Source organism: Camelus dromedarius, chromosome X (genome assembly GCF_036321535.1).
Source record: "Camelus dromedarius isolate mCamDro1 chromosome X, mCamDro1.pat, whole genome shotgun sequence".
NCBI lineage: Eukaryota > Metazoa > Chordata > Mammalia > Artiodactyla > Camelidae > Camelus > Camelus dromedarius.
In genome coordinates, this window is record NC_087472.1 from 14420688 (window position 1) to 14563080 (window position 142393).

At 45.7% G+C, this 142393-nt stretch overlaps 4 protein-coding genes and 4 long non-coding RNA genes across 14 annotated transcripts in view; 3 read left to right on the forward strand and 5 right to left on the reverse strand.

Moving 5' to 3' along the window:
- Window positions 1–15340: 15340 nt before the first annotated feature.
- LOC116150856 (small integral membrane protein 10-like protein 2A) lies at window positions 15341–18998 on the reverse strand. The gene is made up of 2 exons (XM_031446068.2): window positions 18314–18998; window positions 15341–16712 (listed from the first exon to the last, which is right to left on the reverse strand). The coding sequence occupies exon 1, from the start codon at window positions 18902–18904 to the stop codon at window positions 18668–18670; it is 237 nt and encodes a 78-aa protein (XP_031301928.2). The 5' UTR covers window positions 18905–18998; the 3' UTR covers window positions 15341–16712; window positions 18314–18667.
- Window positions 18999–34263: 15265 nt separating this feature from the next.
- Window positions 34264–53809, reverse strand: ZNF449 (zinc finger protein 449). 2 transcript variants are annotated; one of them, XM_010997960.3, is made up of 5 exons: window positions 53719–53809; window positions 51077–51526; window positions 49253–49457; window positions 37812–37925; window positions 34264–37622 (listed from the first exon to the last, which is right to left on the reverse strand). In XM_010997960.3, the coding sequence occupies exons 2-5, from the start codon at window positions 51428–51430 to the stop codon at window positions 36736–36738; spliced, it is 1560 nt and encodes a 519-aa protein (XP_010996262.1). In that variant the 5' UTR covers window positions 51431–51526; window positions 53719–53809; the 3' UTR covers window positions 34264–36735. The 2 variants fall into 2 exon arrangements, with proteins under 2 accessions (XP_010996262.1, XP_064338677.1); XM_064482607.1 differs by lacking the exons at window positions 34264–37622; window positions 37812–37925 and adding an exon at window positions 46302–46696 and having other exon boundaries at window positions 53719–53800.
- Window positions 53810–53835: 26 nt separating this feature from the next.
- On the forward strand, window positions 53836–67078 carry LOC116150857 (uncharacterized). The gene is made up of 3 exons (XR_010379265.1): window positions 53836–54059; window positions 55373–55524; window positions 65716–67078. It is a non-coding gene; the product is annotated as an uncharacterized LOC116150857 (long non-coding RNA).
- Window positions 67079–67559: 481 nt separating this feature from the next.
- On the reverse strand, window positions 67560–76341 carry LOC116150858 (uncharacterized). Its single transcript, XR_004134692.2, has 3 exons — window positions 74921–76341; window positions 67808–67895; window positions 67560–67585 (listed from the first exon to the last, which is right to left on the reverse strand). It is a non-coding gene; the product is annotated as an uncharacterized LOC116150858 (long non-coding RNA).
- Window positions 76342–77839: 1498 nt separating this feature from the next.
- Window positions 77840–107524, reverse strand: ZNF75D (zinc finger protein 75D). Of its 5 annotated transcripts, none has more exons than XM_031446115.2 (8): window positions 107419–107524; window positions 106533–106645; window positions 105713–105958; window positions 87112–87248; window positions 85350–85542; window positions 84511–84602; window positions 84046–84172; window positions 77840–78780 (listed from the first exon to the last, which is right to left on the reverse strand). In XM_031446115.2, exons 4-8 carry the CDS (start codon window positions 87166–87168, stop codon window positions 78071–78073), a joined length of 1179 nt encoding a protein of 392 aa, XP_031301975.1. In that variant the 5' UTR covers window positions 87169–87248; window positions 105713–105958; window positions 106533–106645; window positions 107419–107524; the 3' UTR covers window positions 77840–78070. The 5 variants fall into 5 exon arrangements, with proteins under 5 accessions (XP_031301975.1, XP_064338678.1, XP_064338680.1 ...); XM_064482608.1 differs by having other exon boundaries at window positions 86722–87248; XM_064482610.1 differs by lacking the exons at window positions 84511–84602; window positions 85350–85542 and having other exon boundaries at window positions 86722–87248.
- A 138-nt stretch (window positions 107525–107662) lies between these two features.
- Window positions 107663–118820, forward strand: LOC116150971 (uncharacterized). Of its 2 annotated transcripts, none has more exons than XR_010379455.1 (3): window positions 107663–107870; window positions 115589–115742; window positions 118668–118820. It is a non-coding gene; the product is annotated as an uncharacterized LOC116150971 (long non-coding RNA). The 2 variants fall into 2 exon arrangements; XR_004134801.2 differs by lacking the exon at window positions 118668–118820 and adding an exon at window positions 115969–116065.
- Window positions 118821–122963: 4143 nt separating this feature from the next.
- LOC116150970 (uncharacterized) lies at window positions 122964–131559 on the forward strand. Its single transcript, XR_004134800.2, has 3 exons — window positions 122964–123102; window positions 125643–125799; window positions 131484–131559. It is a non-coding gene; the product is annotated as an uncharacterized LOC116150970 (long non-coding RNA).
- Window positions 131560–140105: 8546 nt separating this feature from the next.
- The window catches only part of LOC116150967 (small integral membrane protein 10-like protein 2A), a 3734-nt gene continuing 1446 nt past the window's right edge, over window positions 140106–142393 (reverse strand). Inside the window, exon 2 of the mRNA XM_031446537.2 lies at window positions 140106–141473. The gene's annotated coding sequence lies outside the window, so the exon portion shown is untranslated. The remainder of the gene's footprint in view (window positions 141474–142393) is intronic.

The window sequence follows — 142393 nt, forward strand, 5'->3', positions numbered from 1 at the left end:
AACACATAACATTAACCATCACATTTTTTCATGTTCCACTTTCAACTCTCAGTTGTAGTGAAAGGACTTTGCTTCCTACTCCTCAGGGAAAATGGACATTTTTAAGCAGGAAGCCCCTCAGCTTTTTACCTTCAAGCCACTGAAAACCCACTCACTTCAGCAGTCATCCTTGCCTCCTCTCTTCTTGTCACAGAGGAAGAAGGGTGACTCCTTCTGAGCCCAGTCTCTCCATCTGTGCATTGGATTTTGATTACCACTGCATTTTCAGGACCTATATAGTGTGAGGGAAATGGTAGCACCTCACAATGAATCCTCTCCTGGCCCCTCCATTCCTTCCCTTTACCCTCTATTTTCAACCCCTTCTCCACTCTTTAATGTTTCTCGTCAGCATTTAAGCAAGTTCAAGCCTTTCCCTTTAAAATAACACCAACATAATCAGCACCCTTTACTTTGTCCATTTTTTAGCTAATGCCCTTTCATCTTCCTTCAAGGTCATGCTTCTCAAAAGAATGGTCTATGCTAGCTGCCTTCACATCTTACTCTCCTATTTCCTCATCAACTACTGTGATCTGGCTTCTACCCCCATCAGTCGATTGATATAGTCCTCACATCCAGAAACATCCAGCTTCCCTCTCCTCTAGGCTCTACAGCCTGGTTAAGACTGGGGCTACTCTCAAAGCTGGGACAGATCTTTTTCCCTGAGGACCCTTTCGGGGCGGGAGCTTGAAAACACCCTTCTGTCTTGTTATGTTTTCCTGCCTCCAGGTCGCCCCTCAGTTTTCCTGCCTCCAGGTCGCCCCTCAGTGCTTCCATCCTCTGCCTGTATATAGTGTCAAAGAAACTACAGGTACAGAGATTACCCTAGACTCAGAGCTGTCTTTGAAGAATCGGGGTTGGGAGGAGTGGGGGTGAAGGAATGTCTTTCATCAGTCTGTTACTTCCAGGTCTCAATCCAGGAAACCCTTAGATCAGTGGATCTTATATTTCTTTTGGCCACAGGCCACCTTAAGAAACTGATGAAAGCAACAGACACTCTCTCAAGTTCACATCAGCACAAAATTATACCTACAATTTCAGGGCCACCAAAGACCACTTGAATCCCATCAACAGTCAACAGATAATTGTAGGAGATTCGATCACAGTGGTTACGTCCTGGTCTTAAGCAGAGATACTTTCTAATAATCATGGGGAGAATTTGAACCCTGGAGGCTAATTCCTTGTCTCAAACAAAACATGGATAATTGTTGTGTCTGGAGTGGAAGGTGGGGATTTTTTTCATGGCAGGTTTTTTTCCTAGGCTCATGCACACGGATAGCCTCTTAAAGAACTGTGGGGATGTTATCACAGTGGGCGGCTACCTAAAGCCTTCCTGCTAATGTGCCCTTTGGGCACAGGATGCCTTACTCTACACTGTCAAAACTAGTTTCAGACTCCAGGTCGGGCCTTCATTTTGGGAAGAAAAGGCTGCTTATGATTGCTTTTGGTTAGTTTTAAAGATTATAGCTGAGTTAACTCACCGTTATTTTTGCAAACAGTAGTCAAATAAGCTTTCCAGATAAAGCCCTATATCACAGTCTATCCCCGCTTGCTATGGTTACATCCCTGAAAACCATCATGGTAAGAGAATTTATAGTTGATGAACTTAGAACCTTACAGGTAAAGTAGAATCAGGAACCAAAGGTCAAATAAAAGCTCTTAGAAACATTTTTTTTTTTGGCTTTCACTAAAATGAATTGCTAAAGATGGCACATCAAATTAAAAGAATGCTGGTGTTTTATATAGGTTTTTCATTAGAAATAGTCATGAGTATTTCTGTACAATTCCCATCGACCATCCCTTAAATATTAAAACATTTTTAAGAACTCTCTCTTCCTCTGTTTTGTCTTTCTTACTGTTTTTAGTTTTAAAGTAACACTTTTGCATCAATTTAATTGTATAGAAGTGTTACAAAGTAAAAAGTAAAAGTCTCTCAAATCTCACTCCCCACTCATAGATAGTCACTATTAACAGAAGAACATTTGGGCTGTTTCCATTTGGGCTTTTTTTTTTTTTTTTTTTTTTAGTTTAGTTTTCAGGTTGATGGATTTCATAGATACTGTGATTGCTAGGCTGCTGGATTTTAAGGCTCCCATGAAATTAGGGAGAAGGGGATGGGAATAGTCCAAATTAAAATGCCATAAATCCAGCTGTTCCTACTGTTCTTAGGAGATTCAGCAGTTTTCCTTGAATTAAAGCATCTCCAGTTTTTGCAAGCCTTTGTTTAATTTCCAGAGTTCCGAACAAGTGGACTTTGACAATTTCTGCCAGCGTTTTGTTGCTTTCATGGAGAAGCAGATTTATGGAGGTCCTCACCCTGCCATTCTGGACTTCCCATCACCAACCAAGCCTTTTTTATTTCTCTCTTTTTAAGAAATTGGGAGGCTACTTGGCAAGGAACGGTGGGCAGCCTCTAGGAGCTGAGAGTGACCCCCACCTGCTGATAGCCAGTGAGAAAGTTGTAAAACCACAAGGAAAAGAATTCTGTTAACAACCAGAGATTTTGGAAGAGGACCCTGAGCCTCAGATGAAAACTGCAGCTTAGGTTAGACCCAGAGCAGAAGACCCAGCCAACCTGTGCCCAGAGTCCTGACCCTCGTCTTACTTATCCCTGGCCTGCCCCCTTCCCTGCCAGGGCCCCGGTTCCGAACTGACCCCCTTAATCCAGAACAATTAAGGGGCTTTTCACTAACGGAGTTAGTTTTCACCAATTATCTTCTAGGATTCATGGAAATCAGAAGTCATTTATTCTTGGTAGTTGTTGGAAAGTGGCTAGGTGGTGAGGAAAGAATTTACTTTGCAGAGTACTGCTTATTGCCCGGTCCCCAGGTTACTAGTGGCCCCACATAAATTATAGAAGTGTGGATAACTTATTTGAGTTAAGGGAACACTGTTCCTCAGCTTCACTGAGGGGCTCAGAGATTTTGGTAGGCACTTCCATGTTATTCTACTAATCTGACACAGACATCAATGGACACAAAGAACTCTGAGCACTGCATGTCCCCAGTCACACTCTGCATTGTGTGCCGAAATCCGGCAGGAATATCTGAGATACCTAGGATTTATCTCAAATTCTTAAAGCCTTGCTGGACAGATGAAGGCTTCTTCTGCAGCCATAGGTGGCAGTAACAACCCACCCCAGCTAATCTCACAAGCACAAAGACCACTGTCTTCTTTCTCAGCAGAGTAACACATCTTGCATTCGTGGATACTATACGTGAGACAGCCTCATTCTGGCCAGGAACGGTATACCAAAAAAACAAAACAAAAATAAAAACACAAAAAATCCCATAGACATTCAAATTTTGTCAGCCTTCCTTCTTACTTCCACAATTGGACATGTTTCATGGACTTGAGCTTTGGAACTGTTCACAGCAGTTCTTTAACATAAATCAGTCATCTTCAGCAAGTCATGTCCAGAAAAGCTTTAAGTCATTTCAGAATGTTAGGGGCTCTTCCCCTGATCCAAACCCATATCCTATTCATGCTGAGAAAAATATACCCTAGTACTAGGCAGAAGGCTCCTCTCTGGCCTCTCCTACTTGGCAGGCAAAGGCATCATGACGCAGATGTTTAGACTTCATTGAATAAAGCCCAGGAGGAAGGAGGAAGGCCTGGGACTTGTTTTCTTCCCTCCTCACCTCCATCGGCTGGTAGACTGTTGCATTTCAAATGTGTCCGAAGAGTCCCATTAAATATATAGTGCTAGCCTACTCCTGGCCACAGGGTGCCAGGGCTTTGCGGAGGAAATCCATCACTGCAGTCCTGGGTCTGGACACATCACAGTCACATGAAACCCTACTCTTTGTTTTACCCAGACCAGTGTGGCCCAGGACGAGGGCTACATCAAGCTTTCCCAGCCTCAGTGGGAGTGGTTCTGGGATCAACAATCAAGAAACTAAGGCTTTCTATTTAAGTATTCTGGTGTATCCAGATGCAGAGAACAAATGAGTGGTTACCACTGGGGAGAAGGGAGGGGAGAGGGACAAGATAGGGGTATGGGATTAAGAGGTACAGACTTCTAGGTACAAAATAAATAAGCAACAAGGATATATTGTACAACACAAGGGACAGAACCAATATTTTATAGTAACTCCAAACAGAGTATAACCTATAAAATATTGAATCATTATGTTGTATATCTGAACCTAATATTGTAAATCAACAATACTTTAATTAAAAATTTAAAATAAATTTATTTTATTAGGTGTAATAAAAAGAGTATTTTGGTGTATCCATTATATTTCAAGACCTTTAGAAGGAACAGGGCTGCAGTGTTTACTGTATGTGGCAGCTGCCCTGCCTGACGGCAGAAGCAGAAGCAGTTGGTGATCACGTGTCTAAAGAAGTGGACAGCTGTCCCCACACTGTGCATCCCAGTCCTTGCCAGAAACTAGAATCCTAGCCTTGAACTCCCACCCGCTTAGGGACATCACAATGCCAAATGCCTGCCCTCCTAGACCTTTTCCCATTAGGCTGCCAGACTCAGCATTTTCCAGCAAGAAGTGGGGTGAGGACTGTGTCAGGAGAGGGGAATAGTGGGGACTAGGTTGACCCCCGTTCTAGAGCACCTTGGTGTTAGGTAAAGAAGCAAGTCATAGATTTAGATGCAAGGACATGAGACAGGGGCTTGGCTCTGGAAACAAAGCATGAGCCTGGCCTCTGGGACCAGACGGGGATCTGCCGCAGGCTGCAACTGATAGGGATAGTGCAGAAATGCCTGAGTTGAAAGTCAGGCAACCTGGATATTAACCTTGGCTCTCCCACCCTTGTGTGGCTTTCTGCACAGCATCGCGAGACTTCCTCAGTTCATTTGTAAAATACAGTTCACTTACATCAACTTCTAGAGCCTCAAACTACCACGGGCTAGTGCTTCTCAAACTCTAACGTGTACTCAAGTCACCAGGCATATTCTTAAAATGCAAGTCCTGATTCAGTGGGTCTGGAGTGGAGACCTCAGAGTCACAAGCTTCCAGGTGACACTGGGGCTGCAGCTCCCTGGGTCACACTTTGAGCAGCAAGCGCGCACAGACTCCCGACGTGGCTCAAGGGCTCTCACTGCTGGTGTGTATTAAAACAGAGACTGTGAATAAAAATCAACAAATGTGAAGGCCCAGGAAAATATATCCATATTTCTGGTTTGGCTGGATTTTTGCATTTTTGTATAATAAAAACGATATTTTGAAGTAAAGATTATTCTGATTCAAATGGAATATAATGGCAAGTTAAACAAATGAATGATAATTCAGGATAGTTCTTTTTTTCAGGTTTGAAATCTGCTATAATTCAGATTTCTTGGTAAAATTGATTTTTCTCATATATGGGACAGTGTCCTTCAAAACTTTTAAGTACACTTTAACATTACTGTGTAATAAAAATGAGTTATGTCTTTGGTATTTTTTAATGCTTCTAATAAGTCAGATGTTTAAACTATTGAATGATATATATAGAATGTATCAGAGAGGACATTAAATATTTTATTGATTTAAGATTCTAAGAAGATGAGGCAAAATTCTGCAGAATAGCTATTTTCAAGCATTTACTGTGTCTGAGGCATTGGACATACACAGTTTTCACTGAATCCTCCCAACAACCTTGTGAGATAGATTCTTATTGCCCTCTATTTCAAGTCCTGGAGCTGAGCTCTGAGTAGTTAAGTACTTGATCAGAGTCACTATTAGTATATGAGAGTTGAAATCCCAAACTAGGAGACCTAACCCCAGAGTTTATAGTGCTGGAACCCCTATGCTGTCTCTATGAAAACCCCCCAAAGCCTAAGAGTCAAGACATTTCCATTACATTATAACATAATTCTGCAGTCACTACTGAAATTTAAAATAATTTAGGTAACTGATTATTTGAGTAGAACCTCAGAAAATTCTATCCCAGGTTAAAAAAAAAAGAAGACAAAAGATGATAAGCAATACCATTGTATGTCTGAAGTCAGTTCAGGTAGTATAGACTTTAAGGAAGGATGGGAAAATGTAAAGACAAGGTTGCTAGGAGCTCATTTTAAATTCTCAAGGACAAGAAATTTTAGAAATAGGAGAGAACAATTTTATTTTTTCATTTTTTTTTATTTTTTGGTGGAAGGAGGTAACTAGGTTTATTTATTAATTTTTTTAGAGGAGGTCCTGGGGATTGAACCTTGGTCCTTGTGCATGCTAAACATGTGCTCTACTGCTTGAGCTATACCCTCCCCCCTCCAAGGAGAGAACAATTTTAAAAAGAAAAAAATTCATTTAAAAAAGTTTCTCACCGTTGTTCAACACCTATTCTCTCTCCTAAAAGTGTTGGATTGGAATTTTTTTATCTGTTTAAATTCACTGCAGTTACATATCGTGTAATATTTGTGCTTTAGAGCTTGCAGTAGGCAGATCTCTGTGCACTTGCTATCACTTAAAAAATCTTTTTCTTCTTGGCTTCCTTTTCTCACAGACATAGAAAATAAACTTATGGTTACCAAAGGGGAGAGGGAGTCGGGGAGGGACAAATCAAGGGTATGAGGTTAACAGATACAAACTACTATACATAAAATAGATAAGCAACAAAAATTTACTGTACAGCACAGGGAACTATACTCAATATCTCGTAATAATCTATGATGGAGTATAATCTGCACACACACACACACACACACAAAAACCCGAGGCAGAAGCATTGGGGGAGCACCAGAGACCCACACGAGGATGGTATTTGCTGCGTAGTTTAAGTGTCGAGTCACAGGCAGGGAAGAAACACCATTTACGTTTTTAAAAACTCAACCTTGCTGCTGTGTATGGAATGGGGTGGGGGTGGGGCAACAGTAAAAGCAAGAAGGCTTCCAGGTGGGAGGCAGTTGCCATCATTCAGGCAAGACATGGGGACAATTTGGACTTCAGAAATGGGTGAGGAGATGGCTATAAAATGCCTCTCCCCGTCACACCTATTTCCTCCCCTGCAGCTATGGCATGTTACTAGCTTTCTGGCACAATTTTAACTCTGTTTATTCTATTGCTCTGCTTGAAGCCAGATTTTAAAGATTGGGGTAAGAAAAGCTTTCAAGATTAAAAACAACAACAAAAAAACCTGGGTGTATCGTGAGTGCCTTATGTTGATCTGACACGAGCTGCTGTTTCATCTGTACTGATGTAGAATTCAGTCCTGTAAAGCACCTAGGGCAGAACCTTGCTGCTTTTCAGTGTCCAATAAATATTATTAGTGATGCTGATGAAACCAAACTGTTTTGTTTGTTTGTTGCTTTTGTTTAAAGCAACAGCAGAGAAACGTAAAGATTATCTTTGGTATCTCAAATGCTGGGATTCGAAATTCTTCCCACGATAAGCTCCAAGCCTCACCGGCTGGACTTGAAGGGACAAGAGGGGAATAAGTGGGCCAGGTATGGGGCGTTCTCAGGAAGCAGAGACAGGACACCGAGCAAAGCGTTACAAGGCCTGGGTCTCCCCTGCAGGGGAAAAGTCCACGTCACAGAAAGGACGAAGTGGGAGTAGGAGTGTGGCCGGGCTCTTGTCCTTCAGTTGTCCTCCTGGACGCCCTGGAAAGGAGAGACAGCACCAAGAGGCTGCGGGAAGCCAAAGTTTCAGGCGTCCTAGGACTCTGGACGTTTCCAGGAAAGCTGGGAGCCAGCGGAGAAGGCTGTGAGCTTCAGGGAGGCTCACTGCGGATTTCAGCTGTAGTACTGCCATCAAAGTCATAGAGTGGCTTTGTCTTTTCCAAATCCAGGGAACTGCTGATGGACAGAATCCCCTCCGTCACATGTTTTCTTTTTTCTCCCTTTGGAGCTAGGCCACTCACTGGGCAGCTAAGGGCGAGCGGACAAGAACTGGGTGAATGAGGTGCAGACAAGGCAGAAGGAGTGCCTTGGTTCGGGGCGGGTGCGCCCTGGTAATGTCCCTGAGGCCGGGTTCCCACGGCAACCACCACCCATGCAGCCTGGCCCTTCCCCACGCTCGCTCCACTTGGGGCTGCATCTGACCCCGCGACAGGCCTCCAGGTGGGTGTTGCACACGGTAATTTGACCAGTCATGAAGCTGCAGCTCCAACAGGCCAAGTGGCATCCCGCAGCCCCTGTTAAGTGGCAGAGCTGCTGTATGGAATGACAGAGTTTGTGCCCTCGACCCTGATGCAGTGCTGCCTTCTGACGTCCCTGAGACTGAGCGGCTTGTCTGACCAGCTCTGAATAAGGCCGATCACTAACAAAGACACGAGCTTCCACGTGTCAGGCCTCGTGCTCAGTGGTCACTGACTGATACGCGTTATTTCACCAATTCCTCGCAGAACCTTGGGATTACTAATCATTTCGCAGACGAAGAAAGCGAAGCGCAGAGAACGTGAGGGACCTGGTCAAAGCCACGTGGCTCGTAACCTTAAGAGCCCGGGGTCGAACCCAGCTGGTTTCCCCCTCCCCAGCCCGCTCCAACCGCCTTGCGCCTGGTTTCAAGATGGGACTGACCATCTCCAGCACGGATGGTGCTCGGAAATGTCCCCGTGACTTACGGGGGTGCCCTGCTCCTCAGCTGTATCTGCAGCTCTTGCTGTAGCGTGCATAGAAATCGGAAGCACGTCATCAGTTCATGAGTTCTTATTTGCGCGAGATCTTGCACCTCGTATAACTCGAAAACCTGTGTATCTCATCCTCGTGGTTTGTTCATTTGCAGAAAGCGAATTCGGCCAAAGCTGGTTGAATGCTCCACGCGCCAACGCGAGGCTGGCCGGTGCTGGTGGAGCACCGCCATCTCGTGGCGGCTTCCTTGAACTACATCAGAAAGCCCTGGTTGGGGTGTTGTGTCGCTAAGGCCTTCAGCGACAGGGACAGTCACCTGTGCACAGCCAGTTTTGATAAGGGGAAGAGAAGAGAGGTTTTGAGGCACGAGAAGGAAGTGAGAAGAGTAGGGGTCAATGTGAGGCTGTGGAGCTTCTGCTTTAGCCTTTTCTCTATGATTCCCAGGGTGATGGGGTCTGACTTTTTATTAAATTTGACCTTGGGGAAAGAACACCTAGCAGGGCATCGGTGAACTGCAGTAATTTCAGGTGGCATGTTTTATGGTTTTGTCTCTTATATGTATGTCATGATTTTGAGTTAATTTTTATATATAATGTGAGTTAAGTTTTGTTTTTAAAGATGTGCCTTTCTAATGTCTCCAGTACTATTTGTTGAAAATATTATATTTTGTCTCTTGTGTTGCTGTGATGCCTCCATCTAACTCACTTGCTTGTCCAAATAGTTGTGAGTATATTTTGAGCTCTCTGTTCTGTTCCATCGATCTCTAAATCTATCTTTATGCCTGTACCGCACGGCCTGGATTATTGTTGTGTTGTACTAACTCTTGAAATGAGGTGATATAAGTCCTGCAACTTTGTTCTTTTTCAAAATTTTTGGGCTGTCCTTAGCCTTTTGCATTTCTATAGAAATGTTGGAATGACTTTGTCAATTTCTTTAAAAAGTCCTGCTGTGACTTTGTTGGGAATGCACTGAATATATAGATCAGTTTGGTAGAGTTTCAATTTCTACAGGAAAGTCAGCTGAGATTTTGATATTGTGTTCAGTCTACAGACAAATTTGGGGAAGATTGCCATCTTGACAATATTGTCTTCCAATGCATGAAATGTCTCTATTTTTTAGAGCTTCTTTAAGTAGTCTCAGAAATGTTTTATAATTTTTATATGCAGGTCTCATACATATTTTACCAGATCTATCTGTAAGTGTTTTATTCTTTTTAAGGATATTTTGAATCAAATTGTTTTCTTAATTTTATTTTTAGAATATTTGTTCCTAGTATATAGAAATCCAATTGATATTTTAAAATTGATCTTACACCAGAAATGGACACAACATTGTAAACTGACTACACTTCAATTAAAAAAAAAATTTGATCTTGTGTTCTGTGGCTTTGCTAAATTTGTTTATGCATCTAGTAGCCTTTGTGTGTGTGTATGTGTATTTTTTGAGATTTTCTCCATATACGCTCATCTGTGAATAAAGAGAGTTTAATGTCTTCCCTTCCAATCAGGATGGTTTTATTTTGGTAGGGTGGGAGGCTTATTCCACTGGCTGGAACCTCCAGTCAAATGTTGAATAGAAATGACAAAAGAAGACATCCTGCATTATTCCTAATGTTAAGGGAAAGTTCATTCCTTCACCATTAAGTATTATGCACACTGAGTTTTTGTAGACACTGTTTCTGTTTGAATAAGTTCCTATCTATTCCAAATTTGTTAAAAGTTTCTTTGATCATGAATGGGTGTTGGACTTTGTCAAATCCATTTTTTTTAATCTATTGCAATGATCAAATTTTATTTCTTTGTTCTACTAACATAAATTATAAGATTAAGTAGTTTTCAGCTGTTAAACCAAGTTTGCACTCCTCGGATAAATGCCACTTGGTCACAGTATATATCTCTAGGGTGTCCAGACCAGGGCTGGTCTCCCTACTTTCCATTCAGAGGATGTGGTCCATGAGGCAGAAAAAGAGAATTGTAGTGATGGGGGTGTGGAGCCTCCAGCTTCTTCTAGGGCTGCAGCCCTGATCAAAAAGCCACACCTTCCATGCCAGGCTGCCATCCTCTGGGGGTTCCCACAGAGGAGCCCCTCAATCCCCTGAAGCATACATAGTGCAGAGACCCGAGCCCATTTCCCTGTGGCCACCATATTGGCGCCCTCACCAATGATGGGAGGAGCCAGGACACCCTGGCCCACCTACTTTCAGTGGCCACAGGAGCCCACCTACTGCACACCCATTGGCTGGACAGCAGTGGGGCAGGCCTTGCACTTGGGGTCCACAGGGACTTGAACATGGGGCCCATGTCACCTCCTAAGGTGGCAGCAGGGTCGCATGGAGCCACAGAGGCTGAGGAATGACAGCAGGAAACCCAGACCCTGAGAGGTCGCCGTGACCAGAAGGCATCATGAGCAGCAGGTGCCCAGGCTGTGGTGACCACCCTCAGGCCTCTGACCAGGGCGGTGGCCGTCTTCAGGAGGAAGGTGAACCCACGGAGGGAGAAGTATCTCAGGCAACCAGAGCTCCCTCCAGGTACCTTCTTGGTCACCTTGTCCACCACACAGGACCCTCCCCAGGGGCACTCCCCCACCCCTGCTCCGGGCAGCAGAGGCAGCAACGTCTTGTATGCATGGGGGGAGGTCCCCGAGTCACTGAGAGTGGGGCCTGCACTCACCCAAGCCCCAAACTCTCCATTTGTCCCAAGTGGGGAAAGTGGTAGCAAAGAATTTTCATAGCAGTGGGGGCACCAGATTCCTTTCCATATTTCCATATTTCCTGCCCTAATTTGAGGGTGAATCTGATTTTGTTTCACAAACCTGCATGTATTTGAAGCCAAGTGAATGAATCCTATATCTGTCCCCAGTAGGAGGGCACGGGCCACGTTTAACTTGCTCACCTTTGTATCCTGGAAGCCTGCTCCAGAGTCTGGCACTGAGTAGATGACTCAGGGGACACTGAGAAGGCGTCATCTTGTTGGTGGGAATCCCCTAAACTGAGGTTTGCTCAGGAGAATGGCATCCTTGCTCTGACTGCATTCATTCTATCGTGTGCTGAGTACTAGTCTGTGCCCGTGGTGGGGAGTGGGGAGTGAGCACTGACTTCACCCCAGGCCACAGGCAGGCTGGCCTCAGCACTGGGAGGACTCCCATGCCTCTGGGTCTAGATTCTAAAAGTAGAACCACCGTAAAATCCAGCAATCCCACAACTGAGTGTATATTTAAATGAAATGAAATGAAATCAGGATATCGAAAAGATATCTGCACTCCCATGTTTATTGCAGCATTATTCACAAGAGCCAAGACATGGAAGCAACCTTATACCACTGGTACCCATCACTGGATGAATGGACAAAGACACACACACGCACGTGCACATGCACACAGACACACACAGAGGAATATTATTCAGCCATGAAAGAGAAGGAAACCCTTCCACTTGTGACAACATGGATGGACCTTGAGGGTGTTACGCTAAGTGAGATAAGAAAAACAGAGAAAGGCAAATACAGTGTGATCTCACATTATGTGGAACCTAAAAAAGCCAAACTCATAAAAACAGACAGTAGAATGACAGTTAGCAGGGGCTGGGAGGTGGAGGAACTGGGGAGAGGTTATTGAAGGATATCAACTTGCAACCGGTAGACAAATAGGTTCCGGAGAGGCGTAATGCAGAGCACAGTGATGATAATCAACAATACTGCATTATAAACTTCCAAGCTGCTATGAGACTAGATCTTAATTGTTCTCACCACAAAAAGGAAATGATAATTATGCAATATGACAGAGGTGTTAGCTAACACTATGGTGGTAATCAAAGTGCAATACATAAATATATAAAACCAAGATATGTACACCTTAAACGTATACAATTTATATGTTAATTATACCTCAATATAAAATTATCCCCTGCAGTTGAAAAGAGAAGTACAAATAGCCAATGGACACATGGAACATTTTAATCTTGACGTGCATGCAAAATAAAATATCAAAATAAACTATTTGGCTTATCCAACTGAGAGATTTAAAACCTGTCATGAGATTCACTCTGGTAAAGGGGAGCAGCAAAAGAAAAGGAGCCAGGCCTGTCTTTCCCCAGGACACCTGGAGACTGGATTTAACTCTAGCCGTGAACTGGGGATGACGGGGAAGGAAGGGTTTTAGGGAGATGTTGGTTTAAATGAAAGATTATACTAATCTTGAGGGGAGAGACATGCACCCACCCTGAGGCAACGAAAAGCAGGAACAAATTTTAAAACATGTGTTGTGACCCAAAGTTGACACCCTTTTCTGAAAACACTCTCATCCTTGAGTGGAGTGAGTAGAGGATTTGGCACCAGCGTTCTGGAGGGCGTCAGACCCCTAAGGCCTGCACACACTTGGGTCCACCTGCAGGAGTACAGGGTAAGAAACTGATCGTGACTGCACCACAGCGTTTATCCATAATGACATCGGTCCCGCATCTTTGATAAAAACAAACAAACAAACAAACAAATTAAGGCAACAAAAGCAAACAGAACCCAACAACAGCCCGAAACTCACCCCTTGAAGAAACAACAACAAAGGAAAACAACCAAAAGACACTGCGAAGTACATGATGAAACCTTCCTAAGAGCGATACCGTGCGGCTTTGGAAGCAGAAACTGACTTAACCACACAGTAAGCTAAGCAGGAAGAATTCAGGCCAGAGAGTGAAAAAAGTCATCTGCTCCTCTTTTCCCACATATAAAAGACACACAAAAGTGAAAGCTCACCCAAGCTCAGCGGTGCCCCTTGGGGTGGGTGGGCGGGGCTCATCGCGGCTTCTGTTTCTCGGGCTCTGACGCTATTGGCCCCAGCGCTCCTGGAACCGCCCTCCCGGCCGCTCTTCCGCCCTCCCCGCCAGGACTCCGCTGCCTGGAGCGCAGTCAGCCTGCAGCGGTGGGAGGTGATGGGTGGGGCCACCACGTTGAGGGCCCCCAGCTCTGCCTCCAAGCCCTCGGGTTCCTACCTGTCCCTGGCCCCTGCTCAGAAAGCCCAGGGTCATCTTCAGCCTCCGCCCTTCCATCACCCCTCCAGCCCCATTCCCCGCGTGGCAGGGGGCACAGGGGCCTCAGGAAAAGAGCTTCTGCTGGGGGTTCTAGTTCACACTGGGCTCCAAGCCTCAGTGTCTCCGAAAAATGGGGATAATGGTAGTGTTAGTTTGCAAACTGGCCCTTACACGGAGGGCAAGGGGAGACAACTCCAGACTGGGAGGCGGACCAGGTTAATAAGCAGGGAACTTACAGACAAGGCTTGTCTTGGGCGCACGAGACAAGTAGATCTCCTCACCCACCTGCCAGAGTCTCAAAAGTCTGCACAGAGACCTTCCCGGGATTCAGCCACATATTCAGGCCAGATCCTCTCTCATTCTCTCAAGGCTGCGTCTTTGAAACAGCTCCAGCTGTGGGAACAGTGGGTGGACCGTGTATCCCAAGAACAGGAGAGGGTGAGGACCCTCTGACTGCCCGGGGCCAGCTCGCGGGACAGCCTGTGGTGACATCCTCTCGGTGACCTCCTCCAACAGGTGGCCGTAGGTGGGGATTATGAAGTTAGGAAAGCAAAGCACCCAGCAGGTGCCACAGCTCCTAAGGCTTCATCACCTGTCACTTCCCTTCACATGGTTTCCTTTCCTCATGGTGACAGTGCTGCTCCAGCTGCGACCTGAGACACGTGTGGAATAAACATCATCACTGAAGGCCCACACCACCCTGAAGGCTCCTTCCCGAGAATGCACCAGTGCCCGTGGCTGGCCTGGCGCCCCACCATGGTCAGCGGAGGAGCTGGGTTCAGGGCGCAGGTCTTTGGTCTCCCAGGCGCTGTTCTGGACCAGAGCGTGATGAGCCAGCCTGCCTTCCTCCCTAGTGAGGACGGGGTCCTCTCTCATCAGTGTCTCACCCTTAGGCGCTGTTTCATCCTTTCCCATCTGCTTGTTCCAGGCTACTGGTCTCTGAAGTGTGTATGGGACCAGCAGGGACTGTACAGAACCATCTGGACAATGGAGGTGGGAACTCAGGGCACTGGCTGGGACTGGGGTCCACCCCTCCTTCCTGTGGTGGCAGATGTGGAAGAGGCCCTCTTGTCAACGTGTTTTGACCCCTGGGGAGCTCTTGGTGACAGGTGAGGAGTGCCCCAGGGCCCTTTACCCTAGGCTGTACCCCAGGGTGACACCATACCCCATGTCCTCAGGATGCCTCCTCTGTGTCCTCCCTGCCATCCTTCTTCTGCTGCGGGGGCTGCATTCCCGTGCCGGCCCAGCTCCCCCCTGCACCCTCTCGGAGCCCTGGCCGGGCATCTGACTGGATAGCCTGGGCCTAAGGTCAGGGAAGTGAAGGCTCATCTTCTCCAAAACTCAGCACCACCCGGTTGGCAGGGAGGGATGGGGACCTTGTCACCTGCTCCTGCAGACAGGCTTCTGGGTGACACAAAATGATCTGCAGACAGTCCATTCCACGTCACCTCCCCCAGCCCACCTCGGGGTTCAATTGAATTAAGCGCTCTCTAACATCAGGCTCTAAAATGAAGGAAAGACTTAGGTGTTAGTTGATTCAAATAAAGGCTGTGACTGGAACAAACTGGGACAACCTGCCACCTCTTGGGCCAGGCCTGTGCTGCCGACTTCTCCTGATGGGGGCAGAGGTCCAGGTCAAGCCCAGTCTCAGAGCCTCCTCTGACCAGGCCCCAGTCCCCTCTCACAGCCCTCAGGGTGCTCCCCTCCCCCAGCTCCTGGCCACCAGGGTGGGCCGCTCTCCCCACTGGCCCCTCTCTCCTCCAAGGCTGCGCCAAACTGGAAACAGGAGGCCTCCAGTGTTTATTTTATTGTATTGAACTCAAAGGACTCTTTTCTTAACTTAGACAGACAACAAGATTTGACAACACCTGAAACAAGAACATTTCTCTGCCCTGACTGTGCTGACCGGTGCCCAGTTAATCACAGAAAAGTGAAAGTCATCTTATTCAAGTCGGTGTCTCTGATTTTGTAGAAGCTTCACTGCCTGAAAAACAGACTACAAATAAATAAAGTGCATGGAGGGCCCATCAAGCAGCAAGGGCCCAGTGGGGGCACAAGGAAGAGGCGGGAAAGCAGAAGCAGCTAATGACTCAAGGCCAAACGGTAAGCAAAGCAGGGACAGGAACTCTCACCTTCCTGGGACAGTCCCTTGGAGCCCAGACAGCCTCAGCCAGGGCCCCCGCGGACCTCCCCTGCCCCTCCCACGGGGTGCAGCCGCTCTGCAGGGGTGGGGGCTCCGAGGCCAGGGGCCCCTGAGGCTCCAGCATGCTTTCTCTCTGTTGAGAAGTGGCCTCCTGGGCCCCAGGCAGCTCCGCAGGGAGGACAGGGCACTCAGCGCAGCTCACCCTGCTCAATGGCTCCATTCCCGCGGCAGTGCCCAGCCACTAGTGTGTGCGCGGGCACACTCACACTCACACCCACTCTCTCACACACGGTCAGTGAAAAGCCTTTCTCATGCCATTCTCAGCCTCCTCCTCCCTGCCTGGCTGGCCCAGGAAGAGGCTGGAGCTGGGGATCGAGTCTCCCAGAGGGTGAGACCTGGGCTTAAAAGGGGCACATCTGTGTATCATTCCCAAGGTTTCTCATCCCCTGCCCCTCTCCTCCCACGTAGCCCCATGTCACAGTCTCTCAGAGGCTGTCCGTGGATATCCATGGATGGAGTCAGCTGGCTAGTGAGCTCCCAGAAGTGGTCCTGGGGGGACAGGGTTGGGGTGGAGGAGGGGCCAACAGGACCAGGGGCTCCCAGGCGACTTGGTACAAGGAAGGAAGCCATCAGGCCCCATCTGTGGAATCCGCAGGGGGCACATGGTGGTCTCCAACCAGCCGCAGGCCCCAGGGAGGGGCAGGCAGAGATCTTCACCCAGGACCTGTGCTCCAGCTGGGCAGCTGAGGAGGGCAGATGGTGGGAGGATCGGCCACTCTGTCCCCAGGGCCCACCAGGCTGCCGTGATTCTCAGTCCCAGGAACACTAGGTACGTGGACCAGGAGCAAGCAGTTGCCAGAGCAGTTGTGGGACTGATTTTAGGCATGAGTGAGCGTCTCTCCTGGCTCCCCTCTGCCCTGCTCCTAGTCCGCAGTCAGTCGCGCAGCCACGACCAATCCAAGCCCATCCAGAGGAGACTCTCTTGTGTGATCCTCAGCATGGGGGCTGCCCTGGGGATAGAAAGATGGGGTCACGCTTGGGTCTCAGCCCATCCCACCCAGGTTACCCTTCCTCTCCTGGTGACACCATGATCCCAGAAGCCACCCAACAGCCCCTCCCTCCCCACCCCACCACCCAAACTGAGAGGCCTGTGCCCCTCCTCACTGAGGAGCCCTTGGTCAAGCTTGGGGTGGGGTGTGGTGGGGAGGCCAGGCTCTGTGGGCGAGGACCCCAGCACCCGAAGGGGTCCTGGGACTCATCTCTCCCATGCCCACCTCAGCTCAGACTGTCCCCTGGCCTTCCCGGTGGCCTCCCATACACCCTAATGAAAGCTAGTTCGCCACATTCTCTTCTGTGGGCCCCGCTCTCTCTGGGTCCCCTGGGATCCTTGCTCCCCTCCCCCACCCCACTTCCAGAAGACTGGTGTGTGTGGGGGGGTGCAGGCCTAGAGGCAGATGCAGCTCCCCCACTTCTTTCATGTGTCACAAGGGCAGAGCTCTTCCCTCCCAGAGCCCAGCTTCCCCAGTCAGTACGTGGGGAGAACAGAGCTCCCCAGAGTGTGTGTCACTAAGTCCCTCCTTCCTTCCCCATGCCAGGACTGGACCACTGGGCCACCCCACTTGGGGTCTCTGCCTGGAAGGCCTTTCCTCTTCTCCTGGGTCAGTCCCTTCTCTAGGCTGCTACCCAGGCAGCTCTAGGACCAGGGGTGCCCAGGGCAGGGATCTGACTCTCTTGACAAGACCAGAGAAGGGGTGGGTCACCTCCTACAAACACCAGTTCCTGAAAGAAAGAGATGGGGATTTGAGAGTTGCCTCCTCACCCAAAGAGGTCCCTGTCTCTCCAAGCGTCACCTCCTCTGCAAGCCCCTTCTCCACCTGCTCTCCCTCCGCAGACTGAGAGCTGCCCTCCACTCAGGGAGATCCCCATTTTCCCAAATCCTTGGGACAAGGGAGCTGCTGGAGGCTGTCAGGGCTGGAGGACCGCTTCTGTGGCACCCGGAGGGCACCGGCAGGAGCTGGAGGGAGCGTGGCTGAGATGGCAGTAGAGCAAGACCGTGGGAGGAACAGGGAGGAGCGTGTCTTTCCCACTCTTCCTTGTCCCTAGATGCAGAGCTTTGGAGGAAGCCCTCGGAGAGCGGGGAGGGGAGCAACAGGAACAGCAGAAGCAGAGACCCAGCAGGAGGCGGTTTTGAGAAGGGCTGAGGAGACAGACCTGAGGTTTGGCCCAGAACACAACCATCCTTCCAGGCTGCCTCCCAGGGGTGGAGGGGAAGGGTGGCAGCATCTTTTCTACTCTAGGGCCTTCCCCGGACCTAGTGTTCAAGTGACACCACTGGGGCCATGGGCAGGTGGGGACGCCAGGGCCTCCGCAGGTGAACTGCTGACCCTCCGAGATGCGGAGGCCACCGCCCCTCACCCCATCTTGGAAACCGGACAAGTGAGTCCAGAGACCTGCAGCTGCTCTGCCTCTCCAGCTCTCGGCTTGGAAGCTTTCTGGGTTGGCTTCCTCAGGTCCCTTCCACATCTCCCCCAAACCACCAAGGGGCCTGGACGTCTAGATGTCATGGCAACCACCTCCCTCCAGCCTGCAAGTCCAACCTTTGGCCTCCTACCTTTTCGGTCAGGGCCAGTCATTCACGTTCCTGCAGCAGAATTTCTTCCTTCTGCTCCCCGCCTTCGGCCAAGGTGAGGCAACAGGTCGGCTGCAATCAAATAATTTTCTGGAGCTCGACGAAACGGTCCCGTTCTTGCCAGTTTCTGTGCAGTCTGTCACCGGCCGCGACGTGGGTGACCGGAGCCGGGGCTCGGGGGCTCGAGTGCTCAGTGGCCCTGTCCTCCGCGGAGATCTTGGGCTCTGGGGCCCGGGGCGCTCCTCCTCCTTCCCGGCCGCGTCCCGCCGGCCCCGGGCCCCGCCGTTCTTCATGCCTGCAACCCTGTCGTCGCGGCCTGGAGGTGGCCGCGGGTGCTCACTCGATCCGCACCTGCAGGCGGACGTTGAGCATCACGGAGGCCACGACGTAGAAGTAGGGGAAGTTCATGCGCAGCCGCCAGGCCAAGTCGAAGAAGGTGAGCAGCGTGCGCGTGAGCCCCTTGCAGAAGGCGCCGTACGAGCCGCGGGCTGCAGCTGAGCGCGACAGCCGCACCGCCAGCCCGGACAGGGCCGCCGCCGCTGCAGCCGCAGACAGGGCCGCCGACGCCGCCATGGGCCCGGACCCGCGCAAGCCCCGCCGGCCGACCGCAGCGCAAGGGGCCGGTTAGGTGGATGCGAGGCCTCGAGCCGCCCACCCCGCCCTCGGTCTCTCCTCCGTGGCTGAGAGCTCCGCCCCCTCTCCCGCTCCCAGAGCAGCAGCCACCAGCGTAACCCCGCCCCTAGCCTGGCCACGCCCCCTTTCCGAGTGCCTCCGAGCTGCTGCCACTGGGCCAGCTCCATCCATTGGACCCAACCCGCTCGCAGGACCCACCTTCTCCCGCACTCCCTAGAAGAGAGCAAGAGGGCCACAGCGCACTGGAAGGAGGTGCGGGATCCTCTTGCAGAATGCCCTAGAGCAGGGGCGTGGAGGCCCGGAGGCTCTGGACCGCTATTTGGCCTCTGTACCGAAGGCCCACTCAGAATGCTCTGCCCCTTCGCCCACCGTCTCCACAGAAAACCGGGAGAGTCAACAATTGTACCTGTAATTTGAATTTCTCTGATAACTCTGCACTATGGAGTCTGATGAAACCCACAAGCTCATTTTTTTCCTTTCTGGTATTTTTGCTGGCCATGTGTATTTCTTTATTCGTGAATTCCTCTGTTGCCCCACTGTGTTTACTTTTCACCCCACAGTGATTTCTAAGCACTCCTCTTAGTCTATGTTTGCCGTAGATACTGCAAGTTCCTCTCAGGTATTCATTTGCCCTCATTGATGGTCTTTTTCTTGCTTTTGGGCTTAAAAGCCCTTTCGTGGTTTCATCTAATCTTTCTCTAAACCCAACCCAACCCAAATCCCATCATGTTTTCAAGACTATTGAAATGCACATGCTTCATTATGGTCATTGTTGCAGAAAAATGTGTTACAGCTCAGTTTTGACAGCAACCTGGATCCCCGCACTCGGAGAGTTGGAGAACTCAGGTTTATTACGCTAGTGGGCCCAGAGGAGTTAACACTCTAAGCTCTGGACCCCATCTGTAGGTTTACACAGGCTTTTCTAGGCTGCCAGTTTACACTTTGCAACATCATATGCAAATAAGGTATAACAAAGGCTGACTGATTAGGAACAAGCTTTGTAGAAATGGACCAATCAGGAGTGAGAGAAATAACCAATCAGGAGTGAGGGAAAAGGACCAATCAGGAATGAGAGAAATAACCAATCAGGAGTGAGCTTCATGCAAATGAAGTACTACAAATGGGCCAATGAGGAGTTAGATCAGGGAACCAATAGAATTTTAGCGGTAAGCCTAGAAGTAAGCTGTTTTAAAGGCAAAGAGTGAGATAGAGCCGCTGGGTCAGGGAACCTAATGGTGCTGGCAGGATAGTAGTGGCCCTGTCTGGGGGTCCTGCCGGTCTTTTTTATGGGGCTTCCCACCTCATCATGACTGTTTGAAAGCTGTCTGCAGGAAGTGAGTTCAGAAAACAAGTGGGTTCAGAAGAAAAGTGAGTTTCGGAGACACTAGATTATTGTGTTCATCATGATTTTATCAACGATATAACTACACATGGATATGAATGCATAAAAAACTCCATGGCACATATATATCGAACTACTGAACATTATTTACCTCTGGTTAAGGCAGTAGGAAGGTAGATATACTTTTTATTCTCTGTGTATATGTATGTATATCCATATGTATATCTTTAGTATTATTTGTTCAACACAATGAAAAAATTATTTGAAAAAGAAGAGGCCACAGAAATATAGACCTAAGCTACATATAAACCCTTTGTTCCAGACTGGATCCAGCCTCATTCATTTACTGTTCCCTCCAATCATTTCTGAAATCTCTCCTTGGCTTCATCTCATTTATTTTTACCATTTTGAAATAATTATAGACTCACGGGAAGTTGCAAAAATAGCACAAAAAATACCTTAAGCCTTTCACCCAGCCTCTGCAATGGAGACAATTTCTATAGATGCAGTATATCAAAACCAGGAAATTGACATTGGTATATTTCTCTTAACTAGACTATAGGCGCAATTCAGCTGTCACCATTTTTCTAACCTGCATTAATTTGTGTGTGTGCACATGTACAGCTCTAGCAATTTTATCTCATGTCAGGATTCATGTAACCACCACTAAAATCAAGATACAACATATTGCATCACCACAAAAGAACTCCTTTGGGCTACCTCCTTGTACTTACTCAGCAACCTTGTACATATTTTGTTAGAGTTACATCTATTTCATTTCCTTTGGAGTGGCTGTAAGTGGTACTGTGTGTTTAATTTTGGTTTCCAGATGTTCCTTATTAGTATATAGAACTGCAATTGAGTTTTAATTAAACTTTTATTTTGAGATAATTGTAGATTTACATACAGTTGCAAGACAAAATACAGAGTGATCCCATGTACATTTTACCCAATTTTCCACAGTGGTAGCATCTTTCAAAACTGCAGTACTATACAATATGAAAATCAGGATATTGACACAATCTATCCATTTTGTTCAGATTTTCATGTAGAGTGTCCACTCAACTCTTTCACTCCCTTTAAAAGATTAAGTTATTATTTATTATTGAGTTGTAAGAGATCTTTATATATTTTAGATACCAAGCCTTTTGTGGATATATATATTTTTGAAGTATAGTCGATTTACAATGTTGTGTTAATTTCTGGTGTACAGTGCACCGATTCAGATAGACAGATAGATAGATAGATAGATATATTCCTTTTCATATTTGGGGATATATGTTTTACAAGTATTCTCTCCCAGTCTGAGGCTTGCCTTTTAATTTTCACAAAGTATTTCAGAGATCAGAATTTTTAAACTTTGATGAAGTTTAATTTATCAATGTTTTCTTTATTGTTCACGGTTTTTGATCCTGTGTAAGAAATGTCACAAAGAAATGCCTGTCACAAAGTTGCCAAGACCTCCTAAGCTTTATTTCAGAGATTTTATAATTTTGGTTTTGCATTTTGATCTGTTACCCATTTCAAAGTAATTTTTGATTTTCCTCTGCCCAGCCAGAGTTGTGACTGAGCACTTCTGGCTCACAGTGCAAAAGACTGTCAAGAGAGTAGGAGGGTGGACCTGCTGGAATTGTCAGGGCACAGGAGAGAATTTGCCTGCTCAGGCCAAAAAAAAAAAAATGTGTGTGTGTGCATGTGGCATGAGATAAGAGTCACTGTTCATTTTATTTTTTAGATACCTTTTATTGAAGTATATTTGACATACAATATATGGAGCATATTTAAAGGGTATAATTTAATATGTTTTGGCATAGGTATACACACTTGAAACCATCAGTGCAATCAGGTGAATACATCCACCCCCACCTTAAGGCCTCCTCATGCCCCTTTGTAATTTCTTCTTCCCATTCTTTCCTGCCTCCCCCACCTAAGCTACCACTGATCTACTTTCTATCATTATAGATTCATAGAGGAAGGGCCACTCACCAGGAGCTACAATTATGGAGGGACACAGCCACTGCCAGAGACACAATGCCAAGTCCAGGTTGTGGTAGGGGAGTAAGCACCTTGGCCTCTCTCCCCCTATCCTGGATCTCACGAAGTTGCTTACCATTGGTCAAACCCATCAGAGGGCAAGGGAGCTCAGGTAATACAGTCTATGAGATTCAGCCTTCTAGGACACATAGCATATAGAGATAGTCATATGTACATAGCATGTACAATAGTCACTTTTTCAGGACCTGTTGATGGAGAAAGTTCAATACTGGTCAGCCTATGGACTTGGGAAGAAAGTGGAACCAGAACTAATTGTCATGACCAACCAGATAAGTAGGGCATCTCTATGTAGTAGGCGGTGAGGGGTACTGGGCAGAGGGCAGCCCCTTTCTCCTGTCCCTTGTGCCATCATTAAAGATGGTGTTGAAACCCCTTCCCTGGGTCTCCAGAGACAGGAACTACCAGCAGTGTCAGGGTCACTCCTAGGTACTGCTGATTGCTCCATGGTTCAGAGCCAGTGTCTATAATCAATGTCTATAACTAGTCAGAGACATCTTTTTCCAGTCCTTATTTGTGTTCCTCTACCCACTGCGGGTGCCGCTGTAACAGACACATTGACTTTATTAGATGGTTCCCATTTGAAATAAACCTAATTTCAACCCTTTAAGCACCAAAAGTTTTGATTTTTATTTTTATCCTTTTTTTTTTAGAAAGCCTTGCCATAGCATGAAGAGGGACTGGGTGGAATTATAGGAGTGCTGCTCAGGTGCCTTTGTTTCAGGGGTGAGAATATGGATCTGAATGTTGTTTAAAGCCAGCTCTGTCCAGGAAGAAGGGGGAAGATGGGACCCGTGCACCTAGTGGGAAGTAGGCACTGGTGGTCTGAGAGTCTCTCCCTGCAGTGGTGCAGTAGGCATATGGTAGGGGTCCTGAAATCATAGCCCAACAATCAAAATAATATATACATCAGTATTACTCTACATCTTTACCTGTGAAACACTGTTGTCCATTCTTGCTTTACAGACATTGCTGAGACCATGGACTATGTCCATTCATGAGTCTCCATTATCTGAGTCAGAAAGACCTTTGGCTCATTCTCACTAAATCTCTTCAAGCCTGAGTTTCCTCGGCCATAAAATGGGAATCATACTTTGCTATCAGTGATGTTGTGAGGATCAAGTGTGATTATCTTTGTAAAGTGCCCAGCACAAAGGAGATACTGAAGGACCTAGTATCCCATATCCTTACACCATATTTTCGAGCAGAATATTTTGGTGCCTGGTTTAGCACTTCTTCCTTCCTGACTATCTTCCCATCTTTCATCCCCTCCCCTCCTCCATCCAAGCTTTTTAGACTTTGTCGTCATTTCCTTTCATTGTTTGTTTCCTTTCTAAGGGCAGCAAGTTTCCTCTGAGATTACATGGACTTCTCTTTGGAAACCATACTTATGTCATCTTACAGTGAAACAAAAGGCCACCCGGGACCCCAGGTTTTTCCTGCTCTGGTCAACTTGGACTCCTTACGTGGAGGCAGATGTGCCTCAGCACCTGCACCTGTGAGGACTTTCTGGCACATGAACCCTGTGCAGGCCAGAGGGTGCCTGTTAACTGGCAGCGCCAGAGAGCGTTCTGCTCTTTCACTTCCTGTATCAAGTCACTTCATTTCTGGGCAGTGATTAATGCCTTGAAGATCAGGTGAAGACTTTTGACAATTTGGAGCAAAGCCATTGACTTAAACTCTATGGTTCATCTATGTAGGAGGCCATTTTGCTAGTACTTGATGAAAAACCACAGCATACAAAAAAGGCTGGATGTGCTCAATTTTTATTCTTTTTGAAATGACTTTTTAAACTATAGATATAACATGTGCTTTTGTAGAAGGTCTATAGAGACTTCAGAAGTGTATAATGACATTTAAACTCACCCAAAATTCATCCACCTAGAATTACCCACACTGTTAGCATTTTAGTGTATTTCTTGTTATGTTTCCCTATCTCCCTGACTAGACTGGACAGAAGGTCTAGGTGTCTCTGCTGTACTGTTGCCTAAAGTGGCACATAATAGCCTAGTAACTGCTAGATTTCAAAGAGAAGAAATGTGAGCTTCTGCTAGAGCTCTTCTCCCAGAGTCAGACCTGCTTTGGATTCTTCTCTATCTGATGACTTGTTGACTGAGGTCTGGCCAAGGACTTCACTAGAGGAGGCAGGTAAGAGATGCCAGCTGGAAGCGTGATGGGCAAGGAGTGGAGAGAGAAGCAGGACCATTCCCAGTGCACAAAGGAACCTGCGCAGCCTCCCACTCAGAGGGTAGCTTCGTTCCTTCTCTAAATGTACTATGTATGCAGCAGACCCAGTTCATTCTTTTCGCTGCTTCCACCTTGGCTGCTCAGTGCCTGTCAGAATCCTTGTAAAATGAGGATATGTGCAAGTAATAGAAGAGAAGCCTTATTTTGAAATTTTTATACAATTTTTAAAGGTTACACTCCATTTACAGTTATTACAAAATATGGGGTGTATTCCCCATGTGGTACAATTCATCCTTGTAGTTTATTTTATATGTAAGAGCTTGTATCTCTTAATCCCTTACCCCTGTATTCCCCCCCCTTCCCACTGGTAACTACTACTAGTTTGTTCTCTATATCTGTGAATCTGCTTCTTTTTAAATTATATTCACTAGTTGTATTTTTTAGAGTCCAGATATAAGTGATACCATACAGTATTTGTCTTTCTCTGACTTACTTCACTTAGCATAGTGCCCTCCAAGTCCATCCCTATTGCTGCAAATGGCAACATTTCGTTCTTTTTTATGGCCAAGTAGTATTCCTCTGTGTGTGTGTGTGTGTGTGTGTGTGTGTGTGTGTGTGTGTGTGTCACATGAGAAGCCCTAATTAAAAAAATTATGATAGGGAAAAGGTATCCTCCCTTCACCCCCTGTTGTTGAAAGCTTCAGGCCTGTCCTCCTCACCTTAAATGCCACCTTCAATCCTCCTAGTAGCTCTGTTGTTTTTCTAGAGCCTAGGTTCCAACTACAGATGGGAGACATCAGCCACTGAAGACAGTGTAGCTGTGTGTATTCTTTCCTGAGAGAAGAAGGGTTCCTCTCACACTCAGCCAGCAGAGGAACCCAGGCAGCAACAGTCATTTTGCAAGAAGCACTAACTTGCTGGAACTGACTATTATGATGGTGATGATGGCACTATTGGTGGTGATGGTCAGGGTGATGATCATAAGAAAACAGCCATAGCTACCCATGATTTAAAGCTCACTAGGACCAAGGACTGTCCTCAGCTCTTTTCATCTGTCGCTTAAACTTCTCAAAAATCCTGCAAGCACTACTTTTTATTTCCGTTTTACAGATGAAGTGATTATTCCAGCATTCATGATCATACTTGATGTTGCACCTTACTACCATCGTCATCTTCAGTTGTCATGCACTGACCCTTACCCTTCTCCAGTAGTCATCTTCTTGCTCATAGTCTCACACTGAGTCTGGAAATCGTCCCAGTAGCCATGTTCATATTTATTGAGTTCCACTGAGCCTTCACCTTATCCCAGCCTTCCTCACCAGGTTGGTTATTTGGCACTGAATCTTATCTCAGTAGTCATCAGCATGCTGGTTGTCTCACACTAATCATTATCCTTATTTAAGTGGTCAACATCATGCTTGCTGCCTCACATTGACCTGTGACCATATGCCAGGAGCCATGGTTCTTCTAGTAGTCTTCTTGTTAAGGACACTGAACTTACATGTTCTCCAGCTGTCCTCACCACACTGGTTGTCTCACACTGAAAACTTGACCTTATTGCCATGGGAATCTTCACTCTGGTCTCACGTTGCAGTGTACTCCTTTGAAGTTGTCATATTCGTGCAGTTGCCTCACACTAAATAATTGCCTTCTGCACGCATTAATCACCAAGCCTGGGTTCATACACACACGGAAACTGAAACCTGTTCCAGTCATCATCCTCATGCTCATTATCTGACACTGAACATTAATCTTCCAGCCATCAGCATCATGCTGATTGAAACCTTATGCATCACCTGAATGTTGCTCTTATTCCAATAGGCATCTTCTTGGTAGTTGTGTCACAGTGAATCTTACCCTGTTCCATCAGTAATATTCTAGATTGCTGACACACTTCAAACCTTATGCATCTCACCTGAATGTTGCTCTTATTCCAATAGGCATCTTCTTGGTAGTTGTGTCACAGTGAATCTTACCCTGTTCCATCAGTAATATTCTAGATTGCTGACACACTTCAAATCTTAACCTGATTCCAGGGGCTATGCTAATGGTTATTGGGGCACACCGAACTTTACCCTTTTCCACCACTCACCTTGTTTGTGTTGGCTTGGTGAACCTTAACTTTCTTCCAGCAGTCAACTGAATGCTTGATAGCCCATGTAATCAAGATAGGAGTCCACTGGTCATCTTCATGCATTTTGTCTCATACTGAATCTTAACTTCATTCCAGCCATCATATCATGCTTGTGATCTCATGCTCAACCTTAACCTTATTCAAGCAATCATGTTTCTGACCATGCTTGACCCTTAACCTCATTATGCTTAACTTTAAGCTTATTCCAGTGGTCATCTTCAGGTTTGTTGACTCACACTGAACAAGAGACTAAAAACAGCGGTCAGCTCCATGCCTGACGTTTCTCAATAAACCTTATCCATATTCCAGTGGTCTTCTTCATAATTAGTCCCACCCTGAACTGACCCTTGTTCCAGAGGTCATCTTCATTCTGTCTTCTGACACCGAACCCCACCTTCTTCCAGCACTCATCAACGTGCTTGTCAGGTCCCACTGAACCATACCTTTATTCCAGCAGTCAGCAACATGCTTGTTTTCTGCCGTTGATGATAAGTTTGTTCCAGCACTCAACTTGTAGCTTTTTGTCCCACCCTGAAGAATCACCTTCATCCAGTGGTTAGCTTTATGACTGCGTTTCACACTGGGCATTAACCTTCTCCCAGCAGTCATCTTCATGCTCTTGTCTCACTCTGATCCTTAACCATAGTTCATCCATCATTTTCTTGGTGGTTGTGTCACACTGAACATTATCCTATTGCTGCAGTGACCTTCTAGCTTGTTGTCCTGCTCTAAGCCTTTACTTGATTCCAGCAGTCATGTTCAGGGATGCTGTGGCACACAGAGTTTTAAACTTACTCCCCTAGTGATCTTCTTTCTTGTCACATGCCAGACCTACCTCATTTAGCAGTCGGCTGGATGCTTTCTGTCTCACACTGAAGAATAAATTCATGCTGGCATTCATTGTTATGCTTGTTGTGCTAAACTGAAACATGGTCTTATTTGAACAGCCATCTAATTGCTTGTGTTACCCAGTGAAACTTGACCCCAATCCAGCAGCCATCTTCAGAATTGTTTCCCACACTGAACCTTTTCCCAGTGACAATTTCCTGCTTTTGTCTCACAATGAACAAGTGGTCATCTTGGTGCTTGTGGTTTCAGCCTGAATCTTAACTTTATTCCAGTGGTCATCTTCATGTGCATTGTTTCAGGCTGAAGTATCAAAGATCTACATTCCTGTTCTCAAACACTAAGCCCTAACTTTATTCCAAGAGTCACTTATGCTTGTCTCACTCTGAACCTTAATATAATTCATGTAAGTCATTTAAAAAAGTAAACCTGACTGTAACTGTTTCGTGCTTAACATTTAATATAAAATGATCTGTCCAATTGCTATAGTTTAAAAAATAAATCAGGTTTCCATTCCCTCTTAGGAAAAAAAACTGCAGCACAAATTAACTCAGTAGAAAGTAGTGAAAACAGAATTACATTTAAAACATAATTTTGAAAAGAAGTGTACTTATTTTAGGTTAGGAAATATGATACATAATTGTTGGTACTAAAAGCCAACAAGAATGAAATACAGACATTTGTATCTTAGCATGTTTGCATGTATCATAAAGACAACATAAAGCATGTTTTGAACTTCTACAAGAGAGAGATATAAACATTAAAAAAACTGTCCCTAGGTTTTTTTTGAAGTCTAGTCAGTTTATAATGCTACATCAGTTTCTGGTATACAGCATCATATTTCAGTCATACATATACATACATAGATTTGTTTTCATATTCTTTTTCATTATAGGTTACTGTAAGATATTGAATATAGTTCTCTATGCTATGCAGTATAAACTTATTGTTTATCTATTTTATATTTAGTAGTCAGTATCTGCAAATTTTGAACTCCTAATTGTCCCTAGTTTATTTTTACCCCAGACTTTGTTCTATATTCAACGATAAACTATTTTTACTTTTCAAAATATATGACAGCTATCAGTACAAAGTTTTCACCTTAACATTCACTTTTACTTTTATAATACACTGGTTAGGTATTAATGAGGCCTAAGCTAACACTGTATCATACACACTGTATTGTCCTGGTCTAGTCTGATGCATGCTAGTCTGTACTGCCTTGGTAGTGAGGTTAGGGGGCATGCCTTGGTCCTCTGAATTTTATTCTTCAATTCTGGGAACACCAGACACATCAGAGAAAAGTTCACTCAGTATTTTTTTTATAAAGGGTCTTCATGAAATGATTTTGTTACTGAGTCCAAACCTGTTCTGCTTGCCGCACGACAGGCCAATACATTGGGAGACGAGGTGTTGGAGCAAGGAATAGTGACTTTATTCAGAAAGCCGGCAGACTGAGAGGATGGCAGACTAATGTCTTGGAGAACCATCCTGCTCCAGTCAGAATACAGGCTTCTTTTATACACAAAAAAACAAACAAACAAACAAAACAGGGAGGGGTGTGGTTGGTTGTTGCAAACTTCTTGGTGTAGGAATCCTTTGTTCCTGCAGCTGTCCATATAGGCCTGGTCATGATGCTCCTGCAAAACCTCCAACAAATGTTATTCTCTATTCTGAAACTTAACTTTATGTGAGTGCAGAGCTAGCAAGACTAAGCCTAGAAAACAGGGCACAGTGATTAAAGCTAAAGGAACAGATCTAATATAGAGTCAGATTTGTTCTTTTCTATTATAATTTCTCTACTTTATGAAATTTGATTACACCTTCTAATTCTGTTGCAGAAAAATGTGTTACAGCTCAGTGTTACAGCTCTGTTGTGACAACAACCTGGATCTGGGCGAGAGATCAAGCAGCACTCAGAAAGCTGGAGAACTCAGGTTTATTATGCCAGCAGGTCCAGAAGAGTTAACACTCCAAGGTCTGGACCCCGACTGTAGGTTTACACAGGCTTTTATAGGCTGCCAGTTTACACTTTGCAACATCATATGCAAATAAGGTATAACAAAAGTTGACTAATTAGGAACAAACTTTATAGAAATGGACCAATCAGGAGTGAGAGAAATAACCAATCAGGAGTGAGCTCCATGCAAATGAAGCACTACAAATGGACCAATCAGGAATGAGGGAAATGGACCAATCAGGAGTGAGCTCCATGCAAATGAAGTACTACAAATGGACCAATCAGGAATGAGGGAAATGGACCAATCAGGAGTGAGAGAAATAACCAATCAGGAGTGAGAGGAATAACCAATCAGGAGTGAGGGAAATGAACCAATCAGGAGTGAGAGAAATAACCAATTAGGAGTGAGCTCCATGCAAATAAAGTACTACAAATGGACCAATCAGGAGTTAGCTCAGGGAACCAGTAGAATTTTAGGGGTGAGTTTCACTTTCCTAGAAGTAAGCCCTTTTAAAGGCAAAGAGTGAGATAAAGCCGCTGGGCCAGGGAACTGGATGGTGCTGGCAGGAGAGTAGTGGCCTTGCCTGGGGGTCCTGCCGGTCTCTCTTTTTTTTTAAATGGGGCTTCCCACCTCAATTCTTCAGATTCATCTGTCTCTGAAATCACTGATTTGGGATTGTCTGAACAGCTGGGATTTGTAGCGACTGCATACTGATGGCTGTGGATGGTCTCAATTATTACTGCTTGGGCATATACAGTTTGGCAGGAAGGTAACTGCACTAGAGTGACAGCCAGGGAGCCTCTTCTGGTGCCTGATCCAGGTACAGAAACCTGAGCTCAAGCAGGGATTGAATTTTGACCAGTCTGAGACTGCATATGATCAGATTCACTCTCTGCTATAGTATCTGTTACACCTGTTACAGAATCTGTTACACAGAATCTGTTCCATCCTTGTGGGATTCAACTTTTTCCATGGTCATTTGACTTTTTTTTTTTTCTGCCACATTTGCTTATTACTAAGTTATTAGCAATCAATGTTTTGCTCCTTCCCCGGTTCCTTTTTCATTCATCCTGCAGGGAAGTGATTTCTGCAGCGGACCTGGTCAGTGATTACAGACTGGAATGGGTGGATATGATGAGCCTGCTGCCCCTTGGGAGCTATGCCGCTGCCCAGCAACTGGGCACAGGTGGCCCCTTGTCGCCTGTCCTCAGTTCTGCTGTGCAGCTGTGCCTTCTCACCAAGCCAGGACCTGCAGCAGTCATTTTTATGCTGTTGCCATGCACTAGACATCAACATTAACACCTTTGTCTTAATGTTTTTTGTCTCCTGACCAGTAATAGTTCCAGGTATCATCATCATTCTTGTCTCACAATAGACCTTAAACTTACTCCACTGAACACCCTTATACTTATTTCATTTTTAACTTAAACTTAATCTCAAAGTCAGCTTCATGCTGTCTTAAAGTGAACCTTACCCTTTTCCAGGCTGGTGAACTTTGAATCCTAATGCTGATCTACAGATGCTGGGCTTTCTCCCAGGTCAAGTCTCCAGACCAGCTGCTTAACCCTTACTGTTCCTCAATGCCTAAGAACACATAATACCTGCCGGCTACCTCAAAGGCAGGAAAAGGTTAGCTTACAGAGATGGCACAGGCTTGCTATCAGGACAAGTACTAAATCCCTGAATCACATGATGCTCCTATCAAATATAATTGTCCCAGGAACCATTAGGCTGTGACCCAGAAGCAGACGACCCCTGTACAAGTTGATTTGATGTGGTTTCAAATCAAAAGTAAGACATTCAAATCCTACAAGTCCACTTTAAAGTGTGTATTGTCTACTCCTTGGGGGAGCAAGGTCATCACACCATAAGGTGGGGAGAAGAAGGGGAAACCTTGAATTAATTTTGTTAAGGGGAAGGCAGAGGACTGTCTGAGGCTTCCCAGATAAAGCTCTGGTAAGCCAAGCCCGTTGGAGGCAATGCAGGTACCCCTTCAAGGAGGCCAATATGACAAGTGGGTTCAGATGACCAACAGCCAAAGGCTTTTAGCAGGAACAAAAGGAGAGTGAGCCATTTTCTTGAGGGCAAATCAACTTCTCCATAGTATTGTTATTAGGCAGCTAAACCCAGCAGTGACATACACTTTTACTTTGAACAAATGACTTGTGCTAAAAGGCTTCCTGGCATCACACAGAAGAATTCAACTTTCAGTCCCACCTTTACCGATATGGGTGGCCCCTCCCCTTGTATATGGGTCTTGGGACAGCGATATTAATCCAAGAGCTGGTTGATGCTCTTCATTTCAGGGGCCTTTAGAGAGGTGAGCTGGAATGCAGTGGTGTGGCAAAGTTAAGATAATGCCCTCCAAGAGGAAAAATAGACTCCAGAGCTTGGAGATTCTATTGTTCAGAGCTCAGTGCGTGGAGAAGGAGGTCTGAATGGAACCCGAAGCTGGCCAAGGAAGAAGGACAGAGCAGCCTCAACACTCAGGGAAGGTGCTGCAGACAGAACACTGGGAGATGTATTTAACTCCTACAGGTCTTCAGCAGCAGAAGCCGTTGAAGGCTAAGCCTGGAGTTGCATGTAGAGGGGCGGTCTGGTATCTCTATTTCATGCCCTTAACTTCTCTAGATGCATGCAATCTGGGTCTGTTTATGTAGAGCTCAGAGCAGAGGCTTTGTTAAGACTGAGCAAAACGGTATTTTATTTTGAAAGGGAATATGAAGAAGCAGTAGTTGAAGGGATATAGAGTGTGGTGTGAAGTACAGAGTATTATTTGTCCTGGACGGTCTTACTTCTAGCACGAAAGCACTTCAAAATACAGGCTATGCTGAAAGGTGATGATGGCAGTAGGATATCCAGGAGACGGAAGACCGCGGATGGATGGACTCCACCACGGCCAAGTTGAAATTCTGAGCACGGCAGTAAGTGGTTGCATGCAATCAACGTGGATTACTGATATTGTTTATTTCTAATAAAAATATAGAGCGATTCTTCAGTGACTCAGTAGTTATGTATCTTTTGAATGTAAACTGGTTCTCTAATATATGAATCTGGTTTCCAGGTAATCCTTGCAGAGAAAATTGTGTTTTTGAAAATCAGTGTATCATCTGGAGAATGTGATGGCTTTCACTCACTCAGAGGAAAGATATATAATGCTTTAACACCTTCAGCTCCTTAAAAATTGTGAACTTAGGCCATGCCAGACCTCTGAGAAGTCCTGTCTGACAATGCAAGCTGGAAAAGGCTAGATAGAGACTAACTTATACATCGCTCTGGTGAGAAAAATCCCCAATCACAGTCGTTACAATTGCAGAATTGGGGGTGGGGGAGCGCTTGGGAAGCTGATTGTTAATGCTAAGGAAAGATTAAGAGATGAGCTGTCTTCCTGTCTGTTCCGTATCTGTCACAAAGGACTAGAAAAGAACAGGGGCTGCCCGAGGCTTAGTGTGAGTTTTGGTTCTTTGTAAGAATGTCCAGCCCATACACTGGGTGAGAAATGAGAGAGGGCTGCAGAAAGAAAGATCATACAGTTTCCTGGAGGTGTCCAAGACTGTTTCTCTTCAGAATGTCATGGTGACCACAGGTGCAAGAGGGCAAAGTGTCACATCTCTGCTCCCTGACCTGACAGTGAGCCACCTGGGCACTGATTCACCTGTGTGGTCCCCAGACAACCTAGTCAGCACACTAGGAAACCATCCCTGCTGATTCAGGAGGGCCACTGTTGCAAAAACCTCGAAGTGCCCATCGCATTCTCTTGCTGCTTTCAGGACGGACCACTGTGGAATCCCAAGGGAGTGCTTTCTCAGCCTGGCTTGGAGAGGCTGGGTTTCTCGAGGTCCTTTAGTCTCCTGTTTTTACTGCCAGTCTTGATAGCTGAGCAGCTATTCACAATTGCTATATAGCATCCATAAAATGGGTCCAATAAAACTCTTACCAAGGGTATGGGGAGTACAAAATTACAGGGAGGCAGAATGGGGAACAAGGCAGTGTCTCCTCAGTTACTGCCCCTTCACAAACACCAAGGGCACTGCTAAAGATGGAAGTAACTGGGACTCGGACTGAATTATACCACCAGCTTTCCTGGTTCTCCAGTTTGCAGATGGCAGATTATGGGACATGTCAATCTTCGTAACTGTATGAGTGAATTCCTGTAATAAATCTAAATCTAATTAAATATATATATAATGTATATTTATATATATAATATATTATACATACATATAAAATATATATAATATATATATTAAATATATATTATATATTTTATATATATACACACACGCACACATCCTGTTTCTCTGGAGAATCCTGGCTAATAGAAGCATTACATATAAAAAGTATAGGGGGATGGGTATAGTCAGTGGTTGAGTGCGTGCTTACCATGCACGAGGTCCTGGGTTCAATCCCCAGTACTTCCATTAAGAAAAAATTTTTAAAAATAGTTAATTTTTTTAAAAGTATGGAATGTGACTAGAGTAATATTTAGAGGAAAATCCATAGCCTTAAATGCTTTTATCATTAAACAATACTTAAAATACAATATGCTGGGTATTTACTGAAAGCTTACACTGTGTAGGACCTGAACAAAATATACTTCATTTCATCTTCATAGTACTTAAGAGGTGGGTACTCTTTTTCCCCCTTCATAATACTCAGGAGGTAGGTATTGTATTTTGCCCTTATCTTTTTGAAATGCTCAGAAGTATAATTAGGCACATCCATACAATGTTGTAACTATGCTATGTTTCCAAGAACTATTTCACATAATTCCTGATTCAACGTCACACATATTTATTAGTGCTTATTATATACAGGACACTATGACAAAGGAATGAATAATAGATATTCTCTACCCTGTAAAATCCAGTCACATGTGTTTATGATGTAGATGAGGGGGAGGATACAGCTCATACTATGATTGCAACTGACCCTACTAGCTCAAACTGACTGCATGAAGTGCTAAAACGGATGCATAAACCGAGCACCATGGTTGCAGGGAGTCAAGCGATTCCAACTTAGATTGGGGGCAGGAGTCCACTGTGGTGCTTGTTGCCACTGCTCAGGTAAGCATCTCTAAGTTGTTCCAACAATTAGTTCATGTGACTGAAGCAGGAAGAGCATAGACGTTTCCACTTTATTAAAGTATTGCATAGATACAGAGCAGTTGGGCACATCCATTCTAAGGCACTGTTCTGGTTTGAATGCAATTCCACAAGAGAGAAAAGAGAAGCCGTTACATTCGGTAGTTTTCATCTCTACATTCAGACTCTTCCCAAGTTCCATGTTTATTGCTACTGGGATCTCAGTTGTATCCCCCAACTTAAAGCAGCAGCAGACTGGGACCTGGATGACAAAAATTAAAGACACACCCTGGCTCTAGCACTTGATATGATTTGGCACTTAATTACAAACTCTCTTGCGTTGTTCTCCATTTGCTTCCCAACTCTTGTTTAACTAAGCATATGATAAACCTTTTATGAATTAATTTCTTTACTAGTTTCCATTAAGCCTTGAACAGGACTAGTTAGGCACATAGTAGATACCTCCAAAATACTCATCTTAAATATCATTTCCAAGAACTTCAATGGAATAGAAGAAAATATACTTTCCCTAACACTAGTTTAAGGAAAGGATGACTGGTATCTTCATAAAGAGAAAATACTTGAATGTCCTGTTTCTTGTATTTTATAACAGGAACTAGGCTGAATGAATATTTTCATGTATTAACAGCTTTAACTGACAAAGAGAGTTCTTCCCTTGCTATAGGAACTTGAGTCATTACTGCTATTATATGAGAACATTTATATAAGTAGCAACGTGTGTGTGTGAGAGAGAGAGAGATTATAAGTAAAATTCAAAGAGGTTGAGAATCACTGAGCAACTTATAAATATCTGAATTAGTGACCCTCACCTCCTGAAATGATGTGTGTGTTAAAGAGTTTCTCATAACATCCTTGAAGCAACTGGAGATAACTAGGCTTGGGAACAACAAGACTATACGGATAGTTAGAGAAATATTTGTTAAAGGCAGTGTGGTCCAAAGAATATTTGCAGAATACTAGCTCTGTGGATTATTACTGGGTATACATGAAAAAGGGTTCTGGGGTCAAACAGGATTGTAAAACACTGAGCCAAAAGAGGTGCTTTTTCCGCCTTTACCGGAGGACCTCTTGGAATTCTCATATGCTGATGAGCACTGTGAGTCTAGAAAGCGGAGACAGCCAGGAGGGACTCCCAAACTTATTGGCAGAACATCTTCTAGAACTAGATGTTCTATGACACACACTTAGGGAGACACTGAATTAAAGAATGAGTAAAATTTAAAAGCACTGAGAGACACACGGTTGAAATAGCAGTGGAGAGTAAAAGGCAATGGACGCTGGTTCCTCAGTCCATCTAAATTAAATGAGACTCTACTTGTATGACTTCAACTGTCAAATGGATTCTTCCACCAGAAGCTGACTCATTCTGGGGACAATATAAATCATCAAATACTCAGCTCTAAGTGGCATCATCCCAGACTGCCAACTAAGGAGACTAGCAAACTTTGCAAAGTTCAAGAGTAAAGATTAAAATTTACATTTCTTGAAAAATAACATTTTCAAGGGAAAGAACCCAGTTCATACCAGGCAAATGACATCCTCTTCATCCACGTGTTCCTAACACATTTTTATTATTTGACAAAATACATTGTCTCCTTTCTTGCCACTTGGGGCACACATAAAGCTTTGGACTAATTTAATTACCTTTACTAATGACAGCAGAATTATGGCGCTGCTATAATAGATATGTCAGATAGATATGATTATCCATTATATTAATGCTACACTCCAAAGGATTGCCATCAGTTTTATGCTTCCATTTATGATATGGTTGGCTTGGTTCACAGAAATGTTCAATGTAATAAAAAAAAAAGAGTTGTAGAGACAGGATAAATCAAATCTAGGAAAGTTGCAAGAGTAGATGGATAGTCTAGAACTCGTATGTCTTGGAAGATGGGTTTTTAAAGTAGGAAAAAAAAGCTGTTCTTATAAGCTCAAACAAAAAGATTCTCTGGGGATGGGTATAGCTCAGGGGTAGAGCACGTGGTTAGCATGTGCAAGGTCCTGGGTTCAATCCCCAGCACCTCCCTTAAAAAAAAAAAGGAAGAAAGATTCTTCCAAGACAAACAGGCTGCTGCAGGTTTAAGATTTTTTTTTTTTGAGTTACTGTCAATTTCTGTAGGACTTGTTTACTTTAACAATTCTTAAAGAAGTCCTCTGAAGTGAGTGACTTGATGCATTATAAGACCTGCTCTCTGCCTGAAGCTTTTAGAACAATGACTACACTTGTACGGCTTCTCCCCTGTATGAATTCTTAAATGAATAACAAGACTTGGTCTCTGTCTAAAGCTTTTCCCACAATAATTACATTTAAAAGGTCTCTCTTCGGTGTGAGTTCTCTGGTGCAAAGTCAGAGCTGTCAGCCTACTGAAACTCTTCCCACAGTTAGGACACCTATGAGGTTTTTCACCCGAATGAGTTTTCAGATGTCTTTTAAGACTTGATCCATGACAAAAGCTTTTCCCACACTCAAGGCATTTATATGTTTCTTCTTCAGAATGGGTTCTCTGGTGCCCTATGAGGTGTGACCGCCGAGTGAATCGCTTTTTACACACAGTGCATTCATAGGGTCTCTCCCCTGTATGGAGTCGCTGGTGTCTGTAAAGGTCTGAACTACGAAGGAATCTTTTCCCACATTCCGGGCACTTATGAGGTTCCTCTCCTGAATGAATTCTCTGGTGCCCTGTCAGCTGGGACTTCCGAGCAAAACATTTCCCACACTGGGAACATCGGTGAGGTTTGTCTCCTGGACTCTTTTTCTTCTGAGGCCTGGGGTTGAGAGGTTCTTCCAAGCTGGAGCTCTCAGGTTTCTCTCCTGCAGACGGGTTCTGCTGATCTACCAGCTTTGTTAAATCTGTCTGTAAATCCTCTGGGGGTGGTTCCCATTGATTTTCTAACTGTACATAGTCTTTTTGCAAAATAGGACCATGAAGAGCATTCCCCTCTAAAGTAACAATAAATGGATACATATCCTCCAGTTTTTTCTGTTTTTCTGAAGTATCTTCTTCATTTTCTATCCCGATCTCAAACCCTGAGAGGAGAAACAGAATACAGATGTCACTGTGTCCCGCAGAGAAAAGAACATGAGGGAAAATGAAAAGTTCTATTAAGCCACCGGCAGGAATATAGAAATTCCTAAGTTGAATTCAAAACTCTTTACCCTGATTAAGGTTGGTTTTTTGTTTTCTTTCTTCTCTGGGATCAATGAACAATTACTTACCTAACTTGGAATCGAGTAATTGTTTAATTTCTTTGGACTCTTGTAGTTCCTTCACCCAGGCCTCTTCTCTATGCTCCAATGGAAAGCTCACATCAAGTTTTGGTATCGGATATCCTGGCCATAAGAAAGATAAGAAGCATAATAGTCTGGGTCATAAAAGATGTTTCCAGAGTTCAGGCTGCTATCTTGGACATATGACCACTCAATATCTACTTCCTCCTCAATTACTATTATTTCACCTGGAATCTCTTACAAGAGTCCTTTTTTTTTTTTTTTTGAAAGATAAGAACAAAACAAAAATGAGAGAACATCCTTTTGTGCTCAATTCAAGGCTATTCTCCTCTAATGAATGGAAGAGGAATGAATCAATTTTGTGCTGAAATCAATACACTAAATTGCTACTGTATCTATTTTGATAATAGATTTATCTAGGTTAGAGCCAAAATATGAAGTAAATCTTCGTAAAGTTTTGGCATATTAAAACTGAGAAATGCTGCTATTGAGTACTATGTGAAGAGAGAAAGGTAAAGCTAGAAGTCATGAAAGTGCTTACTGGGATAATTTCCGTTGAGATTTTCAAATTATAATGGAAACTGACTAGGTTGGCAACCCACAAAAGCAGTCTTTGTTTGTTTCAGCCAAAGTCTAGAAGTGGATTCTCTTGAAATTAACCCAAATCACCATCAAAGAGTGTTTCTCACTGTCAAGCGAAGACCAAGCAGGAGAAGTGTCTACACTCGGTGTCCATCCCCCCGACCCCCGCACTCTCCTCACTGAGAGCTGCTCTGGCTCACACTCTCTTTCCACACCTCTTCCTTGTCTTCCTCCTCAGCTCTGGTCAAGTTAACCTGTTTGCAATAAAGTGTGGGTTGGAAGTGGCTCATTTGAGATTGAAATGCAGCATTAAGTTTAAATATTAGCATTATTAAAATGATGTTAGCAAGTTAATTTGATGAAAATTTAAAATTTAAAACATTCTAGGGGGGAGGGTACAGCTCAGTGGTAGAGTGCTTAGCATACACGAGGTCAACAGTTCAATCTCTAGTACCTCCATTAAATAAAAATAATAATAATAAATAAACCTAATTACTCCCCTCCCCAAAACAAACAACCACCCCCCCAAAAAAACAAATAAAACATTCTATCAAAACAGGGGAAGTGGACTAAAATACCTTACTTTATATTTTCACGGAAAAAAAAAAAGACCTTTTAAGATTAAGAAACAAAAAAGCATTTCGAGAAGCTGAAAAATATATATTTATATGTATGTATATGTATAACTGAATCGCTTTGCTGTATACCTTAAATTAACATTGTAAATCGACTACACTTCAATAAAAAGCAGGAATTTTAAAAAGATGTATTTCAAATCACGTTCTGTTTAAATTCACTATTTTGCTTTTGTTTGGGTTTCAAAACTAAGAACAGGATGAGAGTGTAATGAGACCAAGGTCAAATAAAACTGGAGGTCATGGATCCAAGGAAAGCTGCCATTGAGTAAAAGTGGGAGCAAGCTGAAACTTGAAATAAGCAGAGAGCAGCAAAGGCCTAGGTGTGAAATACTGATTTATAATCTAAATGCAGGGAGGCAGACTTCTAGCACGATACCACGGGGACCTCTGCAGATCTATTTCCCAGTGAAACTGGTGAAAATTATTAAAAATAATAAAAGAAACATTTAAAGCCTCTCAAAATGGCCTTTAGGGCATACAGAAAATTAGGAAACGTCTTTTTTTTTTTTTTTGGTATCTTTTTCTTTTTGGAGGGGGAGGGAATTATTTATTTATTTTAAAAGAGGTGCTGGGGATTGAACCCAGGGCCTCATGCATGCTAGGCATGTGCTCTACCACTGAGCTACACCCTCCCCCAAGAAATATCTATTTTTTAAAATCTGTTAAAATTCACAGAGAACAGCGAGAGTCTTAAGTGTTTAAACCCAAACTGTTCTCTTTAGTCCCCCTCCCAGCTCCACTCGTGACTGCCAGAGTAAAGAGCCTCGGGCACTCCTTCCCGGGCCCCAGTTCAGAGGCCTATCTTCCTGGGAGGGGCAGGACCTCAGGATTTTTCCTCCTACCTTTAGCTATCTATTGTTGAGACAGAAAAGGAGGTGGGCGCTCCTTTTATTTCCCCACTCTCCACTGGTGGGATGGAGCTCTGCATTGGCTGTGGTATTGCTGAGAATACTGGGGCCCCGATTGTCCCTTTAAAGCAACTGTAGTTTTATAAGGTGACTGTGATTGTAAAGCAGTGGTTTCCAATCCTGCAGGGGCAAGCCAAGGAGGCCTGAGGCTCAGGTCTAGTGCTCAGCTCCTAAAGTGGCAATGCCACTCAGAGATAAGCACACCATCGTCCCCATCTCCATTTTCAGAGCAATGTATCAGTGATTTGGCCTGGGAGGAGAAGCAGGCCTTAAAAGAGGTAGCTCCAAGTTTTCTCAAAGAAACTGAGTTCATTTCCAATAGAGAGAGTTCAAGCCTAAGGGTACTCTCAGAAAGAGTGGGGGCTGTAATGAAAGGCAATTGGAAAGAGTGATGGATTTACTGAATATACACACTAAACTGTAGGCTGGCTAGTTTGCAGAAGAGAACTAGGAAAGAGACAGCTGGGAGGAGCCCTCCTGGGATCAGAACAAATCTGAAAAACTGACCTCAGGAACTAGCCTATCTAAGGGGACTGAATTAGACTGAATTAGTCTGCAGAGCAAATTCTGCTCCAGGGCATTGTTGAAAACAATAGAGCGATTAGCTGCAATTAATAGCCGGCTCTGATCAGGGAAAGTGGTAACCAAAGAAAGCCCTGAAAAAACTACTGTCATTCCGGGACGACTGTGTGCACAGCCAAGGCTGTGCTCCATAAGGGCAACGTCAAATGCTTAACACTGCAGGGTGGGCTAGAGTTCATTAAAATAATCCAGCCACTCACCAAACAAATCAGCAAATAACAATAACAAGCTCTGGGGAGGGGGGAGGAGGACACAGAGTTGCTACAATATATTATCTAAAATGTCCAGTTTCCAACAAAAAATGAGACATACATGTGGACAGGAAAGTATGACCCCTACACTGGAAAAAAAAAAAGGAGCAGGCAACAGAATCTGCCTATGAGAGTGACTAGATATCAAATTTAACAAAGACTTCAAAGTAACCATTATGAGTATGTACCAAGGACTAAAGGAAATCATGATTCAAGAAGTAAATTATGATGACATCATATAACATCAAATAGAGAATATCAGTAAATAGAAATTATAAAAAAGAATTGAAACTGAGTCCCCTTAAAACTGAGTTTCTCTGCTGAATTTATGATTAACTTTTCTATTTAAAACTTTTTTCCCTTTCTTGTCCCACACCTGTTCCCTTCAGGATTGAGGAATACTAATGAAAAGGGGTGGTTGAAACTGAGCAGGACCCTCTCTGCCCTCTGTTTCTTGGTTGTAGAAAAAGGCTTTGGCCTCCTAGTCCTTCCTGGAGTTCCAAAGAGCAGATTCAAGCAGCTACTAGTTAGGGAAGTGAGGAAATGCAGAAACAAAGGAACAGCAGTCAAGAAATAATACTTCAGTGATAAGACAGTGCTCTCCTTCCTCCTCAGGGGATATACATAACAATCTGACATGCATCTGTGAGCTGTTCTGCAGGAACTAAGGCCCCCACCCAGGTGGAGGATGGTAACTACATGCTGAGACCCCCGACTGGTCAGAAGCAGAAAGTTGATGACTGAGATTCCTGAAACACCACCCTGTTACGTTACCACCAACCAATCAGAAGAAAGTCATACACTTTGCATCCCTCACTCCAAATGTTGCATTTAAAAACTCTTCCCTAAAAGCCATCAGAGAATTTGGGTCTTTTGAGCACGAGCTGCCCATTCTCCTTTCTTGTCCCTGCAATAAACCTTTGTCCACTTCGAACTCTGATGTTTCGGTTTGTTTCACCTTACTGTGCACGGGCCATACAAACTTAGGTTCATGAACAGAATCAAGTGGGAATTCTGGAATTGAAAAGCACAATGAGTGGGATGAAAAATTCACTAGAATGGCTCAAGAGTAGATCTGAACTGTTAGAAGAATTAGTGAACTTGAGGACAGATCAAGAGAGATTATGCTATCAAAAGAACAGTGAGGAAAAAAAGAATGAAGAAACAGAGAGTCTCAGAGAAAAGATATATCATGAGAAAACCAGGAGAGGAGTGAGAGAAAGGAGCAGAAAAAATATTTGAAAAAATAATGGTCCCAAAGTCCCCAAACATATTAAAAAATGTCAATATACACATCTAGGAAGCTCAGTGAACTCTGTGTACAATAAGTACAAAGAGATCTATAAATAGACATTATCAGAGTAAAAATCTTTAAAGCCAAATAAAAATAAGAAACCTTGAAAAACAGCAAGTGAAAAATGACTTGCCATCTACAAGAGAACCTTAACAAGATGAAAAGCTGGAAACAACAGAAGCCAGAAGACAGTGGGATAACATAGGCAAAGTGTTCAAAGAAAAATAAAAACTGTCAAGAATCTTATATCCAGAAATGCTATCTTTCAAAAATGACTATGAAATAACATTTCTGATAAACAGAAACTGAGAAAATTCACTGGTAGCAGACTTGCCTAACAAGAAATGCTAAAGGAAGTTCCTCAGTCTGAAAGCACATGATCTCAAACAGTACTTTGAATCCACATGGAAAAACAAAGGACACAAGTAAGGGTAATTATTTCATTATAAAAGACAGTATAAATACAAATTTCTTTTTCTTTTCTTAAAAGATTTTAAAAGCAATTATATAAAACAATATGTACATAGTACAGTGTTGGGTATATAACATATAGAAATATAATATATTTGCCAGTAACAGCACAAATGAAGTGGGCAGGAGCACAGCTGTATTGGGCTAAAGAAATGACTGCAGTCAGTAATTTGAATCCTCAGGAAAAATGAAGAAAATAAGAAATAAGAAATAATATTAACATAACAAAAGCTATAACATATACTTGTTTTCCTTCTCTCAGCTCCTTTAAAAGTCTTAAAATTATATAAAGCAATAGCCATAACAATGTATTGTTGAGCTTGTAACATTTTTGATATAATATGTATGATAGTAATACCCAAAAAGGGCAAAAAGGGAATAGAGTTATATAGGAGAAGTACTTCTATATCTCATTGACATTAAGTCAGTATAAATCTGACGCTGATTATGATAAGATGTACATGCTAAACCTTTGAGTAACCACTAAGGAAATGACTTTAAAAATAGTGAAAATTCATTAAAGTAAGTAAAATGTTACATTCAAAATATTTACTTAGTGTAAGAGAAAGCAGTAAATGAGGGATAGAGGAACAAAAAAAGATATGAGACATATAAAAAACAAAAAGTAAAAGGGCAGATATAAATCCAACCATATCAAAAATAAGATTAAATGGTATGAATTAAACAACTCAATCAAAAGGCAGAGATTGTCAAACTGGATTTTAAAAAACCCAACTATATGCTGTCCATAGGAGACAGACTTCAGATTGAAAGACACAAATAGATTGAATATAAGGGAATGGAAAAATATGTATCATGCCAGTAGCAACCAGAAAACAGTCTGAGTAACTATATGAATATCAAACAAAGTAGACATTAAAACAAAAAAATTACTAGAGATAAAGAGAATCATTTCATAATGATAAAAGGATTGATCCATGAAGAAGATAACAACAATTATAACCATATATGCACTTAATAATAGGGTACCAAAATACATGAAGGAAAAATTGACAGAAATAGTAAAAGAAATAGACAATTGAACAATAATAGTTGGAAACTTCAATACCTCCTGGCACTATTGGATAGGAAATTTAGGCAAAAGTTCAACAAGAGAAGACTTTAAAAATACCATAAACCAACTAAACATCACAGACATTTATAGAACACTCCACCCAAGAACAGCAGAGTATACATGCTTCTCAAATGCACAGAGAAAATTCTGCACGACAGTCGAGATGCTATACCATAAAACGAATGTTCAAAAATGTTAAAGGCTCACAATTACAAAGCATAGCCCCCTACCAAAATGGAATGAAATTAGAAATAAATAACAAAGAAAACTGGGAACTTCAGAAATATATAAAAATTGAACAACACACTCCTAAGCAATCAGTCAAAGAAGAAATCAAAAGGGAAATTAGAAATATTTTGAGATAAATGAAAATGAAAACTTAGGGATGTAAAACCTGTGCTTAGAGGGAAATTTATAGCTATGAATGCCTATATTAAAGAGGAAGAAAAATCTCAGTAACCTAACTTTGCCCCTTACACCACCCCTGGATACAGAGAACATGTGCTCAAACTTGAGCTTCTTCCTGGATGTTAACCTCATGCCCTTCTTAATTATCTACCAACCCCGCCTCCTACTCGCCTGGTCGTCCAGTGTAACATTCAGATCCTGGTGCCTCCAGTGCACTCAGCATCTACTTCCCAGACTCCCAGAGCCCTGCTCTGGACTCTCTCACCAGTTTGCATTCCCCAACCTATGCTCACAGTCCCATGTCAGCTGAGGCCACTAACCATTCCCCTTGACCCACCTCCCACCCTTTGGACCTCAGTCCCATCCTCTACTCTTATACATTCCATAGAATACCATGATGGATGCTGAATGAACTGGACACTGACTGAGAGGTTTTCACAGGTATCAGCCCTCTTTCTATTTGCTAATGTGGGGAAAACAGCCATGGCGCTCATCACAAGGCAAAGCTTAGACCATCTGAAGGCACCTGGGCTGAGTGAAGAGGAGCAGAAACCAGCACTCTCACACACTCTGGGGGGAGGGTACATTGGAACAATAATTTTAGAGGTCATTTGACCGTATCTATTAAAGTTTTAAATGCATATGCCCACTAACCAATAATTCCTATTCTGGACATTTGTTCCACCAACACATGCCCATAGAAGGATGCTCAGTGTGTGTTTTGTAGCTTGGCTCCAGGGCTTTGGGTCGTTGTTGAATGGCGATCAGAACTGCAGGCCTTAATGCCTACTTCTCCCAGGGGGCTCTTCTCTTGACCCTCAATGCAGACTAGTCTGTGTAGCTACTATTACCACTGGATGAGTGATTTTACAGCAACAGGGGAAACATCAATTGCTAGTCAGTTGGTGTAAAAGGGAGGGTTCTACAAATAGAAACCGAAGCTTATTACCTTAAATTCAATCATGTCTTCTGCCTTTTAGGTTATAGTCTAAAACATTAGTTTCCAAGTGATGATAATGTGTTGTCCAGGATGGTAAATTCATCTTGTGGCTATAGCCAAGAGACTCATCATGGATATATTCTATTTGACCTAATTAACTGAAGAAATTTACTCAAGAAAAATTGACTAAAAAAGACAGAAAAAAAAAGATACAAGGATGTAATATTCAGCACAAGGAATATAGCCAATGTTTTATAATAACTTTAAATGGGTTGAATCACTATGTTGTACACCTGAAACTAATATAATATTGCAAATCAACTATACTTCAGTTTAAAAGATCAGTTTCTGACCTAAAAGACTGAAGTAAAAAGTAAAAGGCTAGTAGGGACAAGGAAGCATGGGTGCCAGTTGTTTTAAAATAGGGCCTCAAATTCTTTGATATTCTTCCCTTTAAGGGGTTTAATTTTCCTCCTCTTAAATGGGAGTTGGACTTAGTGACTCTCTTCCAATTAATAGGAAATGGTAGCAGCAAAAACATTGTAGCATCCCCCTTGCTTCGGCTTTATTCGTTTTCTCTGGGGGAAATCTGCTGCCCTGTTTTGAGGCTACTCAGGCAGCCTATGGAGAAGAGCCATTAGCAAGGAATTGAGGTCTCCTGCCAGCCCCTGCTGACATCTTGTCAGCAACTATATGAGAAGCTCTGAGCCAGAAACACTATGTCAACCACTCCCAAATTCCTGACTCTCAGAAACTGTGAAGTGGTAAATGCTTTTTCCTCTAAGCTGCTAAGCTACAGGGAGTAATTTGTTATTCAGCAATAGCTATCCAATACAAAGAGGGAAAAAGCAATTTGAGGTTAACAAAGAAGGTGCTTAATTGATGAATGTTCCCCCCACCACCCCAGGCTCAGGGAATGACTTCATTAAACCCCATTATCAAAGACTGTGTCATAAAGTCTCCACTGCACTAAGAAATATCATTACTCTGGTTAGGGCTAGATATTAGCTAATGATATTTTAGTATAATAGAATAATCTAAAGAAATTTAAGTTACAAGATTCTTTTGTTGCTTGACAGACAGCATTTTTTGCCCTACATTTTACTTTAAATTTTCATCTCTCATATCCTGCATCACCAAAATATGCGATCTTTGACATCCTGAATACAATTTCCTAGTGTAAGCTTATTAATTTAAACTAAAAACCTAAACTTTGGCAAATGAAAATTGTTCCAAATTTGGTGTACTAAGTTTGAACTCCACATTTTCAAAGATAAGCATAATATCCTTTATGTTTTTAGGATCATCACATCTGTTCTTTCTGATTGCAGACATTCTAATATATTTGCCTACCATTAGCATCTGGTGTGTCTGGCTTGAATTCAAATAAGGAATTTTTTTAAAGCTTATGTGTTTCTTAGATCACTTTACATTTTCCATTTAAATTCTTTTTTTATTTCTCTCTTATTCTCTCTTCCCAGCCCACTCTGTATCCACTTACATCAAATGAGTATCATTAGATGGATATATATGTATGTGTATATACGTGCATATTTTTCCATTTCATTCCCAACAAATTAATGTTTTGCTGACAGGGGATATATTTCAAACTTTAATGTAAAATCAATTGACCTCTTCCATTATTTTTAAATTTCTTCTTCTACTCTGTCAGCATTCTGTGCTTTCCATTCAGCCTTCAATAGGATGTACTTCATGCAATATACCTAAGGTGTTTTCATTTTAAAAAAAAAAACAGTAAAAGTTAAGTAACCTTTATTACGGAACAATAAGTCTTGTATCATTTTGCAAAGCATAATGTATCACCTTAAGAGTGATAAGAAAGGGGTAGTTTCCTCTCCTTCAAGTTGGTATATTTTACTCGTTTAATTCATTCTCTCTCTTCCTTGTTGAATACACTGGACATTCCTATGCTTCAGAGAATACAGTACGACAATGAAGAGCAATATTGCTGCTCAGTGTCATCTGTAATCTTTGTACCTGTGACTGTTGCTAACAGGAGCAAATTAACATGAGGCATGGGAGTGCACTTGCAGAGACGTATCACTAGCTAAGTTTTACTATCTGTTGCTGGCATACATACAAAAGTACAGATTTTTAAAACCTTTTTAACAGACTGAAAACTATAGGTAATGTAAAGATTGGAACAAAAATGACAACATTATATGGTTCTCCTTTGACCATAACATGCATCCATATGTACTTGTAGGTTTCTCTTTTTTGTCACCTTTATTTCAAAATGTTCTAGAGACCCATAAACACCTCAAACTCCACATGATCAAATCTAAACTCACGTTGACCCACCAAATCTGATCCTCTTCTTGTGTTCTCTATGTCAGTGAATAATATTACCGTCTTCCCAGTTCACTGGCCAGAAACCTGAATACCATCCTTAACCCCTTCCTCTTCCTCACCCAACATCCAGTCAATCACCAAGTCCCATAATTTCTATTTCCTCCATATCTTTTGAATTGGTCCTTTTCTCTCCATCATCACCGATACAATCGTAGTCCAGAAAAGTATCCTCTGTAAGGTGGATGATTGTAGGACACCTGTTCCTAGTCTTCCCTCTCTTACTGTAGCCAGAGTGACCTTCTAAATGCAAATCCGTGTATATCACTCCCTTAAGAACATCCAGTAGTTCCCCACTGCCCTGAGAATAAAACATGACCTCTCAACAAGGCTCACAAAGTTCTTCAAGATCTAGGACCCTGCTTCTCTCTCTAGCCATTTTAGTGCCACTCTGGCTCCTCTGCTCCTCCTCTGTGCCCTCACGCTGCAGCAAAAAGTCTTCAAGCAGGCCATGCTCTCTACCCCTCCAAGCCTTTGCACAGGCTGCCATTCTGCCCAAAGCTGGTTAGGTGGCCGTCCTATGGGCTCCCATAACATCCTACTCCCCCTCAACACATCATCTTACAGTCCTATTTACATAACTGAATTATCCACAGGAATTGAAGCTCCAGGATGCCTGGGACTGATGTTCTGTCTTGCATACTAGAGACCCCGGGGTGGCAACCGACAGAATGGGGAAAATATTTGCAAATCATATATCTGATAAAGGACTGATATCCAGAATATAGAGAGAACTCTAAAATTCAACAACAACCCCCCCCCCAAAAAAACCAATTTAAAAATGTGCAAAAGACTTGACATTCTTTGACTAGACATTCTCCAAAGAAGGTTTACAAATGGTCAACAAGCACATAAAAAGATGGCCAACATCACTAATTATTTGGGAAATGCAAATCAAAACTACAATGAGATACCACCCCAAACCCATTAGGAATGCTACTATCAAAAAAAAAAAAAAAAGAAAGAAAAGAAAATAACAGGTGTTAGTGAAAATGTGGAGAAACTGGAGACCTTGTGCACTGTTGGTGGGAATGTAAAATGGCACAACCTCTGTGGAAGACAGAATGGCAGTTCCTCAAAAAATTAAAAACAGAAATACCACATGATCTAGCAATTTCACTTCTGGTTATATACCCAAAAGAAGTAAAAGCAGGGTCTTAAAATGATATTTGAACACCCATGTTCATGGAAGCATTATTCACAATAGCTGAGATGTAGAAGCAACCCAAGTATACATGTATGCAAAATGGATAAGCTAAATATGATCTATACATACAATGGATTATTATTCAGCCTTAAAAAGGATGCAAATTCTGACGCATGTTACAACATGGATGAAGGACATTATGCTAAGTGAAATAAGCCACTCACAAAAAGACAAATACTATGTGATTCCATCCATATGACGAACATAAAGTAGTCAAATTCACTGAAACAGAAAGTTGAATGGTGGTTGCCAGGAGCTGGGGTGGGGCAGGAGATGGGGAAATGGGGAGTTATTGTTTAAATAGGTATAGAATTTCAGTTTTACGAGACAAAAATAGTTATGGAGATAGATGGTGGTAATGGCTTCACAAAAATTATAAATCTATTCAATACCACTGAACTGTACACATAGGAATGGTTAAGGTGGTAAATCTTAGGTTGTGGGTATTTTACTACAATAAAAAAATGAAAAGAGAGAAATAGGCTTCTTGAGGAGGGTCAGTAGCTTAAGGGGTTTTCAATCCCATTCAGTCGAAGGTGTTTTGTATCCAGCTGTTCTCAGAGAGAGATACCTCCTCTTTCTACTCTTTATCAGAGGGCCCATTTCCATCACATAATTGGTATTCTAATGCAACCCCAACCCTGGAGAGCTCTTGAGCTCTCAAAACAAAAACCAAAGAAAGGGAATGAAACCCTTGCCTTACCAGGGTCCAGAAAGGGCTGGCCTTCCCCTGCAGCGCCAAAGCTCAGCTCCTGCGGCCCTGCCTGTGGGATCCACGCCTCTGCCACTGGGACCTCTGGGGCAGGTCCCATGACTTGGAGTGGGGGTGACTCCAGGTGGATGTTTGGTGGTATGGGTGCCATTCCCACGGGTGCCAGTTCTTCCAAGAGCATTTCCTGCCTCTCGATCTGGGGAAAGTCAGAACCATCACTCAAGTCCAGACCAGCCCTGCCCAGTAGCAATATAATGCAAGCCACCCATGTCTTTGTAAATTTTCCAGTGGCCATATGAAACGGGAAATGAAACAGGTAAAGTCAGTCTTCATAATATGTAATGTTTAACCCAATATATCTCAATTCTCATAATTTCAGAATGTAATCAATATAAACAACTGTTCATGTGATATTACACCTACTCTTTTTCATACTAAGTTTTCGGCATGTGGTGTGCATTTCACACTTAACAGCATGTCTCCATTTGCACTAGCCTCATTTCAACTGCTCAAGAGCCACCCTTGGCTAGTGGTTACTGTGCTGGGTGGTGTACGACTAGACCATACAAACATCAAACCTGATATGGTAAGCTAAGCCAAGAAGACAAAGAAAAGAAGGGAAACCATAAGTTCACTCTGTCCTAGGAGGGCAGGGAACCTTGGACGACTCCTGTCCAGGCAGGCTGGCCACAGAGCCCCATCACATACCAGGCTGAAGTGCCCCTAATGCCCACCCAGAAGCACTTCCTCCCTTCTCCCAGAGATTCTGTCCTGTGCTCAGCTATGAGTTTTAGTCAATGGCTCTGAACAGAGGCCAGTGCCACCACCTCCATGGGGCATTTTAGACAAGATGGCTATCAGAATGGAGTGAAGCAGAGATGGCAGTCTGCCTAATTCACAGGGCAGAATGGTTCCCCCTCCCACACAATTTAGGAATGTTCCCTCAAACACTCATGGAGTTAAAAAGAACCTTTCAAGAAACTCACCCTGCTGGTCATATAAACACAAAATATTTTCGTATATTTTAGCATGACTTGGATTTTCCAGGAAAGTGTCACTTTGGAAATCAAAGAAAGATGATATTCCTTATTGTTCAGACTGACCAGGAGCTGCTTACTACTTTGAGAAATCACATGGCCAGCAGCAACACTGCTCACAGTGTTTGAGCTGTATCATATCAGTTAAAAGTTCTGGCTGTTGCCTTCCCAGTGGATCTAGGCATAAATTCAAGCAAATGACAACTGCATGAAGCTTTGGTGCAGACAAGCCCGAATATGTGCATGCTGAAATGCTTACTATAGTTCATAAGAAACCATGTTCCTTTTCCTTTATATTCCTTCTAGATTCTATTTGACTCAGGGTTGGCAAAATTTTCTTGTAATGAGACAGACAGTAAATATTTTAGGCTTTGTGGGTCATATTGTTCTGTTACTCTTCTTTTTTTTTAAATCACTCTTCAAAAAGGTAACAACCATTATTAGCTTATGGATTGTATAAAAACAGGCTTTGTGCAATATTTGGCCCACAGAGCAGTTATTATATTGACTTTTTTTAATTTTGTATATATAAGTAGATTATATTATCTATAAATTTCATTTTAGGATAGTAAAGGGGACATTGCCAAATATTTGTTAAAGAAGACAAGCTTGGTTTAAGTATTGAGAATCACTGAAACATACGCCAATTCCAGCAGAAGGGAAAAAATGCAAAGCACTGTGGAGAAATCTTGGGGTATCAGACAGAAAGTCTGAGCCAGTCCCAGCTGCCTCTGCTACTTCTTTTGATCTAATTACTAAGATCCCAAACTCTTCTCACCTGCTGCTCTGGTATCTCAAGTTCTCTCTGTAAGTCTTCTATCAGTGACACAACTCTTTCTCTGTTCTCTGGGCAATGTTCCCTCACCCAGGTCTCGATCTCGGTGGGCAGAATTGTTAGGAACTGTTCCAACACCAGCAGCTCCAAGATCTGTTCCTTAGAACGCATCTTTGGCTTCAGCCATTGACAGCAAAGCTCCCAGAGTTTGTTGAAAGCTTCATGAGGCCCGGCTGCTTCCTTGTATTGGAACTGCCGGAAGCGCTGGCGGAAGACTTCACAGTCAGTATCATACTCTTGAAACACCGAGCCCTGATTCAAGGAGGCCTGGATTGCACAACCCAGGGCCACAGCCATCGCGCCCTTCCAGCAGTGTACAATTTATCTGGGTCCAGAAGTGGCAGATTCTAATTTCTCTCTTTATGTTGTCGTCTGGGTAGAGCCACCTAAAAGCTGAGGGACAAAATGAGAAAGGAGAAACAGCAGTGGTTACCAGAGGGCATACTTACCTCCCTAAACTGCTTACTTTTCACCAAAGCCCTAAAGCAGCAGATCATGTTTTTGGTGGAGGGAGGGTTTGAGAATTGGATGAAAGCCATGGGTTCATTTCTACAAAAATATGCATCACATCCAAATCTGCATTCAATTTCAAAAAGTTGACAAAACCTTCAAGACCATCCACAGACCCTCCAGAATTCTGCTATCCACTGTGGTATTCAGTAGTCCCGTGTGGAAGTTTAAGTTTAAATTAATTAAAGATAAAAATTCTCTTTCTCATTTATACTAGTCACATTTCAAGTGCTCATAAGACATCTCAGTCAAAAGTTCTATTGGATAGCTCTGCTCTAGAATTCCACCAACCAAGGCTAAAAACCCCTCGCCTTAGATAAACCCCTACAGATCTGGTGGGCTTTAACCCCACTCCCAGCGTAATTCCAATTGTCTTGTGTCTCTGTATATAGCTAGGCCACAAAAGAAATGGGGGAGCAATACTTCCAGTGGTGAATAATCCTGAACGTCCATCTACCTTTGAGTAACCCTTAGTCACCTTCAACCAGAGGGGCATCTTAGCCAGGGCCATACCTTGCAAAGTCAGCAAACGATCAATCCCTCATTCCTTTCCTCTGGAGGGTATGTGTAGTTCAGGCAACATCACCGTGACCCCCGTCCTGCACTAGCATTCTAAGTGGCTTTCCCATGAGAAAAATACATGGCAACAGGGCAGGCCAGCAGGAGCTGGGGCTGCAATAATAACCAAGGACATCCATCACATTCATCACGCCTTGTGCCCGCGGCTAGTGATCTAAGCCTCCCACATCTATTCGTTCCTTTAGCCCTCACCCCGCCTTAGGAGCCGGGCTCTAGTGCTAGGCCCTGAATGCAGATGAGGGGACGGAGGTGCGGCTTAGGAGGACTGAATAACTTGTCCCAAGACACAGAGCAAATAAATGCCAGAGGGAAATGGTGAGGACGTTAGAATTGGCACATTCCTGCAGTGCTCGTGTCTAAAAACATCCCAGTGTTCTCAATGCGACCTCTGAAGTCACAGAGGCCTTCACATAGCTGTCCCCACAAGTCTCAACACTGGTACCCGCCCGTGTTCTGCGGCTCCTCTCTCTGCATTTGCCGAGATGCAGATACCTTAGATAAACCCCTATAGATTTGGTGGCCTTTAACCCCACTCCCAGCATAATTCCAATTGTAGCTGACCTCTCCCTTGGAGTAGGACAAGGAAAAGAACACTCATGACTTCCCAGCCAGTCATGCCAAATGGACACTGTCCCCATGTCCCCCTTTATCTAGATCGTAGCCTGGACTTGAGCCACACACCCATCTAGTGATAACCTGCTAGCCGTGGGACCCTGGCGCCCAGGGCTTCTGTCTGTAACAGGAGAAGAATCACAGCATCTCCTTCATAGAGGTTCCTGCGCGGATCCCACTGCACGGAAAGGAACAGCAGCGTGCCTGGCACAGAGCAAGCGCTCAGGAAAGGTCATTTCCTAGGAAGCTTCTATTTCCCCCAACCCCGCCAAGGCACCTAACCGTCGCTGGAGGGCATCCAGGGACCGTGCTGCTTGGGCTGCGGACCCGCCTTTAATGAGCTCCAGCCTCACAGCTGGGCAGCCTTCCCCGGACCGACCCGAACCTTCCACCACGTCCACCAGGGAACTGACCCTTCGGGACTCCCCACGTCGGCCCTTTCGGATGCAAACTTCACTCCACCTCGGGGCTGATGGCTTGTCCCTAAATCCTCCTGAATGAGCCGGGCCCACAGGGCCCGTGGGTGAAGAGGGCTGTGAAGAGAGGGCACTCGGGGAAAGGCAAGGCGGGCAAGTCTACAAGCCGGTTGAAAATCGGCTGCCTGCGGGGCGGCGCGGCCCCAGCGCGCTCCTGGGGAGGATGTTCCGCCGCCCAGAGGCGCGCTCCCCGCCCGGGAGAAGCTCGGGAAGGCCCGGGCGGGTCGCAGGGAGCGGCGGCGGGGACCCGGGCGGGACAGGGACCCGCCGCCCGTCACTCCCTCGCACGCCCGCCGCCCGATCGGGGCTGGAGGCGGCCGGTTTGCGCAGCCCGAGCGGGATGGGTGCCCCGCTACCCGCGCCCGCGCCCCAGGGATGGCCACGCCCTCTGGCCGCTCCGGGACTCACCGCCTCGGCGCCCACGGCTCTCCCAGGCTCACCGGGTGCAGCTGACCAGGGCGCAGGCGCATGGCTGCGCTGCGGACTACAACTCCCGGCAGGCTCCTCGCCACTCGCCCAGAGATCTTGGCCCCTAAGGATACTGACGCTGGAGGGGCTGGGACTTTCCTTGGCCTCCACCAGGCCTGAAATCGCTTTGGAAGCGATCCCATTTCCGGTCTTAAGCGCGTCTAGATTCCAGGGGATTGGGTGGAGCGTGCCCCGGTTCCAGATCCCAGCGAGGGCTTCTCTCCCATCAGCCCTAGAGAAACCGGAGCGGCTGGGGACCTCCTTAAATCTGTTATGACTGGGTCAGTGATTCTCAAACCTCTCTGTGTAGGAATAATTTCTTGTGAGAACCTGTTAAAAATTCAGATTTCTGTGCTCTACCCGGACACCGGTACGCATTGGATCTCGCATGAGCTCGAGAATTCGCATTTTAATAACCTTTCCTGGGTATAATGACTCAGATCTTCCGCTTGCGGGTCACAGCGGTCTCGAACTTTCTTTGTATTTTCTTCGCTTAGAGGCCGGAGCTTCGACAAAGCTACCCGGTACATTACTCTGCGCTTTCGGCCGCCAGCAGAGGGCTCTTGGATCTTTGGGTGCGCCCCAATGGCCCCGCCTCATGTCTTACAATTAGTCGCTTGGTGGTCCCGCCCCTGTAGTCAAATTTTCCCTTCTGGGTGGTCAGCGGTGAGTTGTGACCAGGCCAGAGGCGATGGTTATCTTTAGGGAGGTGTAGTCCGCACATTTGTCCTGAGCTAGGTTTTATTGTTTTTTGTTTTTCTGGGTTTGGTTTTTTTTTTTTTTTTTTGGTTGTTGAACACCAAACTTTAGTGTTGTGCCAAGACAGAGAGGAAAGAGCTGCCTGCGATTGTGCCTCCCAGAGGCCCTGATGGAAACCAGACGAGGGGGCAGGGGCCCCACCGTCCCGAACCCAGAGAGGCCAAGGCACTTGAAACAGCTGCGCGTGGGCTGGAGTTGGGCTTATGGACTGGGACTTGGATCCACGGGCATGCCGAGTCCTGCGGATTCTGTATATTGTGGCCTGGGATGCTGGGCATATTCACCAGGGTTTCTGGCCAAGGTGATTGGCTTTTAGCGCCTCCCTAACCCCCGCCCCAGCTCCCAGGGGAAAAAACTGTTTATTGTGAAACCAGAGCAGTCCCTGAGCTTGGAGCCAGTAGCTCCAACCTAAGCCTAGCGTGGAGGCCTCTCATTCGTATTTTTGTGAGTTCTGCCGCAGGTCCCCAGAAACCCTCAGGCGGCTTCTGGAGCTTTGCCATGGGTAGGTGGTTTTGGCTTCAGATGCACCCCGTGGAGCAGATCCTGGAGCTGCTCCTGACCATCCTGTCCAGGAGATCCACAGCAGGGTGCAGAAGCTGCATCCCCAGAGCTTGCCAAGAAGCTGCAAGTCTTTTAAAACACACGTAGAGAGGGCTCATGAGACTGAGGGATTAGGTGAAAGAGAGGGGTAGGGGAGGTTTTATCTGTGGTTTGGTTGCCCCCAACTGGGACATCACGGTATCTGACTTCCTCACTAGGATGTTCTTGATTGCCCTGAGTAGATCTTATATGGGCAAGTGACTTTGTAGTTTAGTCTCGAATATTCATCCTGTAGGTTTTCCCTGAAGCCCACAGAGGAAACAGTGAAGAGTGCCTGTTTCCACAGGGAGGCAGCATCATTCTGCAACAGTCAGTGTCAGCTCTGGCGTTAGATCAAAGGGGTTCAGATCCTGGCTCTGCCTGCTGCCCACTAGCTGCGTGACTTGGGTAAGTTACTTTCCTGTTTCGGCCTCAATTTCTCCCTGGGTAAAAGGGCTCCTGGGATTGTTTTGAGGATTAAAGGGAGAGCAGCATGGACATTTTGATGATACTGCTGGTACTTGGTCAGTGCTGAAAACTATTAGCTGGCCGGGCGTGGTGGCACACGCTGGTGGTCCCAGCGACTCGGGAGGCTGAGGCAGGAGGATCACTTGAGCTCAGGACTTCTGGGCTGTAATGTGCCCAGATAACTAAGTTCAGCTTCCATATGGTCACCTCCCTGAAGCAGGGGGCCACCACATTGCCTATGGAGGGGTGAACCAGCCCAGGTCTGAAATGGAGCAGGCCAGAACTGCTCTGCTGATCAGAAGCCGTATCTTGCTTGCGCTGGTGCCCTCCAGCTTGGGCAACACAGCAAGACCCTGTCTCTACAAACAAAACTGTTAGCTGTTATATTAGAGTCAGCAGTCTCGTCCCCTATGCAGAGCTGGAACTCAGTTAATGGTGAACTTGGGAAAACTGCTTGGCACTGAGGCTTTGCAGTCACTGGCCACAGGGCCCCCAGGGTTAACTCATATAGCAGGGAGGAAAGAGAGCATGAAAAAGGAAGGGGAAGGAGAGGGGGAATGAAGTACATCCGGAGATCTGCTGGGGAAAGGTGCACACTGCAGAGGACCCTCTCCCCACACCCTCCCCACCGTCACATACAGTCACATTTGTTCATGGACAGGGCATCAAACCCCCTCTAATTTAAACCATCCTTTTCTCTTGCTGGGTCCAAAGGGACACACCGTGATCTTCTATTGAGGGTTTGCCCTCACATTCCTGTAATAATCTCCCTTGCTGCTGGGCCCTGGTGTGATGACAAGTGACAGCAGTTTGTCTTCTGGGCCACAAACTAGGGGCTGGGGACAGAAGGGCTTTTGGAGGAGCCTTTGCCTCAAGACACATTGTGAAAGTCACTGAGTTTTAAGCTGGAGCCAAGGGACACTCAGGGAACCCTGGCTCTAAGCTGCATGAGACTCTAGGCCTCAGCTCCCAAGGAGACCCCCAGCCGTACAGGAGACAGAAGAGGACATTATCTGGGCAGCTGGGAGGAAGAAGGGCTTTGGAATGGCCTCACCGCCACCAGTGCGATGGGGCATAGCTGCTAACGAGAGAGAGCTTCTGAAGTCAGGGTTCTGAATGTGGAGTGAAAGACCTCCGAAATGGTGGTGGGTGTTTTCTGGAAGGGGGGAAGCTCTCAGCAGAGCCTCTCTTTTGAGTTAAGCTTTTGATTTTGACATCATTGTAGATTGACATGCAGCTGAAAGAAGTAGAGAGGTGTCCTGTCCCCTCCCCTCCCTTCCCCAGTGGTAACTTGCTGCAAAACTAGAACCACAAGGTACAAGCAGGGCCTTGACACGAATGCAGTCCAGACACAGAACAGTTAGTTCATCGCTGCCGGGACCCCTCCTGTGGCTCTCTTAGAGACCCCTCCACATCTCGTCCGCCCATCCACCGCTCTCCTACCCACCCCCAGATCCCTCACCCCCCCCAACCACGAATCGTTCTCCCTTTCTAGAATTTTGTCATTTCAAGGATGTTTTATAAATGGAATCATGTAGTCTGTAACCCTCTGAGATTGGCTTTTTTCCCCACTCAGCATAATTCCCTGGAGGTTTACCCAAGTCCTTCTGTGTAACAGCATTCGTTCTTTTTATTACTGAGGGCCAGCCCGTGGTCTGGATGTGCCAGTCTGCTGAACTAGTTGCCCACTGAAGTTACCAGCTTTTGGCTGTTACAGATAAGCTGGTATGAACATTTGATTGTTTGTTGAAATTATTCTTATGCTCGATGCTTTACAATCACTGTCAGAGAATTGGGACATCTAATTCATTTTGGAGTTAGTGTCCCTTGATTGTCTTTTCTCATTCAACTTGTGAACTTCCTGGTTCTTGGTGTGAAGGCTGACTTCCCATTGTGTCTGGAACATTCTGGGTAATATGTTAGGAGGCACTGGGTTCTGTTTAAACTTGGTGCTGTAGCAGGCAGTCCCCTGTGGAGGTTTGGTGTGCAGGTCCTGGCCTCCTTCTGGGGGCTGTGATTGTGAGGACAGCGTGATTGTCAGGGCCTCTGAGGTGCTCTCCTGGTTTGCTTGGTGTAGCGCTGGCTACGGGAGCTCCTAGGAGCCCTGGGGGTGCTGCTGAGGGAATGGAAGGAGCTTCCCCCGGTCAGGCCACCTTGGGACTCTGGGCGGGGAGGGGTTCCTCTGGCTCAGAGGGAGGAGTGCTTGCTGTGGGCGGAGCTTCTGGAGGCGGGAGGACCCCTGCCAGTGGGGAGTGGGGAGTGGGGACTGTTTCCTGGGCCTGGACTCCCTGTGGCCTGATTCCGCTTGCTGGTGCCTCTAGGCAGCAGTGTCTCTAGGGTAGAGGGGGGCAGGTTCAGGCCCAGGGGAGAAGCATGTGCTTCCTCGTAGGCACTTTGCTGTGGCAGAATCCCCCTTTTTGGTGTCTCTGTATGGGAGAAGGGGGCTCAGACATGGCTGGTAGGAAAGCATTTACCAGGCTGGGTGTGGTTCCGGTGGCATGTCCTTTGCTAGAGCCCCCAGTTACAAGCATTCTCTGGGTGGGAGATGAAGCCTCAGACCCAGTGGGGAAGGGAGTCCTTTTCTCTATGGAAGGAGGGCCAGCTGGATGGAAGGAGGCTTGGGGCTCTGCATGGCAGCTGCCCCTCACTGTGGCCCAACCATTTTGGATCTCATTAAGCCCAGTTGCCTTCTCTTTGTAGAGTGTTTAGTCCCCAGGGGCAGGGACTGGGTTTGGGGAGTGGATACTATGCGGTAATAATCCAAGGGGCACCAGGGATTAGGGATGCTGATGCCATTGTGGTTTCTGTCACCGTCACCATTGTCTGCCCCTGACTTTCAGCTCCCTGACATCAGCTCTGAGCTGGGCCATGAATCTCCCTCCTCCTGAGGGGACCGTGGATGATAAGGGGAGGATAGAGCCGGCTGGCAAGGCAGATGCTACCATCTCCCCTAGTGCCCTTCCTCCTCGCTGAGAGCTCCCGTTCCCAGGCCCTTCCTGCCACTTGCAGAGGGTCCTCTTCCTCTCACCCACACGTGTCAGCCCCGCCTTCCTCGTTTGCCTCTCCCATATCTCAAATGTAGGCCCCCTTCCCTTCTCCCCCATGAAACCTGTTCTCCACACACCCGTTTTGCCCCTTCACCCCTTGGCTCTTTTCTAGAACTGTTCGTGATGTACCTGGGGCTGAAGAGGACCTTGTCCTCTTTCCATTGCCTGGGTGCTTAGGGGACGTGCCTGTGTACTTCTCCCAGGAGGCGTGCGGTGTGTCAGGATTATAGCAAGAAGGTTCTCTCCAGGGACACGGGACATGGTGCGGGAGACTGATGGGAATGTGGACTCAGTGGGTCGGACTTCTTTTCCAGAGATGGAGACTGGGTCAGTTCTGACCAGGATCCTGTCCCTTAGACACTCTCCTCCCTGACATCAGCTCTGAGCTGGGCCATGAATCCTCTAGGAGGCATCCTGTGATCTGATGTCCCCTTGTCTAGGATGAGTTCAGTGGGCTGATGTCTGGTGATGACACAAAATCTGTGGGGAGGAGTAAAGTTGACACTATTACTAATCATTCTCTCTGGTTAAGATGGTAATTTATGTGGATTGTAAATCTCAGGGATGTAGCCTCTCCCTACCACCAGGACCACTGTAGTATCCCCTATGCAGATCTTATGATGTCATCAAACTAATGTAGCTCCTACTTGATGCATGGTGCATTGAGCCTCAAACAATGAGGAGTCCCAGATACTTGGCCCCAGGCACTGGAGACAAAGACTGTTGCCTGCTATTTCAGTCAACAAAGGATGTTGCAACCCTGTCAGTCCCTGCAACCACCCCCAGTGGTGTATCCTGAGGGAAACTCAGGATGAAGAAAAATGGGATACTGGCCCTAATTAAGATGAACATCAAAGGAATGTTTTCAATGAGCCCAGACTCTTGCCTCTCCCCACACATAGAAAAGCACTAAAATCATTAACTTGTTATGTCTGTTTTTCTGTGTGTGTATGTGTGTGATTTAGCAGTAATCTGTTGATGTTCAACTGTAAGGTTTTTTTTTGTTTCCAAGAAAAGCTCCTATGTATCCTGGCTCCTCCCTTACCTCTTTGAAACAGTTCCTCACAGCTGTCTGAGGGGCTGCCTTCCTGGGCTATAGTCCCAGTAAGGCCACAGAATAAAACATAATTCTCAACTTTTAGGTTATGCATTGTTTTTCAGTCGACAGCACTAAAAAGGCATCCCAGGAGTCTTCACCCAGTCCCCAGTCTCGCTCCTCTTCTAGCAAACTTTACAGGCACAGCTACCCTCTTCTTTGTTTTAATGAGATGATGCTACACAAACTATTGCGTGTAAAACACTTAGTACCGTGCCTGGTACACACACGTGTTTGCACCAACTGTGGGCAGATAAAACTGGTAGACTTTCTTTCTTCTGAGTCTCTGGCACTGGGGTTGATGTAAGGCAACATTGGGAGGAATTTCAGGGAGTAAACTGCTAGAGAAGGGCAGGACTGATGACCTCTCATTCTCCTGTGGTCAGATTTCAAACAGCAGGTCCAAGCCCCTTACTGGAGGCTCCCATGAGGTCACTGCAAGGGACAGCCAAGTTCATACTTTTAGATAGTCCCCCTTTCACAGTGCATGCCTACCTTTATGTTCTAATAGTCCTATAAAAGAAACCAAAACGGATTTCAACTGGTTTTCTATAAAAGTGAGATTAATGCTGGGACAATAAGGATCCTTGGTCCCTAAGATAGAGTGGATACCAAAGGAGATCTGTGAGATGCGGAGTGACCCTCAGCAAGAGCCATACCTCCTTGTAGCAAAGGTGTGAACGTGGCAGAGGCTCCTGGGTGGGGAATCAGTACCACATTTACGTAGCAATAAAAACAAAGCAGGTAGTACCAAAGATAGGGCACGGATGGTGGAAGAAGTTGTGGTTACTTTTTTTAATAAATTTAATAAAATATATATATTTTATTGACGTATAGTCAGTTTACAATGTGTAAATTTTGGAAGAAGTTTTGTAGCAACAACAATAGTCACTGAATTGTTTGATTTTTTTTTAGGAAATCCCTTTAGAGATCACTTTTTCTACAAATTTTTACTACAGTAATAATGGGACATATGTGTCTGACCATCATCATCAGAAATTGGAGGTTTTAGACTGAGCAGTCTTTTAAAAAGAGTTTGGAAAGATTACTGTTCAATCACTGCCTCAACATATACATTTTTAGAATGTGCAAAATCACCACTACAGCTTTGAGAGTTATCATATATCTAAATATTTCACAAACAGTTGAAATAACTAAGTGGTAACATGTGTTACAGGAACACCTACTAGCAAATTTATTAGCAGGAGAAGGTATTCCTAACTTTTCTTTGGGTGTCAGGAGCTCAAGAATTGCAAGAACAGTTGAAGGACAAAATGCATTTATTTTTAAATATTCTGTAGCTCTCAATCTAGCTTGCGAGCACTTTTGACTCAAAATAAACTTCCATTCTTAAAAAGAAGCCTCATTCCCTCTGATAATATTTCTTACTAAGGGTGGATCATATGCATGTCTTCCACAGGAGAAAAGGCGTAAGGTTCCCCCTTGCCTGACAGTGATACACAGTAAGGAGGCAGAGAGAATGACCTAGGTAAATTCAATGATGTCACACAATGGTTGCTGATGAAAAACTGCTCACACTGCTCATAAGGAAACCTGATAAATCTTCCAGTTAACATCAGTAGCTTCAGTTCATTCCTCAACCTGGTAAAGAGCATCTATGAAAAATGTATAACTAACATCATACTTAACGGTGAAAGACTAAATGCTTTACCCCTAAGATCAAGAGTAAGGATCTTGGGGAAAGGGTGTAGCTCAGCAGTAAAGCGTGTGCTTAGCATGCCTGAGGTCCTGGGTTCAATCCCCAGTACCTCCCTCAACAATAATACAAAATAAATAAATAAATAAACCTAACTACCCCTCCCCCAAATAAAGCAATTTAAAACAAAACAAAAAGAGTAAGGATCTCTTATAGATTTTCATATCCTGGACTTTTGTATGAATGAAATCATATAAAATGTGCTCTTTTGTGTCTGGCTTCTTTCACTTAGTGTATCTACCTATTTATTTATTTTTTTATGTAATGGACGTACCGGGGATTGAACCCAGGACCTCGTGCAACCTAAGCCTGCAGTCTACCACTGAGCTATACCCTCCTCCCCTATATGTGGAATCTTAAAAATGAAACAAACAAAAGAAGGTGAAACCAAACTCACAGATACAGAAGACAAATGGGTAGTTGCCAGAGGTCGAGGTAGGGGGAGCCAAATAGGTGAAAGGGATTAGAGGTTATAAAATAACCTCCAGTTATAAAATAAATAAATAAGTCACAGGGATGTATAGTATAAGGAATATGGTCAATAATGTAAAACTTTGTATGGGGACAGATGGTTACTAGACTATGTAGTCCACCTGAAACTGGTACGTCAACTATATTTCAATTAAAAAAGTAAAAAATAAAACAAAGCACTTCTTGCTAACTTACTTTATGTGTAACAGCACAGAACAGAAAGCAGACATGACCACAAATAGCAGGCATTTTACAGAATAATGAAGCCAGATATGTAACCAAGCAGGACCCTGGGGGGCCTTCCCAGGACAGACCCCTCCCCTATATCCTCTGCTGTAGCTCCCCTCTGAAGTACCTAGATGATAGTATCAGATGCACATGTCCTGAGTTGTTTTAGAGATGCTGAAACCCCCACCAAATGGCAGAAATGAACTACTTGACGACCATGAGCACGTAGCCTCCAGACCTACTGGCGCCTCAGGATTGATAATGTTAACCCCTGTGACACCACCCTGTGCCCTCACCATGAACCAATCAGAGAATTGTGCATGAGCTGATCACATATCCTGCGAGCCCTGCTCCCTCAGCTGGCCTTTAAAAATGCTTTGCTGAAACCCTTCCAGGAGTTCAGGGTATTTTGAGCACAAGCCACCCACACTCCTTGCATGGCCCTGCAATAAACCTTTCTCTCCTACAAACTTTGATGTTCCAGTTTGGCCTCACTGTGTGTCAGGCACACAAATTTGCCTTCAGTAACAGACACAGCATCATGTAAATAACAGATTCCTGTGGATGAACTTGTCTTTGTACACAAAGTTCAGCTACTTACCCTATTATTTAATCTGCTCCCATCTTAGATGTATGGTGCTTTTCACTAGTTTTATAAAGAAACTAAATCAAAGTACTTCCTAGAATAAAATTAAATATAATTCAAATGAAGTGTTTCTCAACTTCCCTGCAACAGCATGTCATTATGATTAATGTCCATGAAATAGTCGATGCACTGAGTTTGTCCTACTCCCCGTATTTAAAACAAATGTATAAAAGACTTCTCCCTACTTCTTACAGTTGCCCAGAATATTTAGTGTCACTGACCCACTCTTATGTCTTCTAATAGATTTCCCATGAGGAAAGGAAATTGTAATTAACATGACTTCTCCCACATGCGTCTGGAGGGTAACAGCCTCTCTGCTGTGGCATGCAATGTGGCAGAACACTTACCTGTACAGCCAGGTTTGTTTCCTGCAGCTCTGTATGGTCCTCCTTATCATGGTCCTCCTCTGAGACATGGGCCCCTGGAGGGACTGGAGAGCCCAGCTCCCTGGGGTCTGCCTTCCCATCACTCCACCTCCTGGTCCTCGGCCTGAAAGGTCACAGGGTACATCCACCCTAGTCTAGACTAAAAGAATATGTCCCTACCAGTCCTTCCCTTATTTGCCCTCTCTTTAGCAGGGAGGAGTGGACATGGCAAAGCTCGTGGTTTGGGTTGGTTCTTGCATATAAGACCATTTTTAAATGTTCTTGACCTTGTGGAAGGATTTTAGTTCTGAATTTACTGTGCTCTACACATCCAGACCTACCCAACCACCACTAAAATTTGCAGTGGGAAAATATTTAGGGAGATGAAACCAAGATTTTCTTTCCCAAAGTCATTCTTGCTGCCCAAGAGCCCTCCCTCATTGAAGCTGAGGAATCCACTTCAACAGAATAGCAGAAATCAGCATCCAATCAAGATGTAGTTTTGGGTTTCTGAAATAGGTTCTGGGAGCCCATTGCCTAGAGCTTAGTTTTGAAAGCAAACACTTTTGCTCCTAAGAGCCAAGCTTTGTTGCAAGAAAGAAGTATGTGCAGACCCCCAAGGTGCCAAACTTAGGGCTCAGAGCCTAGAGATTTGCGTTTCAAGCCACAGGTAAGCAGGATTCGGGACAGGATAAAGTGCTGATTTCTCTCCCCTGGGAGGGAAGAGGGCCCTTCTAGAGCTAGGGAAGGGGCTGGGCACAGTGCCAAAAAGTGCTGCCAAGCAAGCAGTGTGCTGCACAACTCCAGCGTGCATCACGTGTGACTGGATTCACTTAACTGCAGAGTGCACAACCCATGTAACTGTACGCAGTGGTCCCGGAGAGAGGCTGGGAAAGGAAAGAGAGAGGACTGAGACAGGATACGTGAAAGATTGGGGATCCCAGCGCAGAATGACACCTGGCCCCACAATCTACCTGGAGCTCTGGGAGGAAGGCATTGAGAGGACGATGGGACGAGGCAAGAGAAGGTCAGAAATGACAACCTGGGAGAGAAGAGAGGGGGAAGAGAAAGGAGGAGAAAGGGGGAGGAGTAGAGGAGAAAGAAGAGGAGGAGGGGTGAAGAGGACAAGGAGGAGGGGAGAAAAGGGGGAGGCAAGAAGGGGAGAGGAGAGAGTAGCCCTGATTTGGGATGCAGGATTTGCCACACAACTGAAATGCAGAACAAAAAAGTAATTAATTGTCGTAAAGAGATAAAGTTTAAAAACTAAAGGGGTTGAGTCACCTTAGAGTGGCAAGGTTTAATAATTTCCTCCCTCAGTATTCATGGGGTGTCATGAGCCAGGTGACATCAGTTACAGAGATATAAAGAAAGCCGGTCGCTTCTGAACAGCTAAGTTACTACTTGCAGTTACAAACTGCTAGAAAGTGCCAGCATCCACAAAACCTCCAAGTACTATCAAAATGCTTGCACGTCCATTGGAGAGTTTCTCTTATTCAATAGCTGAACTTCATGAAACAGTTACTGGCTATTTCATGAAGCTGAGCCCTCCATGCTAAAACATAAGAAAACCTGAGTTAAATGTTAAAATATGTATCTGCAATTGCTAGCATTTTTTGGACTCTTTGGTACTGATGGACACCATCTGACTCCACCCACGGGCACAGCCCCCAGGTGGGCAGTGCCCTCCGGCTGCCCCAGCTGCTGACCTCGGTGACAATTCTAAGCTCACTGGTCTTATGCAGAAACCAGGAGAGAGAAGGGAGCACATAGCAAGAAGGGGAAGGAATGTTCTCCCAGACAGGACCTCATCATAAATGCTCCCTGTCCCAGCTGGAGTCACTGCCTGCTCCTTCCTCCACCCACGGTGCCCTCCGTCCCTCCGCGGGCCACTTGCTCTGGGTCCGGCTGCATCAGCGGTCCTTCTTACAGTAAGCTCCTTTACCGAGTCACATTCTTTTCTCAGGTTGGGAAATAAAAATGTCAAGGGCCCTTGCGGCAGTCTAGGCGAGGGGGTTTGTTGACTCAATGCGGGGTCAAAAAAGAGGTTGGGTGAAGTAGTTTCAGGCTGGGTAGGGCCGTGCCGCCACTACCAAGAAAGTCAAGAGTGGCAGAGTGCAGGGGAGGTGAGGAGCTGTGTTTTGGCCCCCCAGTCCTCCTGTTCATAACCATTGTCCTGGGGGTAGATGTGAGAGTAAAGAGAAAGAATTTCAGGCTTTAGACTCCTTGGCACTCAGAGGTACCAGTATTCTGTGCCCGCACGCACGCGTGTAAGTATACATGATGCACAGGCAGTGTCTGCGTGTACAGTCCGCACAGCTCCGGGATTCTGCTGGAGGGTCTCTGGTCATCACCCAGAGCACAGCCATCCCCCTCCCAACACATCAGGGAGCCCCTTCCTCCTCCTTTTCCCTTCCAGCTGGCCCTATCTTGGAGTGGGGCAAGGGGAGGTGGGCAGGCAATAGAAAAGAAGAAGGGAGGGGAGGGAGGGGAGCCCGGGAGGGGGGCCCACCTCGTCCTGGTTTCATGCGCACTTCCTGTTCCTGTTCCTGTCCCCACCCCAGGAAGACCAAAGAAGGATTGGCATTGCATCTCTCTCCTGGAGCCTTTGGGAGTGACGGAGGATCTTCCCTGAATATTTGGTATTGGTCCTCCGGCACCACACGGGGGATGTTGGTCAAGAAGGACTCGTATCAGAGCAGGGCTGTGAACTCCTAGACAAACCAAAGGACAGCAGGTTTTTAAGGAGGCTGAGTGTGGACATGGCTGGTCCTGTGCAGCAGATATACCTCCCATGTATCTCCCCTCCTTCTCCCGCCTCTCCTCTCTCTCCCTCTCCCTGTCTCCCCCACCCCCACCTCACCCAGCCACTGCCCTTTTTAATTTTGTTTTTGTGGTTCTGACTTCGGGAGAGACAAACCAGTCTCTCCAAGGAGACACCTTGAGACCTCGTGCCCCCAGTGAGTGAGGGTCTTTTCCTCTGTAAGCCCCGCACACCACTGAGCCTTTGTGAGGACAGCCTCTCTGGTCTTGAACCCACCCAGACTCCCTGTGAGTCCACACCCTCCTGAGGGTGAGTGGTCACAGCTCACATGAGTGTGTGTGATGACGCCGTCACCAGCCAGTCCTCCGCGGAGGGTCAGGCCACCCCCGTGAGAGGTGGAGGGTGGGTACCAGTTGTTCTGGGGTCCGCCAAGTCTGAGACGGCGAGAGTTCCGCCTGAACATCTGACTGGTCGTCAGGCTCTCCCACCGCCAGCCCCCCTGCCCCTGGCTCTTAGCCCTCCCTGTCCGCCCTCAGCTTCTCTCTCACTCTGGATGCCATTTCCCATGTAATTCCCATTTCCAGTTTCTCCCAGTGAGCATCTGACACTCACAGCACATCCCTTGGGGGCTCTTTCCGTGGGAGCCCTCGCACAGTCTAGTTGACCTACGGGCTGGCTTCGCTTCAGTCCAGCGAATTCTCTTCACCCGGCTGTGGCCTGAACACGTGTACTTCACGTGGCACAAATAAAGGGACCTGGGATTCCACTTCTTTGGGGGCAATGACAAGAACAACTACCTTTAGAAGGCCCTGAGGGTGTGATGTCCCCATTTTTAAATGCCTTGTGTTCTGATTTTTTTAATATTAAATAGAACCAACAAAGACTATTTGATGCTGTGGAATATCTAAATGATATTCTCATGAGCATCAGAATTTTAAAAAAAAAGAGTATCTGAAATGTCCCTCTGGCTCATGGCCTGTTCTTAAACAATGTCTTCTCACCAGAGTAAGCAACTACTAGGTTTTAGAGGGGAACACAGTGGACGTCTCTCCAAAACACCTAGGGGACAGGAGTCTTGGGTCTTCGAGTGACCTGGGACTACGTAATTATTCCCTTGCTTTTTGCTGTTGTTGTTGCTCAGATTAAAGGTGGAAGAAATCTGACCTGCAGTGTAATCTACCACCTCCTCCAAGTCTGAGAGCTCCTGTATAGACTGTTAGAATGAATAGAATTGCCTCTCCAGTGTGACCTAAGGAAACTATATTGGCATAAAAACATAAAACCAAAAAGCATGACAGGCACCTTTTATTTTAACAGGTGAAACAGTGAGGAGTTTGTTATTTTGCATTTTTTTTGCACTTTCCAAAATTATGGACAGGCATAACCAGGTAGGTTATATGACTTTTTGGCAATGGCCAGCTCCACCCTGGTGTGGCTCGTGTCAGCATCCACAGCCACTTGGACAGATCCAAGTCATTTCTGTGCCTCCCCAGTTGCCTGCCGAGTAAAAAGCTCATCACGTTTTTGGAGGTCAGGGTGGGTTTTAGGTATTTATCTGCTATCCTTTTGGTGATGGGCGTGGGTGTGCTGGGACTGACTTCAGCGGCTCCCTGATCCATGACTGACTGACACCACAGATGGCTTCAGGAAGAGAGCGCAACCGAGAAAGCCTGAAAAAGACAATGAACCCCATTTTATGTGTTTAACTTGTATCAAATCTTACCTTTTTGTAAAGTATCTGGATGAATGACTTGTTATTCTAAAGAGACACCCACTTAAGAAGACAAAAGGCAATTATTCTAATTTCCTTATGTAAATAAATTATAGTATTATCAATAATACGATCAAAAATTCAGCTATTGAAAAAGATGAAGGGGTCTCTATGTACTGACCTGGCAAGGAGCTCCAAGAAATGGTAGTTGAAGAAACTTGGAAAACAGTATCTGTCTTATCATCCCATTTGTCTTTCTTCAGAGTCATCTATATTGATAAAAGTAAATACAAAATATAAGGTCTGAGAAAGTGACAACAAACTGCTAATGGCAGTTCTTCTGGTATAGGGACGGAAGATGGCAGAGTATAGGAAAGGAGTGGGGAGATGGATAATTAACTGATCTCTATGGATGTAATTCTTACGTGTATTTTCTATAGCAAAAATGTAAAAATATGAGTCAATTCTGTAAAATTATTTAAATAAAATCAGATTCCTCAGAAGCGTAGACCGGAGACACAGAGAGGTGCCAACACCCAGGCAGGGGGACCCAGACGGCAGCCTGTTTTCTCCCAGGGAAGAGCACTGGGGCTCAGAAGAAAGACATCAAAACCCCAAACCAAACAGCAAACCAAGCTGTAACTGGGTTTCAAGGAAAAAGCACAGATTGAGCCAGGGAAGACTCTCTACCCTGTCTGTGGCTTTAAGAGGTTCTCATTCCAGAGGGAAAGAGAAGGTGATGACACCCATTCTCCAGTCTCTTAGGCCCCCAAGGCCCCCCCCCATTTTACCAGGAATATGTTCATGATAAGAATAGCAACACAAACATTACCAGACTTTCGCTCAGGAAGTCTGCCTGCCAGGCACTTCGCCAAGGCCTTTACATATACTAGCTCATTTAATGTCATAACAGATCTGATGTGTGCCATTGTTATACCCATTTACCCAGGGCAGGGCCCTGAGGTACAGGAAAGGCATGTAACTGGCTCAAGGTCATATAGCCAGTATGTGACAGAGCCAGGATTTGAACCCAATTTGTCGGGTTTCAGAGTCCTGACCTTCCACCCCTTCGGGATGCCTCCTCTTGATCCTCGTGGAAGACAAACAATTCCCATCCTTCTATTCGTTTTGAGCACTGAAAACAGTATCTTAGTGCCTTTACCTGGTTGTACATGGGGTGGAGGAAACCTGGCTGATGAGCCTTCCCAGCCACTCAGGGAAGGAAGTGTGTGACCTGAGTCCTTCTCCCAGACCTCCATGCCTCAATTTCCTCAGTTGTCACGTGAGACTGAGTGGGGCAGCCAGTGTGGGGGCAAGTCACATTTCCTCATAACAGCCATCTTAGTTCCTTAAACACCACCACTATAAAAGAAACCTACAAAGCCCTGTCCTCACTGTTAATCCTTTGACATCCTATAAAAATTCATGTCCTACCTCTAAACAATATCCACATGGGTCACACACTTTAATGTTAACCATATAGTTGTTCTGTATCAGAGACTCACAAGGAAATATGGCATGAGAAGTTTGACCACTCACAACCATATTTTCTATAGTTAAACACCCCACTTATGCAAATTGGTATTTACTAAAAAACAGTTTGAGAGTTATAGCCAAAGCTGGATCCAGAGATCAAGGAAGTGTCAAGAATCCTACCTGGACTGAACTGCCTTGCAATTTTCACTGGGTAATTGGGTCTTGAGACCACAATCACTGACATTACCCAGTGGACCTGTTGAAATGCAATGAACACTGTTTTAGGACACTTTTTGTAATTCCTCCCATTGGGAGAACTTTTAATAGAGAGATTTTGTCAAGCCAAGGAAGGGCTCGGAGACAAAATAGCTGAGTGTCCAGGGAACAGGTACATAAATGGTACCCAGGTAATGGCTTCCAGTGCCTCTAATTCATCGTATTCAGCCCTGATCATGGAGTAACCCAGGTGGTGGTAGCCATTGTCAGATCTTGCCATTGCACGTGGCCACAAGGTTCTGACAGCCATTGTGAGTTACCATGACTCCTCTTGGAGCCTAACCAATCAGGTCCTGGGACTTAGAGAAAGATAGTGGGAGAAGGAGAAAAAGAAAAATTTTTCTCCCCTTCTTTGCTCTCTCTTCCAGACCAATTGTTACTCTTGTAAGAAATGTGGCTTCTCAGAATAACTCCTGTGGTCCGGGGAAAACACTCAGATACATGTAGCTAATGTAGCATCTTTATCTGCCATCACAAAATGAATTGGCTTGATGAACTCCAACCCTGCTGGGGAATAGTTATGTGAAAGGGCTAACATTTGCCCACATAAGCAACATGCTGCTGCACACACAAGTGTTAGGAGTACAAGCTCAGGAGACAGGCTGTTTAATTTCCAATCCCAGTTCTGTGTAACCTTGGGCAAGTCCCTTAAACTCTCTGATCCACAGGATCCCCCTCTGTGAAGTGGGGATGACAACACTTCCTCCCTTAGGAGTTTGTGAGGATTGACTGAGATGGTGACTCTAAAGCACTCAGAACAGTGTCTAGCACCCAGGGAGTGCTCAGATGACCTTAACATTCAGCATGGTGGTCATCTCAGCCAACCTCTCTGATTTGGCTCAGTCTCAGTTGGCTATACTGTATATTCAATCCCTTCAAAGTTGACCTCCCCAGTGGCACTGTTCCCCTCCTCTCCATCCCATTTCCAAAGAAGAGGTCTTGGAGTAATGCAAAGCTCACGATCCTCACAGTATCAGCCAGAAAAGGAGCCTGGAGTTCCCATGTTAGCCTGTACCAAACCACGAATAGGATTTCATTTTCCTCCAGCCAGGAATTTTCTGGTGACCCCTGTTTGGGTTTCAACCCTGTATGGGTGACCTTGGGACTCTGGGGCCATGGGTAAATGAATTGTGATCAAAGGTTTGATATCAGATGACCCTGGATGCAGATTGTGCTTTTGCAGTTCTGGAGTCAGCAAGCAGTTTACTTTCTCAGGTTTACTCCACTGCTCTTGTTGGTGAAAAGGGAGCCCAAAACTTTCCTCACAGACAGACCATGGCCTCATGGGAAGACCTAAGTCTCGAGCAGGTCCATAATCTAATCGAGGCCTCTTCTCTAGAATAGGGCCTGTCTAAGTGCTTGGTAAGTCTTTTTCCAAATGTCCCAGGACTTTTTTCTCTTGGTTCAGCACAAACTGCAGTCCTTTGAGCAACTAGTAACACAGAATAAGGGATCAGGTTTGCTGTTGGGATTCAGCAGAGGCCACTGTAGCATGGATCTGAGGATTCTGCAGACTGTGGACGTGCCCCTGGAACTGTGGCCTTCATTCCCTTCTGGGGGCCCTCCCCACACCCTCTTTCTCAGCTGAACCAGTTCCCATGGTTCTCCTTGGAAGCCCCATGAATACCTGTTGCCAATGTGAAGCCTGCGGACTGTTACTATTATTCCTCTTGTGTGGTTATTTTGTCCATCAGACTTAATTGCTTCGCATGCATATCCTACTCAGTATTCAACTGAAGACTCTACAGGAACCCTCTACACATCCCTAAAACTACCCCCCCCCCAAACATAGCTGTCTCCTCTCCACTGCTCTGCCCTGCCTATTCTAGTCTCTTTGGCCTCCCTAGACCCCCAGGTCTGTCTTCTCAGCCCAAAGGAAATACTGGACTCTACTTGGTTGCCCCACTTCACACTGCAGTTTGGGAATCCTCTCAAGCCAGTAATCTGGGGGCAAACCAGGGTTCACCTGGTTTATTTCCCCTCTCTCAGCGAGCACTGTCTTGCATTGTCTGATAATAAATATCTGAAAAGAATTCTTTTGTATATTTCACCTGGATTTTGTTTGTTCGTTTGTTTTGTGGAAGAGACTAACTTCAGTCCCTATGTATGACTCCAAGTTCGTCAGAAGCGGAAGTGTCAAAACTTGAAACTCTACACCCACTTGAATAAATGTTTGGTAAAGACCTTTGCCCTCCTATTGGCGGCCAGCTCCGGGAGAGCAGGACCTGTGTTTGTTCTTGTTTACTGAGTCCTAAGGCACTTATCACAGCGCCTGATTTGGGACTGGAGCTCTTCCGAGATTGGTTGAATGACCAGAGAAATAAGTGAGTAGAATTCTGTCTCCCTTGTCACCTAATATGTATTGTACCTTTACTGGAATAAGTTGTTGATTATAGTCATTCTATTTTGTTGTTGTTGTTGCCTGCATCTAATGTTTTCTCATCTCCTTTTTAATTGGCTTTTAAAAATCTTGTCATGATTTATTTTCCAGCAACATTTTGGTATAACTATATATAATTAACAAGACATAATCATAAATCATTGAATACAAAATAATACCAAAATGCCACATTTAAAATTTTCAACAAGAAACAACAAAACTAGATTATAGCCCAAAACAAACCCCAAAAGACAGAGTTCTTCAATTTGGTCAGAAATCTCCATAAAGCTAAAATGAATTATCACAGAAACAAACTAAAAGTAGAGATCTTATTGCTAAAGACCATTGAGTCTTCAGTCTGCACATACTGGTCATACCTTTAGCCTTTGAATGCAATAATTTTGGGGGTTAGGCTTTTTTGTTATATTCTTTCATACTCAATTAAAAATTTGAAATATTAAAACTTCCTCATTTTTTTTCTGTTTAACATGTTTTCAATATACCTGAAAGGGTGAGAGTAACGAGTTGATAAAATTTTATATTCACAATGCGATTTTTAAAATCCAATCATTGTTCTCATTGCCTGCTTTAAATGCCCGACTCAGCAAATCTTCCTCCTGTTGTTCCTTTTTCCCCTCCTGACAATCTCAAAAAAATAGTAAAATAGTAATTAAACATGTAATTCATTAAATCAATTCTTTATAGAATTTCTTGAACATTTATCATTTAGTTTTTTTAAATTTCTTAGTTGATTCTCCTACATATTTCTCTTAAAAGGAAGGTTGGAATTAATTATTTTGATCAAATTAATTCCTTTTTTGGTAAAAGACTAAATCTTCCCATATTTAACACAAAAGGAAAAATGTTCTTTTGGTAAGTATAATCAACTATAATTTTTCCTAAAATATTAGTTATAACTTAAAATTTTAGAACAGGCTTATCTTATTTAGTATTGGAGATATGTTCTTGCAAATGGAAGCACTAACCAAATCAGTACTGTTCAGTCATTACAGCATAAATCTTTTGGAGATGCTTTCCAGGTATAGTAAATACTATGTATGATCAACATATAATTAATATGGAATTAGGAGTCTATTACCTAATGTTTTTTTCTTCTCCGCCTTCTTTAGAATTTGTCTAATGGTGGATTTCACTAGGCCTGGAATATGGCCCACCCAGATCCACCTGATGTTCACCTACTTAAAATTTGCATTTTTAACAGCCTTTAGTCATCAAAGTAATTCCTTCTTTGACCATGCAAATTATTTGCTGAGAAGCAGAATACCACAATGAGAAAATAGAATGTTAGTGGCAAAAGACCTCCACAGAGTAAACAAAACAAACTTGTTATGGACTGAATGTTTGTGTTCCCCCACCCCAAATTTGTATATTGAAATTCTAACCCCTCAGTGTGATGGTACTGGGATGTGGGGCCCTTGGGGTGTGATTAGGTCATGATACAGCTCTCATGAGTGGCTTTAGTGCCCTTATAAGGAGCTGAAGTGTCTGCAGACCCCTGTGTAAAACCAGGAAGCAGGCATTTACCAGACAAATCTGTCGGCACCTTGATCTTGGACTTCCCAGCCTCCAGAACTATGAGTAATAAATTTCTGTTGTTTATAAGCCACACAGTTTATGATATTTTATTAGTGCAGCCTGAACAGACTAAAACAAAACCTACCAGCAAGTGCCTCTCGAAATGGGCAAAGTGACTGTTTCTGTGGGTTTGCGTTCACAGAGACTTGTTTCTTTCTGTGCCCACGTATCCTTGCACACCTGCTGTCCATTGCATTTCAAATGTATTTATAAGAATAATTCGAGACCTAGAATTTGAGCATCTTAGTCCAGAAAGGATTTTCATTTGTTTCTGCCAGATGCCTGGGGTCATTTTAGATGAGGTCCAAGAAAACCAAGTGCAAAACTTGAGGTCCCCTACATAACCTAGGGTATTTGAAACTAACCTGTAATTCCACCCAGTATTAAGTCCACTTCTTGTTCTTACAAACCATTGAGTCTAACAACTTGGGGGCCCAGATCATTTCCGGCAGAGTTAGAAGCCCCGTGTTGTGTGATTCTGGTTTCTTTCACCTTGTTAGATAAGGATGTCGAACTTCACTAGGCTGACAGTTTCCCATAGGGAAGTAGTAACTTCCATGTCCCTTCACACGATTATATTCCTATTTTCCTTTTGATTTTTAAATTCAAAATGATATGTAAATTTTTAAATATACAGAGATATGGAAAGAATAGTGTCATGAATGCCCAAATATTCAGCATCTAAACTCAGTGATCATTAACATATTGCCATGAATATTGTGCACATAGGGAGCAAAAATTTCCCACCCCCAAATGTCTCTGGCATGCAGATTATTTTGAGCTGAAAACAAATCAAGGCCTAGAAGACTCAGGAAGAACCTGTGACTTTCCCCTAACTGCCTAAAGAATTTAGATATAGAGCCTAAGGAAAGACAAGGGAAAACTTCCTTGGCATTTCCTCGCCTTCCTCTCCACTTCCTCCCCAAATCCCAACCTGGAGCCTGGCGCCCTCCCTGCCTCCTTCCCCTGGGCTGTCCCCGAGATCTGAGAATGTCCTGGTGGGCACCACTGCTCCCCTCACCTTGGCTCCTGCCCTCCCCCCATATCCTCACGATGGTTGACCCGGGAGAGCCTCCCCGACTCGCTTGACACCCACTAGGCCCCATTCCTGGGCACCTCTTCCTCTCCTGTTCTGTGGGAACAGAATTGGCAAAGTGGCAGGAGCAGGGGTGGCCTGGTGCAGAGGGAGCCAGGCGGCGAAAGAGGAAGAGGCTGTCTGGGGTAGAGGAAGGGCTGGGAGGGACCCAGACAGGCTCGTGGGCAGCAGCCATGCCATTGTTTTCTGGGAAGGAGAAGATGAAGACCTGGTCCTGCACACAGAGGCATGGACAGGCCCACCGTGCTCTGGTGTCTCCTCCCCAGCAAGCAGCCACACTCCCTTGACTTCCAAGCTCAAGAATCACAAATGCAGACCCGAATGCAAACGGACTGCTGCCCTCTGCTTTCTCGCCTCCTCCTCCTTCTCCGATCTCCTCCTCTTTGCTCAGCCCATCTTCTCCCTAAATGTCCCTCACTCACTGAGGGCAGGAGCCCCGGGTCGGGGATATGAGCCCACACCCCTCACACCTGGCTCGGTTCAGCTTTCGTTTCCTCGGAGCTGTCTCCACCTGTGGGATCTGAAGTTGGAGCTTTCTGCCTCTTCATTCTGTCCCCTGAATGAATATTCCAGCTGCTTCTCTGGTCCTCGGGCTTTTGTATGATGTGTTCCTGCTGGTCCTCACAGGAGCATTGCGTTCCATATGCTGAGGAGGGAGTGGGCAAGGACGCAGCAGAATGATATCTTTCCCCTTTATTCCGTTCTGCTATTTCTTTCCTTAGTGCCCACATCTCTCCTTTTTCTGAGCTCGTGAGGGCTGATATGAGTGGTCAGGCTGCATGGGGAATGGGGCCTCTAGAGGCTGCATGAGGGTTGAAAGGGAAGACTAGGTACTAATGAGTCAGCCAGGAGCCCTGACATCTCCATCCTTTCCCACAACAGTGGGGGCAAAAACGCCCTTTCTTCCTGGAGCCCTTGTATTCAAAGGGAAGCGGAGTATCTGAACTTGGAACCAGGAATCCTCAGTTCTCTTCCTGTTTCTGCCCATTCACATCTAAAGGTCTTCCTGCCACTTGCCTTAAAAAAACTGACCTCTGAAATAGGACCCATGTTCCCTGTTTTTGACCTCTCCTGGCAAGGTCAGTATAGACGAGGACCTGCAAGATGGGCTTTGAAGCTCACAGGTGTTGTAACTGGGGATGGCAGCTTGGGGAAAACCGAGTGCCCTTTGGCTGACCTGTTTCCAGAAACTTTGCTGAATCTCCTGAATGGGCAGTGACTGCTGGCTCCATTGATGCAGTACCTCCTTCAATTTTTGAGTCAATCTTTTCTTCCTAAATGCTACACAAATAAAATGTCCTTTGGTAGCATGATGGGTGCTACAAAACATGGATTCACACAGAGTGCCCTCTGTAGAAAGTTGCATTTCCCTTTAATTCCAAGGGCACAATCCCAGATAGTTAGGAATATAATGGGCTCCTTTTCTTCCAGATCACTTCCTCCCGTGAGCTAGCTCTTTCATTCTTTTTAGTGGCTGTTCTACAGTCACCTCTCTCGTGAGTTTGAGGATATACCTAATGACATAAATACTGTCCACAAAAATTCCACCCCTAGCCATCACTTGTCCTTTTTTCAAGCATCCCAAGTTCAGGGGATCTTGTATATCGTGGTTCTGTTACTCATTAGCAGTGTACCTGGCGGAATGGGGACACTGGCTTATTGTTTAACACTGACTAGAGAGTAGCATCTCTAGAAAGGAATGTCAGACCGGAAGGCTACCCTTCTGACCATCATTAGCCAGCTTAAAAAAACAGCTGGAAATTATGAAAAACTCATTATGGATGCTTAAAAGCTGGACAAGTAGACAAACTGATTTTTTAAAATAATCAGCGGAAAGATGAAGAATGTTCCACATGTTTATGGACCATCTTCTGTGGCCAGTCAGTGTTAGGCATGCTCACGTGTCTCACGTAATCCTCCCTGAGAGGAAGGAATAGTAATTCTCCATTCTACAAGCATGAAAACAAACTTAGACAGGACTCGATGGAAAAACTATCTGATGACATCTATTCTAAAAGAGTGAATGTTGGTCATCTCGGGGTAATTTGGTAACAGTGGAGTTTTGTTTAATGTTTAATATGAAACAACTTATGAAACAGTAAGTATACAGAAGGCTTGGACAACATCTTAAACTAGGATCTGACATAGATATAGACCCATGTATTCCAACTTCCTTGCCATTCCCTTAACATCAGATTGTCTTCTCAGGAGATACAGCTAGGACACCCCTTGCCCCCCTGCAGATACCAAAATCTGACATTCAAGTCCCTTATACAAAATGGTGTAGTATTTACATATAACCTATGTGCATCCTCCCATATACTTTAAATCACCTCCAGATTACCTGTAATAGCTAATACAATGTAAATGCTACATAAATAGTTGCCAGTGTGCAGCAAATTGATGTTTTACTTTTTGTACCTTTCTGGAACTTTTTTTGGAGTATTTTTGACCCACAGTTGGTTGAATCCATGGATATGGAACCTGTGGATATGGAGGGCTGACTGCACTCACTGAGGCCAGTGGGGAAGGAAGAGGAACCACCAACATGAAAAAATGTCTGTCTGACCTCGCTCTCGCTGAGCCAGGACTCTAAGCCACAGGCCTCACTCTGCTCTGACTGGACGTCCGCTCCTGGCATCCAATGTTCACCGAGGCTATGAGGCCTTGAGGCCACAGGGCTCTCCTCTCTGTTCTCAATAAATCAGTTTCCAAACTGCAGGCCTTCCTGCAAAGCCTCCAAGTGTATGGAGCTGTGGCTGAACAGCCATAAAACGGGTCTCCCTTTAGGTCCCAGAGCAGTATGACATCAACTTGAAAGCCTTCCAGTCCACATAATGGTCAAAAAAGGCCATTCACCACTGCCCTGTGCCTTTTACAGGGACAGATACTTGGATGAAGGTATCCTCCTTCATCATTTCACTCTAAATACCTCAGAATTGAGATCAGCAGGAAGAAAGGTCCCTAGTGCTTTCACGGTCCCTAGGTCTGTGTGGGCATTCAGGCCTCTGCTTGCTGCTCGGAATTCCTTGACGGAAAACAATGCAATAGTGAGTGCTCAGGGGAGAGGCAACTAGAATGGAAGTACTTCTCCTGGGACAAACATTCAACCCTCTCTTCTTGTTCCAGAATAAAGTTCACTGAACTCTGGGCTTGGTTGTTCATGTAGATAGGATGACATAGAAACTGCCTGTAACTTAGTAAGTAGCTGTCTCTGCGCTCCCTTCTGAGGAGCTGTATACTCTTATTTTCCATCTCTCCTGAGAAAGAATGAGGAGGACCTGTGGCCATCATATATTTGCTGAGCACCTGATACCTGAAAAATTTAGATCCCGGAGGGTAGGGAGGCTGAGTAACCAGGCAGATACAGATAGATAGCTGACTACAGATACATGAGAGCTATTTTATTCTTTTATTTATAAAGCACTCATTATGTATCAGTCTAGTGCTGGGCACTGAAGATACAATGCTGAATAAAAGAGAGAGTTTAGATTCCTTTCGGTGAAGTGTGACATGTGCCCCTCCCAAATGTGGCTGATGACAGAGCCCTAGGATCGGGGGCCCCAGCACTCTGTACTCTTTTGTCACCTCAAGGGGCAAGCTCGAGATGGTGACTTTCTTCAGACTGGAGACACTGGACATGATTCCCTTCTCCTGTGGAGTTTCTGGTGTCTAAGAAGGCTTGAGCGCCTGCTGAAGTTTCTCCTGCATATGCTACAAGTATAAGGCTGCTCACCTGTGTGGGTTCTCTGGTGTTTAATAAGGTGGGAGTTCTGAATGAATCTTTTTCCACATTCATAGCATTTAAAGGGCTTCTCTCCTGTGTGAATTCTGAGGTGTGTGTGTAGATTTGTGTTATGACTGAAGCTTTTCCCACACCATGAGCATCTATATGGTTTAATTCCTTGGTGTGCCAGTAAGTGCTTATTAAGATCTGAACTCCATCTAAACCTCTTATCGCATTCTTGACATTTATAAGGTTTCTCTTCAGTATGAATTCTCTGGTGCTTAATCAGGTCAGAGCTAACCCTGAAGCTTTTTCCACATTCCTGACATTTAAAAGGTTTCTCTCCTGCATGGCCTTTCCCATGAAGATCCATACGCTTTGGAAGCTCTTGTTTACAAGTTGAAAGTTTCCTTCTCTTCTTCCCTGGAAAAGCCCGATGCCGCTTCCGAACCCTGCGTGTACCACCATGATTTTCTTTGCCCGGTGTTTTCTGGGCAACTTTCACTCTGGCCTTTCTTAATACTTTGCATCCTGATCCTTGTATTTCTAATGTAGAAAGAGATATAGGTTGGTCATTTCCAGTGTCATTTTTCAGCTTTAACCCTGTTGGAATAAACAGAAGAATCAGCCATCTGTGTACCAGAACAAGAAAATTATAGGAATGAAGACAAAAATCAATGACTCTTTTAAAAATACAGGAACAAGCGATTTCTGGTCCAATCTGGACAAAATGGCATAGACCCATTTCTTCCTGATGCTCCTTGATAGGCCCAACAAATCCATTAAAGAATGCAAGACACAACCAACAGAGAATTCTAAGTGGTAAGAAGGCAAAATGGTTTGGGATCCTAGGCCTAGTAAAGTAACACAGCAGGTGTCTTACACCCCCACAGCCAAGAAAGAAGGCAACCCAGATCTACTGTTTTCCAAACCTCAACCTAGCCATAGAAGGCTGCCTGGAGAGGCCAATTCCTTCCCCAATCTGAGTGGGAAGTTTTCTGACAACATCAGAACCCCAGTTAGGAGACACCAAAGTGGGCACGCAGCACTAGCAAGAGGGACCTCGCCACGAGTGGCCGGGCCCAGGAAGCCTCTTCACCCCTATGGGTCAGAGTCCCAGTGAGAGACACTCTGGCCTGGGTAAGTATCTTCCTCCCCCTCAGGCAGTACCAGCAGGGATACATGGGGATCCTAGCAGCACCATACAAGCCAAGGAGACCAAAATAACACCATAAAGGCTCTGAAAATTAAACTGTCACTGGACACATACTCCACTAAAGTAGGAAAGAACCTATGTGTTAAACTAAACCAGAGTGACTGATTATTAAAATAAAATATTTAAGTAGGACCCAGACTCTCCTAACATAACAGACAAAATGATCAGGGTACAATAAAAATCACCCATCAGATCTAGAACCAAAAAAAAAAAAAAATCACAACTTGAGCGAGAAAAGGCAATCTGACAAAAATAGACTCAAACTAGTAATCAAAACCAGAAAGACAACAGAAAAATCTAAAAATATGTGGAAAAGAAACAGTATACTTCTAAGTAATCCATGATTCAAAGAGAAAGTCTCAAAGGAAATTAAAAAATGCACAGTTAAATGAAAATGAAATTACAATATATCAAAAAAATGTGGCATGCAGCTAAGGGAATGCTCAGAGGAAAAGGCACAGCCCTAAATGCTTACAATAGAAAAGAGGAAAGGTCTCAAAAAAAAAATCTAAGTTTCTACCTCAAGAAACTAGAAAGAAGAAAAATAAAATTAAAACAAGTTGAAGAAAGGAATAATAAAGATCAGAGCAGAAATCATAATCAAACAAAAAGCCTGTTCTTTAAAAAAATTAATAAAATCGATACACCTGTACCAATACTAACAAAAATAAAAGGAGAGAAGACACAAACCACCAATATCAGGAAGGAAACTGAGTATATCACTACACATTCTGCAGCGATTAAAAAAGGTAATAAGGGACTACTATAAATAACTTATGTTCGTGAATTTTAAAAGTTAGGAAAGATGGGCCAGTTCCTCAAAATCTACAAAGTACAAATTCAGCCAATATGAAATAGATAATCTGAATAGCATTCTGACCATTAAAGAAATCAAATTCATAATTAAAAAGCTGCCCCCAAAAATGACATCTCCATGTTCATATAATGTTACTGGAGGATTCTATCAAATATTTATAGAATTAACACCACTTTTATAAAATCTCTTCCTGAAAAGAGAAGAGGAAGAAATACTACCCTAATCATTTTGTAAGGCCAGTAATTACCCTGATAGCTAAGTCATACACAGACAGTATTAAAAAAGAAAACTACAAACTAACATCTCTCATGAACTTAAATACACAAATCCTCAACAAATACTGGCAAACTGAATGTAACAATATGTAAGAATCATATAGCGTGATCAAGCAGGATTTACTGAGGTATGCAAAGCTGGTTCAACATTTGAAATCAATCAACATAACCCACCATATCAACAAGCTTTGAAAGATCATAATTCTATTAACTGACACAAAAAAAGTATCATGAGTGGTTGTGACAAACCTCACAACCATTCGTGATAAAAAACATTCAGAAAGTTAGGAATTATATTGACTTGATGGAGTAGCAACAAAAAACCCTGTACTAACATCATACGTAATAGCGAAAGACTTAACGTTTCCACAATAAAACTGGGAACAAGGCAAAGATGTCTGCTCTCACCACTTTTTAACACAGTACCAGAAGCTGGAGCTATTGCAACAAGGTAAGAAAAAGAAAGAAAAGGCATTGCAGATGATGTGACTTTCTATGTATAAAAATCCCAATAAGTCTACAAAAATAAACTTCTTAGAACTAATAAGCAAGTTCAATAAGGTCACAGGATAAAAGAACAAAACATAAAATTAGTGGCATACCTATATGAAAACAATGAACATACAGAAACCAAAATTTAAAAAAATACCATGTACAATTGCTCCTATGAAAAGTAAATGCTTCCATGTATATTTAACAAACGTGTAGAGGACCTGTACACTGAAAATTATAAAAAGTTGATGAAAGAAATCAAAGAAGACCTGAATAAATAGACATTGTGTTCACTGATCGAAAAAAATCAACATACTAAAGATATTAATCCTCTTCAAACTAATATATAGGTTTTAATGTGATTTCTAGCAAAATTCCAACAAAGTTTCCTATAGATATAGGTAAGCTTATTCTAAACTTTATGTGGAAAGGAACAGGCCCTAGAATAGCTAAAATAAAATTTTATCTTAACAAAGAAGAATAAAGTGGGAAGAACCACTCAACCTGATAAATACTAAGGCTAACTATATTATATCGCTACAGGGCAATATTGGCAGAGGGACAGACACACAACTCAGTACAACAAGACAGGTGTACACAAATATGCCCAACCGATCTTTGACAAAAAGTGCAAAAGCAATTCAATGGAGGAAGGCCAGCCTTTTCAAAAAATGAGGCTGAAGCAATTGGACCTCCTTAGGCAAAAAAAAAAAAAACCAAAACCTAAGCTTCATATCTTACGTTAACAATCAACTCAATATGAATCATGGACTTAAATGTAAAATTATAAAACTTTTAGGAAAAACAGAAAATTTTAAGGATCTATGGCTGGTAAGACTGCTAGCCTTGATATCAAAAATACAATCTATAAAAGGAAAAATGAAAAATTGGTCATCAAGTTTAAAAATTTAAAACTTTTACTCTGTGGAAACCCATGGAAAGTGGATAAAAAGAATAATACACAGACTTTGGGAAACTACTTGCAAACCACATATCCAAGCAAGCACTAGAAGCTAGGATCTATAAAGAACTCTCAAAACTCAACAGTTAAAAAACAACCTAATCAAAATACAGGTGAAAGATATTTCACTGAAGAGAATATAATAAGCACATGGAAAGCTATAAAACATCACTAGCCATTAGAAAAATGCAAATCTAAACCACACTGAGATAACACTACACACTTAACAGAAAGGCAAAAAAAAAAATCTCTTAAATGGTGATACTACTAAACAATGGCAAGAATGTGGGGAAACTGGATCACACACATTGCTGGTGGGAACGTGAAATGGTACAGCCACTGGGAAAAGCAGTTTGGCGTTAAATGTGTATTTACCATATGAATCAGCAATTGTACTCTTAAGGCATTTATCCCAGAGAAATGAAAACTTATCTCTACACAAAATCCTGTACATGAATGTTCATGGCAACTCTATCCTCAATAAGCCAAACATTGAAGACAGCAAAGATATCTTTCAATGGGTGAATGATTAAACAAATTGTGGTATGTCAATATCATGGAATACTTCTCAGCAGTAAAAAGGAATGAACTATTGATACACACAATAACTTAGATGAATTTACAGGGAATTATTCTGAATGAGAAGTTAATCCCCCAAAGCCATATACTTGATGACTCTATTCATATAACATTTTTGAAATGGCAAAATTTTAAAAATGCTGACCAGATCAGTGGTTGGCCTAGGCTGGTGATGGGGTCGGGTGTGGGAGGGAAGTGGGTGCGGTTACAAAAGGGCAACAGGAGGGATCCTTGTGGTAATGTGACTGGCCGGTATCTTGATTATGGTGATGAATACACAAACTTCCACATGTGATCACACTTAACAGAACTAAATATACACACACACACACCCAAACCCACACACAAGTGAATAAAGGGAAAACGGAAATATGAATAAGGTCAGTGGACTGTATCAGTATCAGTATCCTGGTTGTGATGTTATATACTCTTGCAAAAGTTATCATTGAGGGAAAATGGGTAAAATGCACATGCTTTTTCTTTGTACTACATTTTAAATATGCAAGTGAATCTACAATTATCTTAATAAAAAGTTTAATTTAAAAAATTCAGGAACAAAACCTTAAAATGGTAATCCCCTGTAAAGGTTCCTATCAAGGAATTTTCTCCTCTTCTGATGTATAAACTTACCCCAAGATTGTCCTAGAACTCTTGGGGGCCTTGAGTCTGGGGTTCTTCCCCTTGTTCTAAACAGATCACTTTAAGTTTAGGGTGCAACAATAATGCTCTGAGAATAAAACTTTGAGGCCCTGGACTGCCATCTTAATTCCAGGCTAATTTCAGGAAGAGTGAATGACTCTTTTATACTTTTATCTACTCCAGATGTTTAAATGGCAGAATCTTAGATTCAGTATCTTCTTCATAGTCTACTGTGCTTGGAGGTGGATGTGCAATGAGGAAGCTAAGAAATACACCTAAGGCGGAGAGATGGAAACCATGTGAGAAGTGGGAGCTCAGTGGGATTTCAGTAGACCTGGTTAGAGATGAGGTGGCTTAGGCTAGGATGGTGAGAGTGGAAGAGGTTGAGGCGTGGTTGTGTTTAGGCTCTATTTTGAAGACAGAGCTAAGAGGACTTGCTGATGGAGCAGTTGTGGGATGTAACAAAAAGACTGGAATAAAGGAGCACTGACAGGTTTTTAGCCTGAGCAACTGGGTAAACCATGGTGCCTTTGAGATGGAAAAGATATGGGAAGAGGAGGTTTGCAGGGTGAGGCAGGAGCATGACAGGTCAAGAATTCTATTTAAGAAAATGAAAACAAATATATGTATTTATATGCTGTACGCCAGAAATGGACACATTGTAACTGATGGTACTTCAATTTAAAAAAGCTCTACTTAGAATAAAGAAGTGAGATGTGTATTTGTAAAAAGCCCAGGCGATCTGGATGTGACTTTCCTTTCCTGCACACCATCCAGTTGAAAACCAACCAGCTACTGGAACATTAGGACTCCCTCAAAGGAGTGCATCTTCCATAAACTGAGGATGCAACAGATTACTCAACTTTGACACAAAGGAAAGAATCTTTACCTAGAGAGATGACAGTCTCGTAGTTTTCCTGCATTACATCATTGTAGAGGATCTTCTGAGTAGGGTCCAGTAATTGCCATTCTTCCTCGGTAAAAGACAAGGCCACATCTTCAAATGTCAACAAACTCTAAAAAAAGAGAGAGCGAGTTTTTGTTCAGCACCTGCTACTACAGAAGCCATCCTATCACTCATCTCTGAATTACACGGCAGGCCAGTCACTGAAGAAGTTAAGAGTGTAAGACTTAGGGGAAAAAAGTGAGATGGCAGAAAAGGAAGGCGCCAAGGAGGTCAGTGCACAGCTTGGCAGGTGCCCAGTTCCCACTGTTCCCAAGTCTAGTTGCCTAGAGAACAGCTGGGGCCAATATGCCTCCGAGCCCCTGCCAGGTACTGTGGGTCACAGGCAGCAGAGAAAAGCAGACAAGGCCACGTTCAGGCTGCCTGAAAAAGCTGGAAAGTACAGCTCACCTGGGACTCAGGCAAGATGAGCTCAGATGCCATCTTCCAGCTTGGGGTGCTTTTCTGCTCAGACAAGGCTACAATCTGTTGAGCAGGCACAGCTGTGGGGGGAAAAGAGCCAGAAGAAAAAATTTCTCTCTTTTCTGTTTATGAATATTCTGAGCTGATTTCTAAAATACAGAACATCAGGACTACTCCAGTAAAGATAGTTCACAAGTGTGTGTGTGGGGGGGGGGGGTCAGAAGTGGCCTTCTCCTTGTCAATAAGAACCAAATATCCACCACTCCATAAAAGCAGTGTTTCCCCAGGTGACTGTTTCCCTTGATTTCATGACGGAAATTAATAAAGAGAAATCCATTCTTTTTTTCCTTTCCTAAACTAAACTGTTCACTGAGCTGGGCAAGAATTAGAGGTGTCTGAAAACAAAAGACTCAGGTCCTCCGGGGTATGATAGGAAATGTGGGAGATTTCTGTCTTTCTTTACCTTTTTCCTGGTGTGCACTCCTCTTCCTGTTCTGCCACTGACAGCCCATTTCTGATCCCAATTTCTCCTCTAACTTATAAGGGTGAGATGACCCCACCTGTCCCCATTCCATCTTCTTCTCTCCTCTCAAATTTCTAAGGGGCAAGGTCCACGCTGCCAAGTACCAGGGTAGTGTGGTCTGGGTATTTCTGGACCCCAGAATGGCCCTCACCTTCACCCACCACTGGCCGACCTACTGTACTTCCCCCTGAGACATCCTCACTGCTGGCACAGCTGGGCACCTGGAAAATTCCCATGACGTTTCTAGCTGAACCAAGGGCTACCACAGCTCCCAGGAGAAGAGAATTATTATGAAGCTCCTCACCTCTTTCATACACAGGCTGGCTTTCTTTGCGAGTATTCCAGCCCAGCTGTTCTTGCAGTACCTGGTATGTATTCCAACAGTCTTTCTGGAACACACCCATTGGTTGGGGCTCTGCTGGCTTCCACTTAAAGCCTGGGGCCAGTGCTGTTTCTCCCAAGAGCACTGCCTCCTTTCCCAGCTCCTGAGCTGTGACCTAGAAATAATCCCCAGCCTTATTAGCAAAGAACTTTTGGTTTAGGGGTGGTGGTGGAGGAACAAACAAGAGCAGAGCCCTGACTTGGGGAGTGTGTAACATTAAAGGAAGTAATAAGAAAAAAAAAAACTGAAGAGATCTTGTGCCACAGTTTTCTCACAGGAACTACACACAAGATCTGGAAACTGAGGATGAAATGAAAAAAGCTGTGACTGTTGCCAGCCTCCGCCCATGCACCTGTGGCCACAGCTCAGCCCGCGAGCAGGGTGGGGGCAGCCTCGCTGCCTCCGCTGCCTGCTTTCTTGACTTGGATCCTTGACTTAGTAGATTTTTATCTTCTAGTTTTTGCTAAAAAATCAGGAAGTGAATAAAAAAGGTTCTCCTGCCAATCAGACTTCCCAACCCTCCCATGTCCCAAGAAGGTTTTCATGGAGAAAGGGGATATAGTGCAGGAAAAAATGGGGGAAGAGTGGGCCTCTAATCTTCTTCTACATGATTCAGTTATAATAAAGACACCTGTGCTCTTCAAGGTGGGCTCTGGAGGGAAGGAAGCACGCTGCCATCTCCCAAGGGTGGCTCCCCGCTCACCAGTGAGGCCGGGACAGAGCACGGAGGGAGGGCAGCGGAGGCTCTGCTTCTGGCGCAGAGATGTGCGTCCCCACAACACAGGGCACCACCTTCAGCATTTCAATTCTCTCCACTTTCTGTTGGCACTTTTCTTCCTTCCATATCTTTGTTTCCCTTTTTTCTTGCCATTTCTTCTCTTCCTTTGCAGTCTCCCCAGAGATATTTGATTTAGACTCTGGTTTGCTACCCTCTCTCTCCTTTGACCTTTAAGTGCTGTCCAGGTTTTTTTCTCCTTTCTTTCTTGCTTTTGATTTCTCTAAGTCTTGTCTCCTTGGCCATGCCAGACTAGGCCCACCACCCTCAATTCACCCCCCAACGTAAAGAGGGAAAAATGCACGTCTGTGTTCTAAGGCCATGGAAGACTACTAGGAACTCTGAAACCTAGAGGCTGACTGTTGCTTCAAGTCTGTGATTTCTGATTCCACTTAGCTATTCTAAAGGAACAATACAAGAGTGATCCAATCCATCTCATTCTTCAGTTACCCCTCCCCCACCCAGAAGCATCCACCTTTACCCTATTTCATTGTACATGTAAGGAATCTTTCTTCTCACCTCATTTCTCATTCCACCAGGTTCTCTCTGAAAGCGTTCTACCAGGGCCACAGCCTCTTTGATGCTCTGTGGATGATACTTCTGCACCCAGTTCTGGGTCTCCCTGGGCAGAATGGTCAGGAACTGCTCTAGCACCAGCAGTTCCAAAATCTGCTCTTTTGAGTGGATCTCTGGCCTGAGCCACTGATGGCATAATTCCTGAAGTTGGCTGACAGCCTCGAGCGGTCCAGGTGCTTCATGATAATAGAAGCTCCGGAAGTGCTGGCGAGCGCTCTCAGGACCAAGACTGTCCAGTTGTGGGCTGGATTCCTTACTCTGACTGGAGCTCTCTTTCACAGACCCCTTAGTCTCCCACAAAGCCTCCATGTGTGGGTACAAGCATGCATTCACCTTCAGATGTCTCATCATCATTTGCTCTAGGAACAGTTTTACTCCTATGTGTGACATCCTCCTGGTGCCACCTTTGACAACAGAGGCCTTGTCAGGCTGGGTACAAAACCAGTGAGTGGATCTTCTCCCCAAGGGCACTGAGGGAGGGGAGAAAAAAAGCACATGTCAAGAAGAAAGCCATATGACACATATTTACTTGCTATTTATAATTATTAGAGAAGAATGAACAGAAAAGGTCCTGTTCTGCCTCCCCTTTCAAGTCAACTGCCAAGTATTAGGACACTCATGATTACTCAAGATTACTTCAGGACATGCCTCTCCCCTTTCCTTTGTTACCCAACTTTGAAGCAAAGCACAGTTCATGGAAGACAAATGTCAACTTACCACTTTCTCTCTTTTTTTTAAGGTTGATAGATGAAAAAAATGGCACCCGTTCGCTAAGAGAAGCTTTGATATCATCCAGTACTTAATCTGCATGCTTCCTGTCCCACTTTTACAAATGGGGCATATTTAACTTTCTCTAAATTTTAATAGATCCTTCCAGTATTTTGTCTTTAGTCAGGGGGGAAACAACCTCTGTGCCCCTTCATCCTGTTATGAAGACTGACGCCTTTGCTTCATGGGACATTTGACACTCTCTTTTCCACTGTGTTAATATTGGAAAGAAAACTAAGATAACCAGATCAGAAAAGAAGTAATCAGAGAAAACGTAACCTTATTCCTCTCAGCAAATATCCCCCGCTGGGCAATCAGGTGGTGTCAATTTTGGGGTACCTTTTAGGAAGACTTATAAAGGGCACTGTGCAGCTTTATACCTGTGTATGAAAATTTTGCTTACTTAACTGGAGAAACTTAGTTGGCTTTGTTTACAAAATATCCAAATGTCAGATTGTGAAAAAGGAAAGAAGAAAAAGTGATGATTAACGTTCTTCAGAGACAGGAAGGGTCCTAGCAGAGGTAACCTTTCTCTAGAGTTTACATTTCCTCAGGGTCATACAGACCTTTTAGCAAGGCTGAGAATGACCTTGAGGATCTGGTTTTCTTTGAGGCGATCCAGAAGAAACAAAACAAAGTTTTTTCAAGGATGTCACGGGTATTCAAAGTAATAGTTGGTTCCTTGCTGCCTGTCCGGGCTCAGGCGGTACAGGGATACCTCCTGTATTTCTTTGTCAGCAGAAACGAATGTTTTTGAAGCTGAAACGACCCTTTCTCCAGTGACACAATCAGAAGCCAGCGAAAACGGGAGAGTTTCGCTGGGTGCAGCGGAAGGCATTACTGTCCCATCCCCCACCTACACCTTCTAGATCGACCGCAAGGGCGCCCACAAGCACTCAAGACGCGGGCAACCTCGCAGCGTGCTTCAGCAACATTCCTGGGTTCTATCTGCGCATAGGGTACAAAGAGGTTGCTTCGGGAGGTTAGATGTGGCCGCAGGAGCCTGAGTACTGGCCTTGCTGAGAACAGATCCCGCCGGTTCTCAGGCCGACCCGCCGCCCGCCAAGGATGCCACCGCAAAACAGAAAATGCTTCGCCCCTACTGGACCCCCATATCCCCGCTCATCGCCACGCAGCTGGCACGGGCGGCCGGTATCTCTCGGGGGCTCTCCTGACCAAATCCTGAGGGAAAAATCAGCTTCTCGATTACCTCCACACAGCTCTGGCTTCCGTGGACGCCACTTCCCTCTTTCTGGGCTCGACGATGAAGCCGCCACGCCTCCCGCTGCCGCGGGGAGGAAGGAAGGTCCGGGTTCCCGCGCCCCCGGGGGCGGTGTCGGGAAAGCGCGAGGCCCGGCGAGTAGAGCGCCGAGTCGCCGGGATCGGGGAGCGCAGGCGCCTTGGAAGCTCCGATCCCGCTAGCGCCCAGGGGCCGTACCCCGACTCGCCATTTTGGGGTCGCGGGCTGTGGACCGGGCCCCAACCGGAAAAGGAAGAATGCGTTTCCGGTGGCTCCGTGACAGCCACGCCCAGCCAGCTCCCTCCCTCTACCTGCGGAGTCGCAACCCCGCGAGTCCGGAACCGTCCCACGGGTCCTGCCCATCTCGGGTTCAGCTCAGGATGCAAAAAAGTTCAGGCCACCGAGTCTTGGGCCCTCGGGAGGCCTAGAGGCGCCCCGAATGCGGCTTGCAGCCTGGGAGCGATGCAGCCCGCTGATGCCGGGTGCCTCGGTCTCAGACTCGCGACTTGCTGAGTGTCGTGCGTCCACATTATTCCTCCGCCGCGTACCGGCAGGCGGTGGCCCTTTCCACCCGGAATTTCTCCTGGTAAGGGCCGCCGCCCCGAAAGTCATCGCTAGGCTTGTCCGGGGATTCCTTGAGTAAAAGGACTTTGGTCTTGGTCAGGCTCCTCTCTAGATCAGGAACAGCAGTCCCTTTTATTTTTAAAACCCTTTTCTGGTTCGCTGGCACATCCTTCCCAACTTATTATTGTTTTATTCTTGTTAGATGGGTTTTAACCTCATGGTGTAGGTTCCATTTATATTTCTCTCTGACATATAAAGACATTGAGATGTAGGACGCGACTTCCGCAGGATCACATGGATTACCGGTGGCAGATTTTAGACCAATTTAGGTCTCCTATTGTCATCCCGGGCTTTTCCTACTATATTTTGCTTCCCAGAAGGACAGGAACCTTGTTTCATCTTATATCTCCTGTAATGCTTAGCATAGCCCTCTGGATAAGGCATCTTTCTAAGTACCTGAATATCTAGGGTTGTCAGTGTCTCCAGATTATCAGGGTTTACCCAATATTGAGCCATTTGGGCAAAATTTATCCATACGAATCAAAGGGAAGAAACTGCCTAGCTCGGTTGGACAGTGGGGATAAAACTGACATCTTTTGAAAGTCACTGTGAGAAACCAATCAAAGCAGACAATATATCTCCTTGCCCAGGAGGAAAGTAAACAAAGAGCACAAGTCTGACTTTTTACACGCAAATGCAGATGACACTTGGAAGATAAGGTTCTTTGCAAAGCAAAGCTGCCCCAAAATGTGCCAGAGGACTCTGCGTTATCGGTGATGGTAAACCTACTAGCGATGTTTGCTTCACTAGAGAATCGTTTTCAGAATGATTCTTTAAAAAGCTATGTTCTGAGGCCGGGCATTTTCAGCTGAATGTTTTAGGACAATGAAGAAGTCAGGGCGCTGTTGCTTCTGGACAGTTCCTAGGCTTACCTTTCAGTTGAATCACAAACCAATGAAGATGGTCCGATAAAGTCATTTTCTTTTTCTTTTGTTTTTCCTTTTTTTTTTTTTTGAAATAGTAAGGTTTTTAAGCCATATTGAGTTTAATATTAATCTACACAAAGTTATTCCTTGTAATCATCTTCAATGGAAATTATCTATAGATTATACAGTTAGCCATTTAGGATGAAAATGGAAATAAGTATAAAGCCCTCTTCAATTTTTCTTATAACCTAGTAGTAAAAGCATACAGTGAGCCATGTTTTCTTTTATAAAACTCTACAAAATTAAAGTTTTCTCATCTAAACCCCTAATACCCTGATGCCATCTGTAGTTACATTTCGGCTAATATGTTTGAAACACTAAGTAAAAAGAGAAACTATATAAAATCTAAAAGACATTTTCTTTACCCTAAACGTTTCAACCTTGATTCACTCAAGGAATCAAGGTGTGATCCTGAGCAGCCAACGACTTGATGGGTGGAAGCAACTTGAAGAAAATCTTATAATTTTGAATAAGGTCATGATGAGCAAGACTAAGAAGGAAAAGGAATTTCTAAAATTAAAACCTACAACCCCAAAATGTAATTTCCAACTGGACCAAGAGTTAGGATAGAGGAAAACAAATAACTATAGCAACTGCATAGGAAATCTTTGCAGAAAAGGTTTCCCGGGACCAGCGGCCTCCTGGAAGCAGAACCCCCCGAAGGGAAAGAGTTCCTGCACTTTCACCACCCGAAGGCCTCTCCTCTTGGGAGCTCTAATACTGAAAAGCAACCGTGCCAGTCTGTAAAGGCGCCCGGGGCCCCTTGCAAGGATGGGTGGCATTGCAGGAGCCGGCGAGCCGGAGAGCCTAGTCCAGAATCAGGAGCCCAACTCGCCCCAGCGGAACCAGCTGGGGCGCCGTGGCCTCGGTGGGCCTCAGAGCTGCGGGCCTCAGCGCGGCCCCGTACCTGCGCCCTGGGCAGCTGCACCCGGTGAGCCTGGGAGAGCCGTGGGCGCCGAGGCGGTGAGTCCCGGAGCGGCCAGAGGGCGTGGCCATCCCTGGGGCGCGGGCGCGGGTAGCGGGGCACCCATCCCGCTCGGGCTGCGCAAACCGGCCGCCTCCAGCCCCGATCGGGCGGCGGGCGTGCGAGGGAGTGACGGGCGGCGGGTCCCTGTCCCGCCCGGGTCCCCGCCGCCGCTCCCTGCGACCCGCCCGGGCCTTCCCGAGCTTCTCCCGGGCGGGGAGCGCGCCTCTGGGCGGCGGAACATCCTCCCCAGGAGCGCGCTGGGGCCGCGCCGCCCCGCAGGCAGCCGATTTTCAACCGGCTTGTAGACTTGCCCGCCTTGCCTTTCCCCGAGTGCCCTCTCTTCACAGCCCTCTTCACCCACGGGCCCTGTGGGCCCGGCTCATTCAGGAGGATTTAGGGACAAGCCATCAGCCCCGAGGTGGAGTGAAGTTTGCATCCGAAAGGGCCGACGTGGGGAGTCCCGAAGGGTCAGTTCCCTGGTGGACGTGGTGGAAGGTTCGGGTCGGTCCGGGGAAGGCTGCCCAGCTGTGAGGCTGGAGCTCATTAAAGGCGGGTCCGCAGCCCAAGCAGCACGGTCCCTGGATGCCCTCCAGCGACGGTTAGGTGCCTTGGCGGGGTTGGGGGAAATAGAAGCTTCCTAGGAAATGACCTTTCCTGAGCGCTTGCTCTGTGCCAGGCACGCTGCTGTTCCTTTCCGTGCAGTGGGATCCGCGCAGGAACCTCTATGAAGGAGATGCTGTGATTCTTCTCCTGTTACAGACAGAAGCCCTGGGCGCCAGGGTCCCACGGCTAGCAGGTTATCACTAGATGGGTGTGTGGCTCAAGTCCAGGCTACGATCTAGATAAAGGGGGACATGGGGACAGTGTCCATTTGGCATGACTGGCTGGGAAGTCATGAGTGTTCTTTTCCTTGTCCTACTCCAAGGGAGAGGTCAGCTACAATTGGAATTATGCTGGGAGTGGGGTTAAAGGCCACCAAATCTATAGGGGTTTATCTAAGGTATCTGCATCTCGGCAAATGCAGAGAGAGGAGCCGCAGAACACGGGCGGGTACCAGTGTTGAGACTTGTGGGGACAGCTATGTGAAGGCCTCTGTGACTTCAGAGGTCGCATTGAGAACACTGGGATGTTTTTAGACACGAGCACTGCAGGAATGTGCCAATTCTAACGTCCTCACCATTTCCCTCTGGCATTTATTTGCTCTGTGTCTTGGGACAAGTTATTCAGTCCTCCTAAGCCGCACCTCCGTCCCCTCATCTGCATTCAGGGCCTAGCACTAGAGCCCGGCTCCTAAGGCGGGGTGAGGGCTAAAGGAACGAATAGATGTGGGAGGCTTAGATCACTAGCCGCGGGCACAAGGCGTGATGAATGTGATGGATGTCCTTGGTTATTATTGCAGCCCCAGCTCCTGCTGGCCTGCCCTGTTGCCATGTATTTTTCTCATGGGAAAGCCACTTAGAATGCTAGTGCAGGACGGGGGTCACGGTGATGTTGCCTGAACTACACATACCCTCCAGAGGAAAGGAATGAGGGATTGATCGTTTGCTGACTTTGCAAGGTATGGCCCTGGCTAAGATGCCCCTCTGGTTGAAGGTGACTAAGGGTTACTCAAAGGTAGATGGACGTTCAGGATTATTCACCACTGGAAGTATTGCTCCCCCATTTCTTTTGTGGCCTAGCTATATACAGAGACACAAGACAATTGGAATTACGCTGGGAGTGGGGTTAAAGCCCACCAGATCTGTAGGGGTTTATCTAAGGCGAGGGGTTTTAGCCTTGGTTGGTAGACTTCTACAGCAGAGCTGTCCAACAGAACTCTCTGCTCTGATGACTGTCAAGTAGTTGGAATGTGGCTAGGAGCTGAATTTTTTATTTTAATCAATTTTGACTTAAGTATCCCCATGGGTCTAGTGACTAGCATGTTGACCAGCACAGATCTAGAAGGTCTGTGGATGGGGTTGGACATTTTATAAACCTTTTGGAAACTGGATGTGATGTGTATTTTTCTAAAAGTGAATCCATGGCTTTCATCATATTCAAAACCACCAAAAAGATTGCTTTAGGACTTTGGAGAAAAGTAAGCAAGTTAAGGGAGGTACATATGCCCCCTACTGTTCCTCATTTCTCATTTTGTCTTGTCCTCAGCTGTAGGTGGATTTTCCTGGCAAGCCCCTGTGTTGTTAACTTCTTCACAGCAGGCTGGAACCATCACCCTAAAGCCCTCTGGTGCCAAACTCAAACTCTTATACATCCAAGTCCTTTAAATATAGTACAAAAACTTATTTTAAGCCACTTAGAGCCCACCTACTTTACATGTGCCTCAAAACTTCACCCAACATCTGCTAACCATAGATCAGTCAAATCCTGGGGCTGTAAAAGACCCAAAGTGCTGATGTCTGACCCAGAGACTCCCGACTAAGCTGCGGCGTGACATTGCCTAGACTCTGAAGCCCTGTCTCTGATTTCCCTTTCTTCCCTGGAATTTCCCTCGCCCTGTTCTGCATCTGAGTGATGGCCCTTGCTTCTGTCTCTGGAAAATCTCTTGCTGGGAGGGACTTCCCCTCTCACTCAACCCTGTCCAAGTGCCGCCCAAAGAAAGTTTGTGTGCCCCTGCCTCTCGTGGTCCTGTCTCATCCTGGTCACCCCCCAATCCCTGAACTCACCACAAGTCTTTATCAGAGACAGGAAGAGCAGAGCAAGTAGTAGGAGATAGTACTATGGAAGCAAGAAGTTGGTGTGATGCCAGGAAGGGGTTATGACCCAAGAAGGCAGATGGCCTCTGGAAGCTGAAAAAGGCAAGGAAATGGATTCTTGCCTAAAGCTTCTAGAAAGAAAGGAGAAGTGCTGAGAGACTTGGAAAGGAAGGGAAGAATATCAGGACAGGAAGCATGAACAGGGTGGGAATCCCAGGGCAGAATGGCACCTGGCCACACATCCTGCCTGGAGCTTGCAGAGGGAGACATCCTATCAGTGACCCCCACCAGCAAGATGAGGCCATAAGAGGTCAGAGATGACAGCCTGACATTTAAGAGAGGCCCTAAGATGCTGCCCTGGGGGCCCCTGTGGCTTATTTGTAGCATGAATGAGTTCCAGCTGCAGGCTTCAGGAATAGACTCCAAAGAAATGCGAAGAGTCTTGGTCGACAAGAAGAATCATGGGATAGAGAGGAGGATGGCCAAGGTGTGTATCTCTATGGGAGCCCATGATTCGGTTAACAAAATGTAACAGACCCCAGCCGCTTATCTCCTTAAAGAAGATGTGTTTAGTAACCGCCTTGCTTGCATAGTTGAGGTTTTAGCAATGACCCAGGCCCTCGGCTATAAACACTGGGCGGACCTGCTGTTAGATAGTCTTCTACCCCCAAAACAGCCTTGGGCTGGAATGGTAAACAAGTTATAAAAAGCTGCAGACTCAGAGGTGAGAAGGCTGGTGAGCCAATGACGGGGAAGGTCCCCTGAGAGGGCAACCTAAGGCAGGCACAGCCGCCTGAGTCCAAGTTGTTATGCAGCTGATTCTCAAACATTCCTCCCTGATAAGCTGAAAGGCTCAACACGAACATGATTCACCAAAAAGGGTCTTCTGACCTTGAGCCAAACACCAACAATAAGCAAAGCCTTTGTACTCATTGTGATCCCACCCTGTCCCTCCCTAAATTCCTGCATTCCTCCTTTGACTGTACTCAATAAACATGAGAGATTTGAGAGGCTCGTGGAGTTGGCTCCCGACTCCCTCTCGCTCTCTTGACTTTTCCACAGTCTTGAGTAATTCATTCCGTGTCGGTGGGACTTCTGCTGGCCAGAACCCACAACTGGTGACGAACCCACAACTAGTGACCCCGACGTCATTGACTACGCAGAGACGGAATGGCACGTTTCAGTTTGAGAGAGAAACTGCATCCAGATCCCCATAAATCTCATCCCGGTAAGGGAACAGCAATGCCCACTCGGGATAGTTGCCAACGTGCCCAGATTTCAGCGAGAGCCTTGTTTTCCTTTCTCTTTCTTACTGTGGGTCAACAAATATCTAAGAAATAGATGATTTACCTCCGCACGTTGCAGCAGCTGCTGAAAGAAAGCAGCTCACTGCACCGTGTCGGGAGAGCAACTTGTTAAATTGTTACGAATGGTACAGGAGACTTGTCCCTGGTTTCCAGACCATGGAACAGTCGATTTAGAACTCTGGGAACAGGTTGGTAAGAATTTAAAACTTAGACATCAGCAAGGGGAAAAAAATCCCCACGTCCATTTTAACTACTTGGAGTTTGATACGCACTGCTTTATGTCCCTTGTATTTTTCCTCGCAGAATAATTATGCTGAACCTGAATCCCGTTCTCCCCTTCCTCTCCTCCTACTTCTTCTCCCCCAGTCCTTCCTACGCCCGTCTGCCTCTCTTTCACAGGAGATCAATCTGCCAGTTGCCACCGCCTCCCCCTACCTCTCCTGAGGAGTATGATTGTAAACAAACTGCTACGAAACAATGTTTTAAAGAAGCCTTACATTTGGGAGAGCTATGCTTACCCAGTGATTGCAGGGCGTGGGCAAGGTGTAAAGTATGAGGCTGTCCCTTTCTTGGTTTTCAAGGAACTAAAAACTAGTATTATTGAAAATGGGACTCAAAGTTCATTTACTAAAGGTATTCTTGATACGGTTGGAAATGCATATGTTATGACTCCATGGGATTGGAGAGCTCTTGTAAAAACTGTCTTAACTCCTGCTCAATTTGCTGTTTGGTCTTCTGAATATCATGAAGGTTGTCTCTTACAAGCTGCTCGTAATGCTAATGCTAGTATTGATATATCTGTAGAAATGCTTGAAGGAACAGGTCACTATGCCAACACTCAGCAGCAGATCCATATGGATAGGCTGGCTTTTAGGCAGTGTACTGATATTTCCCTAGCGGCGTGGTGTAAGGTTCCCGATACTAAAGCTCCTACTGGCTCCTTCATTACCATCCGACAAGGCACCACAGAACCTTATGTTGATTTTATTAATCGCTTAGAACAGAGCATCTCTCGCCAAGTAGAGAATCAGGAGGCAGCAAAAGTGCTCTTACAACAGATGGCCTATGAAAATGCTAATGCAGATTGCCAGGCAGCTCTTGCCAGTATTCAAACTCAAAACAAAACTATAGCCGACTATAAAGAGCTTGCCAGAATGTGGGAACTGAAACCCATCATGCTCAGGTCCTTGCAGCTTTAATGAAATCCCCTTCTGCTGTGACCTGCTTTAAGTGTGGTAAACCTGGCTGATCCATCATTATATGGATGGCATTCTTTTAGCAGCTCCTTCGCAGACACAACTAATCTCTGCTTATAAATTTCTACAGTCCTCTTTGGCTTCTTTTGGGTTACAGATAGCTCCAGATAAAGTGCAAATTGAACAACCTTGGAAATATCTAGGTTACATTGTTTTCCACCGAACTGTCCGGCCTCAACCTATTCACTTACAGACAGAAAATCTACAAACTCTTAATGATTTTCAAAAAATTTATCGGGGCCATTAACTGGATTCGTCCAGTTCTTGGCATCCCTAGAGGTCAATTGTCTCATTTGTTTAATACCTTAAAAGGGGACCCTGCTTTAGACTCCCCACGAACACTAACTCTGGAAGCTTTACAGGAAGTCGCTCTTGTGGAGCAAGCCTTGTCGCAAAAGCAGCTTTCCATCGACAAATTGGAAATCCTGTTTATCTATTTCTTTTTCCAACCCTTTACTCTCCCACAGGCCTCTTAGGACAGCTGATTAATGGATTAAGGTGCCTTGAATGGATTTTCCTACCTCATTCCTTTAAAAAAAACTTTAACAAACTTTAACAGCTTATACTCAACAGCTTACAAATTTGCTCTTCAAAGGTCGACTTCGCTGTCAACAGCTAACTGGTTATGACCCTGATGTTATCGTCCCTGGAATTTCACTGGAAAACTTTAAGGATCTGCCACACCCTGGATAGCAGCCTCCACCCAGGAAGCAAGTAACATCTCTTGGGGCCAGATAAAGAAATTAGATTCTCAGGCCACTAATGTCATGAGGGAGGCAAAAGTGCCTCCCACTCCAAAATACAGGTTTCTGGCATATCTAGCAGTAATTTCTCATGCATCAGCTCAGGTATTGTTGCTTCTTTTACTCTTTATAATCTGTCTCTTGGGTCCCTTGCAGGGCACCCAGTCCCCGTGGAGCCCCACTTTTTAACTATACAGTCTATGATTGGGGCCCACAAAGATATCTTTCTGCTAATCATACTCATATTGGTTTTGGCCTTCTGGTCACCTCTCAAGTAACCTGGACAGATGGGGGACTCTCCGGGCCTATTTTACGCCTCTCTAACTCTCATGCCCATAGTCCCTGGCACATTAATCTCTGGTGCATTGCTTTGCCTTTCTTTCCCAGGACTCTATCACATGGTACATATGTTACTAACACAGTTGTTAATACTCAGTTTTATCGTATTGATGTAGACTCATGTATCCGATCATGTATTATCGTGTACTACTCACCCTTATGTTTTTCTTATGACATCTTCTATCCTTAATGTTACATTAGAAGATGGATTTTATACTACCCATGTCCGGCCTCCGGCCTGGTACACTTCCTGTATTAGCCCAATGAACATTACTTCTCAGTATCTCACAGGTACTCATTCTAAAGTGACAACCTCAGGTTTGACTACCTGTTAATTTAACCCGCCCCTGGGAGGGCAAAATTGGTTTTGTTAAATGAACTCATGCAATTTCAAAGTGGAGACCAAAACGCTTTATTGGTTAGCTGATTGCTTTTATCATCTCAGCTGTTACTCTTGCCACTGCTTCAGTAGCAACGGTGTCCCTTACTAAATCAATCCATACCGCTCAGGTTGTTAATCATGTTATGACTAATGTTACTCAGGCTATGATAACTCAGACTCAAATTGATGATGGAATTATGTGTTGGCTTCAGGCCTTGGAAGCTGCTTTGGAATGGCTTGGTGACCAACAACAAGCCATTGTCGATCGCCAGCCCCTGCAGTGTGATTGGCAACATGATAAGATACTTGTTACTCCTCTTAAATATAACCACTCCCAGTATTCTTGGGACGTTATTGAAAAACAACTGCAAGGAGTCTTTTCTTCTGATTTACAAAATAATGTTGATACTCTTTTTGCCCAGCTGCATCAGCAACTCATTTACATTCAAAAGGAGACTCAAACAAATATGGGACAGGAATTACATAATATAAAATGGCTTAACCCTACCAACTGGTTTAATGGCCTCAACCTCTGCATCTGGGTTATTGTTGGATTTTGTAAAGTAATCGTTTGTGTTTTTCTTACAGTCTGCAAGGTAATTTACTCCCTCCGTGCCTCTTCAAATCAGGAGTGCCAGGTGATGATGTCCCTTCTGAAATCAAGAATGATCCCTTTTAATCAAAACAAAAAAGGGGGATATGTGGGAGCCAATGATTGGGTTAACAAATTGTAACAGACCCCAGCCGCTTATCTCCTTAAAGAAGATGTGCTTAGTAACCACCTTGCTTGCATAGTTGAGGTTTTAGCAATGACCCAGGCCCTCGGCTATAAACACTATAAACACTGGGCGGACCTGCTGTTAGATAGTCTTCTACCCCCAAAACAGCCTTGGGCTGGAATGGTAAACAAGTTATAAAAAGCTGCAGACTCAGAGGTGAGAAGGCTGGTGAGCCAATGACGGGGAAGGTCCCCTGAGAGGGCAACCTAAGGCAGGCACAGCCGCCTGAGTCCAAGTTGTTATGCAGCTGATTCTCAAACATTCCTCCCTGATAAGCTGAAAGGCTCAACACGAACATGATTCACCAAAAAGGGTCTTCTGACCTTGAGCCAAACACCAACAATAAGCAAAGCCTTTGTACTCATTGTGATCCCACCCTGTCCCTCCCTAAATTCCTGCATTCCTCCTTTGACTGTACTCAATAAACATGAGAGATTTGAGAGGCTCGTGGAGTTGGCTCCCGACTCCCTCTCGCTCTCTTGACTTTTCCACAGAGTCTTGAGTAATTCATTCCGTGTCGGTGGGACTTCTGCTGGCCAGAACCCACAACTGGTGACGAACTCACATATCTCCTTACTGGAAGCCACATCAGCAAGTACAGACACCAGCATGGCTGGTGTGTGCCTACAGTCAGCCCAGATTAGTTATGGAATGGCCAACGTCCGAAGTCCAAAGACCATGAGAGAGCAAAGGGACAGGTGCTTCCTTTCTCTGCAAACATCTTATATAAATTCCCTCTGTATCCAGATACCTTGTTGGGGAAGGAGAGGAGGATGAAGAAGAGGGAGGGGAGAAGAGGGGAAGGGAAGGAGGTCCCTAAAGGACAGGCAGTGAGGCTCTAAAGATATGTTCCCTTCTCAAATTTGCTCTGACTGACCTTGGGCAGGACTCATGTCCTGCATCCCTTGCTTGGGTTTTCTCTCTGAGGGTAGTGCCCCATGTAAGCAAAGCTGTTTCCAAGCTCCCTTAACCTGTCTTGTTGCTTAAACAGAAATTAGGCTGGGTCTAAACCATCTCTTTGAAAGTTAATCCAGATGGCAAGCAGCTGTGTTCCCCGTCAAGCAACTAGTGTCCCCAGTCATGTACATGATGCCCCCAAACTGCAGTCTGAAGTTGTCATAGCTCTTAGGCATTGTGACGATAATGGATGACTGATGGAACTGGAGCTGGGAAACCGTCTGGGCATTGGAAGCCTCCTCTGAACTGTGACAGACCTCCATCGCTGGGTTCCCATCAAAGCTTGAGAATGCCTTCTGTGGCAACCAGTGACTGTTGGTGTTGAAATGGAGTCACCACCTGAAACAGCATTTCTGAGGATCCCTGGTGACAGGGGCACATGTTATGAAGACATTATACTGGGCACAGGTGTGGATGAGCATAGGTGGATGGGAGCAGCTTAATGGGCTACCCGTCCTGGAACATAGAGGGCAGGAGCCAGTATGGAAATCAATTCCAGCTGCGATAGAACACAAGCGCTTCTCTGACCTCTGCATCCTGGGGAAGCCCTCAGGCAGGATGTGAGACTTTGCAGCTTAGGGTCTCTAGACTGATTAGCATGAATAGAGCAGCCCAAGAGCTTAATGAAATCCCAGGGAGAAACCCGTGACAACCGACCCACTGGGCACATCTTCAGTCAGGACAGACTATGACAGTCTTCCCCTCCTTTCCTGGGCGGATGCTTCATAGCCACAAGAATAAGGGATTTCATGAATGTTTAAGCCATGGTAAGCTGTACTGAAGACTTGGAATTTTGGTTAATTGGAAATTTTATACAAGTGATGGAAAATATATTGATATTTTTAAGGGACAATGTCACAAATACCCTTTCACTGACCTGCATTTCTGGATTCTGCCTTTACTAAGATTTGATAAAACAAGGTAGTGTGGGACAGTGAGAAACACTTCAGAAGCAACAGAATTGCATTCCAAAGAGATAGCACCAGGAGTTAAAACTGTGTGCTCACTGCTCCCAGGTTCGCGCCTCAGGACTTCGGGGCTGATGTTCTGCAGAAGCGTACCGGCCACCCCACCTACGCCTCACCCTGAGCAGGACCAGGAGGTGCCCCCCACGCCCACAGCCTCCAGGCACGTACTTGTGCTTCTCACCTGGTGGCCAAAAGGATCACTTCGCAAAGGAAGGTGCCAGATCACCTACTCCCTTTCTTACCTTAGCAAGGGGAGAACTTCAGCCTTGGCCTGGAGACCCCGCCCCCTGCCACCAACCCCCTGCCACCAACCCCCTGCCACCAATGCCCCAGACCACAGAGCTCAGAGCCCCGCCCCGGCACATGCTTTCAGGCACACACAGAGACGCATCTTCACCCATCACGCTCGCAGTCACTGCGAATAACAAAATCTACGAGTAGGAAGTTTCCCAACACACACATTTTATTGGAGAAACAGAAGTGTTCTACAAATTCCTCAGCCACGTGGGAGGATTTATTTCCTCCAGGACACTCAGGAGAGGGAGGACATGAGAGGAAGAGTGCAGTTCCAACTGGCAAGACTGGACACATCAGTGTATCGACTGAAAACATCGGAAAACAAGGCTTGTGGCTGTATTCCTCCCTCGGACTGATCACAGAGAACTCGCCATCAGGGCACAGACACTGACAAACGCATAAGCAAGCCGGAGGGGGAACACTCGCTCCTACTTGTCCCTTTTCCTCAAGGTACCATTGGCATGACTTCCACTTAAAGAAGTTCTCTGCACAGGCTGGACTCTGGCCAGGACTCGGGAAGCCCCACTTGTGGGAGGTGGCAGATGCCAAGGGGACCTGGTGTGTCACGGTAGGATGCGGAGCCCAAACACAGAGCAGGAGGAGAAACCAAGGTTTCCTTAATCCCTGTCGGAAAAAGAGAGGAGGCTTTCATCCCTCCCTTTTCTGGGAGGGTTTCCTTTGGAAAACTTGTCAGCTCTTTCTCTGCCTCTTTGCAATGTATGCAAATCTTTTCGAAAAGCTAAAGAAGCCTCCTGCCAATTTTACAAGCCAGGAATGTTCCCTCAAGGACCTGGCAGCAAAGGATGCCTGTACAGGGCGAGAGGTAAGTAAACAGGGAACAACTTGAGCAGCTGAAGCCAGAAACTCTGCTACACCCTCCTGAAAATCAGAGAGAGAGATGGCCATCAAAGCCAGTGCCCAAGAGCCAACAAAGCTGCAGGAGAAGATCAAGGAAGATGGAACGCTGAGGGGCTGTGCGGGAGACAGTGTCTCAGGAGGGTTTCAGCAACGGCTGTTCCTCCTCAGAGCTCCCTCAGATTCTGTTATTACGCAACAGTAGGAAATTCAATAAACAACATAAAACAGCACACAGAGAGAGGCAGACACAGCAAAGCCTTCCCCTGGCGGAGAGGCCCACGAGTCACTAGGAAAATGACGTATAAGGACCTGCTCCCAATTTTAATGTCTCACCTTTGCAAGAGGCCCACATTTTCTCACTGCACACCCATCAGTGTGCCGTGCTATCTTCTCCATCACAGCCGGGGACACCCAGAGGTAGTGGGAGAAACAGGGTAAGGGGACAGGAGACATATCCCTGACTTCACCAACACCCACCACAACTTTCACACCAAAGCCCCTTGTCCTCCCCACGGTCGCTCTCATACCCGCAGAGCCTCCTCAGATCCCTGGGGACCACTTACATGCCGGCCCCAGATTTCTCTAATCGAGAGACATCAAAAGCCCGAAACGGGGAAATCACAGCACCCCTCCCTCCTCAAAGTGCAACCCCCATCCCCTGCCACCCCTCCGGTAGCGCAGTGTCACGCACAATGCACGAATTCTCATTGCTGCTGAGCACTGCCTCTTCCTTGACAGTGCAGACAAGGTCCCCTTGAGGGAGGGTCAGCTACCCCAACAGGGAGACCAAAATGGCAGAGGGGCCAGACCACCAAGCAGCAATGCTTCCCAGCACATAAACCGGGGACGGGACAGCCACGGCCTGGGGGGGGTGCCCTCTTCAGCAAGAAGCATAGGAGGGCTCCCTCCTCCAGCCCGGACACCTGACCCGGGAGGTCCCTGGACATCCAGGCTCATCCGCACCTGTCCCCGAGGATCCCAACGCCCCGGCTTCATGCACTGTCCACTGACGGAACCCCCCCCCCCGGGGGCCTGTCTTCCAACCCACGTGCAGAGTGTCTCAGCGGAAGCGGGCAGACAGCGAACACGGACACGCTCCAACCGCGTCCACACACATGCAAGTGGAAATCTTAAGGACCCCCAACTCGCCACTGCCCTGCAGCCTGGGACTGGTTCTGTTCAGCTCCTTCGGATCAGCACCGAGGCCCGACAACCGGCCACGGCCAACTTCTTCCCCCGGACCCAACACGTATCACGCCTCCCACGCAGCCGTGGCCGGTGTGTGCCCTGGGCAGGACTTCAACAAGGCATCCGAGCCACGGGAGTGTCGACAGGAGAGCTGTCTGGCCAGAGTATCAGAACACACCAGCAACAGCAGCTCACTCTCATTAGCCTCTCTGAGGAGCACAGCTCAGTACAACATGAGACGCTGGGCGGTCAGCTCGCCCACGTGGGATCATTCACCACGTTCAACATCAGCGTCAGCAGGTGCCTCTCAGGAGACTCCCTCGGAGGACCGTGCTAGGCCCCAGCGTAGGAGGGCGAAGGCCCACCTTTCCTGAGCCACTTTCCCCAGCCTAAGGCAGGGCACAGCATGAGGCACAAGCACAAGAACTTCCCTAGCAGCAAAGTCCAAAAGCCTCAGGGATGCTAGAAAATCAGGAGCAGCCCCCCAGCACGAAAGTCTCCTCTTTGCCACAAGGCCGTGCCTTCTCGTGGCGCACTCAGCCACGTGCACTGACACCCTGGTCCCCGTGCTGTGCCGGTCCCAGGCAGTACCAGGGATGCGGAAGGGGCACAAGACACTTATTTGAACGCCGATGCTTCTCATAACTTTCACACCCCAGCCCCTTGCCCTCGATCTCTACGAGCAGCTCTTTGCAGTGCTGCTGTCCCCGGTCCTCTCCCCACCTGCAGGCTGCAGGCCTCTGAAGGAAGGACCTATCCTCTAGGTATTCCATCTTTCCTGATCAGGACGCTCCGGCCCTTGTCTGGCCCTCTACCCTCTGTCATTTTCTCTCAAAAAGAACCGACAATCATGGTGGCCGGCAACTCAGCCATGAAAGCCATTTGGTTCAAAATGTATTCTCCCAACTTTTATGACATTATCACGACCACTTATGGCTCCTACTGCAAAAACACACTGTGTGACCTCGGGATAACCACGCTCAGCAGAAAGGGGGAGCACACGGAGGTGTGGGTAACCGCTGGTTTCTCACGCAAGAAAATGTTACTTAAGAAGGCTTCTCGCAGCTTAGTGATTAATACCACAAGATACAGGACCCGTTAAACCTGGCTATGATGCCCCCTATACAGTTTTGCTGGCTCTGTTACCATGGCAAAATCCATTCTGCACACCATGACTGTTCTCTGGGAAACAGACCCTACCAGTCTTTAAACCACAGGGTTTGAGACGATTCGGTAATAAACCAATGAAAAGAACTAAGGACAGTTCTCCATTCTATTCAGCTTTCTACCAGTGACAGCTGTGGCTTTTTTTCTTAATCAGCACCCTCACCGCCACAGCCACCATCATGGCTACCACCACCACCACCACCATCATTTCCAGTGGGCTAACGAGCCTCTCAAAATGCCTGCTGCTGTCGCAAGTCAACTACTGTCTGCATGTAGCAGGGAATCAGTACAACAGAGAAGACATCTCATTTCAAAAGGCCTTGCCTTCGAGTGTCCACTATTACCCATTCTGTTCCTGTCACCCACAGAAACAAGGGGCATGAAGGAATAGTTAAGACAAACATGAGCCTGACGGGGGAGACCGCACTTAAAAACTCAACAGTACATTACCATTCCCACACGCGCGGAAACGCTGATGGAGCACACGCCTCAGGACAAGGCAGGCCTAGGAATGCGCTCCCGGGCAAAGAACTAAGCAGCCAGCTTCCATCCAGCTCGAGTCTCAGTAGTATCACCTCCTCCCTCCTCAAGGGTCCCAATTCCTGAGGTTGCCACCAATCAGAAAAAGCCTGTTAGGGATGCCCTGCCTTGTGACCGCTTCCTACAGCGCTAGTACTCAGCAGAATCGCCCACCAAACAGTTCATTTCTGGTGGATACATCTTGCAAGACCCATCGCATTGTACATTTGAAATACGTGCACTTTACTGTACAGGAACCGCACCACAATAGAGGTGCTACAAAATGCAAATGAAAATGAAAATGAAAAAAATGCATTTAGGCCCTCCAATGAGAAGACTCAGGAAGAATGCAGACGGCAGCGGGCACAAATCTGTGTGGAAGGAAGTGGAGGCGCCATGGTTACTGGTAAGTTTCACAACTGCTTTGACTAGCAAATGAGCCAGGTGTGGTCACCGTCATGTCTCCTGGTGAAGGAACACTGGTCAGGATAAAGCCTCTCCTGAAGAGCATATGTTTCAGTTTTTCACTGAGTGAGAAATGAACCATGACCCCCATCTTCCAAGGATTTAAAGTAATTTAACCCATTACAGGGATAAACCAAAAGAGCAGGAGATGCCCATGTGCTGGGAAGAGGCTAGGCACTCTCACTTCTCCTCAATAAACAGACGTGCACTTTGAACTCGGGTGGCTGAACTTCAGCTTCTATGATGCCAGGTTCTGGCTGAAACTGGTACCAATAGGCAAGCAGAGGAAGTAGAGGAACCAGAGTTAGCTGCTGAGCCTGAGGGTTACGAGCCTCTTTGAGAACACTTCAGAACAGTGCGTGTTTCTGTTTAACGCCCACCCCCTGCTACAAGCGCCCCTTCGAATGACCAAATGTCTTCACCGGAATTCGATAAATTCAACACCACACAGAAAAGAAGTGATTTATACAGAAAAGGAAAGAAGTGAAGACCTTTCTGGCACTGCCAGGCTACAGGCACCCTCTGCCTGCAAGGGTTCACGCGCTACAAAGTCCTCACAGGTGCAGGTGTTGAGCCACAGCCGCCTCCACGTAAGGTGTCGAGTTGATCAGAGCAGAACGTTGCTGAGAGGAAGGAAAAGCCTGGCGTCCTGGGCGTCCCTGTTGCTTCACAGTTGGATTAAAGAGGTGTGCTTTCCGAGGAGATCCTTGAGTAACTTCTAAGGTAGCCTGCTGGCCCTGAGAAAGGGAACAACCATTTCAATGATAAGATGCCAAAGGCTAAAGAGCTTGGACAAGAGTGGGAAGCAGTGGTAAGAAGGAGAGTTGAACCAAACACCAGCGTGTTCGGCTCCAATATGTGGACTCCGGAAATGGGGTCGGGATTCCTTGAGCACCACCTGTGGGCTAAGCCCTTAACCGAGGTCATCACACTTGATTCTCACAACATCCATGACACCATGGTATGAATCCTGCTGTGCGAAACAGGAAACTGAAGCTCAAAGAAGATAGTGAGAAAGAGCTATGAAACTTTTAGACTCAGATACTGCAGACTGTGGATCAAACAGGATGTGCGGTCCCAGCCAAGTCTGCAAGCAAAGACATGGCCAAGAACGCATGGCAGGGTGAACATCCGAAGGAGGACTGACCTTTGCATTACTTTCATTGTATCCTGTGTTTCCAGGATCCCTCCCAGATAAATGTCCACCCTGCAGCTGTGGGCGTGCTCTGGCAGGCCACCATTTCCCACCACCCATGTGGTCCACAGGTCCCATCTTTACCCTTTTTCATAGATAGAAATGCTTTAAATTACCTTCCGATCCATGTTGCCATTCTAGGGGAAGACGTATCTGAGCCGCTGAGTGTCCACAGCCTGGAAGTCTATTTCCCACAGTCCCATCCAGGCCACCTTGCTGCTGCCTGCCGCTGCAAGAGTTTCCAACCACAACAAAAAGTCAGATCCAAACTTTGATGGGAAACTGTCAAGATCACGTTATTCTGAAAGCTGACATTGTAACAAAGTCAACGTGTCTGTAACCGCAGCACCCGCAGGGAACCGAGGAACAGGATTAAGGACCAGGCCACCTGTTTACTCATTTTCACCTTGAAATTCTCATCATTTTTTTCTTTTTCAGGCAACACATGAAGACGACCATTCCGAAATTCAACCAACAGATATTATTAACCTTAAAGCCGTGTGGTTAAATGAAACACAAAACCGCGCTCAAAGGCAGCCTGTCACTGGTAAGCAATCTCGCGAAAACGGCCAAGACCAAGACGCAAACAAATCCCCGGCGACGCCATCCACCCAACGACCCCGGACAGCGAAAGGCAAAAGCGGCTCGCGGCGCCCAACGGCCACCGCGCTGGGCCGGACCCACACCCACCCCAACCCGGCCAGCCGCGCCAGCCCTCTCCACCCTTTACGCCGCAAACACCGCAAAGCGTTAAGCCCACGACCTGGGGGAGGGGGCGGTCCAAGACCCGCGTTTAAACAGAGAACACGTTCTGAACGTTTCACCACGTTGGCACAGAAAGCCCAGCACTGCGGCCGAACGCGGCCAGGAGGCCTTCTCCGCCAACCGCCCAGGAGCCCGGGACGCACGTCTGTCAAAGTGTACCCGGACACACCAGCTACCCGATTCTCTCCGAATCACACGGCGGACAGCCCACTACGAAGTGAAATCAATGAAACTTACACTTTTGAGGTCACTGGAAAGGGAGCCGCCATGTCCCCTCATCACGCGGAGGAACGGTCCACGGAAGCCGCGCTGTACAATCCAGGGTCGCGAGCTTAGTGACGTGTTAGGGCGCCGCGGACGTCCTACGGCCCCGCCCCCCGCCATCGTGATTGGTGGGCCTGCAATGATTGACGGCGAGGTTGTCCATTGCCCCAGGTGGTCTGCTGCAAAGTGCCCATTTCTCAAGGCCCAGCCAAAGCACTGAAATCATTGCTCATACTGTTCTCTTTCTACATCTGTGTCCATCCTTCAACGCCTGGCTCTACTTCTGAAGCCTTGGCACGTATCTTTTCCTTTGTTTCCTGTCATCTCAGACTTTGGAAATCTTGCTTATCCACTTTACCCAGCCCTAGATCAATGGTCTCCTCCTCCAGGAAGCCTTCCATGCTCTACCCTTCCCACCCTGACAGGTAAGTGTGAGTTCTTCACTATTAGATACGGACATGAAGAAACATCAGGGCAGAGATGCAGGGGAATCGTGCGAGCTCTAGGATCGGATAGTACACGGCTGGGCAGTGTGTGAAGGACCCAAGGTTTGTACTTGGAATTTTGGCAAGTCAGTTCAGGTTGCAGACACTTGGGGGAGGTCAGGGAATACCGAGGACAAAGTAATGCATGGCAGCCTCCCAGGATTGGTCCTAGCGATGGATCCAAAGAACTGCCAGCCACCTTTTTCAGGATTTTTATATCGTTTCCCACCTTTCTGTCTGTGGAACTCTTGCCCTCCCTTCAAGACCCAGGCATAATCAGTTCTCTAGCTCTTTCCCACTCCTAGCCCAAAAAGAGTTATTCCTCCTGTTGCTATAGAAGAAAGATACGGGGACTTCATGTCTCTGCAGCAAAGGTCCCTAAGCTCCATGATCATGCAAAGTGAGATGAAGCCCCTTCTTTCCAGGAGGCCGTCTGCTGAGAGATTTCTGCAGCTGCCTTCCATTGGTGAATCTTGCAGACAGGAAGCTGCCACTCCCCTAGGGCTGACTACCTTGGGTGCTTAACTCATCTCCACTCCACTGAGGTGGATAGACCACACAGCCACCGGGTCATGTCAGTTGGCCTGCACAGTCACAGTGCCCAGGGCTCGTCGGAAGGATGATCAAATGCCAGTACTGTCCTGCCCAAGGGAAAGGTCATATGTGGGGGTGAGGGGGGGCGGGTTGTGAGGCGTCGTTGTGTGCACATGGTCACGCAGTAGTCCATGACATTGCCCTGCCCACCGTGATGGTTGTTTTTTTGTGTGTCAACTTGACTGGTCATGGGATGCCCAGATTAAACATTATTTCTGGTTGTATCTGTGAGCCTGTTTCTGGATGAGATTAGCATTTGCATTGGTGACTCAGTAAAGTAGAGGGCCTTCCCCAGTGTGGGTGGGCAGGCATCATCCAACCCACTGAGAGCCTGAACAGAACAAGAGAGAGAGGAAGGAAGATTTGGCCCCTTTCCGCCTGTGTCACTGCTTGAGGTGGAACATTTCTCCTCATCCTCTCCTGCTCTTGGACTGGGAGTCACCCCATCGGCGCCCCTGGTTCTCAGGCCTTCAGACTTGGACTGCATTACCCCTCTGGCTTTCTTGACATTACCGCTTGCAGACAGGAGATCGTGGCACGTAGCCTCTGTAAATCTATGAACCAATTTCCTCAGGATAAATCTCCTTTATATGTATATATGTATGTGTCTATGTATATGTGTGTGTATATACATATACACACTCACACACACATATGTATATAGAAAACATCTCTTATTGGCTCTGTTTGTTTGAATACCTCTGACTAATACGCGGGAAACATCACAGTCAGCCGCAGCTGTCAGAGATAGCGTCATAGTCTTCAAACAGAACTTGGAAGAAAGAGCAAAATCAAATAAATTAAAAGTAGTTCCAACCTATGGGTGAGGAAACTAACATAGTGGAAACAGGCAGCCAGACATTGGGCAGTGCTAAGGACACAGCCATTGGCCCAGACGGGTGTCTTCTCCATTAGAGTCTGGCTGCTCATTTGCAAGTTCCGAGATAGCTCCTGGGTGAGCTCTTCCAGAGCTGCGGTTGTGGGATAAGACTCTGACGAGGATCCAGAGGGCAGGAGAGTTGTTGCAGGCCTGGTCCAGCAATCAGTGAAGTGGCGCATCAGGCAACTTAGTCCCTATGGGGAGGGGAGAGAAGGAAAACAGGATTCATTGATGTGAATCCTGTCCCAGGATGTGCCAGGTCCTTGAAGCTTGTCCCTCTGACTGGCCTCAGCAGATGGATACGCGCTCAACCCTCTTAATACCCGGCATACGATGACCAACATCACACGGGTCCTGTCTTGGATCACCAGTGTCTCCTTGATCAGTGGTCACAGCTCATTCTGGACTCATCCATACTTCATTCCACAACCGTGGCCTGTCTGCAGAAAATAATCACTTACCCCTTACCTACCGTGCACTGTGGATAGCGGTTAAGCGTAGGGCTTGAGGTGTGCTGCTTGGTCCGTATCACAGCTATTCCTCTCACCAGCTGAATATCCTTCATTGCTTTCTGTGTCTCCGTTTCCTAATCAGCAGAGTGAGGATACCAGTAAGAACCATGTCACCAGGCTGCCGTGACGCTCAGTGAGTTACTGCAAAGGATTTACACTAGGGACTGGCACACAGGAAGCTTTCAAGTCAAGTCTGACATCTTATTATCATCATGCGTCCGTCTGGTCAAATGTCACCTCCTTTCTGGAGACGTCCCCATGCTGTCCCAGCTGACACTAATTTGCTTTCTCGAATTCCTTTCCTGCTGACCATTCATATCACATAATCCACGTCTTACAACACATTGTCCAGTTTGCCAATTCTTTATTCCACACTTTGTTACTGTCCTCTATGCTAACATCTCTGCTCTTGGATGGGTTAAGTCTTGCACAACTTATTTGGGTCTATGTCTCATTCTCAAACGTTTGCCGCTAGTTTCCAATTCATCAGCTGACTAGTTTATTTTTTCCTGGTGCAACCTAGCTCAGTATACAGCACAACACATACGAAGATTCAATAAGCACACAAGGAGATCCTGAAATAGTACTTTTCACTGGGAGATTCCCCAGAAATACTTCCCCTTGCGGATTCCGTAAACTCTCCTGTCCACTCACTGGTTTTGCCAGAAAGCACAGTGAGGGCGATGCTCTGACAGAGGAACTGGCAAGCGGTCCTGAAGATTTGGTTGACTACCCCAGGCCAGTCTGTTAGGAAAGCATGCAGCAGGCTGAAATGCGGGTCTCAGGAGAGCTGCTGTGCCCCCCCCCCGGGGGGGAGAGAGGAGGCGGTTTAAAGGATCGGGAAGAGCACAGGAGCAGAAGTGTTCAAGATCACGGCTGTGGCCGAATCGGGAGAATGCATACTCTGACTTGACTGGAGAAGAGAGGTGACGATGTAAGTGGCCAAAGATGAGGGGACACGTGGCCCAAAGCAAGGAACCCTGGGTTGGTAGACTCCAGACATGCCATGCGCTTTTCAGGCCTATCATTTGGGTGTCAGTGTGCGGAGCAGAACAGAACAGAGGGTCATCAGGGAAAGGGAGGCTATTTAGTCATAAGAAGGTGTTGCTGGAATCCAGGAGGGTGGTAATGAATGCTGGAGCTCCGAAGACTGAGTGAAAAACATGGGTGAGGTGGTAAGGAGCGTACGTGCAGTGGCCGCTAGGTGAAGAACGGGCGCTCAGAGAGTCAGGGGCTACTGCAAGTTTGATGGTGCCATTGCCTGTTTGGATGGTGGTGCCATCAAGTGAGAAGAGACACAAGGGCAGAACAGCTTGGGGGGAGAAAGAAGGAAAGATGAACAGTGCACGTTGCCAGAAGTCTGAGGTGTCGATAAGATTGGAAATAAAGATGAATAGTAGTTCAGTGGAAATGAGGTCTGGAAGTGAGAGAAGAAGAGACCCAGAGCTGGCAGTCCTTGCAGGAGGTTTGATGTGGGAGTCCTGCAGTGGCTGGGATCTCCTGATACAGGATACAGAATGGGCTGAGAAGAGGGCCAGCAGAACCCCAAGGAAGGCTCAGATTTTGAGGGTGTGCTTACCGATCGACAGCAAGAAGGGAGACGGAAGGCAGGAGTCCGGGGTACAGAAGGTAAGATGCAGCAGGTCATGGCTTGATTCTTTGTGTCTCTGCAGTGCCAGGATGATTACGGCACCCTGGTGCCGGTGGTCTCATCACCTGCCCCTTCTACACCTAAAGGCATCTCTGTGGCTCAATTACCTGTTTGCTCAGAGATGTCATTCTGGTCAGAAGAAGGAGAGTTCCTAATGCATCAACAGTCCAAAGACCTCACTAGACAATTCACCACTGGCTGTAGAGTCAGGACCCAGTAACAGACCTCTGGCTCTGTCCCCTCCTCCATATATTCTCATCTCCTTAGCACTTCCTGTCTCCTTGCCTCCCAGTGGCCCTCAGAACCCACTCTTGGTCCCTCTCCTCCCGTATCCTTCTAGAGCATCATGCCAGCTGCTTTCAGTGCTGGGCCCACGGGGAGACTGGTGAATTTCAGGGCCGCAGACTCGTTGCTGAACTTGCTTCCCCATGAAGTGTGTTCCTGGCACGGTCAGCATGCTGGGGCATGTTTTCCATCCACAGGACAAACTTCTGGAAGTGGATCCTCTGGGACAAAAAGTGTTAGACAATTCTAATGCTTTGATATTCATTGTTGAAATGTCTTCCAGAAACTTGTAACTATTTTTATTACCCTTTAAAAATCTGAGAGTTGTGACAAGAATAGATATAATTTATTGCAACAGACAAACAACAAGTTTATACTGTCTAGCGTACGGAACTGCATCCAATATCTTGTAGTAACTTATGGTGAAAGAAAATATGAAAACGAATATATGTATGTTCCTATATGACTGAAGTATTGTGCTATACCCCAGACATTGACACAACATGGTAAACTGACTATACTTCAATAAAAACATATTTTAAAAATCAAAAAATGTAATCCATTGGAACAAAATTCAGTTAAGTGATAGTCGCAGCAGGAGGAATTGGGAAGAAAAGTCTGATGTGTCATACGCTTCTTGTTCCCTAACTGATCTCAAATCCCGAAGAGTGCCACACCAGAACTTAGAGCTGTATCGGTGAGAACAGACTACCTCCCAGCTGCAGCCCGCATTAAGTTTGGGGTCTCCAGGAACCGCTGCCCACAAGACAGACCTGGTAGGAAGCTCTAGCGAACCTTCGTTCAACTAAATCTCTGTTTCAGCAGCACAAAAGCATTACGCAAGCCTTAGATAACCTTTCATTGTCTTCCTTTTCCCATTCCTGTACTGTGAATAATCAACTGCAAAGAACGTGGCCTTTGGAGTTAAAATCTACATTCCCCCACTTCTCAGCCTTATGCCCTTAAGCAAGTGTGTGAAACGAGACTCCTGGGAAGCCCCTGGCAGGCCTGTTGTAGGAGCAGAGTCAACAGTGAACAGGGCAGAGCCAGACACCTAGCACTCAGCAGGAGTTCAGTGAGTGACAGCAAATGTTCCGCACAACAATGCAGGGCCAAGACCCCGCGCTCAAGGAGGTGTTCGCTGAGTGTGATAAAGTGATTCTCCCAAGGTCATGGTCATAATAATAAAGCTGAACCCACAGTTCAGTGTATTTCAGATCCCAGTGGAAGTGTTTTGCGAATATTAACTCATTTAATCCTCGTCAGAGCCTTTGAAGGTAGATACTGCTGCCCCTGTTTTACAGATGAGGAAAGAGAGATTCAGAGACATTCTGTACGTTTTCTGAAGCCGTGTGGCTAGGTGGTACCAAAGCCAGGATTCAAATGCTAGCAAATTGGCCTCACACACCCAGCTCTTATCTGGTGAGCTACATGCTGTCTCTGCACTCAGAGTGTAGACAGAGATCTCAGCCTGAAATGCAAAGCTATTTTTGTCAGTTGCCTAAAAAACATCTGAGAGAACATCCACTTCTTCAGGACCTTATCAAAATGGGATGCTCAGAACTCTCTTTAAATTTTAAGATCTACTAGAGAAAAGCTAATACCTCGCAAATGTACTTCATAATTTTTCCCCCAAAATAGAGAAATAGTTTTATTTATTTATTTACACTCCAAACGGTTTTAAAATTTCATTTAATAAATGAATTAACTTATTTTTAAACCTTTTTTTTTGTAGTGGAGGGACCAGGGACTGAACCCAAGACCTTGTGCACGCCTAGCACATGCCTAGCGTGCACCCCACCACTGAGCTGTACCCGACCCCTGGTTCCTAAAGGGTTTGCTTAATACTGTGAATGCATTATGTCAAAAAGGGTCATTCACATTCTGCATTTATACAATATTTACAAACCTCCTACCAAAGACTTCTACCATTCTTCACCCACTCATGAATGGAATCAAAGTGCCTGTTTTCCTGTATTCTGAATATTAGAGTTGTCAGCCTTCACTGTAAATCTTCTCAGGAAAACTAGTGTTGTAGTTTCCTTTGTCTGAATGGGTTTGAAGAACATTGCATGCAAGTGATCTGGAATGCTCACTGGGCATCTGTAACTTTCCTCTGTCGACTGCCTGGTCAAGACCTTGGCCCATCTGTCGGCCGGTCAGTGTGAGGGTGTCCCTGGGAACCTGTGACGGGTGCCTGCTTCCTGGAGGGAGGGCAGTCTGGCGTAGGACGGTGCAGTTCGGCCTACCTGTGGATGGTTAGTGTCAGGGTTGCCCCTCCTCCTTCCCCTCATGAGGAGGGCTCCGTGCTGCCCCACCACAGGGCTGGGCCAGGGCCTGGGAACGGTCTTGGGTCTTGTTCTGGGACTTGGGACAGTCACCAAGAGTAGACCTTCATTTGGAAGAGCCATGGTGGCCCAACGCTGACCCAGACTACTTGACTGGATCAGTAGAGAAACTCAGAGCCCTCCCAGTAGGGACCAGACCTTCACGTCTGTGCCTCTCTGGCTGGAGACCAGGCCTGAAGCACACTCTGTGTCCATGGGAAACAGACAGATGGACACAGAGACAGAGTGATAGATAGACAGAGAAAAAGAATGGGAAGGAAGGAGGAAGGCAGAGAGGACCAGCCCTGCTGTCCGTCTCCCTGTGTCTGGAGGAGACTTTTGCCCCGGGGGCTTCCTGGACAAGCACAGCCCTCCCAGCCTGAGTCTGCCCTTGCTCGGGGCCTCACCAAAATCCCTGCAGTGCCTGGAGGACCATCGGGAACGTCAGGGGGTGATCATCAGTCTCTCCCAAAGTCTTGGCAGAAAGGAGCTCCATGCCTTTCAGGTCTTGGCCTCCCTGGGGTGGGGGAAGGAATCAGAGAAAAAAGCAGAAAAGGACCTCAGAGTGGGCGGGCCCCTGGCCGTCCCTCCTTCCTCCAGGCTGCCTGAGTCCTGCCAGCTCATCTCCAAGTTGATGCCACTTTCAAGGAAAAGGGAGAGAGCAGAAGGGGGAAGGGACCCCCTGAGGTGTGTGGAGAGGCCTGAGCCTTAGACCCTTGACCACTGGAATAACAAAGCTCTCTATGTGCACACGTGGGCTGGGCATCATGGATACAGCTCCATCCACGTGCCTGTGCACCAAGATCCCTAACTCTGAGTGTCAGTGTCCAGTGCTTGAAACACACTTCCTTTCATCAGCACATTTATCCCCACAACAATGGTTATGAGACGGATACACACAGCCTGGCCCATCCAAAGCCCTCAAAAAATGGAAGAAATTACTCACACAGCCCTCAGGACTTCCCCAGAGCCCAAACTCCCAGTTCTCATGGAAAACACACAGCCTGCCCGCTCATTAGTTACTTAATACTTGCCGCTCCTACGTTAAGAGTACACGTGAGGGGTAACCCCCAAATCTCACCTGGCTGTCGGCATGGATCTGCATAGCTGAGTGCGAGGAGCTCAGAGCCTGAAGGGCATCTGGTTCTTTAACACGGGAGTGGGTAGTACTAGTGACAGAAAGAAGTCAATGCCAGCTGCAGCGGGAGAGCAGGAGGGCTTCTCTGACCTCCAGATGCGGGGGGAGCCCTCAGGCAGGAGGCCCTCTAGGCTGGGTGGCAAGATCTGAGTTCCTGACACCTGCAGCCCAACAGCTTCATGAAATCCCAGGGAGAGACCCGAGCCCACTCACCCAGCGGGCACGTCTTCGGTCAGAACACACCACCACAGTCTTGCCCTCTCTTCCCCAGGGAGAAGATTTTAATGACCACAAGGCCAAAGGGTCATTAGGCAGATGAAAATGGACCTTAACGTTCTCCTGGGATGAGGATTCCAGCATCAAATGGCCAACTAAAAGGCTGACGGATAAAATGTTTAATCCATGCTCACCTATACGGACGAAATGTAAGTTTAATACTGGAAATTTTACACAGAGAGTGGGTAGACTCTTGATATGGTTAAGCAATGAACGACAGCAAGAAGGATCTACCATTGAGTTACCTCTTGATTCTGTCCATTCAAAGACAGGCAGTGAGTGTGCCACAGTGAAGAAGTCCTAAGACTCAGGGGATTTGGGTTCTGATGCAGACTGGACCAGGAGTTCACGGTGTTGTGTGCTCACTGCTCCCAGGTTCGCGCCTCAGGACTTCGGGGCTGATGTTCTGCAGAAGCGTACCGGCCACCCCACCTACGCCTCACCCTGAGCAGGACCAGGAGGTGCCCCCCATGCCCACAGCCTCCAGGCACGTACTTGTGCTTCTCACCTGGTGGCCAAAAGGATCACTTCGCAAAGGAAGGTGCCAGATCACCTACTCCCTTTCTTACCTTAGCAAGGGGAGAACTTCAGCCTTGGCCTGGAGACCCCACCCCCTGCCACCAAGCCCCTGCCTCCAACCCCCTGCCACCAATGCCCCAGACCACAGAGCTCAGAGCCCTGCCCCGGCACACGCTTTCAGGCACACACAGAGACGCGTCTTCACCCATCACGCTCGCAGTCACTGCGAATAACAAAATCTACGAGTGGGAAGTTCTCCAACACACACATTTTATTGGGAAAATGTACATATTTTACTAATTCCCTTGTGGACTTGGACGGATTGTTTCCTTCTGAGAAGGCACTTATTATGTAGGCTGAAGCATCTTTTCAGATTAGAGTTTTCCCTTTTTTTTTTTGATATATACCCAGTAGTGGAATTGCTTGATCATATGTTAGTTCTATTTTTAGTCTTTTGTGTGTGTGTGTGTCTGTGAGAAACCTCCACATTTTCTTCCATTGTAACTACACCAATTTACATTCTCACCAACTTTGCACAAGGATTTCCCTTTTCACTTCCTTGCCAACACTCATTATTTTTAATCTTTTTGGTAATGGCCATTCTAACAGGTGTGAGGTGGTATGTCATTGTGGTTCTGATTTGCATTTCCCTGATAATTTTGATGTAGAGCATCTTTTTATGTCCCTGTGGGCCATTTGTATATCTTGTTTGGAAAAATGTCTATTTAGGTCTTCTGCCCTCGTTTAATTGTATTATTTGATTTCTGCTTTCATAAGGAGCTGTTAATTTACCTACTCCCTTTGTTTCCTTAATAAAGTGTTATTTATTATATATAATATATTATTATATAGTGTCAGTGCCTAGTATCGATCCAAGGGAAGCAATGAAAAGATGAATAGAGCACGTGCTTCCTCTAGAATACTCGTGTACACCAGGAAGACTCTTATCTGATGGCTTTCTGTAGACTTCATACAGCAGCCTGATATGCAGTACAGCATCCTCATGCTGTGTTCCCCCAAGCCACTAGGTGTCCTCAGAGAGAAGGGGCCAGAGGCTCTGGAGATGTGGCCCAGTCCTTAGCTTCAAGATTTGTTGAAAGATGCTTGAGAGGAGAATGGCATGACCATACTTATGGTTTTCATGATCCACATTATCTGAGACAAGGAGGATGAATGTGGCAATCGTGCGGGGAGGGGCACTGAAAACCTGGGAACAGGTAGACAGTGACAGGAAACTTGCGGAGAGTCAATAATTTGTATCAAAACCAAGGAAAGGCTGATAGGGATAGAGGGGGTGGGGTGGAGTCCAGAAACCACAGGAAGTAGAGTCTTACTAAGCAACTGAATACATGGAGGAGAAGGACTCAGAGATGACGTCTGATTTTTGATTGGATGGTGGTGACACCACCCAAGACAGGGAAGCAAGAAAGAAAAGAAGGATATTTTGAGGTTTTAGAAAAGACAAATTCAGGTTTTGGTATCAGGGTGATGGTGGCTTCATAGAATGGGTTTGGGAGTATTCCCTCCTTTTCAATCTTCTGGAAGAGTTTGAGAAGGACTGGTATGAGCTCTTCTTTGTATGTTTGGTAGAATTCCCTGGTGAAGCCATCCGGTCCTGGACTTTTATTGGTAGGGAGTTTTTTTTTTTTATTGCTAATTCAATTTAATTTCTAGTGATTGGTTTGTTCAAGTGGTCGGTTTCTTCTTGGTTCAGTCTTGGTGGACTGTATGTTTCCAGAAATTTGTCCATCTCCTCTAGGTTATCAATTTTGGTTCCATATAGTTTTTCATAATATTTGTGCTCTCCTACACTGCTGGTGGGAATGCAGTTTGGTGCAGCCACTGTGGAAAACAGTATGGAGATTCCTCAAAAGACTAGGAATAGACTTACCGTATGACCCAGGAATCCCACTCCTGGGCTTATATCCAGAAGGGACCCTACTTCAAAAAGACACCTGCACCCCAAGGTTCATAGCAACATTATTTACAATAGCCAAGACATGGAAACAGCCTAAATGTCCATCAACAGATGACTGGATAAAGAAGAGGTCGTATATTTATACAATGGGATACTATTCAGCCATAAAAACCGACAACATAATGCCATTTGCAGCAACATGGATGCTCCTGGAGAATGTCACTCTAAGTGAAGTAAGCCAGAAAGGGAAAGAAAAATACCATATGAGATTGCTCATATGTGGAATCTAAAAAAAAACAAACAAATAAAGCATAAATACAAAACAGAAACAGACTCATAGACACAGAATACAAACTTGTGGTTGCCAAGGGGGTTGGGGGTGGGAAGGGATAGACTGGGATTTCAAAATGTAGAATAGATAAACAAATACTGTATAGCACAGGGAAATATCTACACTGGAATTTGACACAACATTGTAAAATGATTATAAATCAATAAAAAATGTTTGAAAAAAAGAAAAGACAAATTCAACTTGGAACAGTTTGATTTTGAACATTTGAGTGCTCCATAGGCAGCTAGATCTGTGTTCAGAATCTACTTGGTTACCACATCTAAGAGCTGGTTCTTGTCATTGCAGGATAATGAACTAATTTTTGCAAGAGTCAAAAATTGAGGCGTACTCACCAGAGACTGAGCTACAAGCTAGGATGCCAATCAGCTTTCATGCCTGAGAACTATAATAACTGTGATAAGATAAAATACCATCATAAATTAGAAAGCAGAAGGTATTCTTAAGGGAAAGAGATACCAGAACAGGTGGATTTTAACTGGGTAGTTCAGACAAAGACCTCCGGAGCCCCAGGTGAGACTTGTCTAAAGTTCCATAAAGTTTCCAGAGGAAAAATGATGTGGCTGACTTTGCAGTTTTAAGTCCTCTGTGGTATAAGAGGCTGAACAAACCCTATGCTCTGTGGAATACACAGGAAAAGCCTAGAGAGGAATGGTGGAGGCAGAGGTCAGAACGAGTGAGTGCAGGAATCTCACGGAGCTCTCATCCTTCAGTCGTCGTGCTCCCAGAGGCACTTGCGAGGAGTGTCAGCACCTACAGGCTTGTTCCTGTGGCTGCGGGAGGCCAAAGCTTCAGGCGTCCTAGGACTCTGGACGTTTCCAGGAAAGCTGGGAGCCAGCAGAGAAGGCTGTGAGCTTCAGGGAGGCTCACTGCGGATTTCAGCTGTAGTACCGCCATCAAAGTCATAGAGTGGCTTTGTGTTTTCCAAATCCGGTGAACTGCTGATGGACAGAATCCCCTCCGATGGACAGAATCCCCTCCGTCTCATGTTTTCTTTTTTCTCCCTTTGGAGCTAGGCCACTCACTGGGCAGCTAAGGGCGAGCGGACAAGAACTGGGTGAATGAGGTGCAGACAAGGCAGAAGGAGTGCCTTGGTTCGGGGCGGGTGCGTCCCGGTGATGCCCCTGAGGCCGGGTTCCCACGGCAACCACCACCCATGCAGCAGGGCCCTTCCCCACGCTCGCTCCACTTGGGGCTGCATCTGACCCCGCGACAGGCCTCCAGGTGGGTGTTGCACACGGTAATTTGACCAGTCATGAAGCTGCAGCTCCAACAGGCCAAGTGGCATCCCGCAGCCCCTGTTAAGTGGCAGAGCTGCTGTATGGAACGACAGAGTTTGTGCCCTCGACCCTGATGCAGTGCTGCCTTCTGACGTCCCTGAGACTGAGCGGCTTGTCTGACCAGCTCTGAATAAGGCCGATCACTAACAAAGACACGAGCTTCCACGTGTCAGGCCTCGTGCTCAGTGGTCACTGACTGATACGCGTTATTTCACCAATTCCTCGCAGAACCTCGGGATTACTAATCATTTCGCAGACGAAGAAAGCGAAGCGCAGAGAACGTGAGGGACCTGGTCAAAGCCACGTGGCTCGTAACCTTAAGAGCCCGGGGTCGAACCCAGCTGGTTTCCCCCTCCCCAGCCCGCTCCAACCGCCTTGCGCCTGGTTTCAAGATGGGACTGACCATCTCCAGCACGGATGGTGCTCGGAAATGTCCCCGTGACTTACGGGGGTGCCCTGCTCCTCAGCTGTATCTGCAGCTCTTGCTGTAGCGTGCATAGAAATCGGAAGCACGTCATCAGTTCATGAGTTCTTATTTGCGCGAGATCTTGCACCTCGTATAACTCGAAAACCTGTGTATCTCATCCTCGTGGTTTGTTCATTTGCAGAAAGCGAATTCAGCCAAAGCTGGTTGAATGCTCCACGCGCCAACGCGAGGCTGGCCGGTGCTGGTGGAGCACCGCCATCTCGTGGCGGCTTCCTTGAACTACGTCAGAAAGCCCTGGTTGGGATGTCGTGTTGCTGAGGCCTTCAGCGACAGGGACAGTCACTCGTGCACAGCCAGTTTTTTTTTTTTTTAAACTGAAGTATAGTTGATTTACAATATTGTGTTAGTTTCAGGTATACCTCAAAGTGATTCTGTTTTATACACACACACACACACACACACATATATATATTCTTTAAAAAATTCTTTTCCTTTATAAGTTTTCACAAGATACTGAATATAGTTCCCTATGCTATATAATAAACCTTTGTTGTTTATCTATTTTATATATAGTGTTGTGTATTTGTTAATCCTATACTCCTAATTTATCAAGGGCTTAATTTCCAAAATATATATGTTTGATCGTGTTCCCCCCCAGAGGTCTCCTTCCACTGCCCTGGTCCTGTTTGCCCACTCTAATTCTCTTCCTGGGACGAGCAGGGTACAGGGTGGGGGTAGCCCGGCTGGGAATGTGAGATGATACAGGGTTGGTCCAGAAAGAGCAGGTATTTTTGTGGGGGCAGCATCAACGTGCCCAGGGGATGGCCTGTGTCCAAGGAGAAGGCCCAGGGTCCAAGCAGAGAGCCATATCCAAGGGCTGCATGAACAAGTCTGCTGGGATGGAGGTAAGGGGACAAAAGTGTTCTTGCTCTTTTCTGAAGGAGCATTGTCACTACTGCTCCCCACTAGGCAGGCACTGGGGAGAGTGATGGACCAGTCCTAGATGACCCCATCATTCACTAGAGATCCCACCCTCTGAGCCAACTGATGGGAAAGGAACTGAGGCCTAGGATTGTTCGGGAACTGATGGGATGGGATGGGGCTAGCTTTGTGAACTTCTAATATCGCAGGGGTGGGACAAGGGTTGTAGGGCCAGGAGAGAAGTTCCTCTGTGGAAGAGGCCCACTGGTGAAACAAATATACATCAGAAAATACTTTGAAAGCAAAACATCCTGATCCATAGCCAAAATCCACCATCAGGGCAGATTCAGGAGAGTTTTCTGTCTATTCTCTTTCTAGCTCAATCAAAGGGGTATGTCTGGTGGTGATGCTGAGAAAAATCCAGATGGAGAGATGAACACTTGCCCCTGGACTCCAGCTTAATATTGGATCAAAGACGAATAATCGTTCTCTGCTTTGTAATGTCCTATTAATCTCTGTTACGGCAGTACCTTCAAGGGATAGAAACACAGCTGGAACTTTCTATTTCATGCCACTGCTCTTATCCCTGAGCTGGAGAGGACTGCTGTTCACTCCACTCGTGGCTTGACGGTGTGAAGTACTGCCTTCTGCTCTTCTCTAGAGTCAAGGTTAGAAACCTGCCATCTACTTTGTTCTTGAATATTCACTTGGCTGTCCTGCTGCCATCATGGTATTTGGGTCACATGTGTAATGGATACTCTCTCCTCTTCAAATTGAGGAAAGTGAAAGCGAGGGTCCTGCCATCCACAATTAGGCTGGCAGAAGAAGAGGGCACCAACTCCCCTCTTCCCCCAGCTTTGGCCTGGCTGTTGGGACTGAGTATGTGGAAGAGACTATGTCAGCGCCCCCTGGAGGCTGCTGCACACCATGCACCCCAGTGGGAAAGGGTAGGATGTCTATGTGACTGTCCCCAGGCTTTTGACCATCTAGCCTACAGAACACCACTTCCCGCTAGCAGCACTTGTCTGACATTTGGTTTTGAACAAAGCTGGGACTTTGGAGCCCCTTCCCCGTGACTTGCCTGGTCTCCTGACTATGGGTAGACCACCGTCACAGGCCTAAGATTGGGAAGGACACTTTCTTTTTAAATTTTTAAAAATTTAAAAAAGAAATTTTATTGAAGTATAGTTGATTTACAATATTGTGTTAGTTTCTGGCATACAGCATAGTGATTCAGTTATACATATATATATTCTTTTTCATATGCTTTTTCATTATAGCTTATTACAAACTATTGAATATAGTTCCCTGTGCTATACAGTAGGTCCTTGTTGTTTATCTATTTTATATGTAGTATTTTGTATCTACTAATCCCAAACTCCTAATTTATCCCTCCTACCCCCTTACCCCTTTGGTAACTATAAGTTTGTTTTCTACGTCTCTGAGTCTGTCTCTGTTTTGTAAATAAGTTCATCTGTGTCATTTTTTTAAGATTCACATATGAGTGACATCATAGATTTGTCTTTCTCTGTCTGACTGACTTCACTCAGTGTGATAATCTCCAGGTCTGTCCATGTTGCTGTAAATGGCATTATTTCATCCTTTATATGGCTGAGTAGTATTCCATTATATAAATGTACCACAGCTTCTTTATCCAGTCATCTGTTGATGGACATTTATGTTGTTCCCATGTCTTGGCTATTGTAAATGGTGCTGCTGTAAACATTAGGGTGCATGTATCTTGTCGAATTAGAGTTTTGTCTAGATATATGCCCAGGAGTGGGATTGCTGGATCATAAGGTAACTGTATTTTTAGTTTTTTAAGGCATCACTATACTGTTTGGGAAGGACACTTTCTAGTCTGAGGGAGGGGAAGCTCTCATCAAAGAGGCTGCCTGGTTAAAGTGGAATGTGGATCACATGCAAGAAGTTCTACTTTCTCCTCAACAGATACCAGTTAGTCTGCAGAAAGTACTTGTGTCTTCCACTCCACCCGAAAACAGCACATTGCCCCCAGATCCCTCATGGACAAGTCAGTCAGTCTCGGTTGTATGCGTACCATGGGACTCTGCAGAAACTGTGTGTCCTGCACTGGGTAAGTTGCCAGGGAGAGCTTCCCATGAGGATGACAAAGAAGTAGAGTCATAGCAGTTCCTGAAAAAGTGGCCAGAGTGAGTCATTCTTTAGTAACCCTAGTCAGATTAGTGAATGACAATTAATACTGCAGAGGAAAGCTGGAGCCCTGATAGTGACAGTGCACCGCAGGAGAGATCACCCACAGTGAGCCTGGGACAGAGGACAGGGAAGACTGGGCAATGCTAACTGCTGTTTTAGTGCTCAAGTAGTCATGGTGAAGAGGTGACACCACTCTTTGGAACAGGATGTCTTCTTCTGTCAGTGTGGTCCCTCTCTCAACCAAAATTCTGATCCCAAACAAGTCAAACCTTCCTAAGATGTGGGTAGAGACCTATTTTCCCTCTTTGGGTGGTTGGGAGGAGCTAGCCATTCACAGTGCAATACTGGGAAAGCTGTCAGATAGTTAGGATTTGTCCCTGTGGCAGGAAACAGAAAAAACATGGGAAGTAGAAGGGCAAATACAAATGAAAAAGAAAAGGCTTAATTCATGTGTATTGGCTGATAGGATTTTAAACCCACCCATTCTGATCTAAGAGTGAAGTTGTTTTCATTGAGGAACTATGTCATCAAGTACTCAGTGGTTCAGATATTGACAAGCACTGCTGGGGGCTTATCCATAAGAACAGGTGGAGGAGCCACTATGGTGGAGGGGGCGGAACGTTTAAGCTTTAAATACCAAGAGGTGAAAACAGCACCTCCAGAATATTCCAGAGTGTTCTGGCAAGGCTACTCTTCGCTGACCTAATAGCTCTCTGAAGACCCTGGGTTTGGGGTGGGGGGTGGTATTAGCTCCTGCCTGGGCAAAGCGCCTCTGCCTGCAGTGCTGAAAACAGGGCAGCGGCCCCTTGAAGGAGCTCTCTTGGCCGCCAGCATGGCGTCTTCCTTCCCTAGCAACGTGCCCTGCCTGTCAGCGTGGCTCTTCCCTCCCTAGCAACGTGCCCTAGCAACGGGGGACTTTTGCTTAGCACATCAGCTCGTGGTTGGCTAAGTCCACTCTTTCTAGAACCCACTGTAGAAAGGTGCAGCTCAACTAAATTTGGACTGTATTCCTTTTATCTCTCCCTTGCCAGGAACCATAGTGTGATTAATCTAGTATTGGTTTGGAGTATGTTATTTCTTTATTGGTTTATTAAGAGACATTATCCTGTATGCTATTGGCTTGTGAAATTACTATAATTCCCACAGTGAATCTGTGTTAAATAAATTATTGGCAAAGACAGTCTCAGTCTTTGAGCATAATTTGCCAGAAACCAAACAAAACAATTCTCCTTGTTAAAAATAAGGGAAGCGACTTCTCCCCGCTTCTTGTTTTTCCTTCAAATTTCTTTCTCTGTCCTTTCAAATGTATGTAAGTTTTTGTAATGGCCAAAGAAACCTCTTGCCAGGCTCACAACTCAGGAATGTCCTCGGAAAGACCTGGCAGCCATCTCTTGAAATGTCATCATCCTGAAGGATAAAGCTCTATCTCCCACTTTCCTAGGAGAATGTGGACCTAACACCACGCCACTCCAAACTGCAAGACCTATGTAATGGAATGAGTTGTAAACTCCATTTAGCTTCATAAAAAGTAGCTCTGTTTCTGTCTCTGCAATCCCAGCAGTGGGTTGCCTCTGATGCTCATCACATTCTGTTTTAATGTTTATTCAATACAAAAATTATTGTTTTTCTTTACTACTTTTGAGGACAGGTTTTCTGGGTTGAGAGGAGATTGTTATATTTAATCACACAGGCTTACCTCAGAGATATCGTGGGTTCAGTTCTAGACCACCACAATAAAGTGAATATCGCAATAAAGCAAGTCACATGAAACTTTTGGGTTCCCAGTGCATGTAGAAGGTATGTTTACCAGCACAGACTAGAGCTTTTATTGAACCATTGGAACTCTCAAGGAATAATAACAGTTGGTATCAGTTTTATAGTTATTTTCATGTCTACATAGGTATTTTGATTGAAATGTGAAGAAGATAGGCATACCCTGCAACAGTCTCAAATAAGATCACATATATTTATATTAGGATTTATTTACTGAAGACCCACAAGTTGCTTTATAGTCACTGGGATTGAGTAACATCTTAAAGACATGCAGTGAAAGTGAACGCCATCGTACCACGGTGCCTAGCTATTTCAGAGTGTCTCTGTCAGTTCCTCATCTTACAGATTTATTCCAATACCAAGGTATAGCTGAACCAGCTGCCCAGCTTAACTCCTTTTAGTGCCCCTCTGCTAACATTCTTTTATTCTTTACATTTTTATTTATTTTTTTAAGCATGCACACTACCACTGAGCTATACCCACTGTCTGCCTTGCCCCTGCTAACATTCTTTTAACTGAGTGATTTGTATGTGTTTTAACTGTTCGATGTTTGCATTTTACCTCTTGAGAGTTCCATTTGTCCCTAGTGCTGCTTTTAAAGATGTCAGGACACGTGATCAGGCGTCCAGTTGAGTAGGTAAGCAATTGAGCTGGTTATGTATCTGTGCCTGTTTTGTCTTCTCCCAGGAAGAGCTGCTTTGGCATAGATGTTTACTTGGATTCAGATAAAGAACTGGGCAACAATCTTGGGAAGCTTTCTGAAGCCTATGAGAACCTGAAGGGATCTGGAGGAGAAACAGTAACAAAGACTGCCTTTATGTCTTTGAACGTGAAGCACATGAATGTATGTTCTGTAAAGACTAAAGTGATTGTCATACCAGGGCTTCCTGACCTCTGGGAGAGACTTTCAAAACAGCAGAAAGAAGCACAAAGTGAAGTGAATTTGCTTGGCTTGCTTTATCCGGTTTCCCATTTTCTTTCAGTTTAAACCTGAACATAACACCCTTCTCCAATATCTATCCAGCAGACTCCTGGTGAGGAAGCCCTGTATTAAATTTTGAGAATGTACCCAGTTTCCTTTTTTTTGGGGGGGGGGGCAGTGATTTACACCTGCTAAAAATTAACTTGTTTAATGCAAAACAAGACCTTGAAAGGTCAGTCATATTAAGGCTGGTTTGATTATTAACAGTAATCTTTTAAGTAGAAGCTTTTTTCCCTATATAAGATGTCATACTGCAGATTTAAAATGTAGACTACCAATAAAATGCATAAAGTGGTCATATTTGTGCTTAGAAAAGTCATGTTTACACCATACTGTGGTTTATTAAGTGTGTAATAGCATTATGTCTAAGAAAACAATGCTCACGCCTTAATTTAAAATACTTTCTTGTTTAAAAAATGCTAACCATTATCTGACCTTTCGGTGAGTCATAGTAGTAACATCAAAGGCTACTGATCACAGATCACCAGAACAAATAGAATAATAATGAAAAAAAAATCAAAACATCGTGAGAATTATCAAAATGCAACACAGAGACACTATGTGAGCAAATGCTATTGGAAAAATGGTGCTGATAGATTTGCTCAATACAGGGTTACCACAAACCTTCAATTTGTAAAAAATGCAATATTTGCAAAATGCAATAAAATGAGATCTGCCTGTATTTCCCCAACAGCAGTACCTGGAGTGACCAGGACCACAGGGAGTACGAGGTCATGTATGGATCCTGCAGGAGGCCAAGGGTTGAACCAGAAAGTCAGCCCACATACCTTAGGGCCCCGAGCTTGGAAACTGACCGAAGGTGACCAAGTCAGGAGCCAGGTCCGCGGTGCAGAGTCAGGCTGGGGGTGGAAGTGGGAAGCAAAGAATCCAAACATCGAAGAGGAATCTTGAGCCCATAAGGCCTCGGGCCCTGGAGCTGGTTGACTTTGGCATCCTGGGAGCACCTTGGGAGAGTAAGAAAAATCTGGGGAACACTTTCTTTGCCTCTAGCGTGGATTAATTCTGCCCCTAGATATTTGTGCAATGCTTTGTCAGATTTTGCTTTGCCCTGCACAAGAGGAATGCTCTCTCCTCTTTGTATGTGAGGGAGGAGTGCTGTCCTTCCTCCTCTCTGAAGGGCACATCGCACCACAGTGAGACAGTCTGCTCTCTCATGTATATGGTGCTGTGGCAGGATGGTTGGGGGGGGTGCCAGGGAGTCACTGTGTCTCCTTGCAATGGTCACCCTTCCTCTTCTGCACTGAGGAGAGGTCCCCTGGCTCTCTACCATCACGGCCTGAGCTCAGATAGCTCTGGGAGACACCCCTCTGACCACCGAGCTTATATACGCCCTTCTGCAAGGCTGGCCCAGCTCTCCCAGTTTATGATTTATCTGCTTTAGCTGGGCTTTCCAAAGAGGTCAAGGAAGAAACTATTTTTTGCTTTTCGGTCCTCTGATTGCTAGCCTGGCCTCATCTTCCCTCTCCCTAATGCCTCTCTTGCATCTTTTGTTTGCTAGTGCCTAAATCGCTAAACAGACGGGTTTTGGGTCAATTACTAAAGAACAGCTGTGGGCGCAGTGCTTCTCTTCCCACCACCCCCACCTGCTCATGGGAAGCCCTCTGCAGCCCAAGACTCTCACTCTCAGCATAGACAAGTGGCACTTACGCTGCTAAGATTGGCCTGCTTTTCCAATTGGGGACTGTGTGGGGATGCTGGGGCCACAGAATGGGGTGTTGGCCTGGTAGAGTGACCTTGGGTGAGTCTCTGTTAAACAAAGGTTTCTGATGTTGGGGTGAACACAGGCTACTTTCCAAGGGGATGTAACTGAGTAAGAGCAGACCATTTGCCACCATCTGAAGGACCATTTCCCCCCTCCCCCCAATACATCACAAAAGAAGATTGTCCTTTCCTTCTCTCTGCACTGAGTCTTACCTCTGAAATCCCCAGCTCCCCACTCCGGTTTCCTGCTCTCCCCAGATTGGCTCACTCCCCTCTGCTGATCTGGCCCCCACCCTCCTCTTCCTAGTCACCTCACACAAGCAGACCATCTCTTTTAGGGTTGCTCTGTTCCCCTGAGCCACATAGTCACAGCTTTTGAGTATTGCTCCCGTTTCCCCAGGGCACTGCCCCTGCTCTCTGAGAGGGTTCAGGTGTTATTGGAGAGCCTGACTGTCCTCCACCCCCACGGAGGCTTCTGCTCGCACACAGAGGGGTCCGCCCTCTTGTCTGAGGGAGGATGTTCCCACACCTGTAGTCTGTCCTTGGTGCTACTATTGTTCTCATGTAGGGGCTGGAATTTGTGTTAATGTTAAGGCACATGGTGCCTAGTCGCCCCTCTGTCCTCTAGTTTCTGGGACAGCCTGACCTGTCCTGAGTAATTGTCTTTGCATTGCCTTAAAGTGGGAAAGACAATTTGTGCATGTGCCCTTGCATTGCTGCAATGGTCCCCATTCCCCCCCATGGTGTTTCACTGGCTCCTAGCGGGGCTGCTCCCTGGTGTCCAAGGGGGTGTTGGCTCTGACTGACCACTGCCTTGCACTTGGATATTGGCACATTCCCTGGTGAAAGATGCCAATGTGTCCCTTGTCTCAGCCTCATTGCGGTAGTTTCCACTTTGGCACCCTAGTTGCTTGAATAGCCTCATTGCTACCTTGCAGTTGTTTTTCACATTCACTCCAGTGGATAATACTGTATCTGGATGGGGTACTGAAGATGGGCTGCCTGTGGACTGCAGTCTCTTCCATTTCACAGCTCCCTGCTCACCAAGTGTGGCAGACAGTGCTGGGGTGACCCCCATGGTCCCCAATTCTTGGTGTCCATGCTTTTGTGTCACCTCCTCCCCTTGAGTATGGGTGGGACTTTCTAACCAGCAGAATGTGGCAAAGGTGGTAAGATGCACATGATGACAATCTGTAAGATAGTGACATTCATCTTGTGCAAAGACTCTCACTCCCTTTCTGGCTTTGAAGAAGCGAGCTTCCATAGGGAGAGGGCCACGTGGCCAGGAGCTGAAGGTGAGCTCTGGCTGAGAAACTAGGTCCTCAGTTCAAAGGAACCGAATGCTGCCAATAGCCATGTGAGTGATGAAACAGCTCTTTTGCCAGGATAGCCTCAGGAGAGACCACAGCTTCAGCTGACACATGGGCTGGAGCCCTGCAGAGGATTCAGCTAAGCCAGGCTCCAACCACAGAATCTGGGAGATGGTAGATGTGTGTTGTTCTAACCTACAAATATTGTCTTAAAATTATTACCCATCAATAGATAAGCAGTACGCTAAGGATGTATAAATTCTGCTAGTAATGGCTTGTCCTTGGAAGCCTACTTTTTTCTTTTCCAACCTACATTTTTCTTTCCCAAATGGACTGGTATCTCCTCTGTAGCAGCCTTAGTTGTTGTCATGATCTAAATGTTTGTGTCCCCCTCTCGAATTCATATGTTGAAATCCTAATCCCCAAAGATGATAGTATTGGAAAGTGGGGTCTTTGGAAGGTGCTTAAGTCATGAGGATGTAGCCCTTATGAACAGCATTAGCACCTTATAAAAGAGCTATCTCCCATCCCTTTCACCAGGTGATGGCACAAAAAGAAGGTACCAGCTATGAGCCAAGAAAAGGATCCCCACCCAACCATGCTGCCACCCTGATCTTAGACTTCCAGTCTCCAGAGCTGTGAGGAATCAGATAAACAACAATTTCTGTTGTTTATAAGATTCCCAGTCTGTGGTATTTTGTTACAGCAGCCTGAATGCACTGAGGCAGTTAACTTTGCCTATGATGCTTTGCTTCTAGTTTCTGCTAGGAGCAGGCTGATCACTGCTTTCTGCGGGTATTTAAACAGTTACTGACAATTTTTGCCCCACCTCCATGTTTGACTTCTCACTGCAGGAAATGTCTGCTTTATCCATCATGGTCTTGCAACCTTGGGATAATGTGTTACTGGCTTTGGGCACCACTGTGCTCAGCGCTCTGAGAGGATGTCCTAGGTCATTTTCCTCATGCTACAGACAGCTCTATTCACTCTGGTCCTGACCACTGCTCTATTAAGAGCTAATCTTTTCTCAGACATTCACCATTTAAAAATAGCTTTATTGAGATATAATTTATGTACAATAAACAGCACATATTTAAAGTCAACTTTGACATAGGTATACACAATGAGTCAAGATAGACATCCCCGTTACCACTAAAAGTTTCCCCTGGCTCCTTTGTAATCAGTCCATCCCTCCTTCCATTTCCATCACCAGGCAACCAGTTATTTACATTCTGTCACCACAGAATAATTTGAGATTTTCTAGAATTTTATATAAATGGAATCTTAAAGTACATGCTTCTTTTTACCAGTATTCTTCCATTCCACCTAATGAATTTGAGGTTTGTGTAACTTGTTGCATTTATCAATAGTTCTTTCCTTTATATTGCTGAATAGTATTCCATTGTCTGGATATATGACAATTTGTTCATCCATTTACCTGGACATGGACATTTATGTGGTTTCCAATTTTTGCCTATCACAAAGAAACCTGCTTTGAATATTCATGTACAAGTCTTTGTGTGTGCATGTGTTATCTTCCCTCTTTAATAAACATCTAAGAGTAGAATTACTGGGTAATTTGGGACATGTATGGTTGGCTTTTTAAGCAATTGACAAACTGGTTTCCATGGTGGTTATAACATTTCACATTCCCTACAGCAGGATATGAGCGTTCTAACTGCTCCACATCCTCCCCAACACTTGGTATGGTGAGTTTTTAAAAATTTTGGCTTTTTTATTGGTGTGTAGTGAGTGGTATCTCATTGTGGCTTGATTTTTTCATTTCCCTAATGACTGCTAATGGTTGAGCATATTTTCAAGCCGTCATTTATCATCCATATAATTTCTTTGGTCAAATGTCTTTTCAAATTGGTAGCACTTTTTATTGGATTGTCTTATTATTGCATTGTAATCATTTTTTAAAATATATATATTCTAGATACAAGTCTTTCATCCAATATGTGTTTTGCAAATGTTTTTATCCAATCTGTGGCTTGTCTTTTCATTTTCATAACTGTGTCCTTTAAAGAGCAAAATATATTAATTTTGATGAGGTCTACTTTATCAATTTTTCTTTTATATTTTGTGTGCGGGGGTCCTATTTAAAAAATGTGTTTCTAATCCTAGATCAATAAGATTTTCTCCAGTGTTTACTTCCAGAAGGTTATGGCTTTGTCTTTTACATTTATGCCTATGATTTTGAGTCACTTTTTGTATATGATGTGAGGTAAGGGTCATTTTGTTTTTGAAGATATGCTTATCCAATATTTCCAGTACTATTTGTTGAAAATATTATCCTTTCTCCATTGGATCGCCTTCACACTTCTGTCGAAAGTTAATTGTCCATATAGTTGTGAGTATATTGTGTACTCCCTGTTCTCTTCCATTGATCTCTAAATCTATCTTTATGCCAATATCACACTGCCTGGATAATTGTTGTTCTATACTAAATCTTGAAACTAGGCAGTGTAGATAAGTCCTGTAACTTTGTTCTTTTTCAAAATTGTTTTGAAGCCTTTTGCATTTGCAAACAAAAGAAGAGCAAAGAGCATTTCACTCATCATCCAAGTCTACAAAGATTAGCCCGCTGCAGCCGCTGACCGACAGTGTACTCAGTGCTTCAGATGAAGAGATTAAGGTAATAACCGGATGAAGCACTCTGTGCTTCAGACAGAGGAAATTAAAGATGGTAACGAGATGCTCTGTGCTTTGGACAAACAGGCCCTTAGACAGTTAAGATGCATTTCAGGAAGAATTTTAATGAACTCCACTTCTTGCATCTTCCCATACATAGAAAATACTGTATTCATTAACTTGAGATAGCTGGTTTTTTTGTGACTAGCAGTAATCTTTTACTAAAGTGTTTGCTGATTGCTTGTATTCCCTCACACACAAAAAAATCAGATATAAACTAGCCTCCCACTCTACCTCTTTGGAGCAGTTCCTCAGAACTATCTGAGAGGCTGTCTTCTGGGGGCTATAGTCCTCAGTAAGACCCTGAATAAAACTTAACTCATAATTCTCACGTTGTGCATTTTTCTTTCAGTGGACACATCTCTATAGAAATGTTGGAATCACCTTGTCAATTTCTTTAAGAAGTCCTGCTGTGAATTTATTGAAAATGCATCGAATCTATAGATCAGTTTAGTAGAGTTGACATCTAACAGTATTGAGTTTTCAAATTTGTGAATATGGTACATCTTTACACGTACTTATGTATGTATTCTTTCATTTCTTTTGTAATTTTCAGTGTACATATCTTGCATATCTTTTGTCAAATTTATCTCTAACTACTTAGTATTTTTGCATGCTGTAATTAAATACTGCATCTTTTTTCATGTTATTATACATTGTCTTTTATTTATTTATTTATTCTAATTTTATTGAGCTATAATTGACATAACAGCACTGTATAAACTTAAGGTGTGTAGCATAATGATTTGATTTACATACATCGTGAAGTGATTATCACAATAAGTTTAGTGAACATCCACATTTCATTTTGATACAAAATTGAAGAAATAGAAAAATATGTTTCTTTTGATGAGAACTCTTAGGATCTCTTAACAACTTTCATATATATCATACAGCAATGTTAATTGTATTTATCATGTTGTACATTATATTCCTAGAATTTATTTATCTTATAACTGGAAGTCTATACATTTTGACTGCCTTTATTGTATTTCCCCTTCCCCCACTCCCCCACCTCTGGTGGGTACATGATCCTTTTTAAAAATGATTCAATTTCTGGAAATTAATTACTAGTGTATAGTAATGCAATTGGTATTTTTATTGACCTTGTGTCTTTTGATGTTGCTATAATCACATTAATTTTATAAGCTTTTTTAAAAAAAATATTTTTAGGATTTTCTACAAAGATGATAAACTCTTCAGCAAATAAAATTTTATGTCTTCTTTTTCAATAGCTATTCCTTAGAAAAACATCTTATTGCACTGTTGCATGTTTACTTTTCAAAGAAAATGCAGAACTTTTGTACAGAGTGGATGTATAATTTTAATTTTACATTCCCATTAGCAACAGATGAGAGATCCAGTTTCTACACATCCTCCCTCATTATGTGATGCCTTCACTATTTTTAACTTTGGCCATTATGATAGTGTAAATTCATCTTTTAGTGTAGATTTCTAATCATCTCTGCACCATTTGTTTAAAAGACCATCATTTCCCCAGTGAATTATCTTGGTACTTTTGTCAATATCAACTGATCATTCTAATATACAACATATATAAAGACTCATAACCTAACAACAAAAAGGCAACCCAATTTAAAAAATGAGCAAAGGCCATGAGTAGACATTTCTACAAAGATACACAAATGGCCAACAAGCTAATGAAGAAATGCTCAACATCATTAGCCCTAGGGAAATGCAAATAAAAATTACAATGTGATACTACTTCACACCCACAAGGATAGCCATAATTTTTTAAAAAAAGGGAAAATAACAAGTGTTGGAGAGGATGTGGAAAAATTTGAACCATAAACATTACTGGTGGGAATGTAAAATGGTATAACCTCTATCTAAAACAATTTGGTGGTTCCTCAATAAAGTACACATAAAATTACCATGTGATCCAGTAATTCCACTCCTAGACATAGACACTCCAAATTGAAATCAGATGTTTAAACAAAACTTACACAGGAATGTTGATAGTAGCAATATTCACAATAGTCAAAAGGTGGAAACAATACAAATGTCCATGAGTATATGAACGGATAAACAAATGTGGTACCCATACAGCAGAGTATTAAGCCATAAAAAGGAACAAAGTACTAGTACATGCAACAATGTGGAAGAACCTCCAAAACATTTTGCCAAGTTTAAGAAACCAGACATAAAGGATCACACATCATATGATCCCATTGTTATAAAATATCCAGAATAGGCATTTATATAGAGATGGAAAGCGCATGTGTGGGTGTCAAGGGCTGGAGTAGGGAGGAATGGGGAGGACCACATAATGAGTGTGGCGTTTCCTTCTGGGGTGATGAAAATGTTCTGGAACTAGATGGTGGTGATGGTTGCACAACATTGTGAATGTATTACCAATGAATTATATATTTTAACATGATAAATTTTATGTTATATGTATTTTACCACAATAAAAATCAATTGATCATAAATGTAAGGATTTACTCATAGTCTCTGAATCTATTCCATTGATCTATGCACTTACCTTTGCACCAATACCATACTGTCTTAATTATTGTGGCTTTGTAAGTTTTGAAAAAGGTATGGTAAGTACTACAACTTTTTCTTTTCCAAAATATTTTGACTATTTAAGGTAATACACATTTCCACCTATATTTTAAGATCAGTTTTTCAATTTTTACAGGAAAGTCAGCTGAGATTTTGATAGGTTTTGTGTTCATTCTACAGATAAATTTGGGGACGATTGCCATCTTGACAATATTGAGTCTTCCAGTGTGAGAAATATATGTATTTATTTAGTGTTTCTTTAAATATTCCCAGAAATGTTTTGTAATTTTTTTATGCAGGTCTCATACATATTTTGCCAGATTTATTCTTAAGTGTTTTATTCTTTTAAAGGATATTTTGAATCAAATAATTTTCTTAATTTTATTTTTGGAATCTTTGTTCTTAGTATATAGAAATACAATTGATACTTTAAAGTTGATCTGTCCTGTGGCCTTGCTAAATTTGTTTTTGGGTCTAGTAGCTTGTGTGTGTGTGTGTGTGTGCGCGCATTTCTTGAGATTGTCTCCATGTAGGCTCATCTGTGAATAAAGAGGGTTTAGTTTATTCCCTTCTGATCAGGATGGTTTTATGTTGGAAGGGCGGGAGGCTTATTCCACCAGCTGGAACCTCTAGTCCAATGTTGATTACAGATGGACATCCTGCATTATCCCCAATATTAGGGAAAATGTTCATTCTTTCAAAATTAAGTATTATGCACACTGAGTTTTTGAGGACACTATTTCTCGGTTGAATAAGCTTCTATCTATTCCAAATTTGTTAAAAGTTTCTTTGATCATGAATGGGCATTGGACTTTGTCAAATCCATTTTTTAAATCTATTGTAATGATCAAGTTTTATTTCTTTGTTCTATTAATACAAATTATAAGATTAAGTAGTTTTCAGATGTTAAACCAAGTTTGCACTCCTCGGATAAATGCCACTTGGTCACAGTATGTATCTCTAGGGTGTCTGGACAAAAGCTGGTCTCCCTACTTTCCATTCAGAGGATGTGATCCATGAGGCAGAAAAAGAGAATCGTAGTGATAGGGGTTGTGAAGCCTCCAGCTTCTTCTAGGGTTGCAGCCCTGATCAAAAAGCCACACCTTCCATGCCAGGCTGCCATCCTCTGGGGGTTCCCACAGAGGAGCCCCTCAACCCCCTGAAGCTTACATAGGGCAGAGATCCCAGCCCATTTCCCTGTGGCCACCATATTGGCACCCTCACCAATAATAGGAGGAGCCAGGACGTCCCGGCCCACCTCCTCTCAGTGGCCACAGGAGCCCACCCACTGCACACCCATTGGCTGGACAGCAGTGGGGCAGGCTTTGCACTTGGAGCACACAGGGACTTGAGGATGGGCCTGTGTCACCTCCTAAGGTGGCAGCAAGGTCTCTTGGAGGCACAGAGGCTGAGGAACTACAGTAGGAAGACCAGGCCCTGAGAGGTTGCTGTGACCAGAGGGCATCGGTGAGGCAGCGGCTGAGACAGCAGCAGCCAGCCTTGTACTTCCTCTCTTGTGGCAGGTACCCAGGCTACAGTGACCACGCTCAGGCCTCTGACCAGGGTGGTGGCCATCTTCTAGAGGAGGGTGAACCCCACGGAGGGGGAAGTATCTCAGCAACCAGAGCACCCTCCAGGTACCTTCTTGGTCACCTTGTCCCCCACACAGGACCCTCCCCAGGGGCACTCCCCCACCCCTGCTCCAGGCAGTGGAGGCAGCAACATCTTGTGTGCATGGGGGGAGGTCCCCGAGTCACTGAGAGTGGGGCCTGCACCCACCCAAGCCCCAAACTCTCCATTTGTCCCAAGTGGGGAAAGTGGTAGCAGAGAATTTTCATGGCAGCTGGGGCATATTTCCTTTCCATATTTCCTGCCCTAATTTGAGGGTGAATCTGATTTTGTTTCACAAACCTGCATGTATTTGAAGCCAAGTGAATGAATCCTATATCTGTCCCCAGTAGGAGGGCACGGGCCACGTTTAACTTGCTCACCTTTGTATCCTGAAAACCTGCTCCAGAGTCTGGCATTGAGTGAATGACTCAGGGGACACTGAGAAGGCATCATTTTGTTGGTGGGAATCCCTTAAACTGAGGTTTGCTCAGGAGAATGGCGTCCCTGCTCTGACTGCATTCACTCAATCGTGTGCTGAGTACTAGTCTGTGCCCGTGGTGGGGAGTGGGGAGTGAGCACTGACTTCACCCCAGGCCACAGGCAGGCTGGCCTCAGCACTGGGAAGACTCCTATGCCCCTGGGACTAGATTCTAAAAGTAGAACCACCATATGATCCAGCAGTCCCACAACTTAGTGTATATTTAAATGAAATGAAATCAGGATATCGAAAAGATATCTGCACTCCCATGTTTATTGCAGCATTATTCACAAGAGCCAAGACATGGAAGCAACCTTATACCACTGGTACCCATCACTGGATGAATGGACAAAGACACACACACGCACATGCACATGCACACAGACACACACAGAGGAATATTATTCAGCCATGAAAGAGAAGGAAACCCTTCCACTTGTGACAACATGGATGGACCTTGAGGGTGTTACGCTAAGTGAGATAAGAAAAACAGAGAAAGGCAAATACAGTGTGATCTCACATTATGTGGAACCTAAAAAAGCCAAACTCATAAAAACAGACAGTAGAATGACAGTTAGCAGGGGCTGGGAGGTGGAGGAACTGGGGAGAGGTTATTGAAGGATATCAACTTGCAACCGGTAGACAAATAGGTTCCGGAGAGGCGTAATGCAGAGCACAGTGATGATAATCAACAATACTGCATTATAAACTTCCAAGCTGCTATGAGACTAGATCTTAATTGTTCTCACCACAAAAAGGAAATGATAATTATGCAATATGACAGAGGTGTTAGCTAACACTATGGTGGTAATCAAAGTGCAATACATAAATATATAAAACCAAGATATGTACACCTTAAACGTATACAATTTATATGTTAATTATACCTCAATATAAAATTATCCCCTGCAGTTGAAAAGAGAAGTACAAATAGCCAATGGACACATGGAACATTTTAATCTTGACGTGCATGCAAAATAAAATATCAAAATAAACTATTTGGCTTATCCAACTGAGAGATTTAAAACCTGTCATGAGATTCACTCTGGTAAAGGGGAGCAGCAAAAGAAAAGGAGCCAGGCCTGTCTTTCCCCAGGACACCTGGAGACTGGATTTAACTCTAGCCGTGAACTGGGGATGACGGGGAAGGAAGGGTTTTAGGGAGATGTTGGTTTAAATGAAAGATTATACTAATCTTGAGGGGAGAGACATGCACCCACCCTGAGGCAACGAAAAGCAGGAACAAATTTTAAAACATGTGTTGTGACCCAAAGTTGACACCCTTTTCTGAAAACACTCTCATCCTTGAGTGGAGTGAGTAGAGGATTTGGCACCAGCGTTCTGGAGGGCGTCAGACCCCTAAGGCCTGCACACACTTGGGTCCACCTGCAGGAGTACAGGGTAAGAAACTGATCGTGACTGCACCACAGCGTTTATCCATAATGACATCGGTCCCGCATCTTTGATAAAAACAAACAAACAAACAAACAAATTAAGGCAACAAAAGCAAACAGAACCCAACAACAGCCCGAAACTCACCCCTTGAAGAAACAACAACAAAGGAAAACAACCAAAAGACACTGCGAAGTACATGATGAAACCTTCCTAAGAGCGATACCGTGCGGCTTTGGAAGCAGAAACTGACTTAACCACACAGTAAGCTAAGCAGGAAGAATTCAGGCCAGAGAGTGAAAAAAGTCATCTGCTCCTCTTTTCCCACATGTAAAAGACACACAAAAGTGAAAGCTCACCCAAGCTCAGCGGTGCCCCTTGGGGTGGGTGGGCGGGGCTCATCGCGGCTTCTGTTTCTCGGGCTCTGATGCTATTGGCCCCAGCGCTCCTGGAACCGCCCTCCCGGCCGCTCTTCCGCCCTCCCCGCCAGGACTCCGCTGCCTGGAGCGCAGTCAGCCTGCAGCGGTGGGAGGTGATGGGTGGGGCCACCACGTTGAGGGCCCCCAGCTCTGCCTCCAAGCCCTCGGGTTCCTACCTGTCCCTGGCCCCTGCTCAGAAAGCCCAGGGTCATCTTCAGCCTCCGCCCTTCCATCACCCCTCCAGCCCCATTCCCCGCGTGGCAGGGGGCACAGGGGCCTCAGGAAAAGAGCTTCTGCTGGGGGTTCTAGTTCACACTGGGCTCCAAGCCTCAGTGTCTCCGAAAAATGGGGATAATGGTAGTGTTAGTTTGCAAACTGGCCCTTACACGGAGGGCAAGGGGAGACAACTCCAGACTGGGAGGCGGACCAGGTTAATAAGCAGGGAACTTACAGACAAGGCTTGTCTTGGGCGCACGAGACAAGTAGATCTCCTCACCCACCTGCCAGAGTCTCAAAAGTCTGCACAGAGACCTTCCCGGGATTCAGCCACATATTCAGGCCAGATCCTCTCTCATTCTCTCAAGGCTGCGTCTTTGAAACAGCTCCAGCTGTGGGAACAGTGGGTGGACCGTGTATCCCAAGAACAGGAGAGGGTGAGGACCCTCTGACTGCCCGGGGCCAGCTCGCGGGACAGCCTGTGGTGACATCCTCTCGGTGACCTCCTCCAACAGGTGGCCGTAGGTGGGGATTATGAAGTTAGGGAAGCAAAGCACCCAGCAGGTGCCACAGCTCCTAAGGCTTCATCACCTGTCACTTCCCTTCACATGGTTTCCTTTCCTCATGGTGACAGTGCTGCTCCAGCTGCGACCTGAGACACGTGTGGAATAAACATCATCACTGAAGGCCCACACCACCCTGAAGGCTCCTTCCCGAGAATGCACCAGTGCCCGTGGCTGGCCTGGCGCCCCACCATGGTCAGCGGAGGAGCTGGGTTCAGGGCGCAGGTCTTTGGTCTCCCAGGCGCTGTTCTGGACCAGAGCGTGATGAGCCAGCCTGCCTTCCTCCCTAGTGAGGACGGGGTCCTCTCTCATCAGTGTCTCACCCTTAGGCGCTGGTTCATCCTTTCCCATCTGCTTGTTCCAGGCTACTGGTCCCTGAAGTGTGTATGGGACCAGCAGGGACTATACAGAACCATCTGGACAATGGAGGTGGGAACTCAGGGCACTGGCTGGGACTGGGGTCCACCCCTCCTTCCTGTGGTGACAGATGTTGGAAGGGGCCCTCTTGTCAATGTGTTTTGACCCCTGGGGAGCTCTTGGTGACAGGTGAGGAGTGCCCCAGGGCCCTTTACCCTAGGCTGTACCCCAGGGTGACACCATACCCCATGTCCTCAGGATGCCTCCTCTGTGTCCTCCCTGCCATCCTTCTTCTGCTGCGGGGGCTGCATTCCCGTGCCGGCCCAGCTCCCCCCTGCACCCTCTCGGAGCCCTGGCCCGGCATCTGACTGGATAGCCTGGGCCTAAGGTCAGGGAAGTGAAGGCTCATCTTCTCCAAAACTCAGCACCACCCGGTTGGCAGGGAGGGATGGGGACCTTGTCACCTGCTCCTGCAGACAGGCTTCTGGGTGACACAAAATGATCTGCAGACAGTCCATTCCACGTCACCTCCCCCAGCCCACCTCGGGGTTCAATTGAATTAAGCGCTCTCTAACATCAGGCTCTAAAATGAAGGAAAGACTTAGGTGTTAGTTGATTCAAATAAAGGCTGTGACTGGAACAAACTGGGACAACCTGCCACCTCTTGGGCCAGGCCTGTGCTGCCGACTTCTCCTGATGGGGGCAGAGGTCCAGGTCAAGCCCAGTCTCAGAGCCTCCTCTGACCAGGCCCCAGTCCCCTGTCACAGCCCCGCCCCCTCACAGCCCTCAGGGGGCTCCCCTCCCCCAGCTCCTGGCCACCAGGGTGGGCCGCTCTCCCCACTGGCCCCTCTCTCCTCCAAGGCTGCGCCAAACCGGAAACAGGAGGCCTCCAGTGTTTATTTTATTGTATTGAACTCAAAGGACTCTTTTCTTAACTTAGACAGACAACAAGATTTGACAACACCTGAAACAAGAACATTTCTCTGCCCTGACTGTGCTGACCGGTGCACAGTTAATCACAGAAAAGTGAATGTCATCTTATTCAAGTCAGTGTCTCTGATTTTGTAGAAGCTTCACTGCCTAAAAAACAGACTACAAATAAATAAAGTGCATGGAGGGCCCATCAAGCAGCAAGGGCCCAGTGGGGGCACAAGGAAGAGGCGGGAAAGCAGAAGCAGCTAATGACTCAAGGCCAAACGGTAAGCAAAGCAGGGACAGGAACTCTCACCTTCCTGGGACAGTCCCTTGGAGCCCAGACAGCCCCAGCCAGGGCCCCCGTGGACCTCCCCTGCCCCTCCCACGGGGTGTGGCCGCTCTGCAGGGGCAGGGGCTCCGAGGCCAGGGGCCCCTGAGGCTCCAGCATGCTTTCTCTCTGTTGAGAAGTGGCCTCCTGGGCCCCAGGCAGCTCCGCAGGGAGGACAGGGCACCCAGCGCAGCTCACCCTGCTCAATGGCTCCATTCCTGCGGCAATGCCCAGCCACTAGTGTGTGCGTGGGCACACTCACACTCTCACCCACTCTCTCACACACGGTCAGTGAAGAGCCTCTCCCATGCCATTCTTAGCCTCCTCCTCCCTGCCTGGCTGGCCCAGGAAGAGGCTGGAGCTGGGGATCGAGTCTCCCAGAGGGTGAGACCTGGGCTTAAAAGGGGCACATCTGTGTATCATTCCCAAGGTTTCTCATCCCCTGCCCCTCTCCTCCCACGTAGCCCCATGTCAGTCTCTCAGAGGCTGTCCGTGGAGATCCATGGATGGAGTCAGCTGGCTAGTGAGCTCCCAGAAGTGGTCATGGGGGGACAGGGTTGGGGTGGAGGAGGGGACACCAGGACCAGGGGCTCCCAGGCCACTTGGCACAAGGAAGGAAGCCATCAGGCCCCATCTGTGGAATCCGCAGGGGCCACGTGGTGGTCTCCAACCAGCCTCAGGCCCCAGGGAGGGGCAGGCAGAGATCTTCACCCAGGACCTGTGCTCCAGCTGGGCAGCTGAGGAGGGCAGATGGTGGGAGGATCGGCCACTCTTTCCCCAGGGCCCACCAGGCTGCCGTGATTCTCAGTCCCAGGAACACTAGGTACGTGGACCAGGAGCAAGCAGTTGCCAGAGCAGTTGTGGGACTGGGTAGGCATGAGTGAGCGTCTCTCCTGGCTCCCCTCTGCCCTGCTCCTAGTCCGCAGTCAGTCGCGCAGCCACGACCAATCCAAGCCCATCCAGAGGAGACTCTCTTGTGTGATCCTCAGCATGGGGGCTGCCCTGGGGATAGAAAGATGGGGTCACGCTTGGGTCTCAGCCCATCCCACCCAGGTTACCCTTCCTCTCCTAGTGACACCATGATCCCAGGAGCCACCCAACAGCCCCTCCCTCCCCACCCCACCACCCAAACTGAGAGGCCTGTGCCCCTCCTCACTGAGGAGCCCTTGGTCAAGCTTGGGGTGGGGTGTGGTGGGGAGGCCAGACTCTGTGGGCGAGGACCCCAGCACCCGAAGGGGTCCTGGGACTCATCTCTCCCATGCCCACCTCAGCTCAGACTGTCCCCTGGCCTTCCCGGTGGCCTCCCGTACACCCTAATGAAAGCTAGTTCGCCACATTCTCTTCTGTGGGCCCTGCTCTCTCTGGGTCCCCTGGGATCCTTGCTCCCCGCCCCAACCCCACTTCCAGAAGACTGGTGTGTGTGTGGGGGTGCAGGCCTAGAGGCAGATGCAGCTCCCCCACTTCTTACATGTGTCACAAAGGCAGAGCTCTTCCCTCCCAGAGCCGTTTCCCCAGTCAGTACGTGGGGAGAACAGAACTCCCCAGAGTGTGTGTCACTAAGTCCCTCCTTCCTTCCCCATGCCAGGACTGGACCACTGGGCCACCCCACTTGGGGTCTCTGCCTGGAAGGCCTTTCCTCTTCTCCTGGGTCAGTCCCTTCTCTAGGCTGCTACCCAGGCAGCTCTAGGACCAGGGGTGCCCAGGGCAGGGATCTGACTCTCTTGACAAGACCAGAGAAGGGGTGGGTCACCTCCTACAAACACCAGTTCCTGAAAGAAAGAGATGGGGATTTGAGAGTTGCCTCCTCACCCAAAGAGGTCCCTGTCTCTCCAAGCGTCACCTCCTCTGCAAGCCCCTTCTCCACCTGCTCTCCCTCCGCAGACTGAGAGCTGCCCTCCACTCAGGGAGATCCCCATTTTCCC

What these genes read in the sequence shown, in the direction of transcription:
- ZNF449 (XM_010997960.3), bottom strand. Translation starts at nt 51,430, where the DNA reads ATGGCTGTGGCCCTGGGTTGTGCAATCCAGGCCTCCTTGAATCAGGGC. An exon ending in TTGAGATACCAGAGCAGCAG is followed by an intron (nt 49,458 to 51,076) that starts GTGAGAAGAGTT and finishes GACTTTCCCCAG; the next exon opens with ATCGAGAGGCAGGAAATGCT. An exon ending in CCAGCCCTTTCTGGACCCTG is followed by an intron (nt 37,926 to 49,252) that starts GTAAGGCAAGGG and finishes TCTTATGGCCAG; the next exon opens with GATATCCGATACCAAAACTT.
- ZNF75D (XM_064482608.1), bottom strand. Translation starts at nt 87,168, where the DNA reads ATGTCACACATAGGAGTAAAACTGTTCCTAGAGCAAATGATGATGAGA. An exon ending in CCAGCCTGTGTATGAAAGAG is followed by an intron (nt 84,603 to 85,349) that starts GTGAGGAGCTTC and finishes TTCCCCCCACAG; the next exon opens with CTGTGCCTGCTCAACAGATT. An exon ending in TCATCTTGCCTGAGTCCCAG is followed by an intron (nt 84,173 to 84,510) that starts GTGAGCTGTACT and finishes CTCTTTTTTTAG; the next exon opens with AGTTTGTTGACATTTGAAGA.
- LOC116150856 (XM_031446068.2), bottom strand. Translation starts at nt 18,904, where the DNA reads ATGGCGGCGTCGGCGGCCCTGTCTGCGGCTGCAGCGGCGGCGGCCCTG.